General features: G+C 51.8%; 4 protein-coding genes across 6 annotated transcripts; 2 read left to right on the top strand and 2 right to left on the bottom strand.

Annotated features, from left to right (window-relative positions):
- Positions 1-11406: 11406 nt before the first annotated feature.
- On the top strand, positions 11407-20935 carry LOC127184204 (3-ketoacyl-CoA thiolase B, peroxisomal-like). The gene is made up of 12 exons (XM_051140468.1): positions 11407-11626; positions 11766-11859; positions 12677-12734; positions 14677-14756; positions 15184-15226; positions 16533-16631; positions 17443-17523; positions 18598-18788; positions 18931-19110; positions 19379-19434; positions 19546-19691; positions 20451-20935. Exons 1-12 carry the CDS (start codon positions 11456-11458, stop codon positions 20524-20526), a joined length of 1275 nt encoding a protein of 424 aa, XP_050996425.1. The 5' UTR covers positions 11407-11455; the 3' UTR covers positions 20527-20935.
- Positions 20936-21050: 115 nt separating this feature from the next.
- Positions 21051-72364, bottom strand: Dlec1 (DLEC1 cilia and flagella associated protein). The gene is made up of 37 exons (XM_051140437.1): positions 71891-72364; positions 68848-68998; positions 65856-65966; positions 63912-64099; positions 63511-63731; positions 61125-61203; positions 56946-57033; positions 55579-55752; positions 54538-54674; positions 52319-52411; positions 51750-51840; positions 51026-51188; positions 47252-47444; positions 46644-46702; positions 46107-46275; positions 45594-45687; positions 45311-45441; positions 45029-45187; positions 43581-43720; positions 37206-37359; positions 36555-36665; positions 33021-33151; positions 32379-32570; positions 31331-31401; positions 30821-30972; positions 29842-29960; positions 29332-29402; positions 26060-26279; positions 25885-25984; positions 25668-25793; positions 25459-25553; positions 25204-25288; positions 24843-25031; positions 22699-22860; positions 21683-21836; positions 21276-21399; positions 21051-21188 (listed from the first exon to the last, which is right to left on the bottom strand). Exons 1-37 carry the CDS (start codon positions 72299-72301, stop codon positions 21065-21067), a joined length of 5232 nt encoding a protein of 1743 aa, XP_050996394.1. The 5' UTR covers positions 72302-72364; the 3' UTR covers positions 21051-21064.
- A 9545-nt stretch (positions 72365-81909) lies between these two features.
- Positions 81910-104834, top strand: Plcd1 (phospholipase C delta 1). Of its 2 annotated transcripts, none has more exons than XM_051140157.1 (14): positions 81910-82044; positions 90766-90930; positions 94219-94447; positions 100169-100298; positions 100393-100624; positions 101355-101556; positions 101648-101792; positions 101869-102018; positions 102106-102264; positions 102510-102669; positions 102866-102982; positions 103939-104117; positions 104210-104342; positions 104430-104834. In XM_051140157.1, exons 1-14 carry the CDS (start codon positions 82011-82013, stop codon positions 104636-104638), a joined length of 2244 nt encoding a protein of 747 aa, XP_050996114.1. In that variant the 5' UTR covers positions 81910-82010; the 3' UTR covers positions 104639-104834. The 2 variants fall into 2 exon arrangements, with proteins under 2 accessions (XP_050996114.1, XP_050996113.1); XM_051140156.1 differs by lacking the exon at positions 81910-82044 and adding an exon at positions 87200-87366.
- A 439-nt stretch (positions 104835-105273) lies between these two features.
- On the bottom strand, positions 105274-119811 carry Vill (villin like). 2 transcript variants are annotated; one of them, XM_051140155.1, is made up of 19 exons: positions 119744-119811; positions 119511-119585; positions 119041-119243; positions 117195-117303; positions 115588-115698; positions 115106-115305; positions 114637-114715; positions 114457-114555; positions 113831-113966; positions 113516-113616; positions 111318-111455; positions 111055-111213; positions 110032-110211; positions 109258-109403; positions 108471-108615; positions 106580-106765; positions 106275-106346; positions 105817-106074; positions 105274-105436 (listed from the first exon to the last, which is right to left on the bottom strand). In XM_051140155.1, exons 1-19 carry the CDS (start codon positions 119807-119809, stop codon positions 105323-105325), a joined length of 2577 nt encoding a protein of 858 aa, XP_050996112.1. In that variant the 5' UTR covers positions 119810-119811; the 3' UTR covers positions 105274-105322. The 2 variants fall into 2 exon arrangements, with proteins under 2 accessions (XP_050996112.1, XP_050996111.1); XM_051140154.1 differs by lacking the exons at positions 117195-117303; positions 119041-119243; positions 119511-119585; positions 119744-119811 and having other exon boundaries at positions 115181-115305; positions 115588-115780.
- Between the last annotated feature and the right edge of the window lie 8378 nt (positions 119812-128189).

Here is a 128189-nt window from a genome sequence, read left to right as displayed (position 1 = left end):
TTTTCATCCCTTTCTGCTTCTTCACTGTGGCTGCAATGGAATCATCTGTCTTGAGATCTCCACCATGATAAACTGTAACCTCAAACTATGAGGTGAAATAAACCCTGTCTCCCATAAGTTGTTTTTGTAATTAAAAAAAAAAAAATCACAGTGAATGGAAAGGAACTCTCTACTTAGTCAAATTGACACAGCCTAGAGTTATCTGAGAGGAAAACCTCAATCAAAGAGCTCTTTAGATTAGACTAGTCTGTCTGTGAGGGCTGCCTTGACTATAAATTGATACAGAAGGACCCAGTCCACTATGGGCAGTACCAATCCCTAGGTCGTGGGATATGTGAAGCTAAGCTTAAGGCAGTGAGTAAGCCAGAGGCGTGTTTCAGCCTCCAGGATCCTGCCTTGAGTTTCTGCCCAAAATTTTCTCAGTGATGGATTGTAACCTAGAAGTGTAAGCCAAATAAGGCTGTTCCTCCCTCAAGTTGTTGTTGGTCAAGATTTTTAATCAAAGCAACAGAAGCTAGAGAAGTAACTAGTACAACACTCAGCCCACAATCCTCAGAACCCACTGTCCCCCAGGGCGAGCCTGCAATTGTCAGCTAACATAAGATGCCCCCAAGTCCTGGGGGGTCAGGCCCTGGCACCACCATTTCTCTCCTTCTGTGGGATTACTTATTTGTTTATTATTATGTATACAGTGCTCGGCCTGCATGTACACCTGCATGCCAGAAGAGGGCATCAGGTCACATTATAAATGGTTGGTTGTGAGCTACCATGTGGTTGCTGGGAATTGAACTCAGGACCTCTGGAAGATCAGTCAATGCTCTTAACCTCATAGCCACCTCTCCAGCTCGATCATAAATTTTTAAAGAGTTGCTTTCACCTAACTCTTGGAGCTTCTGCAAGGATGAAAAAGCCTTCCGTTCTTATGAAGGTAAGACTCTTCTGATTGGATTTAAGGCCTATACCATGAGTTGGAACCCATACTTGACACTACGAATGTGGCCAAGAACAGACTAGATAAGACCCGGGCCTCCGGAAAACCTAATACTATTATTCTGCTAAAGGAAAATAGCAATAAGATACCTCCTAATGGCATATTGCTATACTGTATAAATCTGTGTCTCATCCAGCCCTCATCAGAGAAGCCTTTTCTTACAATAGGTGGGGAGTAACACCGAGACCCACAACTGGACTAAGTACAGAGTGAGAGGCTTTTGAGCACTCAGTCCTAGGTGGAATGTTTTTGTTAAACCTTTACCTTCAAGGATCAGGGACCCTAGCACAAGAGGAGGTAGAAATATGAAGAGCCAGAGGCTACAGATGTCTCCAAGGAAACCATGTCCTTCAGACACACTAGGACTGATCACACATGAACTCAGGCTGTGGCGGGAAACACAAGACCTGCACAGGCTAAGACAGATGTGGGTAGTGAATAGGATGTCCCTCTCTCACCAAGAAGCTCCCTATCTGCAATTGATACCTGCTGGCCAAGGGAAAATAAGTTTTCTTTAGTAGAATCTCACTAGGTGAATCATCTTCACTTCAGGGCAGGTCCCATGCCCAACACAAAATGAATTCCATAGTATTTATGTGGACTTTTTTTTTTCTTCTCTCTCCTCTCTCTCCTCTCTCTCTCTCCTCTCTCCTCTCTTCTCTTCTCTCTCTCTCTCTCTCTCTCTCTCTCTCTCTCTCCTCTCTCTCTTTCATCTGTCTCTCCTCTAAGTATTTTTCCAGCATTTTCTTTTTCTTATTGGTTTTCTGCTTGCTTGTTATTTTTGTTTTTGTGGTGTGTGTGTGTGTGTGTGTGTGTGTGTGTGTGTGTGTGTGTGTGTCTTGTTTTTGATTCTTGGGGGTTTATTTTTTTGAAAGAGAAAAACATAAAATTGGGCAGGTAAGGCGGTGGGGGAGGATTTGGGAGGAATTGAAGAAGGGGAAAATATGATAAGATATGTTTTAAAAATTTTCAACTAAAAAAAATCATTAGAAAATGTTCAGAGGTGAAGTGATAAGACTCTGAAAACACAGGCTAGGTGTCTCTGACTCTGTTGCCTGCCTTTAGGACCCTTTGCTCCTACTGGGTTGCCTCCTCTAGCCTTAATAGGAGAGGAGAGGAGGTTCCTAGTTTTACTGCCACTTGACATACTATGGCTGGTTGATATCCATGGGAGCCTTGCCCATGGAGGAAGAGTGGATGGGGAGGGTGGGGGAGGGTGGGAGGGGGGACTGGGAGGAGAGGAGGGAGGGAAGGGAAACTGCAGTTGGGATGTAAAAAAAAAAAGACAGACTTGGAAAGGGACACCTACGAGTCCTAGAAATGCATGCTATAGAGACTTAAATAATAAATCTACAGACACAGCCCAGGAAAAATCGAATTGAATACCTTTTAAGGGTTGTATCTTGTATAATTCAGAATGATCCCTCTGTTGTTGTTTAACCTATGATACTTTGTATCATTTAAATTTCAAATTGAAGAGTAACGTAACATGCCTGTGATGCCAGCACTTGGGAAGTGGACACAGGAAAATATGAGTTCTAGGCCCGGTGTGGACTACATAGCAAGTTCCAGGCCAGCCTAGGCTATTGAAGGAAGACCCTGTCCTTAAAATATAAAACAGCTATACGTTACGGCTGTGCAGCTTGGTGTTCTTGTGGGACTCCTAACAGTGGGAGCAGGGGCCGTCTCTGACTCTTCTGCCTGCTTTTGGGACCCTTTTCCTCCTACTGGCTTGTGTCATCCAGCCTTGACATGAGGGGAGGCACCCAGTCTTTTGGCAACTCGATACGCCACGCTTGGGTGATATCCCTGGGAGTCCTGCTCTTTTCCGAAGGGAAATGGAGGCGCAGTGGGTTGGAGGAAAAGGAGCTGGGTGGGGGGGGGGGACTGGGAGGAGAGGAGGGAGGGGAAACTGCAGTCAGAAGGTAATATAAGAGGAGGATAAATAAAATATATAAAATAACATATACACTAAAAAAATAAATAAAACAATAAACATAAGGTTAAACTACAAGTTCATGAATTAGAATCTCTGTGTACAGTTCATGGCCTTTGGGTAACTCAGAGTTCCGGCCCTTCTGATAGCTCAAGTCCCCGCACCTGCTGTCCTCAATTAAGACAGGCACACAACAGACAGCCGAGGGCAGGCTGGCTGTGGCTCTTGGCTCCCCTAGTCCCTGCATGTGGACTTTGGCTATCTTCCAACTGGGACACAAGTGAGACAACCCACTGCAGAGCATCACAAACCTGGCTATTGCCAGGAACACCTCCTGACAGGGACCAGGATCTAAGAGGCAGCAGGGGCCTGTCAGAACCCCAGAGCCCCAGTGGTGCTGATCTCAGCTGCCCAACTCCAGATGCCTCAGCCAAGTCCAGAGCTGGGGGTACATCCGGGCTTGAGATTACTAGAGCTTTCAGGAAGGGGCATCTCCAGGTGCCTGTGGTGTGCACTCAAGCCAGGAACTCCCGAGTGCTCGGGCCAGCCACACTCTGCAGCAATCTTCACAGCAGATGAATCCTGGTGAACACCTGACAGGTCCCCCCCTAATTCCCTTATATACTCACCATCGCCTTTTCCTGCATCCCCGGCTTCATCAAACAGCTGCTGAGCACCAGGTATACTGAGGAAGGCCAGGGTGCCGACAATACTGTGCCTCAGACACTGAGAGTGGGGCCAGATGGCAAAGCCTCACCATAGGCAGGCATGCAGGCACCCGAGGGACAGGAAGATACAGGAAAGCCCCTGAGCTTGGAAAAGCAGCTCCCCAAAGGGGGAACAAGCAGAGACTGCTCTCCATGGGGACAGAATGACCTGAGAAGATGGCTGAAGGGAATCAAGGCAGACGTCAGTCTGGAGAACAATGGAGGAGGCCTTGAGGCCCAGGCTAAGTCTGATGCTCTCCCAGGTCTGGGAGCTTCCGCTTCCTGCCTGTGCTAACACTGACCAGTACTGCTATTGTTCTTGACCCACGTGGCAGTAGGGATGACCTTCCTGCTTCGTCTTGGGAGGGCCAAGATGGCCTGGGAGGCCCCTCTTCCCCACATGGTGTCCTATCCCCAAAGGTCGGGAAATCAAATGGGGCCTGGAGTTCAGGGTTGTGTAACAAGCCACGGAAAGGAAGCACTGTTCAGCATGGTTATTTGCCTGACATAGGAGACCAGAGTCCACCCTTCTGCAAGGAAAGCAACAGACTCACCTTGGTTGAAAAGTCAGGCTACCTTTGCTCTAGTCCCAAAGCCCTGGGCACTTGGCCATAGGCCTGGTAACACACCCCCTCTAAGTAGGGGAAAGGTCGGATCACGGGGGGGGGGGGGGGGGGGGGGGGGAGATGGGGAGCACAGTGGACCGAGCCCTGCCCTCAGGTCGCAGTGAGCATCCCAACAGCTAGAAGCATGGGGTACCTCAGAAGTGGGATGTCTGCACAATGCTGGCCCTGGCCCAAGGCTGGGTCATATCACTCATGGACAGGAAAATACTTTTTTTTTTTTTTTTTATCTTTTCATTTATTGCGCGAAGGAGTTATACTAGTCCAAGTTAAAAGCAGACCCCAAGGTCACATTATGCAAGCTGTAAGGTTTTTAGACTTGTGACAAAGGACAGAAAGGAAATTCTACCCATTGCAAGGAAATCCTCACTTTAGCTTCAGAGCCATAAACTCTTTAAAACCCATGACCCTTCAGCTGGTCGTCCTTAGCCAGTCCAGCCTCTATCAGGAACTGGCATCTGTTCTTGCGCTGATCACCCTGTAGCTGTTACTTCTCCGTATTCTGGATACTCAATTACAGCACCGTTGCAGGCAAATTTCTTCTTTAAACACCATCACTAGTTTCCTTTTATCGTAATCATCAGCGATCCCTTGGACAGTAGTAAGGGTCTTCCTGCCATTTCTCTGTTGAATTCTTATATGGATATAATCCTCAGTGCCAGCAGGAAGCAGGTCACCACCCTTACTTGCATCAGCAAAAAGGTCCTTGGTGGAAAAGGCCTGCGGAAGGTGGCTGCAGGAGAGGGGGAGTGGGGGCGGGGCTGGAGCTTTGGGAAGCGAGGGGCCCTGAGGGGGAGACAGCTGAGTCCTTGGTGGCGGTGGCTCAGTGACTGGGCGAAAATCATTTATTTCATGCCCTCCTTTACAGCTGTAAGACCCAGACAGGATATACTCTAGGTGTCTCCTTAGGACAAGTCCTCTGGAAGGCAGGCTCAAAGACTGTGGAGGCCAAGTACGCGCAGCCATCCACACTCTGGCTTCGTTGTGTCACCTCTGTCTCTCTAGCGGAGGCATCTGCCGAACTCAAATCAGCTCAGACTGGGCAGTGGCTCGCCCTGCCAGGTGCTTGAGAGTCTCCAGGGAACTAAAGAACACGAAGCTGGGTAGGTAGGGAGAACCTGGGAGGAGCTGGGGGAGGGGGAATAAATATGATCAAAATTTACTATGAAAAAGTCCAAGAGGTTAAAATGTTAAATTAAAAAAAAAAATCTGTGGGGACACTGGGCATGGTGGCATGTGCCTTTAATCCCAGTACTTTGGGAGGCAGAGGCAGGCAGATCTCTGTGAGTCCAGGAGAGCCAGAACTACAAGAGAAACTCTGACTCAAAACAAAACAAAACAAAAAAAATATGTAGTTTTCAGGGGCAAAATAAGGATATTACCAGTTTTAGTTGATCTTACTGGAATGGTTTTCTTAATGGGACCCAGGGCTCTAGAAGTTTCCAGGGCTTTAGACTGGGTGAAAAAAAGAAAAAGAAAACTATTCAAAGTCTGTCTAAAAAACATCCTGGGTGTGAGGTTGCATTGCTTTCTACGAATGTTTCTTGTCATACCAAAATATCTGGAATAAAAACAGTTTTTAAAAAATTTAAAAGCCCAATAATAGGAAAAGCACACACCAAATTAAATGAATGGAAATAAAATTTAAAAATAGTTTAATTCTAGAAAGAGCTAGCAGAATGAGACCTGTAGGCAGGGGATGTAATTTTGAAAGTGTACAGCCTCAGGCAGTAAAATGTATGCCCCATTGGCATGAGGGGCCAACTTCGATTCCCAGCACGTATGTAGTAGCCAGGCGTGGAGGTATGGAGGCGTGGGGGTGTGGGGGTACAGGGGCATGGTGGTGTGTACCTAATGTGTTAGTACCAGGGATACAGAGGCAGAAGGCTCTCCAGGACTTGCCAAGTCAGTAAGCTCTAGGTTTAGTGAGGGACTATCTCAAGTAACATGGAAGAGATTGAGGGAGACACTCACTGTGGATGTCTGGCTTCTACATACACAAATACACTTGAGCACCTGCGTAAATCACACCCGCATGCATGCCACCCTGTACACTCATGCACACATGCACTCATGAGCAAGCACATATGACGAGCGTGTTCTTTTCCAGAGATGCTCCAACATGCTAGCACAGGGAGCACGTGTTTGGTGCTAGACCCGAGGGAGTCGCCTGCTAGATGACGTCTTTAGGGTGTTGCTGTAACCCAAGGTTAGAGGGATAAGGATGGGGGCGAGATTAGATCAAAAGTCCAGACTTTGCATTTTAGCTGGAAACAGTGATTGACACCATTTAAAACGTGAATTTTAGAAAGTTACTAATTTGGGACAGAGTGTCATAGGCCGTCCCCAAATTCCCATGCCTGGCCCTCTCTTGTGTTCTGCCTCCTGAGCCTGCTAAGAGCAAGCCTGCACTGCCACAGCTCCTTATGCTGCGGTGGGGATTAATCCTGGACTTTTGCATGCTGGGCAAGCACTCTACCAACATGGCAACATCTCTGTGACAAGCCCTAGATGCACAGTAGGTGCACTCCTGAGGTATGCAAAGCCAGTAAGCACCGTCAGCAGTGAAAGAGTGAGCGAAAGGCTTAGCTTCTGCGGCACCAGGGCTCGCTTCCCAATCAGGAAGCAGCTGGAACAGAGGGAGCCATTTTGTGCACGCTCACGTGGGAAAGACGCCATTGCATGCAGAGGGCAGTGCATTCCTGGTCCTGCCTGTCTTCAGATTGTGTTTCCTTATGAATCACGTGTCCTAAAATGCCAGATGGCAAGGCTCCCTGGGCTTGGGCCAGAGAGGCTAACATTAAGAGATAACTTATTAAGAGCAAAGTTGACTGTAGGGCATCTATGGGAATGACTCACCATGACTCTTCTATTTGGGTTTGTGTGTGTGTGTGTGTGCGTGTGTGTGTGTATGTGTGTGTGTGTGAGAGAGAGAGAGAGAGAGAGAGAGAGAGAGGAGAGAGGAGAGAGAGAGAGCATGTGTGTGTGTGTGTGTCTGTGTACAGGTGTGTGTGTGTGTCTGTGTACAGACATGTGTGTGTGTGTGTGCATGTGTGTGTGTCTGTGTACAGGTGTGTGTGTGTCTGTGTACAGGTGTGTGTGTGTGTCTGTGTACAGGTGTGTGTGTGTGTCTGTGTACAGGTGTGTGTGTGTGTCTGTGTACAGGTGTGTGTGTGTGTGTGTGTGTGTCTGTGTACAGGTGTGTGTGTGTGTGTAGCCCCTTGTTAGGAACAAAAATCAACAAACCCCTTGAAGCTGTGTTCATAGTCATTTAAAGTGACAGCAGCTTTTTCCCTTTCAAGCACAGATATTTGTGCTTAAACCTATCCTTCCCGGTGGCTAGCACCTGTCTCCTGTCCTGCTTTTAGCACCCATCACACTATGGTGCTGGAAAACTCTGCTCTCCCCGTGAATGCTGACCCTGGAGTGCTCTGCCAGCACTAGGCATTTAGAATGCCCTCCACCTGAGATTCTTGCTTTGTTCCGGTGGGTGCTAGAGAGGGCTTAATGTCGCCGTCCGTGGCTGGCTTTAAACTTGAAAAGTAGCCAAGATGCCCTTGAATTCCTGACCCTTCTATCTTCATCCCCCAAGTGCTGGGATTATGGACCATCATGCCTGGCTTTTCCATGAGACTCAATGGAGATCACCAGTGAGAGATCGTGTGGGTCAGGTTGGTCCACGGGGGTGGGGGGGGGGTAGTCTTACAGTGAGTGGTGTGGGAAGACCTACAGCCCACTGTAGGTGGCACCATGCCCTAGGCAGAGGGTGCTAAGCACAAGTAAGCAGGGGAAGATGGGTTTCTGTCTGCTCTGGGCTGTGGGTGTGGTGCGACTGGTTATTTTAAGTTCCTTCTGCCCTGACCTGCCTGCTCTGATGGGCTACAATCAAACTGCTAGCTAAAATAAATAAACCTTTTTTCCACTCAGTTGCTTTATCAGGGTGTTTTACCACAAAAACAAATGAAACTAAGAAAGCTCCCAAGGAACACCACCCAAGGTTGATCTGTGGCTATCACATGTGTTCACCTACACACATGCATAACTGACACATAATGTGCACCCATACAAACACATACAAATACACACATATACACACAAAGGCAAGCAATGTGCTTCAAGCACATGAGAGAAACTAAAAATGGGAGAGACAAGGATAGAGGGAAACGAGGAAGAAAGGTGAAAATAGAAGAAGGGAATTTTGGAGCTCACATAATAGCAAATTGAAACAGAAAAGGGGAAACACCCCACAAAAGAACACAGAGGGAAGAGTCAGAAAGCTTAATGACTCCTGTACAAAAATGCCTTTGTAAATGAAAGGAGCCAAATAAAAAATTAAACACCTTTTTTAATGCTTCAAAAAAAAAAATCACTAAGAAAGAGAAAAGTTGAGGGCCGGCAAGATGGCTCAGTGGGTAAAGGCACTTGCTGTACATACCTGACAGCCTGAATTCCATTCCTGGATCCCACGGCGGAAAGAGAGAAGTAATGTCTGAAGAGATTTAAGTTCCACAAAGTGAGCTGTGGCACGCGTGCGCGCGCGCCCACACACACATCACATACACACACTCACTCATACACACACACTCACTCACATACACACACTCACACACACATACACACTTACACACACATACACATCACATAAACACACTCACTCATACACACACTCACTCACATACACACATACACACACTCACACACATACACACTTACACACACATACAACACACCTATACACACTCACACACATACATACACACATACTCTCACACACACACTCACACACACACTATTAAATAAAATGAAATGTAAAGAAGATGAAAAGCTGGGGCTAGATATGTAGCTTAGTTGTTTGAACGCTTGCCTGGCGTGCACGAAGCCCCAGGTTCTCATCCCCATCTTGAACGGGCAGAGTGGGGTGGTACAAAGCTTGTAACCCAGAACCCAGAACAAGGCAGAGGCAGGAGCTCGAGGTCGTCCTCAGCTACACAGGCAGGTCCAGGCTAGCCCCAGATACCCGAGACATGTCTTGAAAACAAAACAAAAAAACAAGTGAAAAAGTCAGTCTTTAGGATGAGCAAAACGGCTTAGAGTCTTCATCCTAAGATGTCTGGTCACCAAGTGCTCTTTCCGTGAGAGGAAAGATGAATGCCCTGGATGCAGCTAGGAGTGTGAGGGGTGTGGAGCTAGGACCTCCTCCTGCAGCCATAGTGGGTCCCCTGGAGTTGGCAGTTGTGGCGTCTCTCCCTGCCTTCCATGCCAGAGCAGCACTCTGTTGTCCTGACGTCTGCAGTCTCTGCACCTGTGCTGGGACAGGGGCTGCCATACTTTCATTTGAGGTCTCTGGGGCATCTCAGGCATGTCCTTGAGACCCACCACCCTGGTTGTGGAGCAGGCTGGCCTGTCCTGATGCTGTGCAAACTTCTCTGGGCCTTTCTCAATGCAGAGGGACTCAACATTGTGACACTGGGACATGACACTGTCACCTGCAAGGTTCACACTCAGCATCCATGGCGTCAAGTTACAAAAAAACCTAAACAAACAAAAACAACAAAGCACAAAATCTCATTTCTTCTCAGGCCTTAGATACACTCTGATTTTGGTCTTGGGCGGTAGCTATGGCTATCCTAGGCCTAGCTGCGTGCAGTCAGTGGGTAGTGGGTTTGTACACGAGTTATAGGAGCGATGTGGTCACAGTCTCCCCCCAACCCCCACCCCTGGGGCTCTAGGAGGTTCACAAAGTCCAGCACTAGAAGATGGTGGGGAGGGGCCAAGGGAGGAGGTATGGAGCAGCCTGCCCTCTGGGGTGTCTAAAGAGCACACAGGCTCTGCTCTTAGGAAGGCAGTGTGTGCACTTGGAGGCGGAGATGGAAAGTCATGATCTGCCTTTAGCAGTCTGGGTCTCTTCTGCTTCCTCGTAGATGTGTGTGCTGGTGTGTGTACACGCTGAGGTATATGTGGGCACGTGTGTGTGCATACAGGTGGAGGCCAGAGGTTGTTGGTGGGTTCATCCTGGACCTTCCTCTACTTTGTTTTTTGAGGTAGGGTCTCTTTCTGAACCAGGAGCACAATGGTTTGACTGGTCTGGGAGCCACTTTGCCCTGAGGATCCTTTGCCCTTCCCCATGTGAGCAGAGCACTAAAGTTATAGGGCCACTGTCAAGCCTGCCCATTGAAAAGGTGTGCACGTAGGATCTGACCTCTGACCTCACGCTTGTGGGAGAGGCATGTTACCCTCTGAGCCCTCTCCTAGTATCCTCTCCCTTCATGTTTTTGGGCTCTCCTGGGGTCTGAGAGAAACATTGTCATTGTCATTGTCATGATCTGGGGCTGGCCTGTCACTGTGATTAGGGAGGGACCCCGGTTCATTCACTCAGCTGGAAGTCACTGGTGAGCTAACGTGCCAGTCACACTGCAGGCTCCTTCGCCTTGCCAGACACTTCGGCTACAGGGAAAGGGGACCCGTGGCTGCAGGGGTGTTTGACACTAAGGAGTGCATCTCAAACAGGTGTTGAGACCCGTGGGGCGTTCTCAGAGATCTGTAGGACCGCTTCAGTGCCTCGATGCAGCATGTTCTGTTCTTCCGGCCAGCAAGCTGCCCAAGAGGAGGACCCGGAATCTCAAAGTACTTAAGCTTCCAGCTTGGGTTCCAGGACCCAGGAGAGAAGAGAGCAAATCAGAACAGGAATCAGAGGCGGGACTTCAACTCCACCTCTAGTGTAAAGCTGTTGCCAAGGCCCCAGAACCTCCCGCCTCCTGTCTGATAGTGTGCAATGGCAGTGTTAGGAGGCGGCTATCCTGGTTCGTGCCCAGAAACCAAGAAGACTTTTGAGGTTATGCCTGCAGTGTTGGTTGCAAAATGCTGTGGAAAACCCAGAAAGTTCCAGTTTACACTTCTGGGAGGGACTTCAAAAATGCGCACAGACTTAAAAAAAATTATATATTTTAAACAAAGTCTTATTCTGTAGCCCAGACTGGCCTTGAACTTGCATGTACCCACTTGCACCATCACATGGGTATATGGATGCTCTTTGAGGAGGAGGAGTTTTGAAGTTCATTGACCGGCTTTGAGAACCCGGAAGGTGATGATGGGGTGGCCTCACGAAGACTCACCTTCTGATTGGCTGCAGAATAGCCACCGGTTTTTTTTATTCTTTGGAGTCCAGAGCTCAGGCAAACCGGTGAGACCCACCTCCGAGATGCATCGGCTGCAGGTAGTGCTGGGCCACTTGGCTGGCCGGCCCGAGTCCAGTTCCGCTCTACAAGCCGCTCCCTGCGCCGCTGGCTTCCCGCAGGCCTCGGCCTCCGACGTGGTGGTGGTGCATGGACGGCGCACCCCCATCGGCCGCGCGGGCCGCGGCGGCTTCAAGGTGAGGCTCCTCCTGCGGGCGAGGGGCGCAGAAGGCAGCCAGCGCGGGTGGGATCCTGTTCTTTGGGGTCCGGGGACCGCAGAGTCCCCGCGTGAGGATGCGGGAGCTGGGCTCACCGCTGATGCGCCTCGTCCTGCAGGACACCACCCCGGATGAGCTTCTGTCGGCCGTGTTGACCGCGGTTCTCCAGGACGTGGACCTCAGGCCTGAGCAGCTGGGAGACATCTCCGTGGGTGAGCTCACCTGCTGGGCCAGCACTGGGCCCTCCCCGCCCTTCTCCTTCCCGGGATCCTTCTCCCACACTACAGACCTGCGTGCCCTTGCTGAGGGACGGGAAGGACTCTGGACCACAGAAGTCTTGTACGAGACTGCTAACAGCCTGTCTCAAGCCTAGACCCTTGGGCGCCCCCTCGAGGCACACCAGCCAACTGGGTGGAGGTGGGAAGCCGGAGTACCAGGTGGTGGTAGCTGCTCTAAAGCCCAAATGTTTCTGGACACTCCGGGAGGTGGGAGAGCAGAGATCCCTACCTACGCGGACATCCTTTCCCGGGTTACAGATGCAGACGGGCTCACCCCGCTCTGCTCTAACCCCTGCTTTCCCTGAACTAGAGCCATGTAGTGTAGGGCATGGTTTTGTCCAGAGGTACCAGCCTGTTCCTCACCCCCGACCCCCTCTGCATTGACGCAGGGATCGGAGGAGGACACTTGGGGAGGTGACAGTTGCAGACTCACTTCCCTCAGCTTTCAGGCTTTGCACTGTGTGCCTCTTACCTTAGAGACTCAAGCAAGCGGGCCCCGCCCAACTTGTGCCGACTTAAAGGAGCTCGCCCTACTTAGCCTGCTGGTGGCGCTCCAGCACAGGGCTGGAGGACGACAGGCTGTTGGGTAGCTGACTCCCAGACTCTATCCTCCACAGCCTCATGCGAACCTCTCTCTCTAGAGGCTGTAGTTCCTGGAGAGATCTGGAACGTCTCCTTTCTGGGGCATGTTTTACCTTAGGCCTCAAAGGACACCACCTGGCACTGAGTAAGGGCTCTCTTCTGCCCACAGGCAATGTGCTTCAGCCAGGGGCCGGAGCCGTCGTGGCACGCGTGGCCCAGTTCCTGAGGTAATCCCTCTGGCTCCAGCTTTGATTGTCCACCGTGACTGGGGCGGGGGGGGGGGGGGGGGGGGGGGGGGGGGAGGGCTGGCACGGGGTATGCATCTGCGTGTGGTGGAAGGTCAGGTTGAAAGACGATATTGAGGCAGCTAGAGTGTGCTGAACTCTGCTCTGTAACCTTTCCCCTATTTGATGGGGTGTGTGTCACTGGGCCCATGGCCAGAGCACCCAGGGCTTGGGGACTGGGTCAGGGCCTCTCTGTGGCCTAACTTTCAGGCAAAGCTGTCTTACCACATATCCTTTAGAGGCAATGATCACATTGCCACGCCGAGCCGTGTCTGCTTGCACTCTTTTTGTTTTGTTTTGTTTTCCGAAACAGGGTTTCTCTGTGTAATTTTGGCCGTCCTAGACTCGCTTTGTAGACCAGGCTGGCCTCGAACTCACAGAGATCCGCCTGCCTCTGCATCCCGAGTGCTGAGATTAAAGGCGTGTGCCACCACGCCCGGCCCTGCTTGCACTCTTGGTTGAACATCTGGGACGTGCAGGCTCTTGCAGTCAGCAGCAGCTTGGGGTTGAGTTGACACCTTAATGGGGGGGGCACAGGAGCCCAGGGGGAGGCCGGATATTCTTGGCTTTCATTACTGGGGAAGCAATGGTTCATTCACTCCTATGTGGAGACTGAGGACGCCCTTCCCCCAGTCCTTCCTGCTGTGTGGGTTGGAAGTCATAGCAACACCGGCCACTGACAGAACAGGAAAAAAAAAACAGAAAACCAACCAACAAACAGCAGAATCTCTGGGAACTTAGCCTGATCTTCAGGGTCTCCCCGTCTCTCTCCAGGTTAACTGGACTCTCATCTCCAGCCGGCTTCCTCCAGTTGGCTGTATGGGGCTGACTGCCTGCTTCTATCACTCCTCTGCCCCTTCGTCCCCACAGAGGGCTGTCTTTGTCGGCTTCACCTGTCCCCGCTGAACCCTGCCCAACTGTACTCTCCTCATCCTTTGTGCTTAGCTTCCTCAAACCCTCGGGGTTCAAACGAGTGCCCCCCCCTGACCCCCGCCATGTTCTTCCTGTGCTGTGGCCGCCCCACACGTCATCTTTCTCTGTATTTATGAGGCACAGTGCTGTCCGCTTCACAGAGTCTCTGGGGTGAGACCTCAGGCTCAGAGGCTATTTAGGGGAAACGTGGTGAATTTGGTAAAGAGTGGTCACCAGACATGAGGGCACCTAGGAGAAATTCCACAGCATGGGGAGCCACCCACTCTCCTCAGGGCCCCTTCAGGACCTGGCTTAGAGCTCCAGTTCAGGGCCTCGCCGGTCTTCCTGCACACCAGCACCATCCTATCTCCTGGGGTTCTCAGTGTGTCAGGCAAGGGCCTGGGATGGTCCCGGGGCTTTACCGTGTTGGCCAAGGCCTGCATGCTACCTTGCAAGGCAGCTCCAACAATAACTTAGTGGCTGAACGCAGGGAGCCCCAGAGCAAGGGGTAGAGGAATGAACATGCCAAGTTGGGGGGGGGGTCACCCCACGGGGCTGAAAACTAGACCCGTTGGTGGGAATGAATGGTGGCCCAATGTTGGAACGCTACTGCTGTGCCGAAGCCTAGCAGCAGTCTCACGCTCGTCCTCAGAGGACCACAGAAATGACTGGTTCTCGTGGCTGAGTCTTCATGGCAGCGGAAGGAGGCTGCTGGTGGCCCCACAACAGGTCCCTACTGTCTGTATTGGGAACCGTGGGATAGCTGAGCATGTGCTTGGAGAGGCTGGGTAGAAAGTAACTGTGGAGACAGGTCTGTGCAGACGCCACTCCCACTCTTACGGGGCTGCTCCGGTGGGGGCGGGGCTGCCCGTTCTCCTCACCTGTGCACACATTGCTGGGGCTCTCGTGGGCCCCGCTTTCCGTGAGATTGTGGCATGTTCAGGGCCGGCTGCCATCTCTACTTCTGTTTCAGTGGCATTCCAGAGACGGTACCATTGTCTACGGTCAACAGACAGTGCTCGTCGGGGCTGCAGGCAGTGGCCAACATCGCTGGTAAGTTGTGACTGCCGGGTGCCCGTGAGCATGCCCTGATCTTGATCTCAGTTCTTTTCTTGTTTTATTTTGTTTTGTTGTTTTGAGACAAGGTTTCTCTGTTTGGCCCTGGTTGTCCTGGAACTTGATCTGTAGACCAGGCTGGCCTTGAAATCAGAGATCCACCTGCCTCTGTCTCCTGAGTGCTGGGACTAAAGGCGTGCGCCACCACTACCAGGCTTTGACTTTGGTCCCTGACCCTCACGACCCTAGGCAGGAGGAGTGGAGGAACACCCATTGTCACACTCCCCAGCATTTTTGGGTGCTCCCAGGTCTTCTGTGAGGCGTTGTTGACCGCACCCCGAGAGCAGGGAGGGAGTGGGCTGTGCTGCTGCAGGGAAGGGCTGCCCTGGCCAACGATGGTTATGAAGTGCTGCTTTTGTTGCAGGTGGCATCAGAAATGGGTCTTATGACATTGGCATGGCCTGTGGGTAAGACCGCCTTCCTGCCAGACCTTATTAACCAATGCAATAATCAAACTAATTTTAGTCTGTTTGGCTATAATTCTCCCCGACCGCCTGGCAGCTGCCTGGGCTGGGCTCCCACAAATGCAGCCTAGGAGTGGTTGAAGCTCTGAGTGTAGTGGCCTCCTTCCATTCTTGCGAATCTGGTTGTCACGATGGAAATCTGAGCCACATGGGCTTCCGTTGCACTGGCTGATTTCCCATGCTCCTGAGAGAAGTGCCAGAGTGGGTTCGCTGAAGTCAGCGACATTTCCTCACTATGTAATGTTCATCTCCCTAGGCTGTAAGCTTGTCTGCCACCCAGTACCAAGGGAGAAATGCCAGCTGGCTACACTGTGCTCTGATCTCTGGTGATCTGCTCACTGTCCCCTTCACTCAGACTGCACCTTTGTTTCTGCCTCTGAGTCAAAGGCAGAAGCCTTTGTTAAGCCTGATAGTGTCTCCAGGAAAGAGCAGAACACTGGGGCCTCCTGCATGGAAGGCAGCCTAGGAGAGTTTTGGAAGACGGTCTTGGCAGGTTTTGGAGCTAGCAGCTATGCCTGGAAGATACCTACGTCACGGACTGATCATCCCCTAGCTTTAAGATTTGCAGCTGGCTCAGGATTGAACTGTAGGACCAGATTGTCTATTTGGGCTTCGTGCTGGTGACAACGACCAGCTCATATCCTCATCTGCAAACGGAGACACCCTCCTCAGCTCTGTGATGCAGTAGCTGACTCTGTGGGGCACATGTCACTCAGTCACACAGTTTGACAGGGTCTCATGCTTAAGCAGAATTCAAGTGCCTGGCCAGGTCTATATCCTGGCCGAAGCAGGAACATTTTAAGGCTCACTTAAGCTATGGAGCAACTCTGGGGCTGAGGCAGTTTAGCAAGGTCCTGTCTCAAAATGAAATCAGTTCCTTCTAAGGCCAAGAGATGCAGCTTAGCAGTACAGTGCTTATTCACCACAAATTCAACCCTTCCAAAAGATCAAAGGGTTCACGTTACGCCAAAGTGGGAGATGACTTAGCAGAGGCCTCTGGCAGTCATGTGGACTCGTGACTGTCTCCCCAGCAATGTCTGACTTCTCTGCACTGACCACCGGTCTTTTTCTCAGCCATCCCAACCTACGCAGACTAGGTCTTTCTTTAATATAGGCTTAGTGCTCACCGGTTCCCCTGCCTCCCACAGACTTGGGGATACTGTAGGCTAGACTGCACTGCATTGGAGGGCAACTGGAGGGCCACCCTTGGGGCTCCCTGCTAGAGCTAGAGCTTGCTCCTTTTCCTCAGGGTGGAGTCCATGACCCTGTCCCAGAGAGGGAACTCTGGGAATATTTCTTTGCGTCTGCTGGAGAACGAAAAGGCCAGAGACTGTCTGATTCCTATGGGGTGAGTGTCTACAGAAAGCTTCCCCCCCCCCCCCGCCACCCCCACCGTCTCTCTGAATTTTCTCCTTTGTGGCTGGCAGTGCCAAGCCCTGAACCTACCCCCTACCCCCATCCTTCATCCTTGGAGTGTTAGGCTCAGCAGGATCGAGGTATGGGATTGCCACTACCTTCCCTGAGCTGCCCAGTCTCAAGGAGGATGGTGGCGGATGCCCCCCGCTCCCCCCACTGCAAAGCCCCAGTTGGAGACCTGGAGCATTGAAAAGGATTGGGGGGGCACTGAAATTCTGAACATGTCTGGGGAGGACTCGAGACTGTGAAATGCAGTGTACAATATCTGCTCCATCTCTCCAGGGCTTTAGCCTTGCAACCATGTCTCTGAGCTCAAGGGTGTCCAAGGGCTAGGGATTCTGGGATACTGGCCACACGAGAACTCAAGGTGACCTGGCTTGGTCCGTAGCCTGTGTTTCCAAGAGTAGCCTGGAAGCCATTGGAGAAACTGCAGCCAGAGTGTGCCCCCAGCATCCCTCCTGCCCTCGTGTTATGGACTGAGGCAGCTCCCCGGGGACAGTTCCCTTTGTAGGTCCCACATTCACGCTGCTCTGCCCTGCAAGAGGGTGTCTTTGAACTGCGAGTCTTTGAGCATCCATCATGTGGTTGCTCAGTATCCACGATGAGCCAGGAGTCCCTGGGGTGTGGACTGGAAGCTCTGTCTCAGACCTGGATGCCCGGAGCTGCACACACAGGCCTTCAGTGTGGCCCTGGCCCTCAGGCCAGCAGACCAACGACCTCCTGCTTTCCTGTCTCTGCGCTAGGATAACCTCGGAGAACGTGGCTGAGCGGTTTGGCATTTCACGGCAGAAGCAGGATGCCTTCGCGCTGGCATCCCAGCAGAAGTGAGTGCGGGTGGGGTGGGCTATTGATGCCAGGGCTGACATGATGGTACAAAGGTGCTGACTAGCCTCATGCCTCTAGCTGGGAGGTGGAAAGGCTCAGCATCATTGTCAGGTGTGTCTTCCCAGGGCTAACTTCACTCCATTTTGTGTCCTCTTCCTACCTGATCCTCAGCCTCTCCCCAACTCTGCTCCTTGAGGCATAAGGACTAGGACCCTATTCTGCCCAGATATTGGTGCCCATTGGTGATCTTTAAGGCTGGATTTGGGGCCAGTGATGCTAAGACCTAGTCCTCCCAGCACAGGAGGCAGACCTGGGCCAGGAGCCGTGACCTGAGGCTGCCATTCAAGAAAACCAGAGCCTCAGGCCTGTGGGGAGCAGAAGGGCAAGTTGGCCACTTAGGCCATGTATCGAGAACAGCAAAGGAAGGGATAAAACCTGAGCCAGGCAGCCTCACCTTTTAGAGTTGGTCAGCAGTGTGTGTGTGCGCGCGCGCTTGTGTGTGTGTGTTCCCTGGAAGCTGGGCGTCCCTGCCCACGGGAATGTCTACTTCTGTTTTGCACATGGATACAAAGGGTCACCCTACACATGCCTCATGTACCAACTGCATGTGAACAAGAACATACATCCAGGAGGTGCATCTCACTTTTAAATTTGAGATGGGGAGCAGGTGAAATTGTACCTTTAGCAGCCGAGCATGAGATGTGAAGAATCCAGCACAAATATTCCCAAGGGCCCAGCCTCATTGTGGAAGAGACCACTGAGCAGGCTTAGTGGCCAGTGACTCAGGAGAGCCAAATGCAGTAGCACCTCTGAACATCCTGGGTTGAGCACCAACAAGATGTGAAAATCGGGAGTCAGCGATGAAGAGTCTAGGAAAGTTTTGGGCACCCCCTTCCCCTCCCAGAGGAAGGCAGTGTCCTGAGGAACTGTTGGCATCCATCACAGCTCCATCAGGGGATGAGCAGTGGTTGCACAGCCTGGGGCTGTGTGTCTTCCTGAGTTGGCCAAGGCCAGGGAGTGGCAGGAAGGGATCCCAGATGTGCCTGTGTCTTACTGTCCCGTGGTGCTGGCAGGGCAGCGAGAGCCCAGAGCCGGGGAAGTTTCCGTGCTGAGATCGTGCCCGTGACAACCACCGTCCTTGACGACCAGGGCAACAAGAAAACCATCACCGTGACCCAGGATGAGGGTGTCCGTCCCAGCACCTCCATGGAGGGCCTGGCTAAGCTGAAGCCTGCCTTCAAGGATGGAGGCTCTACCACGGCTGGTGAGCGTGGGCCGGGACTAGGGCTGACCGAGGTGACCTGTTCCACCCTGGAGCTGACCGGGACCCCTGGGAAGGTGATGGTGGGGGGCTGGCTCTCCTCAGCTAGGCCTGATGCCTCCTTTTCCCACCCTCCCTTCCCTAGGGAACTCCAGTCAGGTAAGCGATGGAGCAGCTGCCGTCCTGCTGGCCCGGAGGTCCAAAGCTGAAGAATTGGGCCTCCCCATCCTTGGGATTCTGAGGTCCTATGCCGTGGTCGGTGTCCCCCCTGACATCATGGGCATCGGACCTGCCTATGCCATCCCTGCGGCCTTGCAGAAAGCAGGTGAGGCGGCTCCTTCTCACCCTGGGCTTGGATCCCTCAATACCTGTACCTGAGACTTGGGTGCTGGGCTTGACCCTGTGGGTGCTGTGGGTGAGGCAGGCTAGCGCCCCACACCCAAGGGCCTCCTACCCTACAGCTGGGACTCACTCACTTGTCCCTAGAATACAAACACTAGACTCTTGGGGTCTGTAGTTAGGATGGGGTCCTGGGGAGGCCCAAAGTCCAGCCCAGTGGTCATTGTCAGCTCTGGTCTGTCCCTCACCCGCAGGACTGACTGTGAACGACATAGATGTCTTTGAGATCAATGAGGCCTTTGCCAGCCAGGTGAGTCTGTGTCTCGGTGTTGCCCAGGTGGATGAGTGATGCCCTGTGGGACGAGAGAGTCAGGGGTGCAGGGTGGGCCGAGACTCCGCCTACTGCTCTGTCTCCTTCAAGGCCCTCTACTGTGTGGAGAAGCTGGGGATTCCCGCCGAGAAGGTGAACCCCCTGGGGGGTGCGATAGCCCTGGGCCACCCCCTGGGCTGCACTGGAGCAAGGCAGGTTGTCACACTTCTCAATGAGCTGAAGCGCCGTGGGAAACGGTAAGGCTGCTCCTCGTGGGGTGCTGTGGGGGTGTCTGAGCTGAGGTGTCTGATAGCTGGGCCTTGGGGAGGCGAGCGTGCGCGCGCGCGCGCGCGCGTGTGTGCGCGCGCGCACACACACACACACACACACACACACACACACACACACACACACACACAGGTGGTCTGAACTGGGAATGTGGAGATGAGACCTGTATTCTGGAAGCCTTGCTTTAAAAACAGCATAAAATGGGCTGGAGAGATGGCTCAGAGGTTCAGAGCACTGCCTGCTCATCCAGAGGTCCTGAGTTCAATTCCCAGCAACCACATGGTGGCTTACAACCATCTATAATGAGATCTGGTGCCCTCTTCTGGCCTGCAGGTGTATATGCAGGCAGAATACTGTATACATAATAAATAAATCTTAAAAAAAAAACAAAAAAAAAAAAAACAACAGCATAAAAATAGCTTAAAACAAAAGAACCCTAGGCATAATGGTGCATGCCTTTAATGCCAGCACCCAGGGATGCAGAGGCAGGTAGATCACTGAGAGTTCGAGGCCGGCCTTGTCTACATAGTGAGTTCTGGGACAGCTAGAGTGAGACCCTGTCTTAAAAGAAAAAGAAAAAGAAAGACAAGGAGAGTGTCTGCCCCTGAGTGTGTCTGGCTGGGGCTCTCTTGCCTCTGTGTCTACAGCCCTTGTTGCTGCAGCTCTGCCTGGTGGGGACGCGGGTTGGGGTCTGGCTCTGCCCAGCCAATGCAGATTCTCTTCCCCAGGGCTTATGGAGTGGTATCCATGTGCATCGGGACTGGGATGGGAGCCGCTGCTGTCTTTGAGTACCCTGGGAACTGAAGCCCTGGCTGCGGGCACTACCCAGAGAGTCCTACCGTGGTGACCAGAGGGACGCTACAGAAGCCACCTGCGTGGGACACTCGGCACTGGAGGGGCGGATCGTGGCATTTTAACTCAGAAGATGTAATACAATACAGGGACAAGTGAGCGCTGGGCCGTCCAACCCAGTCCTCTCAACTGAACCAAAGTCAATGCAGGTCACTCTTGACCATGGGACCATATGTATTTCTGTAGGACAGTGGCCTCATGAATGACGGGCATAACAGACATAGTAAATGTGTGTTCTCTGACTTGGGTAGCAGTCATTTCCCCCAGACTTTGCTTTATTGGACTCTGTGGACCATCACTGTAGAGACTGTCATAGGCTCTCTGGTGGTGGCCTGTGCTTGTTAGCCCTGAGACCTGTCGTGCAGGTCTTGGCTGACGTCATTCCTTAAAAGGAGATCCCTCATTCTACAAGCTGCTTCGGCCCCATAGCCTGTGTCTCAGCTCAGCAGCCCTGCCCCTCAACCCTGAGCCAGACACACGCCCCGGAGCCTCAGAACTGCTGAGTTTTAACATATCTCTCATCAAAAGAGCCTTGGCCTCGCAGCCTCAGGGTGCAGGGCGTCTCACCCAGAGTACCTTCCACCACCACCGTGGACTCGTACAGCAGGCCGCTCCTGCGGAACGGGTGGGTGAGGTTAGATAGTACCGGCCGGTGCCCAGGCCCCACAGGCCGAGCCCCGGAGACAGGAGGCAGCTCTCACCTAGGATTGAAGGAGACCTGAAGGGGAATGGAGGTTGGGGGTGCATTGATGGGTCGGGCCTCCAGCATCCCACTGCCTGGGGAGACCCCAAAGGCATGATCTTCCCTGGCTGGTTCCTCCTGTCCTGCACCAAGAAGAAAGGGGGCTGTGTATGGGCGGGGCTGTGTATGGGCGGGGCTGTGTATGGGCGGGGCTGTTGCCTGTGTTGTTCTCCCAGACCAGACCAACCTCTTGGGTGCATCACTGGTCATGCCAGCAACCCAGGGCAGGGCAACCAGGAACTCAAGAAGTGTCGGGTTGCCATGAGCCCTAGGGAGCCAGTCTATTTGGAGAGGACCCAGCAGTCTTTCCTAGGGGTCTTGCTAGTCCCATCGAGGGACAGCGGCATATGGGAGGGCCCAACGTACCCATCAGCACTGTCCAGTAGCTCAGACAGCTGCTGAGGTTCATCAGGTAGACCTCCTGGGTGTGCTGCTGGTTCACAAAACAGGTCCCAAAGTCCAACCAGCTGGCGGAGAGCTGCAGAGATGGCACAGCCACGACAGCCCGCAGGGGCACCTCCTAGGAGCCCAAGTCAGTGACTCAGTGAAGCACGAAACAACCTTGCCCACTGGGGGTGTTCTGAACTGGGGTCCTGGGGCACAGGGATCTCCACCTCACCCGAGTACTGATATTTCTGAACAGAACTGGGGGTGAGGGACAGGGGCTTGGCACTGCCACCAAAGCCAGAGGGGCAGGTGGAATCCCTGCAGAGTGACACTCTCCACTTCTCTGCCTGCCTCCTACCTATGGAGCTGTGTCCTGTTCCCAGTCAGCAGGTCAGTCAGCCATCTGACCTCCTTCACCCTCCTTGTCTTCTAGGGGGTCCAAGACACCCCCCAACTTATTAGACCCTGAAACCAAGTGGCCAGAGGCCCTTCAGAAGTCCATGAAGTCAGGCACTGCTATGGTTAACTTCTCCTTGGCCCCAGCTGCCTCCCAGGATCCTGGCTGCAGGGCTCTACTACCCTACTCTGCTGCTGGTCTCTCTGGCACCTCACAGGGTTATCCTTCAGCTCCTTGCCTGCATCCACAGCCCTCTGACTCCCTTGGTGCCACACTGGCCTGTGTGTGACCTGGCCAATGGCACTCATTCTAGCACTCAAAGCCCTGCAGGAGCCAAGCCATGTGCCTCACAGCATGGTCCCCACCAAGGAGGCCACATCCTAGGCCTCTCTGTAGTTTCCATTTTCCCTCGATTAAACAGGAGACAGGCTTCACCTGTCATCTCTTCCAGGGAGCACCATGGATTTCTCCCTCCAGCCCCTCACCCTTGGGGCAGGGTGCTGTCTTTCTTCCTGAGACGTAGGCGGGTGGGGTGGGGTGGGGTGGGGTGGGGTGGTGGTGATGGTGGTAGCATGGGTAGGGGCAGGTTAGAACATGCCTGAATGGTCTGGTTGGTGAAGCCCAGGAGCAGATTCTGTGTAAACACCATCGTTTTCTCTCCATTCTTACTCTGCTGGATGTCCACTCCAGGTAGGATCTGGTCATCTGGAAGCTTCTGGTAGGACAGCAGTTCCAGGGAGAGTAAGAAGGATACGTCCACCTAAGTAGACGAGACACGGCATCACCTGAAGGCGGGTGACCTGCTTCATCTGAAGCTCTCCTGCCTCCTTCACTCCCCCCCCCCCCACAACCTCCCACCCTCCTCGACAGCTCCTGTTCCTCCAGCCAGGTCTGATCAGCCTCTAGCTTATATGGCTGTGCCCCCCCACCCCCCCCCCAATGCCCCAGCTGCCTAGCACACAGCTCAGCAGTGCCCCCACGTGGAGCATTTGGTCCCCAATGCCTCCACACACCCACTGTGTGCACAGCATCCTTGCCGCCGCCTTCCTTGTCCCCCAAGGAGTCTACCAGAGGGAACACGGTAAGGAAACTGCCCCTCTCTCACTGAAGATGACTTGGGCTGAGGTTGGACTGTTTTTATCCTGAGGCCACGGAAGGGCCTGTTAGGATCTGAAATGGGACATCCAAGGCAGCATTTCCTTTCACAGTGCCTCTCGCTACTGTGGGGAGTTGGGCTGTGGAAGGACGAGACGGCTGAGAACAGCAGACAGGAGACCTAAATAGAGTGAGCAAGCCTTGGGCTCCTGGCCCTCAAGACAGCTCTGTGGTAGCTCATCAGAGTCAGCTGGAGTGTTGCCCCACACGCACTGAATCCTGATTTTCACGTGGCAAGGAGGTGGGAAGGGGGTCTGAGAGCTTGTGCTTGTTGCGAGAGTTCTAAAGGTTGGTGTTTCCAGACTTGGAAGCCATTGTCTAGGGCCAAGACAAGGAGCACGGGCAGAGCTACAGGTCAGAGGTCACCCTTGGGGCTTGGTTGGTTATCAGGATTGGAGCTCCGGCTGGTGGGAGTGTTTGCAGTGGTAAAATGCTACCGCGTAGAGAAGGGGCCGCACAGGGCGGGATGTGGTGATGGTGAGTTCAGTTGTATGGGTTGTGTTTCTGTCTAGAGCTTAAAAAGTTCAGGTCAGGAGCCAGATGCTCAGGTACCATCTGCCTATGACCACAGAGGAAGGTCCAAGGCCACTGTGTGATGGTCATTTTGCTTCCCTTTCTGAGAGTGTTTGGTTCTCCCCTGAGCCTCCTGGGGAGCTCTAGTAAAAGAACCCTCCCATCCCCTTAGCTCTCCTCGTGGGGAGTCCAGGCGGAGTGGTCGAGAGAGGGCTCTGTGCCATCTCCCACAGCTCTGGCTCTGGCTCCCCAACCTCCGCAAGTGAGGCATGGGGAAGTCCCTCCAGACAACAGGTGGCAGGCCCTCACTGCACAGACAGACAAAGATATGCCTACAAGCCTGTGGCTACTCAGTGGGACCCTGGAGGAGGTAGACCAGATGACCCAAGATGTGCAGAGTAAGGCAGGCAGTCAGCAGCAACTGCAAAACTCATCAACAGAAGGGGTGAGGGTCTGCAGGGAGGGGAGAAGGAGGGCCTTGCAAGGCCGGAGGGGAGGTGGGAGAGGGAGGGTCTGCAGCTTTGTAGATCTTGACAAGCCTGTGCTTACCCAGGGAGCCGCTATTCAAAGGGCTGTGCACATGCCCTAGTTTTGCAAGGCCTGAGTCCTATCCCCATTTCAGGTACCCCTAAACCCAAGGAGGCAGACATTCATGGTTACTGTCAAGGTCCTGGCATCCCCCAGGACAACCCCACCTTTAAAAATCCAGGCTCTGTGTTCTGCGTGGCTTACATTTATGGCAATCCAACTGTGAGTGGCCCCAAGCCAGGGCATTAAACCTTGAGCCAAATGGCACATGAGAAGGGAGGGTCATGGTGTAAAGCAGAAGTGCTCATGGGACATACACTGCGGAGTCTGGATGTGCTTATGGGATGCATGTGGCCATTTGCAGTAGGTCTGTCTGTGTGGAACCTGTGCAAAGGGACTATGTATGTTGAAAGGGACATGCTTGGGGCGGGAGGCACACAACCTGTGATTGTCCATTTACCTGATGCCTAGATGTGAACGGTGTGTGTGTGTGTGTGTGTGTGACCTGTAGAAGTGGGGAGGGAAGTGGTCCACCCTTGCACTGACCAGCATGTTCTCCTGTGGGCGGAGCATCAGCTGCTGGCCCGTGGAGGCTAGCTCCTCTTCACACTGCTGCTGAGGGGCTCCACCTTGAGAAACGAAGAAAGGCCTGGAGACCAGGACCCGGAAGTAGTGCAGAATCTCCCTGGTGTTGATCAGTTTCAGATGACGGGTGGTAAGCCAATCACTCAGCACCTGGGGGCCACAGAGGTGCAGGAAAGGGCTGGCATGCCATATCTCTTCCCATTCCTCAGGCCCGTGACTCTGGAAAAGGGACTTAAGACTTGAAAGGCCTGTGCCCCAGAAGAACTCACAGGTACATAGGAGGTCCAAGTCCTTTGACTGGTCAGGGTGACAGCATACTTACCCCATTGCAGGGATTTTTTGGGATGAGGTCGCTGGCCTGGCACCGGAATTCCAAGTAGCCACTGCTGTCCAGTTCAACGTCCAGCCTGCCCAGTGACAGGCACTGTTCTGGCAGGCAGCCAGGGTGTGGGTCCCCTACCGCCCTGTCCCTGCCCCTGCTGTCTCCTCCTCCCTTCTGTTCCTGTCCTTTGGCTCTGAGAACCCCACCAGTGAAGTGAGAAGATGGGGACAGGGGAGGGAGATCCGGCTGACTCACTGCGCGTGTCTCACGTGGCCGTTCAAATCTAGTCTCAGGGGGCCAACGGCAAAGCCCTGAAGACGATGCATTCGACCTGGAACCTCTCTGTCTGTCTGCAGAGCCCAATCCATCAGAGATCACTGGTGGTCCCTGAGCTGAGCAGGCAGTGGGGCTCCCAGGGGAGAGGAGGTAACCATGGTGCCCTCACCCCAGGTGGGAAGGCTCACCTCTTTATCCAAGCTCATGAAGCCCAGGGCATAGCCAGTATACCCCACCTTGTGCATAACATCAAGGCTGAGCACCGTGGGTGTGAAGGAGAGGTACATGGTACTGTTGCCTCCAGCTGGGATGACCTGGCAGGAACACGGTGGCCTCAGCCCGGACCCATGCTCACTGGCAGGCCAGGGCAGTGCCACAACAGAGCACCTGCTGCTGCCCACTCACCATCTGCCTGGGGCTGATATGGTATATGTTGTCGGAGGGCACTCCCTCATGCCCCTGCAGGATGACTGAGATGATCTGCTCTTCAGCCCTGGTGCCATCACTGCAGCTGCCCTGTTGCCAAGGAGACCCTGCAGTTCATGTGGGCTCAGCTGACCGGGGCCTCATCTCACCACACCCTGTACTCCTGCTCACCGATGAGGTGGCAGCATAGCTAGACAGTGACATGTTAGAGAGACTTGGGGACCCTGGTGAGCTGGCCTCAGAGGTCTCGGGGCACACGAGCTCATTCCCAGCTTGATCCCTCAGTGGGAAGGGTGGTCCATAAAACACGAGCAGCTCCAGCAGCTGGTCCTCCTTTTCTTCTGGGATGTAGGTCTCCCAGTCTAGGCGGATGTCTGGAATAGTGATGGAGGATAAAGGAAGGGGGGTGGTCTCCTTCTGGTCCCCACCTCCTTACCCACCCACATTCATGGTGGAGGAGACATCAGTGTTTTTCTTATGATGCCACAGGTTTAGAAAAAAGTTCTTGGGGACGGGAAGATGACTCAGTTGGTCACTTATTGGCTGTGGGTGCTGGTTAGTTTTTGTCAACCTGTCCCAAACCAGAGTTGCTTAGCAAGAGGGGACCTCAGTTGAGAAATCACTTCCATCAGTCTATCCTGTGAGCATGTCTAGGGGACATTTTCTTGAGGAATGATTGATGTGGGAGGGCCCATCCCACTATGAGCAAGGTCACCCCTGGGCAGGTGGTCCTGGGTTGTGTAAGCACAAGCTAAGTAAGCCAAGAGGATCAAGGCGGTAAGCAGCATCCCTCCACAGTCTCTGCCTCGGTTCCTGCCTCTAGGTTCCTGCCTCAACTTTCTGTCCTGCCTTCCGTGATAATGGGCTGTATGCCAAATACACCCTTTCTTCCCCAAGTTGATTTTTTTTTTCATGGTGTTTTGTCACAGCAACAGAAAGTAAACTAGGACCCTGTGTACACATGAGGACTTGAGTCTGAACCACAGAGCTACATGAAAGGCTGAGTGTGGCAACACACACCTGTAATCCCAGCTCTGAGGAGGCAGGGACAGGCTGACCCCTGGGGGTTTCTGACCAGCCAATCTAGGCTACCTGCTGAGTCCTGGGACAATGAAAGGCCTGTTTCAACAAGCAAGGTAGATGGCACCTAAGGAACAACACCTAAGGCTCTCTTCTGGCTCCTACATGCGTGGGCACACTCATGAGAGCATGCCTGAACACACACACACACACACACACACACACACACACACACACACACAGTAGTTCTTCACAGGCTTATGTCACCTCAAGCTCTCATCATCACATGACCGTTGTTCATGTCCAAATCCCCGCACCTAGGCCTTCCTTGCTTCTCACAGCTTCCAGTCCCATTGGTTCGCCTCAGACAGGTTGGCTTCCCGTTGTACCCAAGAGGCAGAGCTAAACTCTGGATGAACCAAACGGCATCATCCCTCCGGATAGCACTGGGTAAGTCCTCCAAGTTGAGAAGAGTGTATGCCATTTCTCCCCAAACCTGGGCTGCCACCCTGTCCTCTTTCCTGAGCACACCAAAGCTCAGCTGCACCTGCTCTCCTCTGACACCTCCCTGTGGCGGCCTCCCTTCATCTGCCAGACTCGCACCTGTCTGCAATACTGCTCCCACCTAGCAGTGACTCAACAAGTGCAGTGCCCCCTCTGCCCCTGCCTGCCCATGCACTCCACCTGGCTGCTCCCTAGCAGCACTCTGGCTAGTTTAGACTTTTTTTCCATGCAAAAGCTTTCCTCAGCCATGCCACCTCCTCAGCTGTGCCAGGAACCAATTATCCAGTCACCTCCTCATGCCTCAATTAGCACGGAGTTTCTGGATCAAACAGGCAGGCACTGGTCCTCGGCACCAGTCCTGGCACCGGCTCTGGCACTGGGGAATGCATCGGAATACACCCAAGGCTCATGATCTTGTCTGTCCTGTGTATTATCTGGTGTCTGCTCCGTCCCAGGGTCACCAATGACCTCCATACCTTGAGTCTGGAGGACTGGGATGGTCTGTAGAGATCTTGAGTGGTGAGGAAGGAAAGAAAACCACTAGGGAGAATGGGAGCCAAAGAGAAGGCCTGGAGAATGGGGGGGGGGGGGGAGGGGAAGGGGTTTGCGACATAGGCCTGTAATCCCGGCTACTTGGGAAGATGAGGCAAGAGGACCCCAAGTTCAAGTCTGCCCTGTGTGAGTTCAAGGGTGGCCTTGGCACCTGGTGAGACCACATTTCTAAATAAAAAGAGAGACTGGCTGGGGAGAAGACCATAGCCAGAGCACTGGTTTAGCATAAGCAACACTGGCAGTTGACCCTTTCAGAATCAACCAACCCAAAAAAAAAAAAAAAAAAAAAAAAAAAAAAAAAAAATCCACAGACAAGGTTGTCTCGGGACTTTCAAAAGCTTAGCCTCTCGATCCGTAACAGGAAAGCGCATACTCCTGAAAATTGTCCTCTGTCCTCCACACTGTCAACGCATGACCCTTCTTCACAGGCACCAATAAATAAATAAATGTAATTTAAAACCAAAAACAAACAAGCAAAAATCACACCAAAGTGTTGGCGAGTCAGTGACACTAAGATAGGCAGGTAGCAATATTTTCACAAGGCAAGGGGAGTCTGGAGAGTGAGAGCGGTGAACTAACTGGATCGATGAGGAACAGCCAGGGGCAGGGACGAGAGAAGGAGCTCGCAAGTGCATCCAACAGAGCAGCTGAAAATACAACACACACAAAAGTGCTGTAAATTCAATGAGGGTCTGATCTCAAGACATGGCAGCAGCGAAGACAAGAATAGTTTCAGAGCTGTGTGGTTCCCACAAGGAACAGACATTCCCAGAGCTCTGCTTCTTGCCTGTGGCCGTGCCTTCCTTAGAACGGGCCGCAGAGTTTAAACCTTTGGCTTCTGAGTCGTCCACTACCCTTCCTTAGATCACCATATGCCCACCACCTCTCTGCTCTACCAGATGCATCCTAAGCTCCCCAACCCCAGCTCCCCAGCACCCCCCAACTCCCTCACCCACCAAAAGAAGCAGAAAGGCTCCCCAGAGGCCCCAGCACCTGTACACTCCCATCAGGATGGAAGGCCAGGGGCGTTAAACCCTTTGGCCTGTTCTCTCAGTATCGCCAGCCCCCTGCGTGGCACCTGATGTGCAGCTCAAATACTGCTGCCTGGAGAAATAAGACAAAGGGCCCTGGAAGTCTCTGCTCCCGGGCACAGTGATCCTGGCGACACATAGTTAAGCAAAGAAAAAGTGCCTCTCGCTCAACCCTGATCTGGCGTAGTCACCTCTCTGCTTTGGTCTGTCTCAGGAGCCACAGGCCACCTGGACGCCCTGTTCATGGCTGTCAGGTCCCTCAAGGCCATCCTGTCTGCCTGACAGACACACCACCGTGACCATGACGCGAGCAACTCACCACAGGGACTGGAGTTATACAGACGGAGTGTTCTGGTGACTGTGTCTCCTCCAGAGATCTGCGTCCCAAACCTGGGGGGAGAGGGCAGACTGAACCGGCCCACTCCTCACAGACTGTTCATCTCAGGCCAGAGAGGCATCAGCCATCTGCCCTTGTCCCAGTATCACCAAGACCCAGGGCTACAAGTGCTAGAGGAAGTCATGGCTCTGACACTGTGCCTGGGGTCATCAGGTGGGCCCTGGCTTAGCTGTGTCAGCCCCAGGGTCTGGTGCTGCCTTGGATCACTCTCTGCCCACCCGCCTGCTCGCCCCAAAGCTCAGAGATGCACAAATGCCCCTCAGGTTTCTCTTCTCCAGGGTGGCCCTGCCCTAGAGCCTTCTTAGAGGTGGCTCAGGTGGGCCCAGGCCAGCTGGAGAACCAGGAGCCGGCACAGACAACCCGGCCTGGCAGCCAGCAGGTCCTTGGGGAAAGAGTCATGGGGGATCAGCGACTAGGGCTGAAGCCGGGTACCTGATGATAGGCTCCTTGGGTAATGGGGCCACACTGTAGCATGTATTCCTCAGGGAGCTGATGGGACAACCCACCACAGCCATGTACACGGGGATGACGATTACTGGCAGGTCTCCCACCTGCAAACACGGCAGCTCTTTGTCAGTGAAAGCACTGCATTTCTTTTGGGCAAAGCTTCCACTTGTTCAGCCGGGCCAGGGTCCCCAGGACTCAGGTCCTGCTGAGCCCAGCCTCACTCACTGCCCAGTTCCCAAGCTAGGCATCCCTTGCCTGGATCACTTCACTCCTAGCTCCTGCTTGCCCGTCCTTCCCCTCGCAACCTGCTGCTTCTACTGATCCACTAGTCTTGGGGGCCTCCAGCCTCTTGCAGCCCCTTTGTTCAGATTTCTGCATCTTTTCATTTGTTAAAAGTTGGGTGTGGGGGGGCGCGCATGGGAGTTGGAGAGATGGCTCAGCAGTTAAAGGTCGCTGACTGCTCTTCCAGAGGACCCAGGGTTCAAATCCAGAACCCGTGCGGCAATTAACAACTGTCTGTAACTCTAAGATCTGACACTCTCACATAGACATGCAAATCACCAGTGCATGTAAATTAAAGGTAAAAAAAAAAAAAAAAAAAAAAAAGGTTGTGTGTGCGCGCATGTGCACGTGTGCACGAGAGTGAGTGGGTGCATGAATAGGCTGCCTACCACCATGCAGAGGGCTGGAGAAAGGCGTGGTGCTGGAGAAGGGCGTGGTGCTGGGCAGCTGGTACAGCCTCTCTCCTGCTTATTGTTCTTCTCAGCTTGCCCTGCACTTCACGGAGATCCAGAAGGTTCTGCCACACAGGAGGACTCTCCTGTCTGAAGCACCTCAGCTTTGGACCCAGAAGCTATGGCAGATGTGAGCAAGCAGTACCTGGCAGGGGCTGTGCTTGGAGAGGCTGCAGGCCACAGCTGGCAGAGAGAGACTAGGAACTGTGTGCCTACACGTGCGCCCTTACCACGCAGAGGAGGTCATCCCAGTACTCGCCCCACATGTTGGCACAGCCTGTGATGTTGATACTCAGCTCCTGGTAGGCTCCCAGCATGCCCTGGGAGATGTGGGGGAAGAAAGCAACTCCTTTCCTGTGAGATAACACGTTCTCCATAAAGTCTGGGGAGTACAGAACAGAGAGTGAGGGCTGAATCCCCAGTTAGCAAAATCTGGCCCTGGTAGAGCCACCACATAGCCTGTATTCAGTCCTGAAGCCAGCTAAGGCTGGCCCTGCTTGGCCATCTTCTTGTACCTCCTATGAGGTCAAGATGTCAAAGCCCAAAGTCGTGTCCTATATGCAGTTCAGGCCCTAGCAGGAGGAAAACTTGGGGGGTTCACTGAGGGGACACACTGAGAGGGAATCTCTGGCCCAGATTTCCCTCCCTGGCAGGTGCTGTCCCACATCCTCAGAAGGCCATGTCGAACCAAACTCTGGCTATGGCTTGGGCCCATCACTTCCCATGTTGGTGGCTCTTACCCAGATGTTCTTTCTTGGCCAAGTGCTCTTGGATGCGCGCTGTCTTTAGCAGGGCAGGGGGCATGTCAGGGCTTCACAGAGATAGAAGATAGTATTGAAACAGTCCATCCTTCCCACACCCTGAGCCACAGCCCACGGCAGAAACAGCCAGACAGGTACTCCATGAGGCTGGACAGGTGCTTGGTGCAGCTGGACAGGTGCTCAGCACAGCTGGACAGGTGCTCAGCACAGCTGGACAGGTACTCAGCATGGCTGGACAGGTGCTCAACACAGCTGGACAAATGCTCAGTATGGCTGGACAGGTGCTCAACACAGCTGGACAAATCCTCAGCACGGCTGGACAGGTGCTCAGCATGGGAAGGTAACCCTGTCTGCTCTGCCCAAGGGACTTGATCAGCAACCACAGGTGCAGGCTACCCGCTGAAGCAGGAATTGCCTCCCAAGAAATACACAGAACGGGCTCTGAGCCAGAGATGCTGTTATCCCAGAGGCAGATCCCAGCTCTGAGGCCCCAGATCTTTAGCACCCTTTTCCACAGGCTCCATTCTCCCAAGCTGCTCCCTGTCTGGCTTCAGGATTTATTGACATGCTGGAGTGGGAGGCTAATGGTTTAGATAGCTCTTCCCCGCCTCACTGTGCCTACAGCCCGCATCCCTGATCCATCCTACAGCCCACACCGGTCGGTCGTCTTAGCGTCCAGGACAATCCCTATTCCTTACCCCTCACCCTGCCCCTGTGCACTCAGTCCCTCCAGCCACCCTAGCATCTCCCTGATCTACCCATCTTCCCTGCCTGGTCTCAGAAGCCCTCCATATCCAAGGCCAAGCTGAGGAGGAGTCAAAGGCCTGGCCTCTCCCACAGGCCAACTTGGGGTCTTCAAGGTGAGCTGTAACAGCCATTCCCTCTGTGTATCTACCTGTGAGCCACAGACCCCCCCACCCCCCAGCGCTCAGCCTGTAACCCTCCAAACCACACAACCACCCAGTGAGGAAAACCCTCTTAACCACACGCACCCTGGGAAATGCCCCAGAAAGACATTGAGACTTACAGACTGGCCTTTTTGTCCAGGCTGTCCTGGGAGCTCCCAAAGTATTCAAATGTGAGGGTAAAAGGGGTCTGTATCGGGGAGCAGTTCGTCAGGATGAGTTGGCGAGTCACGTGGGTCCTCAGTGGCACATTCGAGCCAAAGTCCAAGCGGAGGTCTTCCAGGTGGCCTGGCCACTGCACAGGGCTGGCAGCACTACCTCATGCACAGACACCATGTCACCCACCACTCCTGTTCCCACTCAGAGACACACCCTGGGTGGGATGGGGAAGTAGTCCTGAAACCCCTTGACCCCTTCCTCATTGAGTACCAGACCCCAGATCCAACCTTCTTGCCAATTCACGGTTGCCAGAGGAGTGCTCAGGCCGCGCAAACTGCCCCAGTGGGGTCAGAGTGGCATCGCTGTCCATTTGCTGGGCCTCATACGGGAAAACCCACAGATGAGCCCCTGCCATCTCCTGCCTCACAGTGTGAACACACATGCCACGCAGGGTGGGGCAGAAGGAGTGTTTCTGCAGAGACAGTGGGGCCTGTGACAACTTGGGAGCCTTCTTTCCACTGTGGGCATTTGCTTGGGAGTAAGGGGGACTAGTACCATGGTGCAGCAGCAGGCCCTCTATGTGGCTTCTCCTAGCCTGGACTCACCTTCCATCAGACTCCTCTACGGAGATGGCAATGGTCACTTGCAATCCCAGAGGCTTCCCAGAGATGCCCAGGGCCAGTGGCTTCTCCATGCCAGACACGTGGCAAGGGAGGACCAAATCTGTAAGCTTTTCCTGCAAGAAGTTGATCCACGGGTCAGGTTCAGGGGTGGGGCCTCAGAAGATGGGTCTATGGGTGACTCAGCCCGGAGGCTTTGGCTTCTCTGAGGAAGGGCCTCCAGGACCTGCATGAACCATCCTGGCAGCCCATGGCTATGTGTGTCTCCCCCACATATCTGTATACATCCACAGGCAGGTGTAGTGGCTCATCTTTCTCGCCAGCTTGATGGGACTTAACATTACCATAGAAACAAATGTTTTGGGAAGCCTGTAAAGGACCAGGTTAACTGATGGGAAGGCCCATCCTAAATGTGGGCATACCATCGAGACGGGAGTCTCTCTGTAGAGCAGGCTGGCCTCGAACTCAGAGATCTGCCTGTCTCTGCCCCCTGAGTGCTAGAATTAAAGGTGTGTGCCACCACCACCTGGCCTTTCTTTTTCTTTTAAACATTTTATGCATGTATATATATATATACCATACATACATAATGGCATGTATACCACTGCAGGCATGAGAGTCCTAGACTGAATACAGAGACGCAAGTTGAGCACCAACATCCATCTCTCTCTGCTTCCTGTTTGCAGATGCAGGGTGACCAGCCGCCCCATACACTTGCAGCCCTGGCTCCCCAACTGTGATGCGCTGCCACCTCAGAGAATGAGTAACTAAACCTGCCTTCTCTTCAGCTGTTCTTGTTACAGCAAGGAGACAAGTAACTGATACAGGAGAATTAAAAAAAAAAAAGCCAGGTCTGGAGAGCAGTTCATGTTCTTTGATGGGCAACAGGACGCTGTTCCACGCCAGGCCTGGGTCTATCTGTCCCTCACCCCAGCACCCAGGCTCAGTGGAGTAAGAATGTCCATTGGCCCGTGTGTGCCATCAAGGAGTTGGGAGCTGGAATTGTACGTCTCTGAGAGATGGCTTCTAGCCTCCACGTGCAGTGGCTTGTGTGCACTCACTCTTGCATGCACACGGTCAATGGATGAATACATACACACATACAATATTAAAAGGAAAAATAAAGGCCAGGTGGTGGTGGTGCACACCTTTAATCCCAACACTCAGGAAGTAGAGGCAGGTAGATCTCTGTGAGTTCCAGGCCAACCAGGGCTACACAGAGAAACCCTGTCTCAAAAAACCAAAAACCAAAATGAAAATCAAGAAGGAGGAAAAGGAGGAGGAGGAGGAAGAGGAGACTTCACTTTTTAGGAGAAACCCAGCAACACCCGAAGCCCACTGTGATGGAGTCCCTCTGGGATACTCCAGGAAGAAGCCGAGCCTCTCCTAGGAAGATGTTAGCCACTGCTAGCCTCCCACTGAAACACCCAGAACAGTGTCTGCCTTGGGAAATGGCTTTGCCCTGGGAAAACTGGACAGCTGGGTTGCCTGAGGCCACAGAGTTGCCTAGAGAAGGGTAGAGCTTGAGACAATGTGGTCAGTGGGTCTCAGGGCACATCCGAGCCTCAGAGAGTGGGTCCAGAGTGAAATACAAATACATTAAGCCTTTTGCCTACTCAAGAAGAGCAGGGGTTCTGTTATGACCCCTCTAGTGGAGTCTGGGTGACAAAGGTTACCACGGAACCGAGGTGACAATCCCTACCAAGGGAGAGCTTTCTGGAAACAGGTCAGGTGTTCTTGCCAGGAGTAACTAACTGTAGTCTCCCTCCCTCCCCTTCTTTCTCTCTCTCTCTCTCTCTCTCTCTCTCTCTCTCTCTCTCTCTCTCGCTCTCTCTCTCTCTCTCGCTCTCTCATTATTTGGAAACATCTTGATTGTTTTTTTTTTTAAATGCTTGGAAACAGCCTAAGTGTCCCTCAGTAGAAGAGTGGATAAAGAAACTGTGGTACATATACACTATGGAATACTACTCAGCTATTAAAAACAAGGAATTCCCGAAATTTGTGGATAAATGGATTGAGCTAGAAATGATCATAATGAGTGAGTTAACCCAGAAGCAGAAAGAATCAAATGGTATATACTCACTTATATCTGCATACTAGCCCAAGGGGCATGTCCCACGAAAGCCTTCACTTACCAGGAAACTGGGACAGAGGGGAAGGCATCCTATTGGGACTCTAAATGAGAGACGCATGGGAGAACAGCAAAATAAAAGGATCCAGAGGGTCCTAGAAATCTACAAGTAGAACAATATGATAGGCAGATTTGGGCCCAGGGGTCCCGCTCAAACTAAGGCACCAGCCAAGGACAATACAGGAGGTAAACTTTAAACCCCTTCCCAGATCTAGCCAATGGTCAGAATATTCTCCACAGTTGAGTGGAGAGTGTGATACGACTTTCTCACATACTCTGGTGCCTCACATTTGACCATGTCCCCTGGAGGGGGAGACCTGGTGGCACTCAGAGGAAGGATAGCAAGTAGCCAAGAAGAGACTTGATACCCTATGAGAATATATAGGGGGACGTAATCCCCCTCAGGAACAGTCATAGGGGAGGGGAATAATGGGAAAATGGGGGGGGGGGGAGGAATGGGAGGATACAAGGGATGGGATAAACATTGAGATGTAACAAGAATAAATTAATAAAAAAAAAAAAAAAAAAAAAGAAAGAAACAAAAAAAAAAAAAAAAAAAAAACAAGTAATTAAAAAAGATTTGGAGGGCATGTGCATGTGCGTGGGCATGATCTCCCCAGAGTTCCTCATATCTATAAAAGAAAAGGCACCTTTCCAAAAAAAAAAAAAAAAAAAAATGCTTTTTCTTTCTGTCTTTGTTTTTTATTTTCCTTATCAAAAAACTTTTCAAAATGTAACTGTGTTGCTAGGCGACCCTTGACTTGAAACTGCAGCCAAGGGTCATTCAGTCAAGTTTGCCACTAAGCTCCGTTCCACTTGTTAATAAAAACATGGATAAAAATGAATCATAGTGTGAGTAGAACTCCAGATAGTGACGGATGAGTTAAAAAAAAAAAAAAAAAAAAAAAAAAAAAAAAAAAAAAAAAAAAAAAGCCAAACTGTCTTGACTCACAGATGTTTGACATAATGAGAAAACATTGACCTTTGATAAAGAGAACACATACACTGATTCCAATCTAATGACTTACAAACGATTGTTCATGATCAATGACAACGTAATAACACTACATCCTGTATTTTGATTTGTATAAAAAATAATGTAACCACATATAAACGGCCCCGTTTTAAAATATGTATATAAATCCAGCTTGCTTGTCTCCAAATTACACTCAAAAATCAAACAGCACCTCTGGGTTTGTTTCTGCTTGTCACTCGCCTTATGTTCTACACACCGACACTTCAAAAACTCCCGACACAAAAACCTATACCCGACTAAAACGGTCCGCGACAGGGTTCGGTATGTGGTGTGCCTCCCAGGAGGCACAGGCACCAGTAGTGGCACGGAGTGCTTTCCCAGCCGCTAGGCACCCCCAAACCACCTTACTCACCAGTGTGTGGGCTGTCAACTCCAAGATGACCTGGCGTTCTTCACTGGGGCCCAGGAGGCCACGTTTAGGAGAGATTGTCACTGTGCAGAAGGCTGCTTGAGGCCCCAGTAGCTGGAAGATGCAGGGTGGGCTTATTGTTGTGCGAGGCTCCAGGTGAACTAGGGTTTACATAGAGTGCTAACACAGCAAGCTGGGTGCCTTCTCTCTCCCCAAGCATGGGTGGACCTCACCCCACCAGGGAGTTGCCTGGACCAAGTGGGCACCCCACTGTGATAGACAGCAGAAGGCAGCTGCCTTTGAGGTTTCTCTCATGATGTTCAGAGCAAGCTCCACTGTCAACGACAGGGGCATTGCCATGACTAGGGTCTGAACAGCCTGTGTGGACTAGCTATGGGCTGTGCTGGCTGGGAGGTGATAACTGTGCTCACTAAAGATGGGACCATGAAAAAAAAAAAAAGATGGGACCATGAAAGGCCAGGCAAGATGAACAGCTCCTTAACTAGCCATGGTTTGCTGCAAACTGTGGATGGAGCAACGGGCTTTGGGACAGGAGGGCAAACATTTAGTCTGGAGGGTGGCAATTCATGGGGTGGAGCCCCACACATCTCTGTTGCTAGAAGCTGCAGTTTCTGCCCCTGCAGGCTCAGTCACCTTGCCCCAGTGGAACCGGGTGGGCAGGAGTGTGCCATTAACAAGCATGACGCTTAGCTTTGTGGGCACATCCAGGTAGAGGCTGCTGAACTCCATGTGACTGTTCTGCAAGTAGACGTAAGGCTCCTGCACCTCAGCATACACAGGAAGGTAGCTGGAACACAGGAAATCACGTGGCACACGGATCAGAAAAGGAAAACTATCCCAATTTATAAAATGGCACCAGGATGTCTGTGCTAAAAGACCGGGGATTCTTAGCATAATAAAAACAAATAAACAAAAGTCAAACCAAAACAACAACAAAGCAGCTTGGGGTAGTGGTGCACATTTATAATTCCAGAACCCAGAAGGCAGAGACAGGTGGATCACTGTGAGGTCACAGAGAGCCAGGTATACATGGGGAGTTTCAGGCCAACTGGGGCTACACAGTAAAAGCTGCAAGAAAACCAAAGGCAACGACAAACAAACAAAACTCCTAAAACCAAGTTTGCCACAGCTGCAGCAAAAAGATCATCATTCAAAACAACCATATTCTTATACCTTAATAATGAGCATGTAGAAACAAAATACTTAAATTTTAAAAATCACTCAAAGTTGAAATATCTGAGAATTTTTAAGGAGAATACTCTGGGCTTTCTTCAGGATGTTTACTCACCTCTTCCTGTTCCTAACCAAATGAAAACAATAAGAACAACAACCAAACCAAAAAAAAAAAAAAAAAACAACTATTTTTCCTATCTTTACCACAAGAATCTAGGTCTTCCTGTCCTAGGTAGCTCTGTCAATTTGTCACCTGAGAAGTAAGTCTCACTTGAGGGGCTATCCAGATCAGACTGACCTGTGGGCGTGTCTGTAGGGGGTTGCCTGGACCAGAATAGATGCAGGAGGGCTCAGCCCACTGTGGGCAGCACCATTCCCTAAGCAGGCAGTGCTGGGCTAGCTGAGCATGAGCCTAAGAGGGAGCCAGCTGAATTCCAATATGGTTCCTGCTTCTAGCTCCTGCCCTGACTGTAATGCTGAGGGCTCCCACAAGCCTGCTTCTCTGCCTTCATCATCACCTGCACCACCAGGTGTGTGTGTCAGATATAAAGGACCGCCTGTCCCTGGGCTCTCTCCCTGCTTGGTTTCTCTCCCCTCTGGGTGTCTGAGGTGCCCCCCTCTCTCTTTTTCTCTCTCCCGCTCTCTCCCAGGTCTCTCCTGGTTGCTCTCCCACTGTCTCTGTTTCTGTCTCTGTCTCTCTGCCTTCATGGCTCACTCAGACTAGAACTTCTCTTCCTCTCTCCCTTTCCCTTCATACAATAAACCTCTTTGTACCAGATTGGTGGCGTGACAACTGTGGCGTGACGCACTGTGAGATGGGAGTGTAAGCCAGACAAACCCTTTCTCTCTCTAAGTTGCTCTAGTCAGAGTGTTTTGGTTTTCTTGACAACAACAAAAAGTAAACTACGACAGCTCCCAAAAGCTTTGAGTCTTATCCCAGTCAGCGTTCAGCCCCCAGAATTTGCTGAAGCTATTGAGTTATTGAGTGTTTCTCCCATGACCGGCCTCAACTGTTTCTGCTTCAGGAAGCCTGACCTGTTTTCCATGTTTGCCTGCCTTCCTGGGCTTTGGGTGGTACTCTGTGCTACGTCCTCAATTCTCTGATGGACATGAGGGAGATGCTTTTTTTTTTCTTTTCCTTGGTGGGGCAGGAGCTTGATGGACAAGTGCTCTCCATGTCTAGATGGCTGGAGGCAGTTTTTAATATGATTAACATTCATGATGAGCTGATGTAGTAAGCAAAGGAGATTATCCTAAAGAATCCAGATGGGCCTGTCAATCATCTGAGAGGCCTTAAAAGCAAGAGCCTGGGGTTGCCTGACAAGTTATAGTCAGGTGAGTTGACTGAGTCCTTGCAAAGAATTATATATGCATGTACCCATCCCACAATATTACACATATATAGTTTGTATATTATATATTATACACACACATATATACTATGTAGTATATATAATACACAGCCTTGCTATGTATCTTGGGCAGTGCCTAAATTTATAATATTCCTGTTTCAGCTACCTAAGTGCTGGAATTATAGGCATGCACCGTGATTGGCTGTAACAAAGCCTAGTGTGTGCGTGTATGTAAGTGCATGTCTGTGTGTGTGTGGTGTGTGTGTGTGTGTGTGTGTGCATGTCTGTGTGTGTGTGTGTGTGTGTGTGTGTGTGTGTGTGTCTATGTAGGCCAGAGGTCACGTCAGTGCTGGGTGCCCTCCAGCATTGTGTGTACACCTGATTTTTGGAAACAGAGTCCAGCTGCCTGCCTCTGCCCCCCCCCGGCCTGAGATTAGAAACACAGCTTCTAATGTGGGTGCTGTGATCCAAACTCAGCTTTCTTGCTCTCATACCAAGTACCTCATGAGCAGACCCTAAAATTATATTTTAATAAATGTATTATTGTTCTATTTCTCTGGTAGGGTCTGGGCTGACATGATACTATCAAAGATAACCCCATAAATAAATATAAGATGGAATAGATTTCCTTTTCCCTGTGACTCATTTCTTTTATCTGCCTTAAAAGAGAACTACACAAACCATTAAATCTGTGTTGATGGGCCTTGTGTACACATCACAGAAGCTGGCAGAACAAAACGATAACGGACAACTCAACTAGAATGGTTGGAGACCTCAGGGTCTTACTTTTAAGAATGAACAGAACTCTGCCTCATGTTTTGCTATGTGTCTCCGGGGGACGGGTTATAGGGGCCAGAGAGGTCGAGGACACCAGGAAATAATGGCCCACATAATCAACTGAGCAGGGCTCAGAGGGGCTCACAGAGGCTCACGAAGGCTGAGGCGACAATCACGGAGTCTGTGTGGGACTGAGCTAGGTCCTCGCACATATGTTATGGCTGCAGAGTTGGTGCTCTCATGGGACTCCTAACAGTGGGAGTGGGGGGGGCGTGTCTCTGACTCTTCCGCCTGACCAGGGACCGTTCTCCTCCTCCTGGCTTGCTCTGAGGGTGTGTGCCTTGCCTTACTGTAACTTGTTTTGCCATGTTCAATGGAGACTCCTGGGAGGCCTGCTCTTTTCTAAAGGGAAATGAGGGAATCTGGGATTTGGAGGAAGGGATCTGGAGGAGGGGGAAGTTGTATGGGGGGGGGGGCTAGGAGGAATGGAGGGAGGAGGAACTGAAGTCAGGATGGAATGTATGAGAAAAAAAGAAAAAAAATGAACAGACCTAAGGTACATGTTGAAGTGGAAGGCTTGAACACCGGTACACGCAGCCAGACACACAGGCACACAAACACACAGACAATACTTCACCCAAAAGAGGTGCAGTGGGAAATTCAGCAGAGCTGTTGTGTCCGGCACGAATTCTGAAGTAATGGCACCTAGGCTTTCAAGTGACCTTTTGTAAATTATCAGCAATTGTTATCTGAGGTTTATGGAGTCGCTTTTCCAGTCTTGTATGGCTGAGAATTACTTAGGTAGTGGTCCCTTCAGACAACCCCGAGATCAGATCAGAGGTTTTGGTATTCAGAAACTGACTTGCTGAGAGTGGGTAACAATAAAGAGGCAAAGGGGTTTAGAGTTCACGTCATCAGAGTCGGCCTTGCTGCTCGCAAAAGCCGTAAGATATCCTGCAGTGTCTGAGTAACTCAGGATGCCGACAAGGGAGGAGAACTTTGTAAGTCAAACCGAACAATGTTAAACATTTTGTGCTTTAATAATACTTTATTTTTGTACTTTAATAAAAGCCACAGAATGGTTGAAAGTCGTGTATCTAATTAGAGACATGTGTCTTGGAGATAAAGACTGCTTACAACCCAGCAGTAAAAAAGAGAATATTCTTTCTTTCTTTTTTTCTTTTTTCTTTTTTTCCCCCCCGACAGGGTTTCTCTGTGTAGCCCTGGCTGTCCTGGAGCTCACTCTGTAGACCAGGCTGGCCTTGAACTCAGAGATCCACCTGTCTCTGCCTCCCAACTGCTGGGTTTAAATGTGTGTACCACTGCTGCCCTGCTGAGCATCCTATCTCTTTATGTCTTTTAGCACACATTAATTATTCATAACAATGGGTTTATTATGGAATCTTTAATCATATGCATTTGTGGATTTTAATTTATCCACTTGTTTACTCTCTTGTCTCCCTCCCCTCTCAATAATAACCTCTAGTCTCACCTATTCTCCCTTCTACTTTCATGTTTTTTCTGATTTTTTTTTGAGGGGAGAGGGTGAGTGACTGTGCTGGGTAGTTTTATGTCAACTTGACACAAGCTGTAGTCATCTGAGAGGAGAGAAACTCACTTGAGAAAATGCCTCTGTAAATCAAGCTGTAGGCAAGCCTGTAGAGCATTTTCGTAATTAGTGGGGTGGGCCCAGTGTTAGCATACTTGCCTGCCCCCAAGTCTGCCTAGCAACCTATGACATCATCACCTGTGTGCCACTAGGTGGGCCAGCTGCCCAGCATATTAAAAAGACAAACCCAGCTTGCCTGTCTGTCTGCCTGCCCCCCCTCTTCTCTTCCTCTCTCTTTCTCTCTCACCCTCTTGGTCTGTCTCTTCTCTTTTTCTTTGGGGTGCCCTCCCCCCTTCCCTGCTCTCCCATGCTTCTATACAAATAAACTCTATATCATGTCTGTTGCCTGGCATCTTATTTTTCATATTTAATATCCAGCCCACTGTGGGTGGTTCCATCCCTGTGCTGGTGGTCCTGGGTTCTTTAAGGAAGCAGGCTGAGCAAGCCATGGGGAGCGAGCCAGTAGGCAGCACCCTCCACGGCCTCTGCATCAGCTCCTGCCTCCAGGTTCTGGCCCTGCTTGAGTTCCTGCCTTAACTGCTTTAAATGATGAACTGTTCTGTGGAAGTGTAAGTGAAATAAACCTTTCCTCCCCGAGTTGCTTTCTGTCACAGTGTTTCAGCACAGCAACAGTGACCCTAACTAAGACAGTGATCCTGTAAGCTTCATTAGGGTTGCTTATAGGAGGAAGGGCAAGTGAGATACCGGAAGAACTAAAATTGGATTTCAGGGTTACTGGTTACAGGGTTACTCCTCCTTTTCCACTGCAAAACAGTTTCAGCAGCTGCTGGTCTGACCTGCTGCTTGAGGCACAGACATACATTTGGCTTCCGGGGCTGCCTAGACCCACTAATGAGTCCAAGGCCAGCCTAGGATACAGACACACAGACACACACACAGATTTTATATATATATATATATATATATATATATATATATATATATATATATACATATATATATACATATATATGTATATATATATACACACACACACACACACACACACACACATACATACATACATATATATATATATATATATAGAGAGAGAGAGAGAGAGAGAGAGAGAGTGTGTGTCAGAGTCCAAGGCCAGCCTAGGATATATATAGTGCATCCAAAGTCAGCCTAGGAGGTATAGGTGTGTGTGTGTGTGTGTGTGTGTGTGTGTGTGTGTGTACATACATACATATATATATACACATTCATTCCGAGGCCAATCAGAAAGGGAGGGAGGGAGGGAGGAGGGAGGGAGGGAGGGAGGATCAAAATATTTTGCTTTAGAGGAACTGGGGAGAGGTAGGGAGAGTTAGAGGATATGAGGGAGCCTTTGCATTGAGTTGGTAATTATTGAAGGTAGACAATGAGTTTGGGGGGGTGTAAAACTTTTCTTTATGTACATGAGAAAATTTCTACAACCAAAGTGAGAGAGAAGGGGGGGAGAAGAGGGAGAAAGGGGAGCACCGTCACTGTCTTCCATGCCTCTGGTGTGTTCTTCCCAGAATACAATGGGCTGTGTAGCATGTCAGTGCTGTTCGGTGCTCAGTCTCCTGCCCATGAACATGCGTGTTTCCAGTTCTCTCATTATTCTTATGCTTCCTCTTACTAGGAAACTGCCCAAGGCAGCCAGAAAATGCCCTCGGCCACCCCAGAGCAGGAGTCACAGGTGCCTGTAAGATGCTGACTGGGTGCTGGCAATCAAACCCTGATCATCTGGGGAAACAGCAAGCACTCCTAACACTGAGCCATCCTTCCAGCCCCTGTATCTGTAGGGTTTTTTTTTGGGGGGGGGGGGGTTGTCTTTATTTGTTTGTTGTTGTTGTTGTTGGTTTTTTTTTTGTTTGTTTGTTTTTGAGACACGGTTTCTCTGTGTAGCCTTGGCCGTCCTGGACTCGCTTTGTAGACCAGGCTGGCCTTGAACTCACAGCAATCCTCCTGCCTCTGCTTTCCGAGTGCTGGGATTAAAGGCGTGCACCACCATGCCTGGCCATGTAGTTTAAACTCAGAAATATCTCTAGATGAATGCACAGTTGTGCACACTATAAACACGAGCTGCCAACAGTCCCCTCTCGCCGCCCCGCGGTGCGCCCTCCATACCTGCAGGCCCCGTCCTTCACCTCCAGCTCCAACACTGTCTGCAGGCGCTGACAACGCAAGGTCTCTAAGGTGATGGTCACTTTGCACTCCCCCAGGGGGTGAAGATGGCCACTTAAAGGCTCCATGTCGAAGGGGGAAACCTGGGGTAAACCCAGAAGACACAGTGAGAAGTGAGGCCAGGGGAACGGAGATGCTGGAGGTTGCCTATGCCTGGCCAGGATCACCTGCAAGCTGCCCCTGGATCTCACAGGCATGAAACCAAAGAGGCATGAAAGCAGGCAGGAAAACACAGCTGGGTGAAAACATTAGGAAGGAGAGATAAAGAAGAAAAAACAAACAACAAACAAATAAACCAGCGACAACAACAAAACCCCTGCATGTTCAGGTAAAGGAATATGCAAGACAGAATTTCCCAGTTCCTGACACAGATCTAAGAAGTGGGAGGCAGAAGGAGGTGCCTAGGGAGGGAGGGAGGGAGAAAACCAAAGAACATAAAGGGAACTTGGGTGCCATGGAGGAGGTGCTCTGGGCAGGCCCAGGTCAACCTTCGACAGATTTATCCGGGGCTAGCCCTCAGGCCCTCAGGCTGCTCCACTGGGGAAGGCAGAGGTTACAGATAGGCAGTCCTCTTTGTACCTGTCCTGGTATCCCCCAGCCTCACCCCTCACCCCCCACCCCCACCACCACCACCACAGGATTGACTTACCTATCAACAAACCCAGCCCTCCACATACCCAAGGCAAGAGCAGACAGGTGAGAAGAAATACCAAGGGGTCTGCTTCTGGGAAGGCAGCTCTACTCCACCCCCTCCCTGTTGCCCCCTTCCCCCCCCCCCCCCCCCCCAGGGCTGATGAGAAGGGCACCTGTAGGATTAAGAATCCTTAGGTCCCAGGTGGGCCACAGTGGGATGTCACTGGAAGGGTATTATCTCTCCCTTCAGTGAGACCACGACAAAGGGTTTGAGGGCCACAGCTGCCTGGAGGTGCCACACGATCTGGATAGACCCCCATCTCGACCTCATGAGAGGGCGATCTTGAATTTCTGCCCCCCTCTGGCTCAGAGTGCTGGGAATGCAGGCGTGTGCCACCAGGCCATCGGGATTGAAATCAGGGCAACTAACAGCTCAAATCCCTAGAAAATTGAGTTTTCTTTGTTGAACTCTCAGGTGTGCGGCACCAGCTGCCACCCGGTGGCTGGTACTCAAACCGCAACCACGGTTTCCAGGTGAGCCTGAGGAGGTGGGAGTGTGGCCTTCCTGGCTGCTTTGCCTGTTCTCTTCTGGACTCAGGCTGCTTCCAAGGAGAAACCCCACACCACCCTCTTCTGCATCCAGTGGTCAGAAAAAAAAAATCCTGTGTTCAGACAAATCCCAGTTCAGACAAAAGCCAAAGGTGGGTGTCCCGTGGGGAGGCCACATGCATCTTGGGAGCATGCAGGGTCCCACTCACATCCTCTCCTCTCTCTTCCAGGCAGTCTGGACTCTCCTTCAAATGCCACACAGCATCGAGCTGGCTCACGTTCTGGATCTGGATGAAGCTTGAAGCCTTCTGTCCCAGGCGGAGCAGACCGAACTGAAGGGCTGGGACATCGATGACCAGGGCAGGTCCCTGAAACAGCAGGGGGGCTTGCCACTGCTGGCCTGCCTGCCTCAGAAGGGGCTGGGACCTGCTTCACTCCCTTCCCCCAACCTCTTCAGGCACCCCCAGCTGCCCAGTTCCCACCCATGGAACCTTAAAGGCTGCCTCGATGTGGAGCACCACCGGGGAGGGCGAGTCTTTGATGTCACACTGCAGGTCCTGGCTGGTTGGGCCAGGCGCCCCACCAGTTAGGTTTAACTCAAAGTCTCCAACCTCGTTGGGCTCTGAGAAAGAGGAGGAGATCGAGGTGGAGATCAGAGGCAGAGATGGTTTCCTTCCAGACCAAGGCTGCGTCTGACCACAGGACAACCAGGGTCTGGCATGGGTCCCCTGCATCCGTCCCCAGGCCGGCCACACCCTCACAGGGGTGAGCTACCTATCATGCCCACGCAGGGCTCCACTTCAATGATGTGGCAGTGGCTGATCTTCTCCCACATGTATCTGATGGGCGACTTGCTATTGTTCCACATCTGAAAGACATATGCCAGCCCAGGCTGTGTGGGTACCGGCCCTTCCTTGTCAGGTCAGAACCCGCAGGGGCATGGTGGGATCGCGGGCTCCTTGGGGACCCATCTGATTGTCTGCTGGCTGCTGTCCATCTGTAGCCCCGCCCCTTCCCTAGAGGCACCTTTTCTTCATGTTGTAGGGATACTGGTAAAAGCATCCTGCTGAAGACTCAGGGATGGGTTGCACGGCTCTGACTTCAGACGACTCAGGAACACTGACAAAACTCAGACAAGCCTCACCCGGGAGTGTGAACCATGACAGGCTCAGGATCCCATGAACAGGACTGGGCTCCATGCTGTGGTCTGCTGAGCTCCACCCTCACCACCTTACACCTAAGTGCAGCATTGCCTGGGCCAGCGAAGCCGGTGTGAGGATTCCTCACCTTAAAATCTTTCTTCACGGTGATGCCGATGTAGCTCTCGCCAGGAATAATGAGAGCGTAGGGCTCTAGGAGGACCTGGAAGGGCTCTGCCAAGCCTTTCACCTCTATTTCCAGGACGATCACGTCATCCACAGAGTACGAATAGTCCCCCAGGCTCTCCGCCCCTGAGCTGAACACAAACATGCTATGAGCCAGGGGCTGACACAGTGCAGGAGGGTCACGCCCCTGCCTTTAACCTACTTGTGGACAACAAAAAGTGCTCCGTTACTCCCAATGCCCAACCCTACAGTCATAGGACAACGCAGAGTGACAGCCAAATAGTCGAAGGCCTAGTGCCCAAACCTGCTGCCTTGGAAAACAGAGCGCAGCCACCAGACTGGGTGGGACCTGTGCAGCTTCCTGGAGACCCAGCTCTACCCAGTCAGTGCACCTTGCAAGCCTTCCCACCACATCCAAAGGCGCCCAGGGGCTACCAGTGAGGCTGCCCAGTGGTAGCAGCAAGGCTGCCTCCCTTACCCAGGCTCAGACCCTGCTCACCTCAAGGGCTCAGGGACAGCTTCCAGAACCATTTGCAGTACACTGTGGAAACATTTGAGCTGCAAGACAAACACAGTGTGACAAGCAGGCTCACTTTCCGGACAGGTTGCCTGCCTGTGGGGAGCTAAGGGACAGGGCAGCTATTCCTCTCCCCAGAGCCGGGGTGCCGAGGGGCAGCGAGGAGGCGCTCTGAAGTGATGTGCTGCTTCCTGGTGTCCGATCTCCACCTTAGGGAGAATGGGGTCCCTGCCAGGGAAGGAACCTATTGCAAAGATAGCACCAGCCCTCAAGTTGGACATTGGCTCCGATTAGCACCCTCGGTGTGTGCAGCTGAACTGCAGAGGTCCCCAGGGACCAGGAACAAGCACAAGATTGTCCTTTGAGAGGGACACGGGGTCAGAAGCAGGAAACAGCTGCTGACTCCCGCACACTAGACCTGCATTCCAGTCATACTCTGAGCTACAGGCTGTACTCGGCACGGTGCCCAGGTGCCTCATCAGGCCCAGCTGTGGTTTCGGGATCTTTCAAGAACATACACAGGGGTTGGGGGACGAGAGACACAGACACATAAAAAGCTCACGACCCCAGTCCCTGGCTAGTGAGATAACCTCATGAGGAGAAAAACTCAGGATGAACTCGTGGTCCGAGTGGGCATCGAGGACGCCCTTCTCAGGGATGATGGAGAATGCTGTCTCCCTGTCGGGGTGGCACTTGATGCTGTCCGAGCTGGGCGTCTCTCCGGGCATCAGAGGCTTCAGGTTGGGCTTCATGATCTGCCAGTGGAAAGCCAGCTCCACGTGCCTGTGGGGGCAACCGTTCAGTGGCCAGTGGCTCCAAGGCCATGTCACAAGCCCCTAGCCCCTCCCACTCTGATTGGTCTGCTCTATGGGCAGAGACCATGCCAGCTCTATGGCGCCAGAAGGGACAGGACATAAGGCATACTGCTGGGGTGGGGTGGGGGTGAGATGGAGGTGGGGTGTCAGATCAGTCCCCTCCTGTCATGCCAAGTGACTGACACATGCACCCCAGGGCAGCCCTGGTGGGAGGCTCACTAATGTCAAGGCTGATGAATGTGATGGCCAAGGAAGCATCTGCCGGTGAGCGCTGAGCCCAAACACCCAGCCTGGGATCTGGAAGGCTTTCATGGCATGGACACAGAATGAGCTCTCTGGGAAATTGTCCCTAGATCTTCCCTCACTCGACACCATGAAAGGGGAATAGGAAGAAACGGGTAATATGAAGTAAGAGACAGGATAATGGGGAAGAGGTTCCAACTGGGTAGAGGGAGGTCAATACAGAAGGAGAAGGAGGGACACAGGGCGAATACACCAGTGCTGTTTAATAAAGCAGCCTCGGGATTAGGAGTCATTTTATACTTACCTGAAAGTATATGTAATACATATGAGTGCGTGTATACACAGAGAGATAGGCAGAGTGGGGGAGGGAGGGAGGGAGGGGAGGGGAGAGGAAGAGGGAGAGGGGGAGAGAGGGAGAGAGAGAGAGAGAGAAGAGAGAGGAGAGAGAGAGAGAGGAGGAGAGAGAGAGAGTGTATATCTTAAAGAAACCATAGACTATTAAAAAAAAAAAAAACCCGAGTACCAGGAACAAACAAACAAACAAACAAAACAAAAAAACAAAACCTTCCAAATGTTTGCTCAAGGCAGTTCAAGTGACTCCCGAAATCATCCCTTGGCCACCTCTCAGTGTTGAGGTGGTCCTGTTGCTGAAGACACTGCACACTTAGGGCACAGGGATTGCATGATTTGAACTGAATCTGACCTGAAAGAATCATTCCTGTGGTCTAGCTTCCATGGTTCCAGAAAATACTATCCAGCTGCCGAGGGAGGGAAACACACACTCCTATGCAGTTGCAACGATGACAATTACCAGCATGACAGTATATGCACTGAGGTGAAAGAAGGGACACTCACGTGGAGGTGGCAACCAACAATTGTCTAGGTAGGACTTAAGGTCCACTCAACAGGAGGGAAAACATGCCAGGTACTGGAAGCCTAGGCAACTTCCTGGGGTTAGTGAGATCATGAACATTACCAAAAAAAAAAAAAAAAAAAAAAAAAAAAAAAAATATATATATATATATATATATATATATATATATTTATATATACTATTGCCAATTTGCTAGACCAGCATAATTCCTTACTGTTGGGTTTCAGGCCAAAGTGGACCTGGCTTCCCAGGTTCTCCCAGCATCCCTTGGTCCCTACCTGCTATAGGGCATGGCTGGTATACCTCACCATCTACCCTGAACTTTCCAGGCCAGGGGCAGAGGCTTCCCTTCACTATATGTGTATGTGTATATATGTATGTATGTATATATTCCAGAAATTTTGGTCCCCCTTTGCTCTCCTCCCTCTAGCCATGCTTTTCTCTCTCTTCTCTCCCCCCTCTCCCCCTGCATGGTGGCTGAGAGCTGTTCCCAATAAACTTGCATTTATATACTGTAACTTCATCTTGCAGTTAGCTCATTCTGATGTTTCAATCACTTACTATATTCAAAATCTTATCCTCAGACCCATAGACAAGTATAGCTACCGCCCCTCGTCAAAGATGCTTCCCTTTACAGCAACGGAGAGCACCGTGGAAAGCTGCAACTGGGCACAGTGCAGAGAGCTGGGGAGCCTGGCGATGGCTACAGCACAGCCCCTCCGTCTGCGGCTCAGGGAGCGTCACAGGGAGCGTCACAGGGAGCGTCAGAGGGTAGAGGCAGAAAGGCTGTAAGAGCCAGAGCACCAGGAAGGCTGCCATGGTGACACAAAGAAGACCAGAAGACGGCAATACAAAGACCCACTAATGTTGAAAACTTAGGGATGTCCCCTAGGCAAAGAACTGTGCTGGGAGGAGAATTAGCCTGTGCCAAGGATGAGCCATCTCAGGGCGAGTGGTCAACAACAGACTCAGCAGGATGTATTTGAGTGTGTGTGTGTGTGTGTGTGTGTGTGTGTGTGTGTGTGTGTGTGTGTGTGTATGCTCATATATATATATATGTAAACACACATAATCAAAGAAAAAGAGGTTATCAACTTGAGTGTGGGGTTGGATATGGGAGAAGCTTAAGGAAGGGCAGTTGCAGATGGGGAGGGGCTGCATTGAGGAAGTGGCCACCAAGACTTAAAATGCAGCTAGTGTACTGAAGAGGTGCTTGTCATGTGATTTCATTTTAATCAATTTAAACAGAAAGAGAGCCGACTGGGGAGCTAGCTCATTCTTAAATGTGGGGACCTGACTTTGGTCGCAGGACCCACAGTAAAACAAGCAAAACATCCGGTCATGGTGGCACACGCTTTTGATCCCAGCACTCAGGAGGCAGACGTAGACAGATCTCTGTGAATTTGAGGCCAGCTTGGTCTACATAGTGAGTTCAAGGCCAATCAAGGCTACACAGGGAGACCCTGTACAAAGCAAAACGACAGTAGCCAGGTGAGGCGGCTCAGGGTTATGATCGCAGTGCTCACAAGGTGGGAGCCAGTGGGTCCTCTGGGCTTCCTGCTAGCCAAGCCTGGGCCAAATGGTGAATTCCAGGACAATAATTCATAAAAAACAAGGTGGTACTGCCTGAGAAACGAAAACTAAGCTTGCCTTCTAGCCTGCTCATACCCACAACCCCACAAACATGCGCACCTGAAGACACACAAAACATACATACACATACCTCACATACAAGCACTCACACACACACCTCACACACACACCTCACACACCTCATACACAAGCACCTCACACACACACCTCACACACACACCTCACACACACACCTCACACACCTCATACATAAGCACTCACACACATACCTCACACACACCTCACACACACACCTCACACACAAGCACTCACACACACACCTCACACACACACACACACACACACACCTCACACACTTCATACACAAGCACTCACACACACACCTCACACACACCTCACACACACACCTCACATACAAGCACTCACACACACACCTCACACACACACACACACACACACCTCACACACCTCATACACAAGCACTCACACACACACCTCACACACACCTCACACACACACCTCACATACAAGCACTCACACACACACCTCACACACACACACACACACACCTCACACAGACATACCTCACACACATATTATATATACACAGCTTATACCACACATGTGAGCACACACACACACACACACACACACACACACACACACACACACACACACCTCACATGGTCAATGTGAGTCAGGAGCCTTCTCTTCATCTGGATCCATTCTGGGCTCACAGCACCCTGACTCTTAGAAAGCAGCTCTTGTGTCATGAGGAACCCAGGGCTACTTGAAGGAGGCCCAGGGCTACGTGTCAACAACATTCCAGGATCACTCACGTAGCATTTCTGATGATGAGCTGTTTCCTTGAGGTGGCCTGGAGGTTTTCTGGCTCAAATCGGATAAAGTATTGAGCTGTTAAATCTTTTAGCTCTCCTGGCTCTGGTTCGCTTTTTCCACCAGAAATATAGATGAGATCCAAGGCCACCAGCTGCCCGGTCCCTGACAAGGAGAGTCACATGGCTTATCTGGTCTCAGCAGGCTGATGCCCCATGAGACCCATGACACATCCCATGCAGCCGGCCCTATCCAGGGTCCCCAGAGCATAAATAAAGGGAAGGTGGACCCTAAACACCCACTCCCACCCTCAGGTCTTCCCCAGCCAAAAGGAGGTGACTTTGAGAGCCTCACAATGCAGCAGGCACTCAGTTCCTGACTGCCAAGTGGAACAGGACACACAAACAGAAGTAAGGGAGGAGAGGATGAACTGTGTGCACCTGGTGAGATTTAAAAAAAAAAATAAAAAATGCCCTCTCCAACTATGCAAACACCTAGAGGTGTAACTGGTGATTTACGTGCGAGCCACGGATGACTCTCAAAGACCAAAGAGGACTCAATGGCAAAGAATGAGAGATTTCTCCTGTAGCCATGCCACTAGGGGAGCAGAGGCAGGAGAGGCAGGAGGCTCAGGGGTTCAAGGCAGTGGCCCCCTCAGATGCCTGTCCTCCCAGATGCGGCTACCGACGCTACTGTGTAAGGCAGCTCCTGGAGCCACGCCCCCACCTACGATGACCAGCTCCTTGATCTGACAGTTGTCACACACGATGACGAAGGTCTTTTCCACCTTTCCTAGGCCAGTGGGGAGGAACAGGACCTGGCGGAGAGGGAAGGTGTGTATAGCAGAAACTGACAAGGAGGCAGAGAAAGCAGGTGAGGGCCAGGGGTGGGCATAACCCCTTCCACCAGCGAGGCCTCACCTAGGAACGGTTCCACAGAGTCTGAAAATAGGGCCACCAGCTGAGGAACAAGACTTCAAAATGTGAGTTTACAGGAGACATTTCGGATTAGAACCATAACGTCCTGTATTGATGTTTAAACTAACTAATTACTTAGTGAGTGGGTGTGCCGCAGCATGCATGTGGAGGTCTGAGGATGGCCTACGGAAGTCGTAGGCAGCCCAACGCATCACCCTGCAGACCGCAAGCACAAGCAGCTGGCTAGAAGCCGCCGATGCTGGGACCTGGCTCGGCCTGGTGAGGAGGTGAGTCATGAGAATGCGGAGGTGGATGCAATAGTGGAATTTCTGAGGAAACCACCAAGGGTGGGCATGAAGAACAGGTCCGATTACCCACCTCCAACAGTATGGCAAACCCTGGGGCCAGCTCAAACACAGACGGCATGACTCCAAAGGGAGGCTGCTCCACAAAGCCAGTGGTTGCAACAGCCTAAAAAAAAGAAAAGAAAAGAAAAAAGCAGCGGGTTACACAGTGACAGGAGACGTTGCAAACCCAGCACTCGTGCTGGAAGGCCCGCAAATGTTCATTTTTCTGTCTGAGGATTTTAAGGATCCTCTAAGTGAGTGAAGAAATCATGGCCCAGTCTCCCCAAGGGTCTGTTTACTCCATTTTGCCAGGTACCGAGTGAGGCTCTGAAGGTTAGGGGTGAGAAAGCCACGGTGAGGAGCTGACAGCTGGGAAACAGGTGCCAGGTGCTGAGGACACAAGAGACACAAGAAGGGCTTCCCGGAAGTCCTGGTCTTGCCTGTGGTGGTCACTGCACCTACCCCTGTCCCCGTCCCCACCCCACCCCCATGTCCTTATCAGTTTCTGAATCACAAGGACACCTGCTGTCTTGGTAACAGAACTGTGGTTTTTTCACAAGAGACCACTGGGCTAGAGGAACAAACTGGTCCTTGTAAGACCCCACTGGGCAACAGCCATGCCTGGCAAGGGACGTCTCATATTTCTAGGCCAGAAGGCATGGGGAAATCTACCCACCATAACTGAAACTATGGTGTACACATGACATCATCGGTGTCAGACTAGGGCTGCCTGGGCAATGGGGAGCTGAGACAGCAGGCTATGCTCTGGTCCCAGTCCCAGCCCACAGGGTCACAGCAAAGAGCCTGGACATACAGACACACACGTGAAATCTCACTCTTTGAAAGGTTGGCTCAAAACATACTGTGTGTATGTGTGTGTGTGTACAGCCATGTGTGTGTAGGTGCACATGTGTCCATATGTGTGTAGGTGCACATGTGTTCATGTGTGTAGGTGCACATGTGTTCATGTGTGTGTGGGTGTGCATGTGTCCATGTGTGTGTAGGTGCACAAGTGTTCATATGTGTGTAGGTGCGCATGTGTCCATGTGTGTGTAGGTGCACATGTGTTCATATGTGTGTAGGTGCACATGTGTTCATATGTGTGTAGGTGTGCATGTGTCCATGTGTGTGTAGGTGCACATGTGTCCATGTGTGTGTTGGTGCACATGTGTTCATATGTGTGTAGGTGCACATGTGTCCATGTGTGCTCATGGAGGACAGCTTCAGCTATCATCCTTCAACAATGCTGTCTACCTTGGTGTTTTTTAAACAAGGTCTCTCACGGGCCTGGAACTCACCACATAGGCTGGGCTGACCAGCCAGGCACTGGACTGTCTCCACATCCTCAGCCTGGGATTACGCCAGGCTTGCCCTTTTATGTGAGTTCTGAGGATTTGAAGATTCTCCCACTTTATCAACCGAGCCGTCTCCCGACCCCCAAAATATTTTAAAGTACTGTGCAAAAAATACAGAATTCAACCAAAGCCGCCTGTCTGCACGTGACACTCGGATCTGCTGTAATAATGCTGGGCTAAGTGAACACATGGGGTCTCCTTGAAGACTGCATTATAAAAATAAGAGGCATGGCTGTGTGGAGGTGGCGCACGCCTTTAATCCCAGCACTCGGGAGGCAGAGGCAGGCAGATCTCCGTTCAAGGCCAGTCTGGTCTACAGAGTTAGTTCCAGAACAACCAGGGCTACATGGAGAAACCCTGTCTTGAAAAACCAAAATAAAACAAAATAAAAATTAAAAAATAAGAGCTAGCACAGGGGACTGACTTTCACATGAACTCTGGTGCCCCTTATTTGGCCATGTCCCCTTGATGGGGAGGCCTGATGGCATTCGGAGGAAGGATAGCAGACTACCAAGAAGAAACTTGATACCCTAGCATCATATTCAAGGGGAGGAGGTCCCCATCAGTCACAGTCATAGGAAAAGGGAATGGGGTGAAAGCGGGAGGGAGGGAGGAATGGGAGGATGCACAGGATGGGATAGCAATTGAGATGTAATATGAATGATTTTATTTTCAATTAAAAAAAAAAAAAAAAGAGCTAGCATACACCTCACCCGGGCTGCACTGGCGCTCGCAACCGGAAGCACATCCCCAACCTCCACACGTGGCTCTTCGGCCACGGCAGAGCTACAGCACACTCCTTTTGTAAGTCTCTGGTCCCCGATGTGACGCAGCAGCCCCCTCGGGGAGCTCATTTGCTTGTTCCTTTCCCAGGCAGCAGTCCACAGTCACTCACCCGGAAGCTTGGTGGCGGCCAGCTCTTCTGGGGCATCACACAGAACTTGCCGGCGCTGAAGCCCACATTTTTGCAGATGAATCTGGTTATCTTCACTCCTCCAATGAGGCAGTGGCCGCAGTCCAATACCGGGGACACTGCAGCCATGGGAAGAGATTGCTCAAGGAGGGCAGCATGGGGCTGGTGAGATGGCTCAGCAGGTAAAGGTGCTTGCTGCCAAGCCTGACGATCTGAGTTCAATCCCCCAGATGGACAGAGTGGAAGGAAGGAACCAACTACTTCAAGTTGTCCTCTGACAGCCATGTGAGTATCATGGCCCACATGCCTCTCCCACCCCACATACACACCACATATATACATGTATAATACATAAATGTCATAAAATTTTAATTTTAAAAAGGATAGCACCAAGTGATAGGATAACAATTGAGCTGTAATCTGAATAAATTAATTTTTTAAAGTAAAAATAAATAAATAAATAAAAAGGACAACACATTGCACTGAATGGGCCCTGCTACCATTTTCTGAGGTCCTGGTAGAGCTCAGAGTTACACTGAGCAGGATGGATCAGTGGAGCCTGCCCTGACCCCTGAGTCCCTTAGGCTCTGTCCACGGTGCTGCCAGGTCACACGACTGTAGTCTTATTAGCATAAGCATCCACTGTAGACTCCCTGGCCCAGACCCAGTAGCATCTTGGGGGTTATAGAACAAATAAGGGGGGCCTAGGTTCAGCTGCCGGACCGGCTAAAGCTGGCTTTTCTAAGGAAGCCTCCTTCCCACAGCACCAGAGTCAACACCTACAGAGATTTCCTCTGGGCGCACAGAAACACCTTCTACTGCACTATGGGAGCAATGCCAGCAGGGAGAACGAAAGCCTGCTGCGGTGGAAGCTGCTAGAAGGCTCCTTTCAGGACCCCCGAAGCCTCTGCCCAAGAAACACAAGATCTGTGTCGCTCTCAGGGAGTCCCGAGATGCGCCCCCCGTTACAGAGGCTCCCCAGCCCTAATTGCATCCCACTGAAGGTGCGGGGCATACACTCACAGGTCAGCACTGGTGGTGGCCTCCGGGCCTGCAGGGGGATCACCAGTGTGTGGGCAGACTGGGTCTCAACCAAAATGAAGTCATCAAAATCCCCAAGGCAGTCCGGGATGAACTGGACAACGTACTGGCAGGTCATCCCAGGAGCCACCATCCCGCCTTTTCCTGGGAACATCCCTGTGTACAAGAAAAGTGACCAGTGAGAATGAGGGAGCAGCCACCCAGTGTATCTATTTCTGCCTTATTGAATATTCTTTGCTCAGGAGGAAAGAGAAAATTCCGTAACGCTTGGGAACCTAGCATAAGCTACAAAACTTATGAGGCCCCTCCCTCGGGGAGGTTACATAAGCAGGGAGCGACTGCGGAGGGAGTGGAGACTCTTCTGTGGGGCTGCTCGCAAGTTGAGCAGTGAGCTCTGGGGGTGCAGCTCTCCTGAGTGGCCACTCACGCTAGGATGAAACCTTGTGACACTGCTGCCTTTCAGTCATCTATGAGCACCTGTAACTCTTCGTTTGTAATCCTGTACCTGACCCCAGTAAACTCACTGCTTCACCAAGTTAGACTTGGTTGGGACGGTTGGTTACCTGACTCTGTCAGTGGTGCCCTTCTGGGGTGAAGAGATGCTGGCTCACAGCTCCCCAGGAAAAGTCATGCAATAGACACTGGCCACGGCTGGACCAAGGCCAGGCTGACGGCAGAGCTGCCTGGGGCATGCAGGACTAGTGCTAAGGTAGCAACATCAAGGCCCAACAGAAGCAAGGTGGCCTATGGGAAATGAGTACCTGGAGGATATCTTGCCTTGTGGCGTAGGGCTTATCTCATGGGCAACCTCAGAGAGCCCCTTGAAATTTGTGTGTTTGAGTGGCAAAGGGGTTTTGTGTTGTTTTGTTTTTGTTTTTTGGTTAGTTTCTCACTCTTCCCTCAGGCTGGTCTCAGAACTGTGTCAGTCCTCTTCCTTCAGCATTCCAAGGGCTGGGATTACAAGTGGGAGCTGCCACCCACCCCTGCCCAATACCAGAGGCCCGGGAGACATGGCAGACACAAAAGCTGGAAGGCTGGTTGGAAGGTTACCATGGTGATGTGGCAACGGACTGTGCCTGATCAAGGGCAGCCACAGTGTGAAGGGTGAGGTGCTGGCAGAACCTGTGCACTGAGGAAGGTGGAGAGGATAGAGAAGCTGACAGGACTCTGAGACCTGGATGGGACAGCATGGCGGGCTGTGGGCTGACCCTGAGGGACCCCAAGCACCGCTGAAGGAGGGAGGCGTGGGCAGAGCTCAGGACAGGGCCTTCCAGCCAGCTCGTCAGAAGTCAGCAGCCGGTTCTGTTCATCATTCAAGGCAGTGTAGAATGCTAGGACAGCGAACTCACCAAGCCCAAGAGCAAAGTATGGCGAGGACGGTGGTAAGACTCGCAGGTGTCGGCTGGTCGCGGTGGTGTTCTGCAGAGCGATGGCCATCTGTGTAAAGGTAAGAGGTTCCTGTCAGCCACCCAGTGGTGCATGGCACGCAGGCAGGATTTATTATTTCTCTCTCTGGTGTGTGTGTGTGTGTGTGTGTGTGTGTGTGTGTGTGTGTGTGTGTGTGTGTGTGTGTGTGTGTGTGTGTTGTGGTTGTTTAGAGATCAGAGGACAACTTGTAAGAGTCAGTTCTCCCCTTCTACCGTGTGGCTTCTGTGACAGAAATCAGGCTGTCAGTCTCGGTGGCAGGCACCTTTATCCACTGAGCCATCCTACCAGCCCAAATTCAAATGAGATGGGAAGCAAGGGGGAACTGAAAGAAATAAGCTCGGTCATACCTCACATGCTGGAAGTCACTGAGGTTGGGTGATGGGTGCATGGGGATCCGCTGTGCTAGTCTATCTACTTTTATTTGGGGACAATCCCATGCTAAAATTAAAACAACAAAGCCAAGCATGACGACATGCACTTGCTTTTCTAGCACATGGGAGGTCAAGGCCGAAGGCTTTCCGTGAGTTTCAGGCCGGCCTGGGCTACCTGGTGAGTTGTAGCCCAGCATGGGTCGCAGAGTAAGGCCCTGACTGAGGGAGTTTTTTGAAGCCCTCCTCCCCCAGTTAAAATGCAAAGTAAAATGAAATTTGGAGTTGATTCAATGCTTTTTCCTGATTTTTAAAGTGATAGCTACAGAGTTGGCTCAAGAACCCAGAAGGACCCAGATCTGTAGATTTTAAAAATCCTTTTATACTATAGGGTACAATGTTTACATTGTACATTACTATAGGTTACATTGCTTACATGGGTTACATTGTTACGTTACTATAGGTTACAACCTACCATGAGGATAGTTTCAAAAGTGAACCCCGCACAACCTAGAGCCACCTGGGAGGCATCTTAGTGGGGATTATTTAGATCAGGTGGGCGTGTCTTGGGGCATTGTCTTGATTAAATTGGTGAAGAAAGACCCAGCCTATTGGGCGGCACCATTCCCTAGGCAGGGCATGCTGAACTACACAGGACAGAAGGCTGGAAGAAGGCAAGCCAGTGCCTGCGTGCGTTTGCTTCTCTCTGCTCGTGACTGCGGGTGTGGCAGGACTAATTTCTCAGGTTCCTACTTTGACTTCTCAGTGAAGATGGACTGCAACCTGGAACTTTAAGCCAAGCAAAGCTTCTCTTCCAGAAGGTGCTTTGGGCCAGCGTTTTTAATCACAGCAACAGAAGGGAAACTAGGTCGCCTACACACAGCCTCCCACACACCTTAAATCGCCCGTGCATTCCCCATAATGCATGGTAGTACTGCACTCATAGATCTTACCCTGTGCTGCTTAGGGAGCAAGAAACAAGCCTCTAAGTGGCCAGTGCAGATGAGAGCGTGGTGGGCGCTCGACCCAAGAGACACACAAGACCCACTCAAGGTGGAAGGGTGGGATGAAACAGTAGGGTGCTCCACATCAGCTCACACATGAGGGTTCAGCACAGTGCTCAGTACACAGAAGTTTCGCTTTGTGGACTAGCCTAGAATTTACACACACACACACACACACACACTTTTTTCACTTTACTGTTGACTGACTCCACGTGATGTGAAGTTTGCAGACCAGGCTGAGCACACTGTTCACCAAGCACCTGCTCTGGGCCTCCTCAACCTCTCAGCAACCAGCAAAGGCGGGAACTGTGTGTATTTGCAACTAGACAGGGGCTGGAAGATTGTTCAGTCAGTAAAGAGCTTGTGCAAACCTGAGGACCTTGTTTCAAGGTGACAGCTTCTGAGAAACAACATCCAAGCTTGACCTCAGACCTATATGCGTGTGTGTGTGCGTGCGCACACACAGAGCTCACAAGAAAGAGCGCCGAGTAAGGCTCGAGGAGGGGAGAGAGTGCTGAGTGAGGAGCAAATTCTAGTTCCTTCTCACTGGTGCAGTGTTCCTTAGCTATGTACTTACCAGTGGTCCTAGGTACCCAGGAGTATTGGGGACTCTTATCAAGGTTGACTCCATAAACTGTCCTCTCCTAGAGCCCGCTGACCTCTGAATCTGGGCTGGGTACCAGCTCTACCCAGTGCTAAGCTGTAAAATAGGACTGTCCGGGCAGCAGTTTCAAGGCGCACCCACACATTGCTGCCGTGTCTTCCACTGACCAGCACCAACGAGCTCTCCGCCAGACTGCTCTTTTCCAACTCTTCACTTCCCAGTAACACCGATACTTTAGGCCCAACTTATGTTTTCCCTGCCTCATCTCCAGAGTCAACTAGTGCTTCAGAGACTCCTGGGTCCTCCCCACCCACACTCCATGCTGGTTGCCCCTACTTCCAGTGCTGGCAGTACCACCATGGCTACTTTTATAAAATGCTGGGATGGGGCTGGAGAGATGGCTCAGAGGTTAAGAGCACTGACTGCTCTTCCAGAGGTCCTGAGTTCAATTCCCAGCAACCACATGGGGGCTCACAGCCATCTATAATGTGATCTGATGCCTTCTTCTGACTTGGAGGTGTACATGCAGGCAGAGCACTGTATGCATAATAATAAATAAACATTTAAAAAAAAATAATAAAATAAAATGCTGGGATGGGGGTGTCAAACCCAGGGCTTCCCACATGCTAGGTGGGCACTGCCAGCTGAGATACACCCAGCCCTGCTGGCTCCTTTTATTGGAAAGCAGGATTTACAACCTTAAATCTAGGCAGTATGTGTGCTGACCTCTACCAGAATGAGATTACTTTTCTGCCTGTGGGTAGAGGTACAAAGTAAAGTAGACGTGCTTTCCTGAACATCTGTATTTGGCCCCTGTGTCTCCCCATCAGTGTGTGTGTGTGCACATCTTTTATTGTGTGTATGTGTGGGTGTTTGTGTTTGAGTTATGCAGGAGTACTGTGTGTTACGTGAGTGTGCTCACATGTGAGGGCCGGAGCTCAGACTCAAGTACCATTCCCCAGGGAGCCGTTTGCTTTGTTGTGTGCAGGGAGATGGAAAACACTTGTGGGCGTGCGTGCACATGCATGTTTTTTGCATGTTTGGAGGCCAGGAGTCAATATCAGGTGTTTTCCTCTATTACCTTTTGAGTCAGGGTCTCTTGCTAAGACCTGGTGCTCACTGATTGGCTCAGCTGGCTGGTCAGTGAGCTCCCAGGATCCTCCTGTTTCCACATCCCAGTGCTGGGATCACAGGCCTGCACCACCCTGCCTGGCTTTTCACACTGGGCCTGGGGATCCAAACTCTAAGCATTTTACCCACTGGGTCATTTCCCCGACTACACGCTGCTCATAAGCCGTAAATCCATATTTAAACCTCTGCTAGAATCAATCAAATTCATTCTACCTTCCCTCCTACCTTATTTAGAAATGCCTGCAGCTGTAAGACATAGCATGTTGTTTTCATACATTTATACATACACATACATATATCTTTTGAAAGACTTTTTTTTTTTTTTTTTTTATGAGACAGGTTCTCTGTGTAGCCCCGGCTGTCCCGGAACTCATTATGCAGACCAGGCTGGCCTTGAACTCACAGAGATCCGCCTGCCTCTGCCTCCCAGAGGGCTGTGATTATAGGTGTTGGTACTATACCCAGCGTAAGACTTTTTTTTTCACTACGTGTGTGTATCTGTGTGTGGGGGTGTGCGTGTGGGTGCCTGTGGAGGTCAGAGCCATTGGGATCCCCCGGAACTAGAGTTACAGACAGTTGTGAGCCACCTGAAGCGGAGGGTGGGATTCCATCTTAAGTCCTGTACAAGAGAGCGATAAGCGTTCCTAACTGCTGAGCCATCTCCCAGGACCTCTTCTGCTTTTTGGCGGAAGTTCTCATGTAGCCTAGTCTGGCGTCTGTCTCCTGGCCCCCTTCTGCTCCCAGGCACGGGGATGATGGGAGTGCTCCGCCTCACCTAGTTTGTGGTTCTTAAAAAAAAAAAAGAGTCCTGGGTGTTAGAGACACTTAATGGTGTGCTGTAAATGCCTCCTTCAACAGAGGAGAAGCTGTAAGGTAAAAATGACACTAACCTGCCGCTGAAGCTGGGCGACAGGGGTGGGGAGGTGCACTAGTCTTGCCCTACTTTTGTGTGTGGTTTGGAAATTCCATGGTGTAAAGAGGCAAGGTTTCTACCTCATAAACTGGTCCAATCTCATAATCTGTGAAAAATCCAACCGATGGCTTCGCCAGGAACACGGGGGCATCTGTACAGCTGTGGGGGTGCAAGGGGGAGAAAGCCTGTGACTTTCCTCTGTCTGGCACAGTAGAAAGCAGCGATCGACGCACTCACACAGCACGATGTGGTGGCACACTCCCATGCTCCCAGGCCTTGGGAGGTGGGAGGCAGGACCATCAGAAGTTCAAGGCCAGTGTCAGCTACATATCAAGTTCTAGGCCAGCCTCTGCCACTCCACTCCCACTCTCAAAAAATCAAAAGTAAAGAAACAAACTCACCTACACTATGAAAGGTGTTCATAATAGGCTGTTTGTTGGGTTTTCTGCTAAACAAATTATAAAATATTTTAGGGCTAGAGAGGCAACTCAGTGGCTAAGAGCTCATGGTGCTCTTGGAGAGGGCCAAGCTTGGTTTCCTGTACCCATGTCATCGGGCAGCTCACAAACACTTATACCCCAGCTCTGGGGAGGGGAGAGGAGAGGACAGGAGGGGACGGGAGGGGAGGGGACGGGAGGATCAGATGGACCCCTAGGCACCTATATTCCCCTGGCCCGAGACACACGCATACATTTAATTTTAAAATTAATCTTAAAGCCATAATTTTAAAGCAAAATCCAATTTTTGTGAAGATAAATATACTTCTAAAAATTTCAATATGCACAAGGAAATTCTAGAAGCTTAAATACCAACATGTTAACTGGGTTGTTAGTACAGCTTTCTGTATTTCTTTATTCCTTTTAAATGTGTGTCTATGTGTTCATGTGGGAGGCGTGAGGAGTGGGGTACGTAGTGCTGAGCCTGCACACAGCCAGAGGAGCAATCGGGTGTTCCTTCACACTCTGCCTTGTTCTATGGAGACAGGATCTCTCACTAACCCCAAAGCTTGCTCTTTCAGCTAGGCTGGCTTGTCTGTGAGCCCTTGAGATCCAGCTGTGGGCACCCACTCCCCGCTCTGGAGTTACAAGGTTCATACCCAGATTTTGATGTGCGTACTTGGGACTTGAACTCAGGTCCCCACACTTGAACAGCAATCACTCCTACCTCCTGAGCCACCTTCCCAGGCCCAGTTGTCAGGATATTAAGCTTTTCTTTATTAGTGTGATTATATCTCATACTTGGAGACAAATTGAGCCTATGGAAAAAAAAGGATTCTCCTGTGATCTGCCTCAAATTTTCAGTGGTGGAGAAGTGATCAGAGGATTAGAGGAAGAGAGATTTTTGTTGAGTTGAATTCATGTGGGCATGGGGTTTCATGACATTAGGCCATGTCTGTGGTATCATAATTAACTTATAACGGCCATATAATAAGCTACATAATAAACACATTTCTTATTTATAAAAAGATACATTAATAGTTTTGTTTGTTTTGGTTTTGGTTTCTCTGTGTAGCCTTGGCTGTCCTGTACTCACTTTGTAGACCAGGCTGGCCTTGAACTCACAGTGATCCTCCTGTCTCTGCTTCCCGAGCGCTGGGATGAAAGGCATGTGCCACCACCACCCAGCAATAGTTTTAAATATACTAAAGCAATTCATTCCTTTAAGACAATTACTGAAACGTAACCAAAGACAGTCTCTTAAAGAAAAGAAAAATCACCATTTCTTTAATTACTTGCACCTAAGCAAATGTTAAATGTGGCTGTTAGACCAAGACACATGAATGGCGGTCCTTTTTCACTGTCAACTTGACTGGCTTTAGAATCACCTAGGGGCCTGGTTGGGCACACCTGCAGGTGTCCGTGTTTCCGGAAAGGACTGGTTGCAGAAGAAAGGGCCCATGGATAATGTGGCCAGCGGCACCCCACAGACTGGGGAAGGCAGGAAGCCAGCCGAGCTACCCCTTCCCCATGTTTGGCGGCTCTGGTCGGCCACATCTTCCCTGACAGATTGGACATTCTGAGCCTGGGGGCCAAATCAAAGCAACCAATACACTGTGGAAGGGTCACATGGCTTTCCCCAAAGAAGCCCACACCAGCCCCCCAGGGCTCTGTTCCTCTACTCTGGGGGTCAAAAGCCATACCTGTGGGTGACCCTTAAGCCCTGCTTTCTTCTGGTTTGATACCTTGGCTTTCCAAAGTCTAGGGACCTCCTTAGTCCAGGTCTAGAGTCTTCCTAGTCTCACTCTAAAGGGTCAGATTCTGCTGGGCATGGTGGCACATGTCTTTAATCTCAGTACTCGGGAGGCAGAGGCAGGCGGATCGCTATGAGTTCGAGGCCAGCCTGGTCTACAAAACAATTCCAGGACATCCAAGGCTAATACAGAGAGACCCTGTCTCAAAAAACCAAAAACCAAAAATAAATAAAAATAAAGGGTCAGATTCTCTGGGGTTCTAAGGGAAGACACACCTCCACTCTGGCTCTGCACTCAGGCATCCTTCTTGTCTTGCGGGCTTCCTTGAAGGGACAATTAGAGACTTGCCTCCATGTGGTGTGTTAGGCGGGAAAAACCGAGGGTTTTTCAAGAAATGATTCCGATTCTCCATCCTGGCAAGAAGCAGTCTCTCCGCTTGCCGCTGCGGCACCCGTAGGTGTTTCGTCCACTTCCTGTTGTTTGGTGTACTTGCCTTCTTCGGAGCACATAAAAGTACAGTCAATTACAGGCAAGGGGACATCGGGGCTTGCTGACCTCTTGGCCAACTATGTGAGCCAGAGATGCTCAGTGCAGATTCCCCCTGTGTGTGTTCCTGGGATTCCTTCCCTCCCACGCCTTCCTTGCACCCAAGGTCTCAATGTAACTAAGTTCCAACCTTGACTGTGTCTTTGGTCCCTTGTCTGGCCTTACAAACGGAGGTCAAGCTGTCTGTGGTGTACTCAAACTCGTCAAACGGGACCAGCTTCCTGCAGCTTTGCTCAGCCGCCCTGTCCAGGTCTGCCGTGCGCATGAGACGCTTCTCACAACTAAAGGTCAGTTTTGAACATCCAGGGATGGAGGACCCTGTGGCACCAAGGAAACACTCATTAGCTATGGCACAGCAAGGAAGAGGACGCTTCTAAGGTGAGCAAATAAAGTCACCAGACCCACAGTTGGGTCATATTCTCCTCAAAACTGTCACATTCACGACACCAGATACTGCTGTTCAGCGCATGAACTCTCCCCGGGATTTACTCCCTGTCTCTGAGACATGGGGCTAACAGTAAACAGCTCTCCATTTCCCAGCTAAGCAACAAGAGCAAGTGAACCACTACTAAACACACAGCCAGAGTGAACAGTTTTTAAAAATAATTTAAATTTTCTTTTATGTGCATTGGTGTGAGGGTGTCAGATCCCCTGGAACTGAAGTTACAGACGGTTGTGAGATGCCATGTAGGTTCTGGAAATTGAACCCAGGTCCTCTGGAGGAGCAATCAGTGCTCTTAACCACCGAACCATCTCTCCAGCCCCAGCCTCCTCTTTCTATAATGATATTATTAAGGTTTGTTTTTTATTATGTCTCGGTTATTGGGGACATGCGTGGAGGTCGGAGGATAACTTTCAGAAGTTAGACCTGGGGATTGAACTCAGGTCACCAGGCTTGGTGACAGGTGCCTCTAACAGCTGAGCCATCTCTCTACCATCTAGTGTGAGTTATGTTTAAAAACAAAACACAAAAACCTCATGTGAGGAATCAACATTTGAGTTATATTTTTACATCTCTAAGGCCATACCCCTGAGGCTAGACAGAGACTTCTGCTTCTAGCAAAAGTGGGACTGGAGACATGGCTCAGAAGTTATTCTTCCAAAGGTCCTGAGTTCAATTCCCATGCTGGCTCACAACCATCTCTAATGAGATCTGATGCCCTCTTCTGGCCTGCAGATGTACATGCAGGCAGCACACTGTATATATAATAATGAATAAATAAATCTTTTTTTAAAAAGTGCAATGAGCCCCCACCCCTAGTCTTAATACAATGCCTCCAAGGAGTGAGTGTCCTTTATCTGCCAAAGCCACATAGCTTCTCAGCACAGCTCACTCTACCTTTCTCTGTGTGGGTATCTTTCTCATCACCGCCCAGGTCCCTGGATCTCAATCCTCCCACCCCAAACAGGGACAGCTGCAAAGCTCCAAAGCCCTTGCTCCAAGGGGGGAGGCGGTGTCCCAGTCCCTGGGGCTGCTGAGGGCGTGTCTTTCCAGCCTGGCAGAGTTAAACACCACTGAGGCTTGCACACGGGTTTCACAGTGACATTTCTCCAGCTGTACAGTGACTCTTACAGAATCTCCTCCGTACATTAGCCTGCACGAAGCAGACCCCTGCCCTCTTCACCCTCGGGTCTGGCCCAGCGTCACAGCCCTTCCCCCCTCCCTCTTTGTCTGTCCCCTAGCCCACCCTGTTTGAGAAATGCTGCTCTTCTCCCGAGTGGGGAACAGCCTGCTCCACTCTGCCTGCACAGGAACTTGATTGCTTGCTTATCTGAGTCTTCAGCCCCTCCCTTTTGCTGGTTCATTCAACTTAAACATGTTTGGATCTCTAGGTGTTGGGCAGCCAGCAAGGGCATCAAATCCCACGTGGGGAGGATGGGACATTTGCCTTGAAAGTGCTGAGATCATGAAGACAGAACTCAGAGGAGACTGTTCCAATACATGATAACTGCTGAAGAAAAGGAGGGGACAGCCAGCGAATGCACAAGGAGTTAGCAGCAAGAGTGGCTGAGGTGTGGCTGCAACCTTGGGGTGTCCCCTGCACTCTGCCTGAGTGTTTTTCAGAACAGATACCTTTGGGCGCTGAGCAAAATGGCACGGGATCGTTGTAGTAATCCTCTGGGCAGATTAAGTGATGTCTCTGCAGCAGCTCGCTGTCTATGCACCACCTGAAGACTGTCTTCACTGCAGAGAAGTGAACGGGACAAAGGCATTTAGGCCAGACCGCGGGAGAAGCCGCTGAACCCACACCTCCACGCTCTACGCTCCAAGCCTACGCTTCCCAAGAGAGTTCCCAGAGTCCTGCGGTGAAGCCGGCACTTAAGAAACTAACGATCAAAGATCTCTCAGCCACTCAGCTGAGGCCAGCAACTGGGCAAAGCTGTGCATGGGGTTATTGAGGTAAACTGCTATGTGCATGGAATCTGCGACAGCATACGACAGAGGATGCTACATGCAACCTAAGCCCCAGTCTTCACCCTTCTGTGTCTGTCCTTTGCAGTGTCACTAGAGACAGAGTTTCTCAGTCCTAGTATAGACCCGGTGCTTCCAGGTTCATGAGTTCGAGACCAGCCTGGTCTACAAAGCAAGTCCAGGACAGCCAAGGTCACACAGTAGCTGGAAACTGGATGCCTTTGGAAAGTGACATGAGGGAAATGTGCCCTCCTCTGGCAGACGCAGGAGAGAGTTTTGTAAAATAGACTTCTGCTGTATTTTCATTACATTTGTTTGTTTCTTGTGTGTCTGTGAGGGGCATGTAGGTGCCACAGCGCACATGTGGAGGTCAGAGGATGGCATGCAGGAGTCAGCTGATGTCCTATCACATGGCCCTGAGGATTGAACTCTGGCTGTGAAGGCAGCATGTGCACTCGGCGCCATCTGGCAGCTTTGGATCTTGGAGTAGTTTGGCAGCCAAACTGAGAAGGCCTGAGAGTTTGCGCATCCCTCTGCCCCTGGACATGTGTAGCTTTTCCCTACTGTAGTGGATGTAAAATATGCTTCTGTTTTGTGTGGGATGTCAAAAAGACTTGTGTGAGTGTGTGCAGTGTTTTCCCGCTGGAAATAGACTTGTGAGAGAACAGGTGATGTTTGTCCACTAGAAGAGGAACCACCCCTTGCAGGAGCATGGTCTTTGCCAACTGATAAATGTCCAAGTACAGACCCTGAGAGGAGATATATATGTATCTGAGTCCAAAACAAGAGGCTTAGCTTTTTTGGTTTCTTGGTTTTGGCATTGCTACTTATTGTTTGGCTAATCATCGCTCTGTGTCCTGGTGTTCCGGGTTCTAGCTACTGCTTCGGGTTCCGGCTGTTGCGGTTGCAGTCACCTTTGCTGAATTTCAGGTTTGCTGTTTAACAAGTCTGCTGAAATCCTGACTATGAAGAGTGGAATCACTTCAAGGAACTGAGTCTAAAAAGGTCTACTTCTCCTGTTCCCATTAACCTCTTTTCTCTTCTATCTAGGGTAGGTGAGTTGGAAGGGGGGGAGACAGTATAAGCATTAAAGAACCTCAAACAAAGTAGGTTGAAAAGTTCAAAGCCTACACTCCACCACTGGTGTCCTTCACAGGACAGCATACTTGCAACAAACGATGCTGACATACCACCATCACTCAAACACTTTGGTAGGGAACAGTAGCAGCGCCAAGTGGATACAATCCAGCCACTATGGATTTTGGTGATGAGCACCTGACTGGACAAAGAGTCGTCTCTCTTTTCAAACCTTCTCTTCAGTTCTTCTTTGTTGTTTTGTTTATTTGTTTGTTTGTTTTTCTTTCTGAGACAGGGTTTTTCTGTTTAATAGCCCTGGCTGTCCTGGACTCATTTTGTAGACCAGGCTGGCCTCGAACTCACAGAGATCCGCCTGCCTCTGCCTCCCGAGTGCTGGGATTAAAGGCATGCGCCACCACGCCCAGCCTTTTTGTTTTTTTAAGTTGGCATATTAAATAATAATGGGCTTCTTAATGATATTTTTACACACCTACCATCGAACATCCTCTTCAAAGCAGTTTTAAAAATATTTTAAGTGTGTATGTGTATATGTGTGTGTGTGCAGGTGTGTGTATGCATGTGTACATGCCTTGAGGGAGTGGGTGGGAAAAGCAATGTTGGCGAGGGCCAGAGGCATCAGATCTTCTGGGGCTAGAGTTCCAGGTGGTTGTGAGCTGTCTGTACTTGGAATTGAACTCAGGTCCTCTGCAAGAACGGGACATGCCCCTACCACTGAGCCTCCTATCCAGCCCTCACCGAGGCTCTGAAGAGTTTCTTCCATGTCAGAGCTGGCCCTGTAAAACCTTGCGCTGGCCCCGCTGATGGTCTTCTTCCTTTTGGGAAGGCTGGGATTCCTTCACTGGTGCTCCGGCTCCTGAGCATGGCTCTGCAGGGGCTGTTTGTTCCAGAAGCCCGTATGGGCTCCAGAAGCCCATGTGGGCCAGTGACCCGCGGGGACAAGAATGAGCATGCAAAGCTGTCCTGTAGAGTTCTGACCTTCCTCCGCCCATATGGAGAAGTGAGAGGTTTCTCATCTCGTGACAACTGTGTTAGTGGATACAGAAAGGCTACTCTGTGCCTGGAGTAACAAAAACAGTTCTCTAAGTGGGGAAATACGTCCTGGGATTGCCTGCCCTGCCCTGAGATGCAGGGACCAGAGGGATGTCTGTAAAGATGGTCGAGGGTTTTTCTCTTCCATTTTGGAAATAAAAAGACACTTTACAAGCAGAAGGAAGTAATTGTAATTCCAGCTTCGGAGGTAGAGACAGGCAAATTCTATAGGGCTCACTGGTCAGTCAGCCCAGCCTACCAGGCGAGCTTCACAGGTCAGAGGAGAGGAAGCCTTGGTGGGGTGGCTGGTGGGACCTAAGTAGGACCAGTGGGTCACACCAATGCCAAGTGCCTGGCTTGGAGAGTTAAATGCTGGCCATGCACACTGGAGCATTTTGTACTGGTTGACGGTCGTGATTGCAACTTTTCTCCTTATGCTCAGAAAAGAGTAGGCCGTAGAGTGGCTGTCGAACTGTGCCCACAGCAGGGAAGCAGAGGTCGGCAGATGGACATGCTTGACACCTACCTGGGGGCAGCTTGACGGGGGCCTCGAGGACATGAAGTCTGTCACGTTTGGTAGCATGCTCTGTTTCTGCGAGGTCCCGTGCACGAGCCTGGATGATGTGTCTCTCCAACATGGAAACCTCACTCAGACGCTGCTTGTAGAGTGCTCGAGCCTGCAAGTGGCATTCAGAGGCACAGACAAAGGGTGAGATTGTGCATTCTGGCTCCACCCTGTGCCCTTGCACATCGGGGCTTTCAGCCCAGCACAGGGCAGCTACAGAACTACCAGAACCCTTTGGTCCAACGTACGAGATGTAAAATCTGAGGTTGAGAGACTGAAACTTCAGTTTCATAATGCGGTCAGAACAGAGTCGAGCTTGGTACACTCTGTCTCCTGGTTTCACAGTAAAGAGAGGCTCCACCCACACCACCACTCACACTGTGAAATGCACACCCATTTGGTACACCGAAGTGAGGCTACCCAAACCTCAATTCAGGAGAGGCCCTGCTCTCTAGCTCCATCACACAGAGCCATGGACAAGCCTCCAGCTGTCAGGCTCTTTGGTCTGTTTAAGCTGTTGGAAAGGACTCATCTGAGGCTGCATCTTTTTGTTGCGTCCACATCCGGCATACATAAAGCCATGACATGGTTTTTGTTTTTTGTTTTGTTTTGTTTTGTTTGATCCAAAGAGAAATGTGATCAGGTAATATGCTACCTAGAGAGATTTGCTGAGTTTTTTTTTGGAGGGGGTTGGAGGCTGCAGAGGCGGCTCTGCCGTTAACAGTATTTGCTGCTTTTCCAGAGGACCTGTGTTCAGTCCCTAGCACTCACACCAATCAGCTCACACCTGCTTGTACCTACAGCCCCAAGGGAATCTGACATTGTCTTCTGGCCTCCAAACACATGTGTGTGGAAACACACACAGACACACACACACACATAAATGAAATAAATGTTTAAAGTTCTGTGTCTATATATGCACATGCATGCACGTGCAGAGACCAGAGGAAAACAGTCGGTGCTCTGTTTTATCGTCCTTAACTTTATTTTCTTGTCTCTCACTGAACTTGGAAGTAGGTTTGATGGCTAGCCGTCCCCAGCAACCCTCTCACCTCCAACCCAGACAGTGTTGGGGTTACAGGTAGGCACTCAGCCAGGCCTGTTTTTGTTTGTTTGTTTGTTTAATGTAAGTGCTGGAATCTGAACTTCTCTCTAGCCCCAACCTATTGAGTTTTCTGAGTTACTGGGTCCCTGTCTCAGTTTACCTTCTGTGACTCAATCCTGCTTCTTAACACTTGCAAACACTATACCCAAAACTCTGACACAGCATCAACATTGAGAGGTCCAACCTGGCTGTCCCAGAGCGTGCTTCAACTTCAAGACTACGTAGACTGACAAGCCAGTCAGCGAAGCTTCTAGACTGGAAGCAAAGCATTCGGAAGGGTGGGGATACTAAGACAGTAGTGTATGGGAGAGCATTTCTTGTTGCCTTTCTAGAACTCAAAGACATTTATTTGGTCATTCGTATTTGACTTCCATTTGTTTATCTGTTGGTGGGTGCTATGGTGAGCTATGGTACACTATGGTGACCTTATGGAGGCCAGAGGACAATGTATGCAAGTCAGCTCTCTCCTGCTGCCATGCGGATCCTTGGGAGAGAAAGCCCAGGTCATCAGGCTCGGCAGCAAATGCTTCGATGCTCAGACCCACCTCTCCAGCTCTAGCCATTCCTTGAAATGAGATGGATGAGGGCTAGGAGGTGGTGGCCAGATCTTCCTACGCACAGGAAACCTCCTCTAAGCAGTGGCCAGGACAGCCTTGAACATAACATACCATGCTTATGTCAAGGTCCCATTCCTTGGACCTCCTTCCAGAAAGCCCTGATGCTAATTCTCGCATGTAAGAGTCAGGGTACTACCCTAAGCCATCAGTTAATGATTCTTTCCTGAACAAAGCCACGCACTTTGTATGCAGAGGAGGCAGGGTTCGGTCCTGAGTACGCATTTTGAGCCTGTGTGCTGAACTATCAGGCCGCACAGTGTTTCTGTGGTCAGAACTGAGAAATACCAACAGCCAATAAGACCGTGTGGACTTCAGATAAGCCAGCCCAGTGCTTTCAACCATCTCCATGGGCAGAGAAGTCCTTTTCACAGTAACTGCAGAGATCAGAACAATCAAAACAATAAGAATAAGGAACTGCTGAGGGAGGGGCCCAAAAGCCAGAGGGACGGTGGGGTGAGGTGGGAACTGTTTTTCTGGGAACACTTCAGCTATTCCAAGCTTGACCTCGCCCTGTCAGCATTACTGCCAATATCCTGCCACTGGGAAGGAGGGTGTCTCACTTTTGGGGGACGGAGGTGTCACAGCTTATCAGCAAACACATTTATCTGCCACGCCATCTTAGCAGCTCCTCTACTTTCTTTTTAAAGTTCCGTTTTGTTGTTCTTGTTTTTGTTTTGTTTAGGGGGTTTTTTGTTCCGTTTTTGTTGTGTTGCTGGGGTTTGAGGGCCTTACACTTGCCAGGCAAGCACTCAACCACTGAGGTGTGTCACACTTGTGATGTGTTCATGGCCACTGACTGAGCGTGGCACATAGTAGGTCTGTGTTAGACGAGGACTGAGTGAAGCTGGGGCCATGCTGTGGAAGGAGCAAGTGAAGGACAGAGAGGAGTGACAAAGAAAAAGGCCCGAAAGGCTGATAAGGAGGAGAGTAGGGAAGGGAGTCCTCAACAGCGGGGCTGCCAGGACCCGGGTCAGCTGTTTTGGCCCCAGTGCAGAAGAGGAAGCCACGTTGCTGACCCAGTGATGTGGGAAAGAGCGCCTCAGCCATGACTGTAGTTAGTGATAAAGTCACCCAAGGGAGGAGGACGTGACTGGGTTTCATCATTCTCCAAGAAACGAACTCACGGGGCTGTCTGCTCCAGTCGTTTCATTTACATTTGCAACGTGTAATGTGCATGCGCGCAGAGAAAGCCGCTGGAGGTGTCATTTATAAGCGTACGTGTAAAGCTTGGATAGGGTTCTTCACTTTAGCGTGTCACGGGAGAGTCCGTGCCTTGCTATACCTGCTGCAGCTGGTCCAAGAACTCCTCGTGGCGCGCATCCTCACTGCCGCGGGCCTTGATCAAGCTGTTACTCAAGTCATCCCCGATCACCTGGGCCGTGTACAAGTTTCGGAAGACGCGGGCAAGCAGGTGTGAGATGTCCTGCGTGCGCAGCGACGCGGGGCGCAGACTCAGCATCTGCGGCTCTGGGAGTGGGGGGATCGCTTGGAACCCAGCGCGGAGGGACCGAGTGGGGAAGCCGTACTGGCAACCATCGGTGAAGGCGAGCGAGGGCAGCAAGGAGGACCTCCTGGCGGCCGAGCTGGGGCTTCTGGACTCGGCCCGGTGCTGGGTAGACTCCCACACTGTCTCCGGGGACAAAACGGCCCGAGAAACTGCGGTTTGCTGCTCTTCCATGCTCTCAGGTTCCATGGCAACTGGGACGCTGCAGGCTCCGCGTCCCGCTTCTGCTTCCGGCTCCGCCCCTTCCGTCTAGTTTTTCTTTTGAAGAGCGTCATCCCTGTCGTCACGCAAAGGCTTGCATTCCTAACGTCTAACTAGGTGTCTAGGCTAACCTCAAACTCACCAACCTCCTTCCTACTTCCTCCTCAGCGTCCCGCGTGCCGGACACTGGCGCCCGCCACTGTGCCGGCTAGCATCTCTTTTACTTCTTTATTTTGTTGGCTCTGTGTGTACATATGCGCAGTCGCCAGTGGAGGCCAGAAGAGGGTGTTGCATCTCCGGGAGCTGGAGTGATAGGCAGATTTAATCCTTCGGACATGGGTTCTGGAAACAGCTCTGGTCCTCTGCCAGAGCCTCTCTTCAGCCCCAGCATCCCTCCTCTTACAGGTGGCTTATTATGAACTTTGATGGGCAAAATGATTCATTGTCGTGCTGGTCTGACTGCAAAGCCTTGTTTTTTTACTACCCAAGTGCCTTCATCCGTTCTTTAATTTGCCCAGAAGTTTCTTCACATATAATTAAAAAACAAACAAACAAACAAACAAACAATTTGTTGTTTTTGCTTTTGCTTTGGGGACAGGGTCTTACACTGAAGTTCAAAGCCAGCTTGGAGGTCATTACAGAGACCTGGGCTGCGGCTCTGCTGGAGTCCTCCAGCCCTTCGCTGGCAGCCGAGGGCTACTGAGGGCTACTGAGGCATCTGGGTACAGCCAGCCACTGTTGTGTGAGCCAGTCTATTAACCTCCTTTGTAATGCGTTCTCGTTGTACCTTGCTGTTCCTCTAAAGAACCCAGCCAACGCAGGGCATGAGATCTAGCTGGGCACGGTGGCTCATGCCTTAGTCCCAGTGATCTGTGTGGCAGAGGCAAGCAGATAGATCTCTGAGTTTGAGGCCAGCCTGTTCTACATAGCAAGTTCCATGCCTTCCAGGATTACATAGTGAGACACTATCTTGAAAACAAAACAAAAAATAAAATAAAAATAGATATTTATGTGTTAGGTGTTGTGCCCACATGTATGTATGGGCGCTGTGTTACACCTCCAGATTCCCTTGCCTAACATAGATTCCATAATACGCATTTTCTACTTAGGTGTGAGTTTGCTTGCCTTATGCCCCCAAATCTACTTCCTGAGTTGAGTCCCAGGATGTTCACCCACAAACCTGAGCCACTTCTGCTGCTGTTGTTTGGCTCCCTCATCTGTTCTCTGAGGGAGCCTTACTATCCAGAGCACCATGCTGAGGTCTGCACATAACAGGACCAGACCTGCTACACTCTTCCCTGCAGGGAGAGTTCACCTAGCCAGGTGAAATGCCCACGACTGCCCTCCAGGTACCTGCGACCCTAGGAGCATTTGCCCAGATATCCTGAGTCCATTTCCAGGACCAGGCTAAGCCTCCTCCTCCTCAGCTCCCTCTCCTAGGCCTGGCTGGTATGTGCAGTAAGGGGAGTGTGAAAGTGGAAGGAATATGGCCGAACAGGCCATCTGTCTGATTTTCTACACACATTCCAGGTTCTCAGTGGTGCTGGGAAAGGCTTTACAAGGGGAGAGTTACAGAGTGAGCAAGGCCCTAGTGTAAAGGGAGGGTCTCCCCAGAACGAACGGTCCTGTTATTAGCTGCTGCTCCACTGTGGAAGCTCCCAGCTGTCCTTCCCTGCTGTACACAGGACAATTAATCTTGCCGGTACCTGCTGTTTCTCCATCCTATCCAGATGTCCTCAGAGAAAGTCACAGGGAGTCTGGGTCTGTCTGAGAGATGCTCGCATCCCTCTCTTCTGTGTGCCCTATCTCACTGTCTGTTCAGCTGACCGCCCAAGCCAAAGTCTCTCACAACATCCAGTCCCTCGGGCGGCAAAGGCTACTCCAGAAGTCCTCATGCCGGTGGCTCTACCACGTCTTTCCTGCCTGTCACTCTAATTTCCCTTGCTTTCCTCTCTCTTCTGTTTATTCTCCAGCTTCCTGTTTCTATTTCACTAGACTCTCTGCTCCTGGCTACACTCCACCCACGACTGACCCTGCCATGCACAGCGTTCACTTTCCGTTGGGTCTCTGGACAAGTGAATAACTGACTCCCGCCATCTGTCCAGTCACCTCTCCAAGGAGACTCTGGGCACAACGGAAATTCCCAGTGAGCTGTTCTCTTCCTTCCTTCCTTCCTTTCTTTTTAAAGATTTATTTATTATGTATACAGTTTTCTGCCTGCATGTAACACCTGCAGGCCAGGAGAGGGCACCAGATTTCATTGTAGATGGTTGTGAGCCACCATGTGGTTGCTGGGAATTGAACTCAGGACCTTTGGAAGAGCAGACAGTGCTCTGAACCTCTGAGCCATCGCTCCAGCCCCTTCTCTTCATTCTATAGTCTCTCCTTCAGCCTGTAACTTGTGTTTGTTTATCTCTCTTTTGGTTTCACACTTCTTAAATTTATTATTATTAGTAGTAGTAGTAGTAGTAGTAGTAGTTTTTCGAGACAGGGTTTCTCTGCGTATCCTTGGCTGTCCTGGACTCACTTTGTAGACCAGGCTGGCCTTGAACTCACAGCGATCCACCTGCCTCTGCCTCCCGAGTGCTGGGATTAAAGGTGTGGGCCCCTACACCTGGCTTTGTTTTCTTTTCTTTTCTTTTCTTTTTTTACTTTCATATGTGACACATTCTCTATTACCAGTCACAACAAAACAAAACAAAACCCTCAAACAGGTTAGGACACCCAGGGCTGTTACACAGAAAAACCTTGTCTAGAAAAACCTAAAAACAAACCTTAAACAGTGCACAAAGGGGGCAAAACATGCTGGGCCTAGTGAGATAGGTCTGTCATCCCAGCTACTTAGGAAGCTGAGGCAGGAGGATTACAAATTCAGTCTTTGCTTAGGCTACAGAGAGAGCTCAAGGTCATCCTGGGCAACTCAGCCATCTCCTGTCTGAAAATGACAAAGGATGGCTGTGGGGGTCCGGGGGTGGAGGGTGGGAGATGGGGGGCGGGCAGGGGTTTGCAGCTCAGTGGGAAAGCACTCGCCTGCCATTCGAGGGGCCCCAGGTTCAATTCCCAGGACTCATGATGAACTAATACACCCCATAAAAGTATCATCGGTTATTTCCCCCCAGATAATGAGATTACCATATTGTTACAGCTATTTTTCCTGCTTATAAGAAACATTGGTATCTATAAAAATAAGTTTTTGTAATACAAAAAAAAAAAAAAAAAAATACCATGCTATGTGTTGTGGCCTCCTCACTTGCTCTACTGCAGCTTGCAGGGGCTGTTTTGTTTGCTTGTTTGCTTGGTGTGTTTCGGGTTTTGTTCTACTGTAGATACTGCCATCATGAGGAACTTTGCTCGTGTCCATATTGACTTTGTATGGCTGTCTACTATTTATGAGGGGTGATATGCTAGACTTCCTCAGCCGACGGTATGTCAATTTTTAGCACTTGGCCCCCAGAAGGGTTGTCTCACAGTAGGTGCCCAGCAGCATTACACGGGTGCTCCTGGGTATTTTTGTTTGCTGCCCTTGTGTATGTGAGGTGCATGTGGAGGCGGGAGGCCAGCTTCAGCTTTTGCTCCTCGGGAGCCATTTTCCTCATTTTCTTGTTGTTTGTGTGTTTGCTTGTCGGAGACAGTGCTTCCGCTGTGCAGCCTGGCAGGCCTGAACTCATCATACACACCACAATGGCCTCTACCTCTTGAGTGCTGGATTAAAGGTGGGCACCACCACACCCAGGTCACATTGTTCCATGAGACAGGGTCTCTCGTGGGCCTGGAACTCTCCAAGCAGGCTAAGCTGCCTCACCAGTGAGCCCTGGGACCCAGCAGTCTCCGCCTCGTTGGCACTGGGGTTACAAGCATCTGCCACCACGTCTGGCATTTTTACATGGGCTCTAACTTGAGTCCTCATGTTTGCACAAGCACTCTACTGACTGAGCTGTCTCCTCAGCCCACCGGGCATTTTAAATGTGCTTCGAGCCTGTCTTGAACTTCATCTTTAGCTCCACACCTCCCCCTTGAACTGCCTTGTATTGCACATAGTCCCTTAGAGGTCTGATAGCTTCCAATGTAGCCAAAACTGAGTGCTAAAGACAGCTCCGTTTTTCCAGGTCCCTGGCCAAAGCCTTCCAGTTGTCCCTGAGTCCTCAGTTTCCCTTGGCTCTACTTAAGAAAAAGAAAATGAGCAGCACATGGTGGCACGCTCCTTTAATCCCAGCACTCAGGAGGTAGAGGCAGGAGGATCGCTGTGAGTTCGAGGCCAGCCTGGTCTACAAAGTGAGTCTAGGATAGCCAAGGCTACACAGAGAAACCCTGTCGTGAAAAATCAAAATAAAATAAATAAAAAGAAAGAAAACAAAAATGAAAACAAAGCCCCTCCAAAACATATTTAGTTTTATATATGTATCTGTGTGTGAATATCTGCATGAGCTGTGTTCATGCAGGCACCTGTAGAGGCCAGGAGAGGACACCCACCAATCACCTAGAGTCAGTCATAGGCTAATGGGAGCTGCCTTGGATCTGAACCAGGTCCTCTGCAAGAGCACCACATGCTTTCGACCTCTCAGTCACCAAGCTTTCTCTTGAACACTGACTGACTGGCTATACTTCTGAAAACTTTCTAGAATTCTTTTTTTTTTTTTTTTAATTTAAAGATGTATTTATCATTATGTATGCAGTGTTCTGCCTGCATGTACACCTGCAGGCCAGAAGAAGGCATCAAATCACATTATAGATGGCTGTGAGCCACCATGGGGTGCTAGGAATTGAACTCAGGACCTCGGAAAGAGCACACAGTGCTCTTAACCACTGAGCTATCTCTCCAGCCCCAACTTTCTAGAAGTCTATCACCTTTCATCTGCAGAGAGGCCTGGTATGGAAGAGCATAGGCACTTTCCTCCCTCCTCTCTCTCTCTCTCTCTCTCTCTCTCTCTCTCTCTCTCTCTCTCTCTCTCTCTCTCACACACACACACACACACACACACACACACACACACACACACGTGAATGATTGAGGGCAGGAATATCTTCCCTTAGGCTCCCTGTTTTAGACCCTCCTCATCCTTGACTTTTTCTAGCCACCAGAGGACTACTTTCCCAGTATGACTCAGTCCAGGTGTTTCTTCCGGAGAAGCTGAAAGGATTGCAAGACCCCACAGGCCTCAGACCCTGTTATCTCTCCGTTTACTCCTCACGCCATGATCTCTCTTAGCCATAGCCTCGAGCCGCACTGCCACGCGGTTTCTCCAACATACCACTCTCCCCGAGCCTGATCTTCTGCCTGGAATCCTTGGCCCCAGGCATCCCTGCGCACCCTACTCTCTCACTTCCTTGTGTCCTCTCAGAGCCACTGACCCCATACAACCAGCCCTGCCTTTCACTTCCTCGTCACCTCATATGCTACAGGGCCCACTTCTTGTGTTCAGTGCAGCTCTCTTTTCTTTCCACTAAAATCTAAGTTCCAAGACAGCAGGAGATTAAAAAAAAATTTATTATTATTATTATTATTATTATTATTATTATTAATTATTATTTTGGTTTTTCTAGACAGGTCTCTCAGTGTTAGCCTTGGCTGTCCTGGACTCGCTTTGTAGACCAGGCTGGCCTCGAACTCACAGCAACCTGCCTGCCTCTGTCTCCCGAGTGCTGGGATTAAAGGTGTACGCTACCATGCCCGGCTTGATGTGTTTTTGAACACTGAATATTCCCAAGTTTCTGTGTGCCCAGTGGATGATAGATCCTTAATAAATATTTATTAAATGAACAAAATAGAAGAGCTTTTTTTCTTTTTTGAGACAGGGTTTTTCTTGTAGTCCTGGCTGTCCTGGAACTCATTCTGTAGACCAGGCTGGCCTCGAACTCACAGAGATCCTCCTGCCTCTGCCTCCTGAGTGCTAGGATTATAGACATGCGCTGACTATAAATGAGCTTTTTTCAAACAGGGGTTTTGGTGCCTTTTTCAAATTGGACACTTCTTTCTCCATCTCACATGGACTTTGTCACCTGAGAGACACAAACAACCTTCTATTCATCTTAGATATGACACCAGTGGCACACTAAGCAGATTATCCCGTTCAGGACTTGTTTGGTGAACTGATAACTTACTAAGGTCATGTACAGGAGCATGGGTGAGTTGAAGGCAACTGTGCCATTGGAAAGCCTAACCCTGAAGACCTTGCAGGCAGCTCCCCCAGGGCCTCCTTTCTCTCTGCACATGTGCTTACTGATGAGACAAACCTGGAAGAAGTCTTGTAAATTTTTTTAACTTCCTGAGCCTTGCAAGTTTCCTTAGCTTTCTGAATCTTCCAACCTTCCCTCTCCCTCTAAGAGGGAATCTTTCAGGTCAAAGGAGATGGCTCTGGAGCACTCTCCCCAGTACCCATGAAGCACTCCATCTACTTGTGGCTGGGGTAAGTGGAGGTGAAGAGTGAGCATCCATCAAAGTTGACTCAGTTCCAGGGCTGGGAGTGGTGGTGCACACCTTTAATCCCATCACTCGGGAAGCAGAGGCAGGGAGATCTCTGGGAGATCTAGGCCAACCTAGTCTACAAAGTGAGTCCAGGACAGCCAGGGATACACACAGAGAAACCCTGTCTCAAGAAACAAAACAATACAAATAAAACAAAACAAAAAATTTAGCTGGGCATGGTGGCATGGGGGGCATGGTGGCACGTGCCTTCAATCCCAGCACTTGGGAGGCAAAGGCAGGTGGATTGTTGAGTTCAAAACCAGCCTGATCTACAAAGTTCTAGGACAGCCAAGATAACACAGAGAAACCCTGTCTCAAAAAACCAACCAAATAAACAAGTTGACTCAGTTCCATTCCCATGAATGCTAATAAATATAATCTCAGAAAAGATGCTTTGAATTGGTGGGTGTGGGTGGTGCACGCCTTTGATCCCAGAACTCAGGAGGCAGAGGAAGGCAGATCTCAGTGAGTTCAGATTTCAGTGAGTTCAAGGCCTGTCTGGCCTACAAAGTGAGTCCAGGATGACCAGGGCTACACAGAGAAACTCTGTCTTGAAACACCAAAAGAAGAAGAGAGAGAGAGAAAGAAAAAAGAAAAAAGAAAAGAAAAGAAATCCTTCAAGATCCTTGTGCTATCCTGTGATTACCACAAGAAACATCATCTACATGGCCTCTCCATCCTTGCCCCATGAGTGATGTCAGCCCAGGATGGTCTGAGGACCCTTCCTTGCCACCAGTGCCTCCTTGCTCAGGTGATGGTCCCATTTCCTATTGATGCCATTGGACCTGGGTCAGGACCTTTTGCATGGAGCCAAAGCGAAGTTCACAGTTTTCAAAAAGCAAAGCCATGGCCTTAGAGCAAGAGCCTCCGTGGCCACCAGGATGTGTTCGAGAAGGCCATGGGCAGACGAACTCTAACCCAGATCCCTTGGTAGGCGAGTATCGGTGCCATCTACATCCCATCTGTGACTTCATTTTCTCCCAGAGCCAACGGTTGCTCCTGGTTATAGAAAAGCAAAATTTCCTGCTTAGATTCTCACTGCAGAAACGACTCCTTCACCCTGACTTGGGATCTAAAGACAGGGAGATGACCAAATTGGCTTCACTCACCCAGGCTAGGCTTGGTTTGAGCTTCCTGGGGGAGGGGCCGAGCAAGGTGAGCCCAGGAGCCTGACCATCCTGAAATTTCGCATTCTTGTGCTGATAGTGCACACACTTATGTACACACTACTGTCAAAGTGAGGCATGGTATGGGGGCCAAGGGAAGTGCCCCTGACAGGACTGGCTCTAATACTAGACCTTTCCACAGTCACCTCAGAAGCCCCCTCCCCAGCCTCCACCTTTGCGCAGACCCTTGGTACTGAGACAGCCAGGGGTTGGGGGTGTGGGACAATGCTGGATCTCTGTCTATATAGAGCAGGTTTCAGACACTTCAAAGAAAGCCTAGTGCTGAGCTCTATGAGTAACCGGAGTCTCAGGAGATTTTGCCAAGATTCTGGGGTAGGGTAAATGCAATAGCGAGCCAGGACTAGGCCCACACAGCTGCCGTGGGAGTTGGGGGCAGACAGAGTCCAACCACTTTGTAGTTTTGCTCGACAGTTCTTGCTGTGTCTTATATGTCCCAGCCTTCCCCCACCATATAGAGTCACCCTACACATACCACTTAAACCTAGCTGCACAGAGCAGAGGACCTCTCACCCCATGAGGGAGGAAGAAGAAAGCGGAGGGGAAGGTTCAGCCAAGGGGGAGCACCATCCTACAGGTCGCACTCAGAACAGGGTGTGGCACACCTCATTTCTGGCAGAACCTGGCTTTGAGTCAGCATGTACATTCTATCTGCCAACCCCAGGCAAGGGAGGAGACAACCAATGTGTTTGAGGGAAGACAGAAATGGGCTTGTTTCAAGTGATTTGGGGGGGCATGTGGCCCCACCAGGGCCATTTGTGGCAGAGGGAGAGGCCTTAGTACTTGATAATGCCCCGGCTTGGAGCCCAAGACTCGGAGACCGAGATGACAAGAAGAAGAGATGACACTGGCGATGAAGCTGCCAACTGGCCGTGTCAGGAACTCTTGCTCTCAGGTTGAGGAGAGGAGCCAGGCTTGAGGAGGTCTGACTCACAGTGAGAGTGCCTAGCAGGCCGCAGGGCAGGATCAGAGATCGAGGTGGGAGGTTCTGAGGCTCCAGGAGGACCCAGAGAGAGCAGCGCTTTGGAGAAAGAGATGGGGGTTTCTCATCTTTCCTCCTCCCAGCCTCTGTCTACAATGGAGCCTTGCTGGGAAGCCTTCCCAGGGCATCAGGATGGGAGCTCAGTGCCAGACAAGGAACCAGCCCCAGACTACAGGGTGGGGGGTAAGGAGGAGGTACATGAACACGGTTTACCCAGCCTCAACACTCATCTGCCCACGGAGGCATGCTAGTGCCAGAAGCGAAAGGGCTGAGGTGAGCCAGGCTAGCCTTTTCCAGGCTAACCGCCTTCACCATCAGCGGTGGGGTCCACCAGGGGACCCCCTATCCAGGCAGCCTCATGGGAGGCCTCCCTTCTTTCTTCTCCCCTCATTAGGGGGCGAGGGGCCTGTACCTGCTTGCTATTACCCCTGCCTTAACGAAAGCACCCCCAGCCCCCCCCCCCGAAGTCTCCCTGAAAGAGGAGATCGTCCCTCTGGAGGAGTGGGGAGAATCTAGATATTACTGTCCCCAAATTTCTCAATGTAGGCCCGTGCTTGCACTGGTTTCTCGGAATACAACTCAGACTGCCCAACTAGAGCGCGGCTTAAGGAAGCAGTGATCCCTGTCCCTGCTAAGGCACGATTCTGATTCTTTCCCACATCACCCACAACCCCAACGATGCTAGGCGCCCACAGGCAGGGCGTGGGGCAGGCAGCTCGCCGGTAATGACAGGGCCTGTGGGTGGCGGCCGTGGAGGAAGCGGGAGGGATCTGACTATTTCTGGCCCGGGCGCACCCAGCTGGCCCGAGCCCCGGCCAGGGTTGGCCAGTCTTCCCAGCCCCCTTCTCCGTGTCCTTTCCCGGTCCCCTGGATGGGGCGGGGAGAAGAGCCGGTTGGCGGGCCGTGGGGGCGGTGCGGTGCTGTGGACCCACCCCCCCACTCCCGGCTTCCTCCCATCGCAGTTCAGTTGGGTCCCTGCACTGGCCTGCGTTGGGACCCCAGGCCGCTCGCTCGTTTGCTGCTCAAGTGAGTCACGCCGTGTCCCCTCCGCCGCGAGCCCCGACGGGCATGAACTCGGGTCGGGACTTCCTGACCCTCCATGGTGAGTGTCCCGTCTGCAGGGGAGACCCTCGGGAAAGCCTGTCCCTACCAGGGTGGCAGGGATAGCAGCTCCTTCAGCTGCATTTTCACCATCAGAGAAATCAACTCCTTGGCCCCCCTTGGGGGATCCGGGAAATCTTCACCCGGCTCCGCGCCGGGCAAACCTTGGGCGGTTCCAGACTTCCCCCTAAATCTGGCCCAAGAGATCGGAGAGCAGTGCAGACTTCTCTCCGGGATTTCCCCTTATCTTGTTCATAAAAGGTTGGGTTCCTCGGTCCAGATGGCACCTAAAGGGTTGGGAAAGGAAAGGAACAGCATCCTTAGACCACCAAGTTCTCAGAGGCTTCCCAAAACACGGGTGTGTCCGGACCGCGTCAGGCCGCGCGGGTGCGGCGGATGAGGGTGTAAAGGGGTGGGGCGAGGAGGAGGAGGAGGAGGTGTGCAAGTTTGGCTGAGGTCGGTCTGGCAGCCTTCGCTGCCCAGAACAGAAAACAGCGATGCCAGGGCGATCGTATTTGCTGACCCTATGGCCTGAGTGGGCAGGGTCTTGGCTAGAATAGCCTTGCAGCTTGGTCCTTTGTACAGCGGCTTTGTTTCTTCCAGTCTGGGCTAGCTCTTCTCCCCAGGGCTGTCCCTCTAGCAGAGAGGAAAGTCCAGGCTTCTGGCTGCAAGTCTTAGAAGCCTCAGGAAAGAGAGAGGAACTACTGGAGTTCACATTCACGTACACGGGGGAGGGCCGGGGTGGGGGGGAGGAGGGAGGGAAGGCGCACACTCGCGCGGGTAAGAGGTGGGGTGTGTACACGGGGAGTCTTTCTTTCATGTCTCCTCAGGTCATCTACTAGCTCAGCAAACCCTGCAGCTCTTACACCAATCCACCGCTTAACAGTATTTCTCGCTTGATTCTAGTATCCCTGAGATTGGAGTTTTGTTTTGCTTTTAATAAAACATGTATTTGTTTGTGTATTTGAGGGGGTGTGGGTGTACGTAGGTCAGAGGGTAACTTGCAGGAATTGCTTCTCTCCTACGTATGGATTCCAGGGATCAAACTGGGGTCACTAGGCTTGGTAGCAATCCCCTTTACTGGCCTGAGACGTCTTACCAACTGGGTTGTAGATTTTTGTGCTCCCTAGCCTTGTGCTCCACTCTGGCTGGATATGAGCTCTGCAGCCAGTCCCCGGTCTCTTTTGTGTTTGTCAGTTAACCTAGACTTTGTAGCCGGAGCCCAGTAAGCTAGGGTTTCTCAAAGCTACCTTGTCAGGCTGGGTCCCTGCCCAGCCCCCTTCTCTTCAGAGGCCACTAGGGGGAACAGAGGGTTGACAGCGTGGAGGATCACAGTTGCCCCTTCCCCATCTACTAGCTATTGCTGTCTACTTACCAAGATCGTCCCTGCCTGCCTCCCTCGGAACTCTCTGGTTGCCTCTGGACACTACAGAAGCCTTGGGTCATGTTGTAACAGGCTCTCGCCTCAGCGACGGTACTCTTATCCTATTTCTTTCCTGGGTCAGTCCTGGTATCTTCCTACTGAGAAAGACACTGAGCCTCAGTCTAATAGCATAGGCCTGGCCAGCCTAGCTTATGGTGTTTGAGACCAGCCTCCTGAATGTGTGACTCAGTCGAGCCTTTCCTGCAGGACAGGAATGTCCATTGTGACCAAGCTGATGAACCTGTGGGCCCACCACTTCCAGCTTGGCATCCACAGTGACCTCCACCAAGCACCTTCTGCCTACATTGCAAACCAGATGAGGAAGTAAGGATGGTTGAGGAGACTTGGTGGCGGGAGAGTGTGGTCCCTGGGGCTTGTATCCGTTAGCTGTCCTTCTGCCGGGGAGTCTGCGTCTCTTTCCGCAGTGCAGTTCCCACAGCCCTGTCGCCTGCTGTCTGACCACATGTCTGGCTTGGGCAGCTGGGGGGTCTGCTGCAGGAATGCCGTCAATCCCTTCCATTGGTGGAGACCTATGGACTCACGTAGAGATGAAATGTCCCTTTTGTCCTTACTTCCTACTCATGCCAAGGCAGTGTTGGGTGAAGGTATACACTGTGAAGACAAACACCAGGGTCTCTCTCTCTCTCTCTCTCTCTGTCTTCATGTCAGACAACTCACTTGACTTCTGTGTGCTTTGGTTTCCTCATTTGAAAATGAGAGGAAACACACCTATTTCACAGGGTGCTGTGGTTGTGGGATGACCACAGGTAGACCATCAGATTCCAGCCTTGCCGGACGCGCGCGCGCGCGCACACACACACACACACACACACACACACACACACACACACACACGGGCAGATGATGGAGCACTACCAAGGGCAAGCATGGCTGGAATTCGATGCATGATCCCAGGAGCTCTTTCTGCCACTGAGCCCAACAATGTATGCTCCAGTCCTCATCCCCCCCTCCTATCCCAACCCCCTAATCTGCTTTAGCTAAGCCTGGATGGGCATTTTCAGCAGGTCCCACAATGTGCCTGAAAAGACATCACCTTGCAGGACCTTTGCCTTAACTGAAGGTATCCACCCACACTGACTTCCCTACACCTGGCCCACCTGCCTACTGCAAAGAGCTGGCATTCTGTAAAGGGGAAAGGGGCCCCTGAGAGCCACTGGCTCCAACCCGGCTTTGCTATTTACTGTGAAACCTTTGCCTTTCTGAGCCTTTTTCTCGTCCATTAGATTACAATATATTTTTCCATGGAGGATGTTGCCAGGATAAAATGTTAGTGGTGGCTGGGGGTTTAACTCGGCAGAGCGCTTGCCTGGCACGCACATATCCCTGGGTTTAGTCCCTGCACCGTGTAAGCTTGGATAGTGGCACATGACTACAATTCTGGCATTCAGGAGCTGATAATCATGAGTTCAAAGCCACCCTCAGCTACACAGAATTGTAAATCAGCCTAGGGTACACAAGATCCTGTCTCAGACAAAATTAACAGGTTTAGGGATTCTGGGTTGCTTAAACACCCGAGGCCCCCAAGAAAAGCCACCACAGCAAGTAAGGGTGGCCAGCTCTCCACTGATGGGGAAGCTGTGTCTCAAAACTGTCTGCCTCTGGGGCCCAGTGTGGACCCATGATACACACATGTTGGTCTTTTTTAAAATAATTTTTTGTTTTTGTTTGTTTGTTTGTTTTTTGTGTTTTTCAAGACAGGGTTTCCCTGTGTAGCCCTGGCTGTCCTGGGCTTGCTTTGTAGACCAGGCTGGCCTCAGACTCACAGTGATCCACCCACCTCTGCCTCCTGAGTAATGGGATTAAAGGTGTGTGCCACCACCACCACCACCAGGCCTGTGTTGGTCTTAAACTGTTTTGTGCCCCAGGCCATTTGTGGAGTCAAGAAAAGCCCATGAGCCTTCTCAAAACTGCATTTTTTTGTTGTGGGTTGTTCATGGGAGAGGTTGTTTGTTTGTTTTGAATTTTGAGACTTTTGAAGTAAAGAAAATACAGCATGTTGAGATGCGATCGCATCAGGGCCTAGGTGGTCTTTGTTCTGCACCTCCATATAGTGGTGGTGGTGACAGCAGCTGTGGTGGCAGAGGCGACAGCCCATGCCTTTAAAACTAGCACTTGGGAGGCAGAAGCAGGCGGATCTCTGAGATCAAAACATCCTGGCCTACAAAGTTGAGTTCTAGGACAGCCAGGGCTACACAGAGAAACCCTGCCTTCAAAAACAACAACAGCAACGGCAACAACAACAGCGCCCTCTATATGTGTTTTGTTTTACAATCTGAGTAGGCTACCCTATACACACACACACACACACACACACACACACACACACACCAAATAAAAAGCTTTCCTACGTCCACACTTCGTTCATCTACACTAAAGTGCCTTGCTTGTTACTTATTCTTCAGTGTGACTGTAGACAAGCCTACTTGCTCTGTGCTTCAGGATTTTTGTTTTTACTGTGCTGTCTGTGCCAAAAACTGGCTTTGCCAGTGAGTCACTTTTGCTGCTGCAGTGAACCCAGTGGGGACCTGTCGGGGACAGAGGGTAAGGGAGGGGTGAGTCAGGCCTCTGGGTGGTGTCCTGGCCCTCCTGCAGCAGGGACTCAGTAATTACAGGCTGAATGAAAGGAAAGTTGTACACATGAAAGGTCCCAGTGTTCCCGGGCACTCTGCCGCATAGTTTTGCACAAAGTTGCCGTATTTCTGATTTATTCTAGGCAAGCCTGCAGACTCTTTTTGGAGTCAGCTTTTTTTTTTTTTTTTTTTTTAAAGAATTGTGTTTGTGCCTGGTGGAGGTGGCACACGCGTTTACTCTCAGCTGGAGACAGAGGCAAGCGGATCTCTGAGTTCAAGGCCAGCATGGTCGACAGTTTCAGGAGAGTAAGAAGCACTGTTTCAAAAAAAAAAAAAAAGAAAAGAAAGAAAGAAAGAAAGAAAGAAAGAATTGTGTTTACCTTGGAGGATTACCTTGCTTTGATGGAAAATCGAGTAGAAACCAGAGAGCAGACAAGGCCTAGTCACAACAAATCAGTTGAGTATCTGAGGGCAAGAGCATTGGCGGGCTCCGTTGACTAGCCCCTGCTCTGCCTGACCACCTCAGCGTCTCTTTTAAACTCTGCAAGCCACCAGGGGTCTCTCTGTAGCGCAGTGTCTGCCGTCCTGGTGCCTGGGCGGTCTTGCAGAGTTGGCTACTAGGTCTTGCAGAGTTCCCTATTAGGCTCTACCGCACACTGCACCCTTACCCGCCCCAGTCCCCACCCTCACACACCCTCTGGTCCTCCGCTCCCTGCCTGGGCTCCGCCTTTCTCGAAAAGGACCCTCCCTCCTGGCTCCGCCTCTCCCTCCGTGTGTTTCCTGCCTGTGATTCCTCCACGTCGCCTTTCAGGCGGTGACTGCCAGCCCCCGGGTCTGTCCTTTGGCTGGCAGGCTCTGCCACCCTAGTCCTCCAGACATGCTTGCTATTCTAACACTCTACATGTGAAGGCACATGGATCTGGAATTCAAGGCCATCTCGGCCACACGGGAGGTGAATGCCTCTCCCGTCCCGCCTCGGAGGGTCTGGTTCCACGTCCTCCGCCTACTTTCACTCTCTCTAACCATCCAACCCACTGGCCCCGCCCCCAGACTTGGCCCCGCCTCCCAGGACATGGCCCCGCCTCTTGTACAGAGGGCCCGCCCCTCTTCAGGCTCTGGCTCCGCCTTCTCAAGGCTAGATCCTGTCCGATTCTGCCGGCTTCTAAGCTTGGATTCACCCGGGAGAGCACCATGCAGTGCCTAGGGGTCCCGAGTTGTAGGGGGCGGCGGCGGAGCTTGAGCCGCTCCCGGGAGCTCTTCCTGCGGGAGCAGAGTCGTAAAGTGGCGGCGCTCAATGGACAGAGACTCGGTAAGGAGTGCGGGAGACACTGAGAACCCTCTGTGGGGAATCGGACGGCAGCTGGAACAGGACGCTCTTTCCTCCGAGCCTCTGGTTGTACAAGTTTAATTCCTTCCTCGGTGGGGCTGTGTTTTCAGTGTGGGTGCGTGGGGTTAGTACTGGAGGGATTAGATACCTACCCTTTTTCCAGCAACCCGGTCTCCAGGCTCCCCACTAACTCCAACCCCTTATGGTTACAAATTCACCCCTGCGTGTGTGGTTCCGTGTATCACTGGCTGTGTAACCCAGTTGGGTGTAGTATGATATGATGGGAAAATGTGTACCTGGCCAAGTGACAGTTGGTGACCCCTGGGTTGGCTAAGTGATTCTGTCACACCCGTGGTATTGAGACACCAATTGTATGGGGATCGTAGTTTGTAATGCCGTATACCCAAGCGTGACACTGTGGAACTGAAGGTGTCTGTGTGTAACCCTATGTGACGGTGTGCAGGTGACTGCAACTGCTTATGACCGACGTGACTGTGTGACCTAAGGTGATGACATGATTGCCATTCTGTGCTATGGTGTGGGCTTTCTGTTTGTTTGTTTTTCAAGATAGCATTTCTCTGTGTCACTCTGGCTGTCCTGGACTCACTTTGTAAACAAGACTGGCCTCTAACAGATGTGGGTTTTCTGATGCGGTTACCTGGTGTCTCTGTGTTTGAGTGGTGGCTGCGTGTTTCATAACTCTGACCCTGCAAGCAGGCTGCCTTCTTCCGAGTCCCACCTCCACTGTGCGGCTCCCTTCTGCCTCGATTTCCTCCTCTGTAAAATGGGGCTAATGATACTGCCTTTCTTCATAGGGTTGTTGAGGGGGTTAAGTACATGTGCTGCCCACAGTATCTTATTCAAACGCTAGCTGTCATTATGGTGGCTGCTGTTATTATTACGGTGGTGACATCCCTGCACTGTATGTGGGGTGCCCATGTGTGAAAAACAGTAACGCCCATTCCATGCGACACGGGTACTTTGGGGGTGGGGCACTGTGTCCCTGTATGCAGGGTTGTGTCTGTGAGTATGTGAGTGTTTATGGTACCCAGCACCTTCATCATGGGTCATGTTGGGAACAGTCACTCCTGAATCCCCACAGCAGTTCCCTCCATGGTCGCTTCCCTGTGGGCAGCTAGCCTGAGCTCACAGCCCGCCTGCCCGGCCCTCCTGAGGCTGAGTGAGGGCTGAGTAAGGGGTTCCCACAGACTTTCTGCATGATAAGAGAACAAGGGTCCTGTGTTGGCCACCCAGAGTCCTCAGAACCAGGAAGCTCTTCCCACTCTATGGAGGTCCTGCCCAGATTTCCCAGTTCCTGGAGTGCGATAGGTGTCACCCTACTGGGGCTTATCACTGTCTGACCCCATAGCCCGGGCCTCTGCTGGCTCCAGGACAGGATGAACTTGTCATCTCTTCATGGTGTTTTCCAGAACGAGAGGGTGGGAGCTTGCCTTCCACTTCCCGGCTGTCCCCATTCCCATCCTATTAGCAGGAGCTTGCTTAGCTGCGGCCAGCTTATGGGGGGAAGGGCAGGGTGCTGCCAGATGGGCAGGAGGGGCCCCTCCTAGTTCTACCTTAGTCCGAGAAGAGACAATGGGATGTCCCAGCAGAGGCCAGAGGTGGCCTTTTGCTCTGAGAGTCTGGAAACTCCCTAAGCTTCCCTCTGTGTGGAGCATTTTGTGTGAGCCCCCTTCTCTCCTCCCAGGATTCCCCAGAATGAAGGAGAGCTTCCCACACCAAGTCAGAGCATCCTCTAGCAATGGGTAGACACACGAGACAAAGATGGTGGCGTGTGGCATGACTGTTACCTCAAAGGCTGCCTACAGTGCTTTCTGAGACGCTTACCCCAGGGCTGATGAGGCAGAGAAGGGGCCCTCCTGAATCTATGGGGGTAGCTGTTAAGCCAAGGCATCGGTCCTCACTAGGAGAAAGAAGCTGATGAGGGGTAAGGGTGGGCGAGTGAGGCCTGGTCCATACAGGCTTGTAGATAACTGTGTAGAAGGCAGTGGGTGCGCAGTATGGATGAACTGGGAGGGCACATCGGGGTGGAGGGTCTGGGCTCAGAAAAGAAGCCCATGGCGTTGTGATGCCTCTCTAGCATTAGCCTAGACTCTGGCCTCTCCAATAGGACAGCTGGAATCTTTGATGTTACTTTTCTATTGCGTCACACAGTTTTCAGGACATAATGAGGTGTCCAATTGGCTTTGAGTAGATCTGGCTGCTGGCCTGAGTGTGATGTGAACACGCACGCGTGCATAAGCATACACCACCTTATATATGTATCTACCTCTGTATTGCACCGGTGGGTTATTAAGGGACAGGGTGCAGGTCTCCTTTATCATCATTAGTACAGGATCTGTGGATGAAGGGCTCCTGAGAGGCTTGGTGTCCTTCCGGTTCCTCCTGTCTGCCTCTGTCCAGAGAGAGGGCACTGAGTCCTGTGGAACCCACGACTCAGGCCAAGCCTGCATCTCTGAAACCAGCGCAAGAGCTGTGCAGGAGTAGGGCAAGCAGGCAGGCCGAGTTCTGGCCTCCCTGTGGGCCCCCCCCCCCCAGCTTCTGAAAAGACTGAGATCTGTCTTGAAGCAACTGTTTCCTGAGGGAGCCCAGGCCCAGGACACTCAGTGGTGGGGATCCGGTAGGAAAGACAGGGTCATCCCAGCAGGCTAAACTCAATGCATAGTGGGCTCACTGTTCTCTTCTGGAGACAAAGATCAGAGACCGGCTTAAGCAGATTCTAGCTAGAGGTGGAAGGTGGGGGGTATAGGGGGGAGGGAATAGCTTAGGCCCAGGGATCCCCTGGCAGTAAATCATGAAGTCACGAGGTCCCATAGCTGGTCAGGAAGTGTGTCGAAACTTAGGTACAGATAATGTTGGAGCCACTGGAGGTGGGAGGTTATGTGGCTCTGAAGGCCTGTGGTTCATTTCCGGCTGTATTGGTCTTTTTCCCTCTCCTACTTTGTCTTTTAGTCCCAGCTCCCTTCACTCTGAGCCAGGTCATTTCCCAGATCCCCCCAGGAGCCAGAGGTTTTTGAACTGTGCTCATTCAGGTTTTAAGACAAGTCACAATGTCTAAGTAGGGTCCGAGGCAGAGAGTGTAGCACACAGGTCAAACACCTGCCTGCTATGCACAGATGCCCTGGCCTTGATCGGTGCTCACTGCTGGGGCAAAAAAATGATCTTACGTGGGTAGAAGTCTTCTCTGAAGGAGGCAGGGCTCTGGGGAACTAGCTGGTGGAGTTGGAGGAGGGAGAAGTGCCTCCAAGTGAGGATGAGCTGGTGCAGGTGGGCCTGAGAGGGCAGAGGACAGGCCACTGTGGCGCTGATGAGAAAGGGACACTGGCAGAGAAAGTGGCATCTCACCCTCATTCCTCCCCACAGGGTTGCAGGGTGACCAGGACCTCCAGGCCCTTCTGAAGGGCAGCCAGCTCCTGAAGGTTAAGTCCAGCTCATGGCGGAGAGAACGCTTCTACAAGCTACAGGAAGATTGCAAGACCATCTGGCAGGAATCTCGGAAGGTCATGAGGTCCCCGGAGTCCCAGCTGTGTGAGTGCCCTGGGTCTCGTGGTGGGTCCCCTGGTAGGTGTGGCATGGTGCAGGGTAGGGTGGAGGCCAGTCACGGTCCGTGACCACAGGTGGACCAGGCATGAAATAAGGACCAAAAGGAAGAGACTGAGGCTGGCTGGGGTCAAGCAAAGATTCGAGTTAAATTATTTGTAGGTAAACTGAGGTGACGCTGATCACAGAAGGCAGTCCTAAGAGTACGGGAAGATGAAGATACAGAGCCATGAATGCAGATGGGGGACTGCCAGGCTCAGAAGCAACTATGGAGCTGGATAGGGTTATTTACTGTTGGGATTCAGACCCTAGGTGAGCTGCTGAGGTGCCTACTTAACATACCAAAGCAGACCTGGTCTCCAGGTTCTCCCAGCATTCCTCAGTCCCCCACCTGAACTCTCCAGCCCAGGGGCTGGCCTTCCTCTCCCTGATGTTGCCTCTCTCTCTGCAAGTGAATTCTCTTTTCCACCCCTCCCCGCAGCCGCTGGTCCCAATTTACCTGCCTTTAAATACTTTAATTTGGCTTGAATTGGCTCATTTCTTCAGCGGAGAATATCTGTCAGTTTGAATTTATAGGTGCCACCCAGGCAGGAGACAAAATGGGTGGATCAGTACTCCAAGTTGGTGGGGCCAAAAGCTAGGCCCAAAGTCCAAGGATAGATAAGGCCCTACCAGTAGCTGGAATGTAAGGTGAGGCTCCAGAGGCCGACTCTCCTGGACTAGAACCTTCTGAGGCTGGGGTGGAGCAGGGCAGGGAAAGCGCGATTGAGCCTGTAGGGCTATGCACTGTCTTTCTAGAGCCTCTCAAAGGCCCAGGGACCCAAAGCTGAGGGGGTGGGTGTGCAAAAGGAGAGAGCCTCCTGAGATATTTGGGGGTAGTTGTGCAGACATGCCCTTCAGTGCAGGAGCTTTCCAAAAGTTCTGTACAGGACACGCCTTGCACCTTCCCTGGGGGGAAAGGTTAGACCAATGCCATCAGTTGTGAGGCTGCTGTCTACATTGTCCAGTATGGAACCTACCAGCTGCAAGAGGCTGGTAGGCGCTAGACTTGTGGCATGTGTCCCTGAGGAACCCCGTTTTAACTCCTATTTCATTTTATGTCCACAAATGTTGTGGGTTTTTTGTGAGGATTTTGTTCTGTTTGTCCGAGTCTAGGGCTTCTCTGTGTAGCCTTGGCTGTCCTGGAACTCTCTTCGTAGACCAGGCTGGCCTCAAACTCACAGAGATCTGCCTGCCTCTGCCTCTGCCTCCTGAAGTGCTGGGATTAAAGGCATGTGCCACCACACCCAGCTACTTCTGTGAGAATTTTGTTTGTTGTTTTCGAGATAGGATTTCTCTATGTAGTCCAGGCTGTTCTCTGGAACTCGCTCAGTAGACCAGGCTGGCCTGGAATTTTCTTTTCTGTGATTAAAGGCATATGCCACCACACCTGGCGTTTGTTGTTTTTTTAAAAACAGGATCTAGCTGGGCGTGGTGGCACATGCCTTTAATCCCAGCACTTGGGAGGCAGAGGCAGGCGGATCGATGTGAGTTCGAGGCCAGCCTGGTCTACAAAGCGAGTCCAGGACAGCTAAGGCTACATAGAGAGACCCGGTTTTGAAAAACAAAATAACAACAACAACAACAAACAAACAAAGACAGGATCTAATACAACTAGAGCTTGCCTTGAATTTACTGTGTCGTTGAGGCTGACACTCAGGCCCTTGCTATGGATAAATCCCTGAGCTTTCTGCCGCAGCCTCCTGGAGTCCTCCGTTTGAGGATGGGACTCTAAAGTGTCTCCGAAATTACTCTGAGAGCTGGGGATGTAGCTCAAGACTTGCCTAGCCTGCATGGAGCCCTGGGTTCAGTCCCCAGCACTCCATAAACTGGGTGGTGGTGGCACACGCCTGTAATCTTAGTATTTGGGAGGTAGAGGCAGGAGGCTGGGAACTTCAAGGCCATCCAAATATGCATAATGGCTTTAGGAATGTGAGCCCCTGTCACAAAAGCCAGAAAACCACCTTGAGACTCTGCACCAACTACTGCCTCACAGGAGTGACCCCTGGCCTTGCCTGTGTCTGTGGAGCCAGACAGGCTTCTACCCTGGGCTCCTGTCCTGATACGGGGTTTCCTGTTAGCTGCTGGTGGGTGGGGGGGGGGGGCATGGTGGAAACAGAGGACTTTCACTGGAGCCCTGGTGCATGCATGTGAATGTGCACTCGGTGCTTGGAGCAGGGAGGGGAAGAGGCAGGGAGAAGAGAAGGCCCCTCCCTATGCCCTTCCAATAGCAACACTCAGGCCAGCACCCCTGAAAACAGAGCTGAGGGAACCAGGCTGAGATGGGGACCAGCCCATGGGACAGATCCAGGGCCACCCCCGGAGGCTTGCTTCCAACTCAGATGGCTGCCACAGGTCTCACGTTTAGCAGGCTTTGTTGGTAATTGTTATTTTTTCCAGGTAAGGGTTGAGGCTCTTGTACTCAATGGCTCCTTACCCTTGAGGAAACTGAGTCTAGCACATTCTCCCACTTATCTTTTTCTCTGTCTCCTGCCAAGGCTCCCCAAGCACTCCCCTCGGCCCACTTTTTGTTCCCACTGTTATTAACAGTGAAGGCAGCTGGCTTTTCTCTCCCAGCCTGTGGAGATGTGGCATGGGCCTGGGGGCTGCATGGCCCAGGTTTCCTGTTTCCATCCCTGGCCCTGGGCGGCTCAGCTGCCTAGTGGGCCAAAGAGGGATTAAGCAGGGATGTGTTCTGCATCTCAGATGGTGCAGGGGCCATGTATCTCACTCTTCAAAGCCTATGGCCCAGGCAAGGCACATGGCACATGTGTGGTCCTGTAGGTGGCGGGGAGGCCCCTGGGGACTCAGGGGAAGAGGCAGGTTGAGTGGATGTGAGTGGCTAAAGATTGGATATGGCAAGATTGCTGTGGGGAGACTCAGCATGAGCCATGCCGGTGAGGCTGGCTCTCAGCCAGCCTGTGGAGGGTACACTGGGATGGCAGCATCTAAAGAGATTGGCTGTGATGGCTACTGTGTGTAGCCCTGGCTATCCTGGATCTCCCTTTGTAGACCAGGCTGGCCTCGAACTCACAGAGATCTGCCTGCCTCTGCAGGCATGCGCCACCATGCCAGGCTCTGTGTCTTCATTCTTTTAGTCTCCCCTCTGCCCTTCTCCTGTCTGAGCCCCCAGTTTGGCTGTGACACCTGGCTGTGCTGCCCTCCTCATGGCCTTGGCTCTGTCAGAGGCAGTCATTTACCTCACAGCCTGTTCTACTGTCCCACCCCTCCCTGCAGTCTCCATCGAGGACATCCAGGAGGTACGGATGGGGCACCGCACAGAAGGCCTGGAGAAGTTTGCCCGTGACATACCCGAGGACCGATGCTTCTCCATTGTCTTCAAGGACAATCGCAACACCCTAGATCTCATCGCCCCGTCGTCAGCTGACGTTCAGCACTGGGTGCAGGGCCTGCGCAAGATCATCCATCACTCGGGCACCATGGATCAGCGGCAGAAGCTCCAGCAGTATCCTCCTGGGGGTCGTGGGTCCTGGCTGGGTGTGGCACGCGGTCTGGTCTGGTCAGTTGTGGTGCCGTAACACAATACCGGAGTGTGTCAGTTCCATTGCCAATCGGTCGCTGCGATAGTTGACAAAAACAAATCAAGAGAAGAAGTCTTTGTTTTATGGTTTGGGAGAATACAGACCATCATGGCGGGAAAGGCATGGTTGTGGGAACACGAGGCAGCAGGTCAGGAAAGGCATGGTTGTGGGAACACGAGGCAGCAGGTCACATTGTGTCAGGAAGCAGAGAGAAAGAAAGGAACTGTGGTGCTCCACTCACTTCCTTCTTTCCCATTCTTAGTCAACTTGGGAATCCAAGCACTGGCGAGAAGCTCATCTCCTCTTGTTTAACCCCTTGTCACTCCCTAGAGACACACCCAGGGTGCTTCCAATCCAGGCAAGCTGGCAGTGACAACTGAGCACCACACAGACTGGGTGGCTGGCACAGCACTAGTGTGTTTCTTGGGGTGCAAGGAATATTTGGGAGCGATACTGTGACCCCAGCCTTCAGATCAGCCTGTGGGCTGAGGACGGTAACTTGTGGATCATTCCATGCCGTGACCCTGTGTCTCGCATGCCTGAGATGAGGGTGGAACCAAGTTCCCACATTTGTTTGCCTGAGACAGGTTCTGGGCTGGAACTTGTGATCCTCCTGCCTCCCTGAGTGCAGGGATCATAGGCCTTTCCCAGCATGCCCTGTAGCTCCCTTTTTTTATGACAGTTTTATGGAGGGATAATTCACATACTATAAAATTAACCCAAGTGTTGAACCAAGGGGCAGTGCCTCTGACAGTAAAGAACTTGCCATGCAAACATGAGGACCTGAGTGTGAGTCCGTCACACAAATGAAAGACCAGGGGTGGGGCTGGCAACATGGCTCAGTGGTTAAGAGCTGGTACAGCTCTTCCAGAGGACCCAAGTTCGGTGCCAGCACCCAAGTTAGGGGGCTCACAGCAGTCTGTCTGTAGTTCCAACTTCAGGGACCTTCTGGCCTCTGAGGGGTACCTACACTCATGTACACATACGTACACACATGCATGCACCCACACACATTCACGTATGCATGCATGCATGCACACACACATGCATGCACACACACTTGAAAATAAAATGAATCTAATTTTTAAGGCCAGATAATGGTGTATGTGCTTGTGATCTCAGCACTGAGTAGCAGGGACAGGTGGATCCCCCTGGGTCTTCCTGGCCACCCGGCCTAGATTAACAAGTGAGTTCCAGCCAGTGAAGATCTTGCTACAGAAGACAAGGTGGGCAGCACCCAAGCACCAATAGCTGTGGTTAGCCTTTAGTCTCCACATGCATAGACATGCACCTGCACCCACATGACCAGGCACACAGACACACACCATCGTTCAACCTGACTTAATGTTTTTCACACATTTACAGATGTCCTTTCATCCTTTCATCACCATCAATTTTAGAACATCTGCATCACCCCCTTCCTGGCCCCAAAAAACCATTAGTGGTTCTTTCCTATTTTCCTCCAACCCCAGGTCTAGATAGCCACCATCTGTTCTTTGACTGCATTGCTCTCTGTGGACTTAGCATAGATTCAGACCCTGCCGCCTCCCTACTGTACAGATGCTCCCTGCTGTATGGATGCTCCCTACTGTATGTATGCACCCTACTGTACAGCTGCTCCCTACTGTACGGATGCTCCCTACTGTACAGATGCTCCCTGCTGTACGGATGCTCCCTACTGTACAGATGCTCCCTGCTGTATGGATGCTCCCTACTGTAAGGATGCTCCCTGCTGTATGGATGCACCCTACTGTACAGATGCTCCCTACTGTAACCTACTGTAAGGATGCTCCCTGCTGTATGGATGCTCCCTGCTGTGTGGATGCTCCCTACTGTACAGATGCTCCCTACTGTATGGATGCTCCCTACTGTATGTATGCACCCTACTGTACAGCTGCTCCCTACTGTATGGATGCTCCCTACGGTACAGATGTACCCTACTGTACGGGTATTCCCTAATGTACGGATGCATTCCTAACTCCCAACTCATCAGTAATGGACCCATGAGTTGTGGGACGTTAGAGCTACCATGAAAACTCTTGAGTACATACTAGAAGCAAGACTGACAGATTATATGGTAACTGCTATGTTTAACTTTATTTATTTGGTTTTTTTGAGGTAGGTTTCTCAGTGTATCCCTGTCTGTCTGTCTTGGAACTCACTCTGTAGACCAGGCTGGCCTTGAACTCTGAGATCTGTCTGCCAAGTGCTGGGATTAAAGTGTGTGTCACCACCGCTTGGCCTGTTTTAAGTTAAAAAAAAAAAAAAGATTCTATTTTTACCATTTTATTTTAAGTGTATGTGTGTTTGCCTGCATATATGTCCTTGTGCCATGTCCATGCCTGGTGCTCAAGGAGACCAGAAAAGAGTCTTGGTTCCCTTGAAACTGGAGTTAGATATGGTCAAGCCTCTATGTTGGTGTTAGGGATTGAACCCCAGATCCTCTGGGAAAGCAGCCACTGCCCTTAACCACTGAGTCATTTCTCCAGCCCCTTGTTCTAGGTTTAATTGTGTGTGTGTGTGTGTGTGTGTGCGTGCGTGCGTGCACGCGCAATGCCTGCGGAGGTCAGAAGAGGGTCCCCTGGAGTTCAGCTGTGAGCCATTGTGAACAGTCCCATGTCGGTGCTGGGAACCGAACCCTGGTCCTCCAAGCCGTCTTCCCACCCTCATGTTTAACTTTCTGAAAACCAGACAGACCATTTCCCGAAGGGAATTCCAACAGTTTAGCTTCCCACCAGCAGCGCGAGGGGTCTCGTTTTCACAGCGCCAGTAGCACTAGTTTTTAGTCTTTCTCTTTGGTTATATGCACTCCCTTGGCTGCGAAGTGAAGCTCCGGCTCACTTTCTGTTTGTTTTTGTGTGTGGTGTGGAGTAGGAAATCTATTTTCCCTTTTTGCATTTGGATATGCAGTTGTTCCATCACTGTGTGTTGAGACTTATTTTTTTTTAATTATATTATTTATTTGTTGTGTGTGTTTGCACACTCGCCATCTCGTGTGTGTGGAGGGCAGAGGTTAACTTGCAGGAGTCGGTTCTCTCTTATCACATAGGTCTTGTGGATTAAGGTCGCTTGTCAGGGACCTGTACCTGCTGTTCTGCCTCATGGGCCTGAACATGTGTCTTCCTCTTGAATGTCCCCACTGAACTGTCCTTTGACTGTAAAAGTGGGTATTTGTTCTGGACTTGGTTCTAGCCACTTGTCTCTTAGTCTGTCGTTTCATGCACTGTCCTTCCACCACACTCTCTTTTTTTTTTTTTTTAAGCTCCTATAACTTTGTAGCAAGCTTCATAACCAGGAAGTGTGAGTGTCTAAGTCTTTTTGTTTTGCAAGATTTGTTTGGCCAGTCTGCATCCCTTGACTTCCTGCGTGTATTTTAAGATCAGTGTGTTGATTTCTTTCTTTCTTTTCTCTTTTCTTTTTCTTTTTCTTTTTTTCTTTTTTTTTTTTTCTTTTTTTTGGTTTTTTGAGACAGGGTTTCTCTGTGGAACAGTCCTGGCTGTCCTGGACTCACTTTGTAGACCAGGCTGGCCTCGAAATCACAGCGATCCACCTGCCTCTGCCTCCTGAGTGCTGGGATTAAAGGAGCGTGCCACCACGCCTGGCTCAATTTCTTGAAAAGAAGCCAACAGCATTTGATAGGGTTCGTAGGTTCGTAGACTGCAGAGGCCAGGAGCAGGTACCAGCTCGCGTGGAGCTGAGGTTATAGGTGGCTGTGAGGCATCTGATGGGGATGCTAGCATCCTAGGTCTGGTCCTCTGCAAGAACCACAATTCATCTTACGTGAGGAGGCATCTCTCTAGTCTTTTCCATTCTTTTACTACTGTTTTATGGCTTTCCGAATTTTAAGTTTATACTTAAAAAAATGATTTCAAATAATTTTAATAATTTGGTGCTATTGTGAGTTGAATTACTTCTTAGATTTATGATTTTTATTATTTGTTTGTTTGCTTTTCATCACAGGGTTCCTCTGTGTAGCCCTGGCTGCCCTGGAACTCACTTTGTGTAGGCCAGTCTGGCCTCGAACTTGGAGATATGCCTGCCTCTGCCTCCTGAGTGCTGGGATTAAAGGCACCAGTGCCTGGCACTTCTTAGATTTTTATTGTTGTTTTGGTTTGCCTGTTTTGAGACAGAGTCTCAGGTAGCCCAGGCTACCCTGGAATTGGCTATGTAGCTAAGGATGACCTAAAACTCCTGATTCTTCTGCCTTTACCCCCTGAGTGCTGAGACCGCAGGGTGTACCACCAGGCCTGACCCTGGGGTTTAGGCTTTTGTTTTTATTTATGTTTGTATTTTTATTTAAAAAAAGATTTATTTATTTATTATGTTTACAGTGTTCTGCCTGCATGTAGGTCAGAAGAGAGAACCAAATCACATTATAGATGGTTGTGAGCCACCATGTGGTTGCTGGGAATTGAACTAAGGACCTTCGGAAGAGCAGCCGGTGCTCCCAACCTCTGGGCCATGTCTCTAGGCCCGGATTTTTATTTTTTTAGGTTGTATGACATTGCTTATGCTGCTTACGCTGTTGTCTCCTTTATGGTTTCTTCAAAAAATTCCATTGTCCCTTTTTCTGAGCACACTCATGAAGCTTATTGTTTCTGTTTGGCCCAGTGCTCTAGTCCTGAGGGCGGTGCTAGGGGCCTCCCTCCCCAGCCAGTCCCTCAGAGTCTGAAGGGAGACTAGACTGGGGCAGGAGCATGGAGCTGGCACACCCCAGGCATGGCACTTGACCCAGGCTTTGAGCTTGCGTGGGACATCTCCATGTTCTGATCAGTGGCTGGAAGTCTGTGTTTCTGTAAATTAAGCCTTGGGCACTGGAGAGACGTTGGCTGATGGTCTGAGAAGCCGGAGGACACGATTTGCAGGGTTAATGGTGGTGCCAGGCTGATATCAGCATGGCGGGAGGTGATCTCATCAGGCAGGGGAACGCTACTGACTGGATTTCCTTCTCCGTAGCCTAAATTGTCTGCAGTGAGCCTTTTTATAGCAAATATTTCCAAACGTCATCAGGTTTCAGAGAGAGCAAATAGAACTGGGCCTGGTAGCAAACAGTAGCTGGGCCTGGTGGTACAGTCCTGCCAGCTACCCAGGAAGGTGAGGCAGGAGGATTGCAAGTTCAAGGCCTACCTGGACTAAAGAGCGAGTTTACGGTTGATCTGAGTCATTTGGAGAGCTCCTGACTTTTAAAATACAAAGTAAAAAAGGATCGAGGATGGCCCTGCATTCCTTTAATCCCAGCACTCGGGAGGCAGAGGCAGGTGGATCGCTGTGAGTTCGAGGCCAGCCTGGTCTACAAAGCGGGTCCAGGACAGCCAAGGCTACACAGAGAAACCCTGTCTCCAAAAACAAAACGAAACCAAACCAATCAAACAAACAAACATCCGGCATTCAGTCTCTAGTGCCAAACAAATAGACCAACAAGCAAGGAAAGAAAGAGAAATGAGGGGAAAGGCCCCCTCCCACCCCCCTCCCACCCACCTCCCACCTCCACCCCTACCCCCCATTCCCCCCCACCCCCACCCCTGGCAAGGAAGGCCTCCAGGTCCTGTCCTGCTCCGTGGCTGCCTACAGGCCACTGTGGCTTTACATGTCTGGGATCCCAGTGGGCATCAGGCTGCTGTACGTGTTCTTAACTACTTGCCCAGCTGGATTCACTCCTGCTTGCGGAAGGCTGACAAAAACAAGGACAACAAGATGAACTTCAAGGAGCTGAAGGACTTCCTGAAGGAACTCAACATACAGGTGGACGACAGCTACGCAAGGAAGATCTTCAGGGTGAGCTGGCTCGGTGTGGCTGGGGGGTGGGGGTGTCTCGTTCCTGGCTGAGGCTGGCTCCAAGCCCTACCCATGGACTGTGCTGGGCTTGCAGGAGTGTGACCACTCCCAGACGGACTCGCTGGAGGACGAGGAGATCGAGACCTTCTACAAGATGCTGACCCAGCGGGCAGAGATTGACCGTGCCTTTGAGGAGGCTGCAGGGTCCGAGGAGACCCTGTCGGTGGAGAAGCTGGTGACCTTCCTGCAGCAGCAGCAGCGGGAGGAGGCGGCAGGGCCAGCCTTGGCCCTCTCCCTCATTGAGCGCTATGAGCCCAGTGAGACTGGTGAGACTGGCCTGGTGGGCCCAGAGACGGTGGCTGGGAGATTGATGGAACTATAGGCAGGCAGGCAGGCAGACAGACAGACAGACAGACAGACAGGCAGACGTGCTGGAGAGAGAGCCAGCTGATCAGTATGTGGCTATCTGTATAAGGAGGTGGTGAGAGAGAGAGCTCAGTGGCAGCCCTGTCCGGGCCTCACTTTCCTCCAGTTGCTTCTTCAAAAGGCACTGAGCGTTCATGCCCCAAGACATAGAAAGAAGTGGCTGGCAAAGCCAAGGTTGGTTTTACTTCCTTCTTTGTCGAGTCTGGGTCCAGCTTTGAGACATGACCCAGAGAGGACGGAGTCCTGCTCAACACCTCCAGGCTAGCTTGATTGGCTTAGTGCGACTCAGTCTCACAGTACAGATTTAAAGAAGGATTGGGGGTTGGGGTCGGGGGGTGCATCTCAGCAGTAGAGTGCTTCTGGGAGACCCTGTGTTTGGTCCTGAGTCCTAAATACCCTGGGGACACATTGACACTCCGCCTTTGAGGCTTTTAGAGTGGGAGGAAGGAGAAGAGACAGGGCCTCGCCACACTGTGACCACAGCCATACTGGGAGGCCACGAATTCTGCTCCCCAGAGCTGCAGAGGACCAGCTGAAGGTGGATGGGCAGGCGGAGTGGAGAAAAGACTTCTCTTTCCACAGTGGTGGGCAACTAGCTCTGACCAGAAATGGTGGCTTCTTCCTACCCAGCCAAGGCTCAGCGGCAGATGACCAAGGACGGCTTCCTCATGTACTTGCTATCGGCTGACGGCAGCGCCTTCAACCTGGCCCACCGCCGTGTCTACCAGGACATGGACCATCCGCTCAGCCACTATTTAGTGTCCTCATCCCACAACACCTACCTACTGGAAGACCAGATCACGGGGCCCAGCAGCACGGAGGCCTACATCCGGTGCGGTCCAAGGAATTGCTAGGGGCCAGTTGGGGCAGGACCCAGGACGGGACCCAGAGGGTCCTAACCTAGCTGTCGCCACCCCCTGCAGGGCTCTGTGCAAAGGCTGCCGCTGCTTGGAGCTTGACTGCTGGGATGGTCCCAATCAGGACCCCATCATCTACCACGGCTACACTTTCACCTCTAAGATCCTTTTCTGCGACGTGCTCAGAGCCATCCGGGACTATGCCTTCAAGGTTGGGTGTGCCCTTGGGAGTGAGGAGAGGGTACTAAGGGCGGACAGTCCCTTCTGACTTATCTTGGGGCTTCTAGGCATCCCCCTACCCAGTCATCCTATCCCTGGAGAACCACTGCAGCTTGGAGCAACAGCAAGTGATGGTACATCACCTGAGGTCCATCCTGGGGCCCATGCTGTTGGACCGGCCACTGGATGGGGTTACCACGAGCCTGCCTTCGCCTGAGGTACAGAGTGGGTACCCTTAAGGTGGGGAAGTGAACCTAGCTTGGAGGCCTGGGTGGGTCATGACCAGTTTGGCTGCACATCCCCAGCAACTGAAAGGCAAGATCTTACTGAAAGGGAAGAAGTTTGGGGGGCTGCTGCCTGCCGGAGAGGAAAACGGGCCAGAAGCTACTGACGTATCTGACGAAGATGAGGCTGCTGAAATGGAGGATGAGGCCGTGCGGAGCCAATTACAACAAAAGTCCAAGGTTCTAGGGGAAGCTGTGGAGGTGGGATGGCCCCAGGCTCGCCCCGCCCTATTGCCCATGGGACAGTTGCCTTGCCTTGGTTTTCCTCTGGCTGCCATTCAGACCCTCTGCCCCCTCTCTCTGTCTGTCTCTCCTCTCTTTCTCTGTCTCTCCCCCTGCCTTTCTCTCTTGTCTGGGTTTCTGGTGCCCAGTGTCCACCTTGTCCTACCCTCTGGCTCTAACCTGGGCCTCCCCGCGGCCTCCAGGAGGATAAGCTAAAACTGGTGCCAGAGCTCTCTGACATGATCAATTACTGCAAGAGTGTCCACTTTGGTGGCTTCTCCAGTTCCGGAAGCTCCGGGCAGGCATTCTATGAGATGGCTTCCTTCTCTGAGAGCCGTGCCTTCCGACTGCTGCAAGAATCTGGTAAGCCCCCTGCCCTTACAGGCAGGCATACAATCTTGGCCGTCTGGACTGGTCAAGTCTGGACCTGCCCTCCACCCCTGCAGGGCCCCAGGCTGGCATTCCCTGTGTTACGTCCAAATAGAACTGGTGGGGGTGGGTAGGGGTGTCTTTAGCCCACCGAGGCCTTCACTGCTGACTTGCGTCCACCTATTCTCAGGAAATAGTTTTGTCCGCCATAACGTGGACCACCTGAGCAGGATCTACCCAGCTGGGCGGAGAACCGACTCTTCTAACTACAATCCTGTGGAGCTGTGGAATGGGGGATGCCAGATTGGTATGGACCAGCTGGAGTTGGGGGGAGGTTAGAGAGAGCACCTTGGCCATGATGCTCAGGGTCCTAGAGCCATGACAGTCTTAGGGCTTGAGAAAGTTCAGAGGCAGGCCAAGAGCTGAGCATGGAAATTGCTCAGCCAGCGAGTCTGTGTCTGGGGTGCACTCCAGCCCCTTTTGAGTTTTGCCTTCAGAAATGGAGCGTGTGGGCTGAGGGTGTGGCTCAGTTGTTCCGAGTGCTTGCCTGGCATGCGTGAAGTTGTAGGTTCACGCCTCTTCTCTTCATAAAATGGGGATAGTGTCATACTTGTCATCCCAGCAGGTGGGGGTGGGGGGTGTGCTGGGCTAGTCAGGAGTTCAAGGCCAGCCTGGGCTACATGAGACCCTGCCTTAAACCCCAGCAACACAGGCTGAGGAGATGACTCAGTCAACAAAAAAGTCTGTCATACACGTATGAGGTCCTGTGTTGGGATTCCTACCCATGCGAAAACACAGGAGTGATGGCACACCACCTGTCACCTCAGCACTGGAGGCAGAGGCAAGGACAGACTGATCTCTGGAGCTCACTGGCTAGCCAGCCCAGATGTATTGGGGAGCTCCAGGTTCAGTTGAGACCCTGTCTCAAAAAAAAAAAAAAAAAAAAAAAAAAAAGGCGAAGCGTGATTTGGAAAGATGCCAAGCTATTGAGCTTTGGCCTCCACGTATATACACATGCACACACATGCACATGAACACACGCCTGCGTTACACACAACACCACACACACACACACACACAAACAGAACGTGTGATCCATGTGGTAGGGTCGGTTAGGATGACGGGAAGGCAGGAGACACCAGAACGTGACTGGCTCCTTCTTCTAACTCATGTTGGAACCTAGAGTACAGTGCACTCTGAGCAGGCTGGCCTCTAGGACTCTGGGGCCAACCCAAGCCTGTGACCGCTCTGCTACTTTTTTAGTGGCTCTGAACTTCCAAACCCCCGGGCCAGAGATGGATGTGTACCTAGGCTGCTTCCAGGACAATGGAGCCTGTGGGTATGTGCTAAAACCTGCCTTCCTGAGAGACCCCAACACCACCTTCAACTCACGCGCCCTGACTCAGGGGCCCTGGTGGACTCCGAAGAGGCTCCGTGTCCGGGTATGGCCAGACACAGGGGGGCCGGCGGCCTGTGGGCATTCCAACCTGCTCACTGTGTCCCTCAGTGCTCATTGTCCCCCACCTGCCCTTAGATCATCTCGGGACAGCAGTTGCCAAAAGTCAACAAGAATAAGAATTCAATCGTGGACCCCAAGGTCATAGTGGAGATCCACGGTGTGGGCCAGGATGTAGCCAGCCAGCAGACGACAGTTATCACCAACAACGGTATAGCATGCACTCGGGGCCTGGGCTGGGCCAGGCTGCTGGCATCACCGATGACCTTGCTGTTGATATTGGTGCCTGCCCTTCTAGGTTTCAACCCATGGTGGGACACGGAGTTTGAGTTTGAGGTAGCTGTGCCTGACCTTGCCCTGGTCCGCTTTGTAGTGGAGGATTATGATGCTTCCTCTAAGAATGACTTTATTGGCCAGAGCACCATCCCCTGGAACAGCCTCAAGCAGGGTGAGTGTTGGAGGGAAGGGGCTTGTCAGGAGCGGTGGGCAGGGCCTGGCTTCCCTTAGACTACAGCTCACCATGCCTGGAGCATCCTCTCCCAGTGACCAGAACTGCCCTTCCCACCAGGGTACCGCCACGTGCACCTCTTGTCTAAGAATGGAGACCAGTATCCATCAGCCACGCTCTTTGTGAAGATCTCTATCCAGGACTAAGCCTGAGGCCCTGGTGAGGTCCACCCTGAGTGGACCAAGCTGGGTTCACACGTCGGGCGAGGCTGGCATTGTTACACCGACCTCTGGCTCAGAGCTCGAGACCCTGAACTGCCTTTGACTTCTGCCTCTTTGGGGGACCCAGGAGCAGTCCAGTCCCCAGAGTGGTCTAAAATTCCGTTAGGATCAACACTGCAGCCCTGTCCCCTACCCTCTAGCTGTCTTTAGGTTGTGAGTTTTTATAAAAATCACAAGATGAAACCTTATAGTCTCTTTCCTTGGACAACAGAGAATCCTACAGGCCTACGTGCACATCCCTTCCCACCCTGGTGGGGTCATGTGGATCCAGTCGTCAGTAGGAATCCTTTCCACAGGGAGGGTATAGCCCAGAGCACCCCAGGGCCCTGGCGCCGAGAAGGGGACTCCACCAGATGGTTCAGTTTGAAAGCACGCAGGCCCACATGCCACACCCGACACTGGCCACTGGCTTTTATTAGGAAGCAGGAGTTATCTCAGGAGGGATGAACAGGTTTTTCAAGTTCAGAAGAAGCCCAGCTTCTTTTTCTCTTGCTGCTGTTTCCACTTGACCATGCGGTAGAACTCCTCCTTGGATTTCCCAAAGATGTCTTGGAAGTCAGAGTCTGAGAGATAGAACTGGGGGTCGAGGCGGGGAGTTGTGGGGGGGGGGATGTAGTGGGGATGGATGTGGTTACCAGAGGCCAGATTCCTGTCCCTCAGAGGTGTCACCCATTGCGCACTTGCCTGGCTTGCTCAGAGCCCACTATGGGTGCAAGATCCCCTGGGATCCGCTAGTGTAGAGTTAGCACTAGGTTGCAGGCCATGCTGCGAAAGCAGCATCTGGTATCCACCTCCCCTCAGGCAGTGTCTGGTACCCACCTCCCCTCAGGCAGTGTCTGGTACCCACCTCCCCTCAGGCAGCGGCTGGTACCCACCTCTCGGGCAGTGTCTGGTACCCACCTCCCCTCGGGCAGCGTCTGGTACCCACCTCCCCTCAGGCAGCGGCTGGTACCCACCTCCCTTCGGGCAGGGTCCACACCCTGTGGCAGGTCCTCCACTGCCTGGTGCCTCAGCCTTTCCCGGGGAAGACTCCCATTGGCCGTTGAGCTGCTGCAGCTGCTGGTGGGGTTCAGGCTGGGGTTCTCGCCATCAATCCCGAGGCCCGGCTCCGAATCACTCTCTGGGCCGTCCTGGGAAACCTTGAAGGCCAGCAGCGTCGAGTGACCTGCCTTGTTATCGCTTGGCGGTGGAGTCAGCTGCAAGTTATGGACTTCCTGTCCGGAGAGAAGCCTCAGGGTTTGGAAGATGGATGACAGGCACCCACCAAAGATTACTCTGAGCCCAACAGGTCTCTTGGCGCCATCTGAACCCCGTTTTGCCTTTGAATCTGTCCCCGGGATCCTCCGCCTCTGTCCCCTTCCATCTGAACCCAGACTACTATGTGGGGCTGCCAGGGAAAGTGTCCGACACTCACTGCTGTTATCTCAGAGATGGAAGACCCTGGTCCCAGGCTGTCCTCCACCACCTCCTCATAGGACCGGTTGCTCTGGGGTAAAGAGTTGGGGTCAAAACAAACAAAAGAGTTTGTTACCAGGCCTGGGGCAAGGGAAGAAGGGAAGGGGCTCCCCTGGAACCCAGGAAGAAGCCTAAAGCACAAGATGAGATTTCCCTCCACCTGGCTCATAGGATGACCTCAGTCAGGGAGAAGCCTCTTCCAGTCCCGCCTCCCCCCCCCCCCCCCCCCCCAGATTAAGATGGGGATGGTGTAGTAGGCCTCACCATCCACTTGTAGGGATCCCAGGTGACAAACCATCCAGTGAAGGTGGCGGGTTCATGGCCCTGCTTGACCAGAACGATGGGTGTGGCTGAGCTCCTCTCTGCTGGGTGAGCCCTTAGGTACTCCTGGCCCCAGGCCACTGCTTCCTTCTTCCACTCGCCTGCAGCTTCCCCCAGCCACAGGAAGATCTGGGCCACAGAGGAGGCTTGGGCTCAGACAGCTGGAGGGACTGCTTGAGTCAGCCATCTCCTCCCTGCTCCATGTTGTCGTCAGATGGCCTCAGAAGCCCGCATGCCTATGCCTGGCCAAGAAGACTCACCCAGCAAGCTGTGGTGCCCACACACCCATGAACACTTGAGGTCACGGGCATGCATGACTCTAATCTGCAAGTAGCTGTGAAGCATTAGCACGTGCCAGGCACTAAGAACTCATCTGTGGAAAGAATCCAAGGTTCTGTGCCTGAACCGGGTAGTGCGGCACGTGTCTGTAATGACATCACTGGCAAGGTGGAGACAGGAGGAGCAGTTCAAAGCCCATCCTTGGCTACAGAGAGAGTTTGAGGCTAGCCCACACAACATGATACCCTGCCTCAAAAGTGGGTGGGGTGGGCTGGGATTACTGTTCAATTAAAGTACTTGCTTGCTTAGCAAAGTCCTGGGTTCGACCCCCTTACCCGATAAACTGGACGGGGTGGGCAGCCCTATAATGCCAGCATCAGTAGAAGTTCAGGATTAAATAGTGAGCTCAAAGCTATTCTGGGCTAGATGAGACTGTCTCAAAACAATAACAAGTTCTGAGAACAATCTTTGCCTTCACAAGGGAATAGGCCACATGTTTGTCTCAAGAGAAAGTGAGTAAGAATCAAGCAGCACCAAGGGCCAAGTGAGGGATATGCCTGGCACACTCAGGGAACAGCAAGAGGCGACCATGGCTGGAAAAGACCAGCAATGTGCAGTCAAAGGAGACCAGACCAGAGAGGACTGGCTGGGTAATAGGGTGGGCTGTGAAGTGGGGGAAACAGGGTACTGTTGTCTGGGCTTGGGTTTTCTCTGAGTGACATCAGAGCTCAGCCTTGTCACAAATCAGAGTGTACCACACAAGTCTCACACACACAATGACACACACACACACACACACTATGCCACACATACATACACTCTGCCAGACACAATGACACACACACACACACACACTATGCCACACACAACGACACACAGTCTCACACACACAGTGACACACACATTATTACAGCCACAAAGATGCATTGTCCATTGCCATAAAGCCAGACAGCTGACTACAGCCACATACCGCCATCTACCATCATCACAATGCCTGCACACAGACACCGGCACATTTGGTTGCCCGTAACGCACATCCATCTGGTTATATATACCATCTCAAAGCCACACAGAGTTTCACAGGCTCACAATACAGTCACACCAACAGCCAATCAGACGTTCCTTCTTCCCCTCCCACACAGACACATGTGCACGTGCAGTGTCATCAGTTACAACTAGCCAGTTCTGGTCAGTACTGGACTACACAAGCACTGGCTTGGTCTGCCTAATGCACAGCCATATAGCTACTCAGTCAAGTGTGCAGGGACACATACTACCCAGTCAGTCCCTCCACAGTCTGCTACTGCCATGCAGTCGGCCACAGGCCCTCAGTCACATGGAGTCACGCACAGCGTCATAGGACACACGTGCAAGGTCATAATCACACACAACCCAACTCACGCCCAGTCCCAGTGTGTTACGGCTCTACCCTCACGCCCAGACTCTCAATCCTTGGTACCAAGCAGTCACAGGCTAACCTCACCCTCACACCTAACTACACCAAGCAGACACACCCTGCATTCCCAGCCCAGCCAAGCAGGAGTGGCTACCTTACCTCATGACAGGTGTCCAGTAACATGATGTCATACTGGTCCAAGTGCTCTTGGCCAAAAAACAGCACTTCCGTGAGGACCAGGCAGCCTGAGTGGCTGGAGCACTCGAACAGTCGGGGCTGGACGCTGGAGACCTCCTCGGCAAGCCTGGCCAGGAGAGGGGCTGTGAGGGGTGCAGTCTGGGGGCTGCAGCGGGGGCCCTTGGCATGGGTGCCCCACCCCCACCTCAGGGAAAACAACTGCTTTGGGACAGGAGCACTGGGCCACCCTCTGAACTCCACCCATCCCTTGACTTTCTCTAGAAGTGCCTGCTCTGGGCCAGGGTCCCTTTCTCTCATTGGACAGATAGAGCAGGTGACTGAAAACCTCCCATCAGGGTAGGCGCTGGGGAAGGGGACCCCTGACCTAGCATGGGGGAAGCTGAGATGAGGCTCCATCTTCCCTAGAATGGGGGTCCCCTGCACTTAGTTAAGTTCAGAACTGGCCTTAGGTCCAGGGTGGAAGGGGGCGGGGGTGAGGCTGGGAGCCCAGGAGACTTGGGTGGTGTCCAGGAATGCAGCTTCTTCCTTCACTTGTTCTGTGGTTTGAGGATTGCCCTTAGTGGCAATGCAGGATGTGGATTCTGCCAGCAGAGGGCGCCATTTCTTCCAGTTTGCACTGGCACTGGCCCTATTCAGGATACCCCCAGGGCCGCGGTTCTAGTTTTATCTGCGCGACCTCTCACTAGTGGCCCACCTCCAGGCCTTAGTTCCTCCTCAGGATAAATATATTCTTCCCTAATCCTGTTACCTCCTGTTCCTGGCATAGGGGGCCCGGCCTCCGATGGCCTCCCAGAAGTGGGGAGACTCCTGACCCTCCAGCACCATTTCCTTGTTATTCCCCGAGAAGACAGTGACCACCATCCATGCCATCTCACGCTGGTCCCCATTACAGCCCTGGCAAGCAGAAGCTGGGTCAAGCAAGCCTTGCAGTGGGGAGACCTTCACCCCCAGTCCCATGTCCCATCCACTGGGGCCTGAGGGAAGCTGGACCTGAGCCAAGGAAAGCACCCCATGAGCAAAGTATCTCCCTTTCGGTTTCCCCAGCTATGATGTCATCACACACCCCCCCGCCCCCCCCCCCCCCGCTAAGTCAGAGCATGGGTGACAGACATCCAGGTCTGGGGATCATTTGCAGTTTATATTAAAGATGAGAGAGAGACAGACAGACAGACACACACACACACACAACACCCCACACACAGAGAGAGAGAGAGAGAGAGAGAGAGAGAGAGAGAGAGAGAGAGAGAGAGAGGCGCAAGTAGACTAGGCATTGGCCTTTCCTAGAGAGGCTTGGGGAAAGTCCCCAAGCAAAGAGAGCCAGGCTTGAGACCTCGGGGACCTCAGTCCACTTGTGACCACATAACTTCCCCTTGCTCTTGCTCTATCAGAGTCCCCGGGGGCCACTTCCCGCCACCCACAGCCTCATCCTCACTGGCCTGTCTCTGGTTGGGTTTCAAGTCTGTGTGTCGGGAAGGGGCCCATCTCTGACCTAGTGCCGCCTTCCCACTGGTGACTCTGGTACCTTCCCAAACCAGAGGTAGCAAACATCAGCTGTGATCAGAAAGAAGATATCACTGGACTTGAGGGAGGAGGCTCGGGCCGGCACCTCCATGGTGCTGGTGTTGTGGCTGTCGGTCCCTTGCATGTGGAAAAGCCTGGTGCCGGATATTGACGGCCTCTTCCCTTTGTTGCCTGCACTCCCCTAGAAGAAAGTGGGGGCCTCATGCTGAGGCAAGGGCTCCTGGGGGGACCACCTCCTTGTCCTAGTGGTGAAGAAACTGCCTCAGGACTAAGGCTAGCACTCTCTTCCGGCCCTCCGAGTGTGGACTGTGGCAGTTCTGTTTATGTAGGGCAGTAAAATAGACCTCTTCAAATTAGACTTGTCACCCACCCCCAGAGGGCCCCGAGCATGCTCCTGTCACCATGCATACCACCTCATCTAGACACAGAATCGACAGAGCGAGGGACTACGAAACTTCTCAACTGGACCGAAAACCCTCCCTGAGTGGCTTATGTCAAATAGTTAGTTTCTTTCTTTCTTCTTCTTCTTCTTCTTCTTCTTCTTCTTCTTCTTCTTCTTCTTCTTCTTCTTCTTCTTTTCTCTCTTCTCTCTCTCTCTCTCTCTCTCTCTCTCTCTCTCTCTCTCTCTCCTTTTTAATGAGGCAGGCAGGGTTTCTCTGTGTAGCCTTTGGCTGTCCTAGACTCACTTTGTAGACTAGGCTGGCCTCGAACTCACGACGATCCACCTGCCTCTGCCTTCCAAGTGTTGGGATTTACAAGGCATGCACCATTGCGCCCTGGCATCAAATAGTTTTTACTATGTGTGTGCAAGTGTGCTCATGGGGGTCCCAGAACATCTGGTGTCATTCTCAGGAGTGCTCTCCACACGTAGGCTACATTGGCCGTCAAGTGTCAGGAATCCTCCTGCCTCTACCTCCCCAAATCACCACAAGCAGCACCTCACCCAGCCTCCTACAAGGTGCCAGAGTCACCCCCTCTCCAGTCCCTGTGTCAAAGGGATGAAAAAGTCCAACACAGTTCCTACCTGGAAGACCACCAGCTGCCCCTGGAAGATGGCTAGGAAGTGAGGGGGCTCTCTGCCCATGGTCACATGTGCCTGCACCAGTGCTCCCTGGTACGTGAGATCCATTTCCTCAGCATGGTAGTTCAGGGTGGCAATGTCTTCTGTGCTGGTTTGGTGGCCCTGAAGCAGGGAGGGGGACAGTAATGGCTGGGGTCTTCCTATCCCGCTCTTAGGTTTTAGTTCTCTGGCCGGCAGGCATCTGATTGCCCAGCAGGTACGCGTACCTGCCATAGGTACAAGATGTACTGGACTCGGCCCAGCTTCTGGTATGTGTAGAGGACAAGGTAGCAGTTCCCTGAGCACAGCTGGCCATGGTGCTTGGGATCCACAGGCTGTCTTCCTGAGTCCTGGATGCACCACACCTGAGGAGCAAGGGATGCGTGGGCACAGGTGAACCTTGCCGGCAGCATCCTGCCCACCCACGTCTAGCCGGAAAGCTCTCCCTGGCTTAGCTGGGCCAGCAAGCCGCTCACAGAGACAGCTCTCTGCCTTCCATGCTCTGTACTGCTCACTGCTGGTGGGTGACCCTTGCCCTCAGTAACCCTCAAGCCTTTGCTGGCCTGCTCCCAGCACAGACTTAGTCTGCATGCTGGGCCTTGGGAAATAAGTGGAAGAGGCTACAAGATGGATTCAGCTCCAAGCCCATGGCCACCTCTGTCTAGACTCCACTAGCTGAAGCCCTGGGTAGGGGCAGACAGCACCCTGCCAACCCCTTGTCCCATGCACAGAGGCAGAGGCTCCCTGCTCAGGGTGGCAGAGCAGAAATGGGGCTGTAGGAGAGGCCCTGGCATTCTGGAGGGAAATTTTTCTTTTTTCTTTAAAATGTCATTAACAATAACAACAAGCTGGGTGTGGTGGTGCACACCTTTAATCCCAGCACTCGGGAGGCAGAGGCAGATGGATCACTGTGAGTTCGAGGCCAGCCTGGTCTATAAAGCGAGTCTAGGACAGTCAAGGCTACACAGAGAAACCCTGTCTCGAAAAACCAAAAAAAAAAAAAAAAAAAAAAAAAGAAAAGAAAAAAAAAAGAAAAACCAAACAACAACAACAAAAAACCTGGATTCCACCTATATTCCTGGCACTGGGGAGACAGGGCAGGAGGATCAGAAGTTCAAGGTCAGCCCTTGACTATTCAGTGAGTTGGAGGCCAGTTTAAGATATGCGAGACCCTGTTTAATAAGACAAACAGGCTGCAATGACAGGGCTTGCTCACCACAGCTTGTTGCCATGGGAGCCACACCTCAGCTTTAGAACCAGACAGAACTGGCAGAAGCCCGCGTCTGTGCAGGTTGGCATGTGACCCTCTTAAGTCCCAGTTCTTCCCACATGTGAACTGGGAGCACAGTGCCAAACTCACTCCACTGAGCTGGCCTGGAAACAGTGTTTAGTGTCCCTTCCCCAGGCCAGTGGAGAGCTTCGCCAGGGGACTTCCGCTCTGGACCAGGCTTTTCTGAAAAGGCCGCCACACGCAACACTCTACGCAAAGCTGAGCTTACCTGGCATGAGGCCTCCCTTGCCTTTGTGCCTGGAGCTGATCCCGGACATAGTGTCCAGGCTTTCTTGCCCTCCGTTCCCCTCAGCTTCTATCTCCTTCTGGCAGTATTCTAGTTCCTATGGTCTCACAGCACCCCCACATCAGCTTGGGGGCCATATTGGACCATAATTTCTGCCTCCATGTTATGGACTTAAAAACAGGCCTGAGGGCCAGGCGTTGGTGGTGCATGCCTTTAATCCCAGCAGAGGCAGGCGGATCGCTGTGAGTTCGAGGCCAGCCTGGTCTACAAAGCGAGTCCAGGACAGCCAAGGCTACATAAAGAAACCCTGTCTCAAAAAACCAACCAACCAACCAAACAAACAAACAGGCCTGAGGGAACTAAGGGTTCTGCCTTAACGTGTCAGTATGTTAGCCTATACTGTACAGTGAGTGTACGTCACCCTCAACCCCTTAAGCTTCTAGAACACAGGTCTGAGGCCAGAGGAGGGGTTCATGACTGTGTGTTAGGACTAGGTGTGCTCCAGGCTGTGATTTGTATGACTGTGCACCTGTGCTGACCACAGGGCATGGTTCATTGTCCAATTGTTGTCAAGTTCCGTGCCTGTGAGTGAGCGGCCATGGCATTGTATGATTCGCTATGACTGCTGGGCAGAGGGCATAGGTTTCTATCTTCCTGAATATATCCCCGGTTGTGGGAGGGTGGACATGCACATGCGCCTAGGTCATTTTAATTAGTTGAGACAGTGTCTCACGTGCCTCAGACTGGCCTCTAACGCCTAATATTCCGCCCTCCCCCCACCCACCGAGAGCGCTGGGTTTGTGGCCATAATCACTCTTCTCCCTCCCCACTTCACCCCAAGTCAACTGCTCTCTAGGCACAAGCCTATCCTTGGGTGCACAGTAGCACCCCCAAGCCAGAGCCCTCACCTCCACCTTCCCAGAGCCGTTGTCCACCATTCTGAGCTGGGCCGCTAGCTCAGGCTGGCTGTGCAGCTTGCCTACGTCCAGTTTTACCTGCAACTGTTTACCTGCGTGTGGAGTTTAGAGTCAGGGCACCCATCTCATAGGGTCCGGGGCACACCTTCTTTCTTCTCATCCTCAGGGGCCACACCTCCTCACCCATTCAGCCAAGATCCTGACCTGTTTGTCCCCTCCGGGCTCAGGCATCCCCAGCAGCCTCTGGGTCCTTTTAGGCCCCGCCCATTCCCCAGGCTCCACCCCGGCGCCCCTCCTCTTGCTCACTCTTCCCTCTGTGATTTTTCCTATCTAGCTCCTTTGACCATGTTCTGAAGAGCTGCTGGAAGGCTGTGGACTCCGCGCTGTCGTTCACCACCTCCACATTGGTGTAGTTCGGGTAGCCTTTGGCCTGGATAAAGCCCTAGGACACAAGTCTTGTCACGCCTGTGGCTCAAGGGCCCTCAGCTGTGCTCCACCCCCAGGGACATCCCCTAACTGTAGTTATGAGGACAGCCAAGATCTGAGCTGCTGGTTAATTAACCAAACTCGTGACCCATTTAACAAGCTGACTCCTTCACTACTGACTCTCCCAGGTGCCCCGGTGAGGGGCTGGCCATGGCAAACCCTACAGTCTCATAAACTTCCTCTGCCTCCCACCTCCAGTGCAGAAGACTCTCAGGCCTCAAGGCAAGGCTTTGTCCTGCACACATGAGGTTCTGTGTGTCAGGCATCTTCCCTCCCACTCAAGGTTTCCAGGGCAGACCCACTCACTTCCTGACCCCGGGACAAGGATCCCTCTTCTTGGACACTCCAGGATAAAGATGTTCCAAGTGAGGGCATTTCTTCCTGCAGGGCATCCTATACTAGACCTGACCTTAGGCTACCTCCTTGTAGGGACCCCGGGACCTCACCATAGCCCTGCTGAAGGCAGCCTTCTTCTCCTGGGGGCTGGACTTGCGTCCCTGCCACATGTAGATCTTGAAGCCACCCTGGTCCAGGAGATAGCAGCCCTAGGAAAGAGTGAGTCTGGATGGCAGGGACTGCGGTTATGAGGTGGGGATGGGCAGGCTACTGGGCCAGGCTTTCCTTACATCCTCTTGCAGGAGGTCCTGGGTCAGTGGACGGGTCGCCAATTCCTGGACCACGAGGTCGGTTCCCTTCTCGCAGACACTGGGAGCAAGTAGCCAGATGTGGACAGCGGCCGCCTCTCCATGGCCTCGCGCCAGCCCAGCACCCTTGAACCCCTCTAGTTTCCCAGAGACTGAAGTGGTAAGCTATGAAGTGAATTACTGCTGCCTTGCTTGGGGCTTCGGCGGCTCCTTGACCCTTACAGGGCGTCACCACGGTCTCCCCATCTCTACCTCAGGCTTCTCATCAATGTTTCTGCATACCATGCGAGCCTGCATATCATGGAGGCCCAATACCCGCTATGACCTACCCCAGACAGCCCCATGCTCTTGCTGGAGGTTTCTGTATAGATGCTGTGTTGTTTCAATGATGACAGACACACAGAAATGACCCGCCCTCGCTCTCCCCGTGCCCTCTCCCAGTTCTGCTCACTGGTAGAGACGGACGTTGGCTTTCTGTAGCTGGCTAACACAGCTGTTGGGCACAGAGGCACACAGGCTGCCTGACCTGTGGCCCAGCACAGCCTCCATGATGCGCATGAGGTCGACAGCTTCATTCTCGTCATCCACGACACCAATCTGGGCACGACCACCTCGCTCCCTGTCTCTGAGGCTGCAAGTCAGGGTCAGCGCCTGTAGGAGAGTCACGACTTCCTGGAGTGGCCCCTGGTGCCACATTACAGCCCAGCCCAGGTTTTTCTTATCACTGCTTGGTTCCCACAGGCACGGGGATGGGGCCAGGAGAGCCACTGTCTTTCCATTCTAGTGTTCTCAGAGACATCTCCAGGGGACACCTGAATTTCTCCTGAACCTATTGGGTTAGCCCTGCTACCTCTTGGGGTGGCCAGGAGATGGATTCTTAGAGGCCTATCTCTCCCAAGCCCTGTACCCCCAATTCCTAGGGCAGACACTGACCCGTGATTTCTCAGAAATGCTGGTTTTGGGTCCATTCCACTGGATCATCACCTTGCCCAGGTCCAACAGGAAGATGCCCCCCTTGTTAAAGCTGCTCCAGGACAAGGCCACCTTCCGGAGCCAGGAGAGAGGGGTGGAAGGAAAAGGTATCAGCTCCATAGGCAGGAGGAGGGGAGGGGGCAAGGCAGGTGGTGGGGAGGGGCAAGGCAGGTGGTGGGGAGGGGAAAGGCAGGTGGTGGGGAGGGGGCAAGGCAGGTGGTGGGGAGGGGCAGGCAGGTGGTGGGGGGGGTGGGTGGGGGGGGGGCAGGCAGGTGGTGGGGAGGGGAAAGGCAGGTGGTGGGGAGGGGGCAAGGCAGGTGGCGGGGAGGGGGCAAGGCAGGTGGTGGGGAGGGGGAAGGCAGGTGGTGGGGAGGGGGCAAGGCAGGTGGTGGGGAGGGAGAAGACAGGTGGCAGGGAGGAGGCAAGGCAGGTGGTGGGGAGGGGGAAGGCAGGTGGCAAGGAAGGGGCAAGGCAGGGTATGTCAGTTGTATGATAAGGCTATGTACAGCTGTGTGTGTGCATGCAGGCATGTGCACGCACGCACGCGTGTGTGTGTGTGTGTGTGCGTGTGTACACACCTGGGACAGAGCCTGACCTTCCACGTGGTTATACAGAAGTGTGGCAATTGTTTTATTTTCTCTATGAACATGCACGCTTGCATATATGAGACACATTATGTGTGTGTCTGCTCATAGTGACAGCATATATGTGCCTGTGTGGTGACAGTATGCCACCAAGCACAAGGTAGTTATTGAAACAGCCACTTTACATAATGAGAATGGCATAATAGGAAACACCAAAGACTACATGATGTCCCTCCCCACATGACTAGGAATCTGTGGGGGTTCGGTGCAAAGTCTAGGATGGACTTTGTGCAACACAGAGCCGCCATGAGCTTTGCTGACTGTGGATGCCCAATTACAGGGTCATTGTCCATGCTGTAGATGAGCATTAATTGCCTCAAACTTGGCCAGCTGGCAGCAGAATGCCTGGCCTGTGAAAGTAAAAGGTGCTCTGTGTTAATTTGTGGAAGGACGATGCGGTAGACAGTGTGGGTGCATGTGTGTGATGACAGACGAAGTGACAGTGTGGGGCTGTGCACACTCCCATCATGCTGCCTACAAGGACCCAGTGCACCACTATGGCTGCCTCCCCTCCCCAGTCCTTTTTTTTTTTTTTTTTTTTTGGTTTTTTGAGACAAGGTTTCTCTGTGCAGCCTTGGCTGTCCTGGACTCACTTTGTATACCAGGCTGGCCTTGAACTCACAGCGATCCGCCTGCCTCTGCCTCCCAAGTGCTGGGATTAAGCTGACACCACCACCTGGCTTCCGCCCCAGTTCTTAAACTACCCATGAGACACAGGAGGAAAAGGGAAGCCAACAGCAGACAGAGGTGGGGCAGGAGCCCAAGCCTGCCTATGTCTCCTTAGTGAGGCGGGCCGGCCGTCTGAGGAGCTGTGCCTCACTGCTCCCTACACTCTCCACCAACTCCCACCCTCTCTTACGCTTCAGGATGCTCAGCCTGGGTGAGTCTGAAGGGCAGAGCATGTCCCTGGCTGCCCTCACTCACTTCGGTGGCAGACACGTGCTTCTTTCCCAGGATGTGGAGCAGTCGCTGGACATTGTACGTGTGGGTCTCCACATGCTTGAGAGCAGGGCCTCTGCCTCCCTTCCTATAGCTAAGAAGGGGACAGGGACGCATGAGTGAAAACACATCCCATGCCTGAACGAGTGTGGGAGTGAGCAAATGCATGTGTGGAAGTATGTGTGAGGATGATACCTGTCTGTTTAGTACATGTGTTCAGTACATGTGAGCGTATGTTTGTGTGAGTATATAAGCAGATGAGGTACACATGTGCATTGCTTATTAGCATGTGGGACTGTGTAGACTTGGGTATGTTTGGGGAGTTCATCTGTACTTTTTACCCAGGTGAGTCCAGATGTGAGTACATGGAAGCGCCTATCTGTGCGGTGAGTATATGTTTCCAGGTATGCACGCCCATCTACAGGTGCACACACACGGGGTAGCTTGTATTTTTGCAGATACACACAGACTTGTCTGCATTATATGCAAACAATTGGCCAGCGATATGAAACAAAAGTGATTTACTATTGGCAATTAGGTTAACTCGCTCTTCAATCTCAAAACATGACAATTAAAAAAAGAAAGTATGTGGTGGCGCACACCTTTAAATCCCAGCACTTGGGAGGCAGAGGCAGGCAGATCGCTGTGAGTTCGAGGGCAGCCTGGTCTACAAAGTGAGTCCAGGACAGCCAAGGCTACACAGAGAAACCCTGTCTCGAAAAACCAAAAACCAAACCAACCAAACAAACAAACAAAAAAATAAAACCGTCTACAGTAGAATTACTCATAAAAGCCCCAAAGTGGAAGCAACACACATGTGCACTAGTTATTGAGTTGATAAAACATGGTAGGTTCATATAGTAGAATATCATCCCACAGTGAAACGAAGCCAGTAGCGATGCATGCCACAGTATGGATGGATCTAGAACACAGGAGCAATGAGGAATGAAGCTCAGTGGTCCAGGGCTTGCCTGCCATGTGGGCAAGGCTCTGGGTTCCATCCTTAGCACAGGTGGAAAAGGAGGAGGATAGAGAGGAGGAGGAAAAGATTAAGATAAAAGGAAAAAAAAAAAGTCAGCCACAAAATCTCACTTCCCATGTAGTTCCACTTACAGAGCAAGTCCAGAAGAGGCAAATGGATAGACAGAAAGCAGCCCAGCAGCAGGGGGAGAGGGTACAGGAAGGACCTGGAGGGAGGCTGCCCAAAGGCATGGGGCTCTTCAGAGTGATGAAAAGAATCATTTTCCTTTGTTTTTTGAGACACAGTTTTTCTATGTAACCTTGGCTATCCTGGACTTGCTTTTGTAGACCAGGCTGGCCTTGAACTCACAGAGATATTTCCCCCCACCCCCGCTTCTGCCTTCCAAGTGCTGGGATTACAAGTGTGTGCCACCACACCCAGCTAATAGAATGCTTTAAAGCTGATTGTGGTAATGGTTGAAAATATCTTTTTGTTGTTGTTGTTGGTTTTTCCAAGACAGGGTCTCTCTGTGTAGCATTGACTGTCCTGGACTTGCTTTGTAGACCAGACTGGCCTCGAACTCACAGTGATTGTCCTGCCTCTGCCTCCCAAGTGCTGGGATTAAAGGCATGTGCCACCACCGCCCACTGCTATTGCAAATATCTTAAACCAGTGAGTTGTGCACTTGAGGTGTGTGGAAGGCACGTGAGCACACGTGTCTTAAAGTACACACGCATGCATGCATGTGCTTACAAGCACTCCATTCAGCCAGTGAAAAGCCACTGTCCCAGGGGAGCTGGTGGTGCTCCCTCACCGGAGTATCTAATACACTGTGTCCTCCTCTCTGTCCCCAGCTCTTCTAGCACTCACATGACTCCGGGGAAATAGCTGTGGAAGCAGTCGGACTCATGGCCCTGTGACTCTCGGTGCAGCACGATCTGGTCTCCTAGGTCCTCCTGCAGGTGCTGGGCAAAGGTGACCGCGGCCTCCCGAGCCTCTGTGCTGGCCTCCTTCCCGATCCAGTAGTGCAGGTCACTGGACCATCCCTGGGTAGTCTTTGGACTCTGAGGGACCTAGGGTCCAGGCATTTGTATATGTGGAGGGGGAAGGGGCCAGGCTCCTAGGCCTGGTTGGAGAGTGAGATAGAGGGTCATCAAGGAGCCAGGGCAAGGCTCTTGGACAGGGGCTATGAGGGGAACTAGGCATTAGAAGGCCTCGAGGCAGCAGCTCCTTGTCAGATGCAGCCTCTGCGGGTGGCATGTGGCATAGGGGCTTTTAGGCCTGAGTTTCTTCAGCCCTGGGCCACGTCACTCCCCAGAAAAACTCCCCAAGTGACTCACATGGAGGATGACATAGCAGCAGTCCTCGAAGAAATTCCCATGAGCCCTTTCGGGCAGTGGCAGCATCTTTACGTTCTGAGAGAAGAGGTTGCCAAATAGCAAGTTGGAGACCTATGACCTATGACATATGACCTCTAGAGTTAGGGTGAAGGAGGGAGCTCTAGACAGCAGACGGGAGAGGCTGGTGACACCCTCCCATGTCACAGACTGTGTCTCTGGACTCGCCCCCTCACCTCAGCAATCCATATTTGGAGGGCTCTGTGGCCATCGATGGCTGGGAGGTCCTGGCTGATCTCCATCCTAGGCTAAGGCAGGAATGATGGAGACACAAAGAACAAGAGGTAGAGGTCACAGGTTGGAGGTCACAGGTCAGAGGCCAACCTCCGGCCACTCTCCCCGACACCTAAAGCTCTCCAAAGCACCTTCACTTTAGAGCGCAATTTTCATTAAACACATAGCCTCAGCAAACCAGAACAGGCACAGCAGGCAGGCATACAGGGACCTGGTGTGTCTGTGGGACTGCTCTTACAACAGGCTGAGCTCTCTGGCCTTGAGTGGCCCTTCAGCTAGCAGTGACATCTGTAGACAGAGAGTTAGAAACTGCACAAAGGGCTGGAGGTTCTGTTGGTAGGAGGCTTGCCTAGCATGCATAAAGGCCTGGGTTTGACCCCAGCACCATACAGAACCTGGTATGGTGGTGCATGGGCTTTAATCCGAGCACTCGGGAGGTAGAGGCAGGAGGACCAGAAGTTCAAGACCATCCTCAGCTAGATTGTGAATTTGAGGGTTACAGGAGACCTTGTCTAAAAAAAAAAAAAAAAATCAAAAGGAAAAAAAAAAAAACATGCAGACATGTAAAGGACACCCCCACACACCTCACCCCCATCTTGTAGTCAGTGTCTGGGAGTTTACAGATGCATAGAGAGACTGTATGAGCCTACAGACCTGTCTGTCAACACTGTTGGCTTCTCTGGAGAGGCATGGAGTTGTGAGGCGAGTCACAGGGAAGCCGTGCAGTGTGCAAGCACATTTGCTCCAAATACAAGCAGTGTCACAAAGCAGGCCTAGGTTCTGTGGGGAAACCCCAGGTGTTGCTTCAGGGCAAGCCATGTGAGTCAGTTATGAGCCGGTTGAGGCTCTGTCAGTGGGGATGGGCCCTGTCCACAGCTCCACATGCAAGCAGAAGTGTACCGACAGGCAGAGGCTATGCAAACAGGGATGGGATCTACAGAGACACGTGGACGTTCCCCGGCAAACACGAGCCCCTTCTGGTGGGAAACCCCACTGGAACAAACCGAGAGCCTTTCTACTTAGACAAGCTGTGCAAAGATGGAAAGGCCCCTCAAAAAATCGTGGGGTCACACATGAGGATCAGGTTCTATGGGACATAGGTGGTCAGAGTGTGAGGCTAAAGCAGGAGGGGGTTCTGCCTTTGGGGTCAGAACCATCCTGTGGTGAGTTAAGCTATTCTAGAGGGGGGCTTTGTGTCCCACCCTGTTGATGAACACCCCCTCCCACCTGGCATGTCCTCAGGAATTTCATTCTGGAGAGAGGGAAAGGCTAAAGGTCTTGGGTGTTGGCTCAAGGAAAAGCTTGTCTCCCAAGGAGAGATTTCACACAGTCAGACCACCTTACATGATGGCAGCAAATGGACCAAAGACAGTGGTGGGTGGGGGTGGGGAAACCTTGTACTTGGGGGCGGGGCCACTGGGCCTCTATTCATTTCTTTTCTCCTTGTGGCCACATTGGTTAAGTTTTCTTTCTCTGCTTTCCATTGGTGTCTGTTTGATTAGCCTGGGGAGTGTAGCTTGCAGGCCTGTCAGGGTTAGGTTCTGTCCCTCAGAGTTCTCATAGCATTACAATGGAGCGAACAGTTTTCCCTAGACAAGGATGAACAGGCATGACAGGCAGACAAATCCTTGCAGACACCCAGACAGAGGAGCTGGTCTGCTCTGTAGCCGGGACAGGCTTGGCTGTGTGTGCGTCAGCATCTAGGATAAAATTAAGTGGCACACACGAGGGAAACTGCTGAGAGATCTATACTGAAAGCAAGTATTAACTCTACAGGCTCCACAAACAAAAGTTCTTGTCCCTTCCGGACAGGATGGATTCCGCAGCAGGTGACAGCAGGCTCAGGGACCTGAGACAGGTTGGGTCAGCAAAGCATAACGCTTTCCTGATCCAGCCTTGAAGACGGTTGAACTCTGTACACACAGGCTGTGCAAACAGCAACGGAGGTTGTTGGAGTCCATGCTGGGCAATGCTGAGTGTGTGGAGGAGGAAACACCGCACAGGGCTGTTGGGGAAGCGCTAACACGCTCTGTTCTCACTTCACTGCACCATCCCTTTGGAGACTGCGAACAGCCCTGGATTCTACAGGCATGCGGTTGACGTTTCTGGTTACTCCTCAATGCAGCCTTCCACACCTGATGGAAATCCTTCCAGCAGTCTCTCCTTACTACTGCTCTGAGCAGCCAGTCACTAGGTTCTGAGCCTCTCAAGTGGGTGGCCCTGGTGCCACAGTGACTGACTTCTTGCTTCCTAATTGTGCATCCCAGCCTTGCCCTACCAACAAGCAAGAACACCCTAGGATCTGCTGCCCTGTGTGACAGGGGAGAGGGGACAAGGTTAGAGTTACACGTAGGTGGTATAGAAGCTCACATTCTTTGTCTAGGGCCCCAAGGGCTGGGCTCAGGACAAGGTGGCCCGGAAAGGGGGTGGGACAGGGGGCTGTCCAAGCTGAGTCAGATTAGTGGAAGCTGTGGGCTGGGGCAGTAATGGGAGCTACGTCCAACACAGGGCCAGCCACTCATGAGACCATGGGGAGATGATGTGTGCTGCTGGTGTGGGTCTTCCGGTGTGGAACGGAGATGGCTGTTGACTGACTGAGGCTTGGCCAAGGCAAATGGAGAAGGGAGTCACCATGACTGTCAACAGCACCTCCAGTTGTAGTCATTGTGTGACAGTGACACACCCGACAGACAGGCACAGTGGTCATCGGCAACAGAAAACATGATACACTGGGGGTGAGTGTGGTGACACACCACAGGACACTTCAGCAAGAACACTGAGTTTATTTGCAAGACCAGGAGAGCTGACCAGGGACCCAGACAGACAGACGCGAGCCAGAAGGTGTAGGTCACGTAACTCTAAGGGCCGCAGTGGGTCTGGAAGGTCTCTGCGCAATTTCAGGGCCACAGAAGGGAAGAAAGGGCAGATTGGCAGCAGGAGGCAGTGTCTAATCTGGGTTGGCTGGGAGCGACAGCATCATTGCAAGGGTGGTTGGGAAGGTGCCCCAATATATGCAGCCTGGAGGGTTAGGCTGGAGCAGAGCCCCATCCCAGTCGCTAGGGGAGGTGAGAGAACTTTAAAGCACCGGGTCTCTTTACTTCTGCTGCAACCCTGTGTTTCCTCCAGGCGCCTTCCCCAGAGCATCCATCTCTTCCTGTGGAGTCACCTGTGGCCCACGAGCCCACAACCCCATAGGTCCCCTTTTACTTTCTAGTACCGCTCCAGGGTGGAGCCCACCCCACCCCCTCCTGTCTTCCTAGAAGCCCTCTTATCTCCCCCCGGCCCGGGGGGAATCTACCTTTTTCTCGGGGTTCCTTTCTCTCCTACACTGGCCTCCTGCTCTGCCCCTTGCGCAAGGGTTCTAAGCCACTCTGCTGGGCTCCCAGGCTCACCTGACCTTTCAGATGACCCCTTCTCCATCTCAGATGTCCCCTCCTCCTCATGTACACATTTTTCCTTCCTTCCTGGGTAGCTGAGGGTAAGGCCCTGAGATTTCTTTGTTTAACATCCAGGAAGGGAAGACAGCCTGTTGGAAGGTTGGGGTGTGGGGGGCTGGAATGCTTTGTCAGCCAAACTGATTCTGGGGGTGACAGATACCCCATCCACACCTGCCACTTCGTCCCCTCGCACTGGCCTGCTACAGTGGCCCTCCTCCACTCACGGCGCAACTACCCAGTGTTCTCACCGTGGGGCTTTCCCTCAGTTCTGATAGCCTCTCTATGTGACCCCAAGCCCTGGAAGGCTACACCTTCCACACTGCTTTCCGAACGACCCCTCTCCCCGCCACACAGTTCCCAAGGCCCCCTCCAGCCCAGGCCTACCTTCCGCGAACTGCTCCTGCACCCTGCTTGTGGGCAGTGCTAGCCCTGGCAAGAGGCCAGGCTCTACTCATCGCCCCTCCCTCCTAACTGTAACTCAACCCTAGTTCCTGCCCTGTTGGACACACCCCAGTGCTCTGTGCAGCACTGGCTGGGCATTCAGATTTAGTCAGTCAATAAATATTGACCAAGCTGTCTGGGAGCCAGGCTTTTTCCCATGGCCCAGTAGACTCACTTCTTTGTACCAGTGGGCAGAGAAGGCAAGTGAAGGAGGAGGCCTGAGTGGGCTGTGGAACACACTGGCTTCTGATCTGGGAGCTGAGATGGGCAACTGGACCCCCCAGGGGGTTGGCTCCTTTTGGATCCAGGGGTTCAGGCCACTGTAGTGAATCAAGTAAAATCAAGGTCAGTTCAGAAAGTGGAGGAAATGGCCGGGGCTGCCTTCCAGAATTTCCCACCCCTACCTCTCATCTTGGCTGGCTGCCCAGCATAGTCCTCCCCAGGGAGCCTCGATACCCATCGTGGGAGAGGCCAGTGGTGTCTGCAGCAAAGAAATCCCTTCCATACTCTGGCTGCCCCCCTGTTACCTCTGATTGTCAGATATGAAAGTGCTGGAAATAGAGCCGGGGACACAACCTCCCTTTGCCGTCGGCCCGTCGTAGGCCTCAGTCCCAGACAGGGTCCAGCCAGCACATGCCTCCCGCGCCTTGACACCACTAAAACCTGTCGACTGTCCACTAGACCTCTTTCTGGGGTGGAATCATCACCTACAAAGTTCCACATCACAGGGGTGGACCCTCCACGAACTCAGGGCCAGTCTATGCCCGGTGCCCAGTGTGTGTGCTTTAGTTTGCTTTGTTTGGGTCAGACAGCGTCACATTGTAGCCCAGGCTGACTTGAAGCTCACATTTCTGTTGCTTCAGCCTTCTGACTGTTGAGATCACATACACATGGGCATATTTAGCAGGCGTAGTTGTGGGTTCGCTGTCTGTGAAGGGGTACCCATATCACAAGGTATTTGGTTGGTCTTGTGTCTGAGTCACAGAAGTCATAGCATGCCTGTATCTCCTGCGTGAGAGTCTGTGCATTTGACTGCCTGTCCTGTACCCCTTTATTTTTATTTTTTTAAAAAAGATTTATTTATTTATTATTATGTAGACAGTGCTCTGGCTGCACATACACCTGCAAGCCAGAAGAGGGCACCAGATCACATTACAGATGGTTATGTTATGAGCCACCATGTGGTTGCTGGGAACTGAACTCAGGACCTCTGGAATAGCAGTCAGTGCTCTTAACCTTTGAGCCATCTCTCCAGCCTCCTGTACCCCTTTTGTGTCCTGTGTCTCTACTCCCACCCACTTCCCTTTCACCACTCTGCTGATCTCTGTTACCACACTTCCATGTGGCCAGTGGCAGCTGGTTCTGTCATCACCGTCACCTTCCTCTCTCCCCACTTGTCTCCTTTGGGGTCTCTAACAGTCAGCAGGAACACAATTCAGGCCTCAGTCCTTCTCCGGTTTCTACGTTTCTTCTGAGTTCTAAGCAGGCCCAAGGTTGAGAGAGGCCTGGTATCTCTCCTGCCTCTGCTCTCATCCCCATGCCCATGCCTGGACGTGGCCTCCTTTCTGACCTGGGTAGTCACATGGCTTCCTGCCTACTGCCCTGCTCTGGGAGCCAGCTTGTGTCTTGGCCCCCCTGGCCCTGCATCTTCCCTCCAACAGCTGCCAGAGGGACTTTTATTAATTTTCTTTGTTCTTTGATTGATTGATTGATTTTTATTACTCTGTGTGTGTGTGTGTGTGTGTGTGTGTGTGTGTGTGTGTGTGTGACCCAGATGATAACTTGTTGGGTGGTTTCCTCCTTCTACTATGTAGAATCCCAATGGGTTTAATTCAAGTTACTGGGCTCGACAGCAAGCATCCTTACTCACTCACGGAGCAACTTGCAGACCCCCTTTTATTTCACTTGTTTCTAAAACAGGGTTTCATTTACCCCAGGTTGGCCTTGAACTCACCATACAGCTGAAGATGACCATAAACTACTAACTGATCCTCCTCCCTCCACTGCTCAGATACTGTGGTCACGGTTCACCACTGTACCTGGTTTGTTCTCTCCTCCCTCCGTCCCTCCCTCCCTCCGTCCCTCCCTCCCTTGCTCTCTTCCTTCCTCCCTCCCTCTTTCCTTCCCTCTTTCACTCCTTGCTTCCTTCCTTCTTCTTTTATTTCTTTCTTTCTTTTTTCTTTTTTTGAGACAGGGTCTCTATACATACAGCGCAGGCCGGCCTCACACCTGTGGCAATCCTGCTTCATCTTCAGAATGCTGTGACTACAGGAGTGCGCTAGGGCCAGCGTGTCTCCTCCAGGTCCCCTCTCGTAGTTGTACAAGTTATGGCAAAACACAGGCATGCCTTGATATCTGGAAGAAGACTACTTTTGATTCCCCACGGACATCCAAACTGAAGGCTGCTTATGCCCTTCATACAAGATGATGAGCTCCTATTTACACACGGCTCCCACAGCCTTCCCTAAACTCTCAATCACTTCTAGGTTACACATTTAAAACAATGTAACGCTATACACAGCTGTCACACCCAGGGGACAGACAAGGAAAGCAGTCTAAAGATGTTTAGTAATTGTAACCTTTCCTCCAGTGTTTTATTCAAATGAGTCAAATCCACGGCTGTGAAACCTGCAGATACAGAAAGGTAACCGAATGCCTGACATTTGTCATCCCACTGGGCCCCGGGAGCGTGGCAGTGGGAGGAGCTAAGTGTATGAATGGGCTTGAATATGATTAAAGTCCACTGTATACTCATATGAAGTCTTAAACTTCAGACATTATATTAAAATAATAAACCAGGCAGTGGTGTGGTGGTGCACACCTTTAATCCCAGCACATAGGATGCAGAGGCAGGTAGATCTCTGTGAGTTAAGAGACCAGCCTGTTCTACAGAGTGAGTTCCTGATCAGAGAAACCCTGCCTCAAAAGACCAGGATGGCCTGGAGCTCACAGAGGCCACCATGCCTAAACTATTTATTTATTTGTTTGCTTGCTTAGGCTTTTCAAGACAGTGTTTCTCTGTGTAGTCTTGGCTGTCCTGGACTCACTTTATAGACCAGACTGGCCTCGAACTCACAGCAATCTGCCTGCCTCTGCCTCCTGAGTGCTGGGATTAAAGGCGTGTGCCACCACCGCCTGGCTCTATTTACTTATTTTTAATTTTTATTGTTTTACCATCCTAGGGCTAGGAATAGAATCACAGCTCTTGGGAGGTGGAGGCAGGAGGATTGCAAGTTCCAGGCCACTGTGGGTTACAGAGCAGGATCCTGTCTCAGATAACAAAACAAAAATATTTGCCGCTCTACAGCTGTTTGGTTTTTCTTCTTATTTTTGAGACAGAGTCTATGTCAAGCAGGCTGGTATAGCACTCACAGAGATCTGCCAACCTCTGCCTCCTGAGCTCTGGGATTAAAGGTGTGCACCACCCTACGTTTTTAAGGGTAAAGTTCTGTGGCACAGAGACACTGACTGTCACCACCACCCACCCACATCTCTATCTTCCCAACTTGATGTGGCTGAAAAGATGGCCCAGCGGGTAGAACACCCACTGCGCACTCATGAGAATCCGTAAAAAAGGTGAATGTGGTGGCTTACACTTGTAGCAGGGCTGGGCTAGAGTAGGGTGTCGGAGGCTGAATCCAAAGGGCTCCCCAGACAGTCCAGGTGAGGTCCATGCTCAGCGAGAGATACTGTCTCAAAGAGTAATGGGGCAACTGCACCTGTGTACGTGCCAGCCCCCAACCTGACAGACAGACACAGGCACACATACAGACACACAAACATGCACACGCACTCACACTCACACACAGACACACACACTCACACACAGGTACACACACTCACACACAACACACTTACAGTCACACACACACACACACTTAGAGATTAAAACCGAAATTAAAACTATAAACTGTATATACTCACTAAGCAAGACTCCCCCGCTGCTTCTCTGCCATCACTTTCAGTCCCTGTGATTTTGACAGGGAGGCACCTCCCTCAGCCTCTCATTCCTTCCTAGTTGCTTGCTCATTCGCTCCCTCGCTGTCCCCAAGTCTCTCCTGCTAGAGCTACAGTGAGGCCCATGTTCCCTGGACCTCCCTCCAATCGCATACATAACCACTCCCTCCATTGCTCTTGATTTCCATAGCTTGAAGGCACCCAGCACGTTCTGCTCTCAGTTTCCTCATGCCCGGCTGTCTGCCTTGTGTCCTTTCCCCAGACCCTGCCTCCTCATTGCTGGAGTCTACCCCTTCCAGTTGAGGGCAGCCCCCAGCCATTCCCGGCTTCCTGCTCCATGCCCTCAACTGGAAAATGTTGATTAGCTCCTCCTCCAGGACCTGTATGCCCAGGTGGGTGTGGCTATGTCTTCAAGGATGGTTTCCAGTTCCTTTGTGCACTGCTGTGGCTTGTGCCTGGTCCCATGGGGGGAGGGGGGGGGAGGGGGGGGGAGGGAGAGGGAGAGGGAGAGGGAGAGGGAGAGAGAGAGAGAGAGAGAGAGAGAGAGAGAGAG

The sequence above is a fragment of the Acomys russatus genome, chromosome 32 (assembly GCF_903995435.1).
Source record: "Acomys russatus chromosome 32, mAcoRus1.1, whole genome shotgun sequence".
Classification (NCBI taxonomy): Eukaryota; Metazoa; Chordata; class Mammalia; order Rodentia; family Muridae; genus Acomys; species Acomys russatus.
The sequence above is the reverse complement of the archived record's forward strand: the minus strand, read 5'-3'. Positions and strand labels throughout refer to the sequence as shown.

What these genes read in the sequence shown, in the direction of transcription:
- LOC127184204 (XM_051140468.1), top strand. Translation starts at nt 11,456, where the DNA reads ATGCATCGGCTGCAGGTAGTGCTGGGCCACTTGGCTGGCCGGCCCGAG. An exon ending in CGGGCCGCGGCGGCTTCAAG is followed by an intron (nt 11,627 to 11,765) that starts GTGAGGCTCCTC and finishes CTCGTCCTGCAG; the next exon opens with GACACCACCCCGGATGAGCT. An exon ending in TGCGGCCTTGCAGAAAGCAG is followed by an intron (nt 19,111 to 19,378) that starts GTGAGGCGGCTC and finishes CCTCACCCGCAG; the next exon opens with GACTGACTGTGAACGACATA.
- Dlec1 (XM_051140437.1), bottom strand. Translation starts at nt 72,301, where the DNA reads ATGGAACCTGAGAGCATGGAAGAGCAGCAAACCGCAGTTTCTCGGGCC. An exon ending in AGATTGGACCAGTTTATGAG is followed by an intron (nt 57,034 to 61,124) that starts GTAGAAACCTTG and finishes ACCTTTACACAG; the next exon opens with ATGGCCATCGCTCTGCAGAA. An exon ending in GGCCACGTGAGACACGCGCA is followed by an intron (nt 25,289 to 25,458) that starts GTGAGTCAGCCG and finishes GTCACTGGGCAG; the next exon opens with GCTGGACGTTGAACTGGACA.
- Plcd1 (XM_051140156.1), top strand. Translation starts at nt 87,249, where the DNA reads ATGCAGTGCCTAGGGGTCCCGAGTTGTAGGGGGCGGCGGCGGAGCTTG. An exon ending in AGCACGGAGGCCTACATCCG is followed by an intron (nt 101,557 to 101,647) that starts GTGCGGTCCAAG and finishes CACCCCCTGCAG; the next exon opens with GGCTCTGTGCAAAGGCTGCC. An exon ending in CGAAGAGGCTCCGTGTCCGG is followed by an intron (nt 104,118 to 104,209) that starts GTATGGCCAGAC and finishes ACCTGCCCTTAG; the next exon opens with ATCATCTCGGGACAGCAGTT.
- Vill (XM_051140155.1), bottom strand. Translation starts at nt 119,809, where the DNA reads ATGGAGATCAGCCAGGACCTCCCAGCCATCGATGGCCACAGAGCCCTC. An exon ending in ACGGCTCTGGGAAGGTGGAG is followed by an intron (nt 111,456 to 113,515) that starts GTGAGGGCTCTG and finishes CTTGCTCCTCAG; the next exon opens with GTGTGGTGCATCCAGGACTC. An exon ending in GCTACCTCTGGTTTGGGAAG is followed by an intron (nt 109,404 to 110,031) that starts GTACCAGAGTCA and finishes TCTGCTTGCCAG; the next exon opens with GGCTGTAATGGGGACCAGCG.